The sequence below is a fragment of the Copadichromis virginalis genome, linkage group LG17 (genome assembly GCF_057382275.1).
Source record: "Copadichromis virginalis isolate Kocher_CV1m ecotype Utaka linkage group LG17, C_Virginalis_male_GT1.1, whole genome shotgun sequence".
Taxonomy (NCBI): domain Eukaryota; kingdom Metazoa; phylum Chordata; class Actinopteri; order Cichliformes; family Cichlidae; genus Copadichromis; species Copadichromis virginalis.
Genome location: NC_140634.1, coordinates 5,080,617 through 5,224,795, shown reverse-complemented (window position 1 = coordinate 5,224,795; position 144,179 = coordinate 5,080,617). Strand labels below are relative to the sequence as shown.

At 42.7% G+C, this 144,179-nt stretch overlaps 5 protein-coding genes across 11 annotated transcripts; 2 read left to right on the top strand and 3 right to left on the bottom strand.

Annotated features, from left to right (window-relative positions):
- Nucleotides 1-45: 45 nt before the first annotated feature.
- LOC146688848 (uncharacterized) lies at nt 46-7,114 on the bottom strand. Its single transcript, XM_085437499.1, has 2 exons — nt 4,977-7,114; nt 46-145 (listed from the first exon to the last, which is right to left on the bottom strand). The coding sequence occupies exons 1-2, from the start codon at nt 6,611-6,613 to the stop codon at nt 46-48; spliced, it is 1,737 nt and encodes a 578-aa protein (XP_085293625.1). The 5' UTR covers nt 6,614-7,114.
- Nucleotides 7,115-43,422: 36,308 nt separating this feature from the next.
- Nucleotides 43,423-54,315, top strand: slc38a2 (solute carrier family 38 member 2). The gene is made up of 16 exons (XM_085436220.1): nt 43,423-43,783; nt 45,000-45,104; nt 45,223-45,301; nt 45,401-45,516; nt 47,114-47,187; nt 47,279-47,371; nt 47,701-47,776; nt 49,135-49,217; nt 49,410-49,468; nt 49,783-49,935; nt 50,033-50,112; nt 50,234-50,334; nt 51,607-51,731; nt 51,831-51,975; nt 52,069-52,166; nt 52,557-54,315. The coding sequence occupies exons 2-16, from the start codon at nt 45,007-45,009 to the stop codon at nt 52,656-52,658; spliced, it is 1,482 nt and encodes a 493-aa protein (XP_085292346.1). The 5' UTR covers nt 43,423-43,783; nt 45,000-45,006; the 3' UTR covers nt 52,659-54,315.
- Nucleotides 54,316-58,703: 4,388 nt separating this feature from the next.
- Nucleotides 58,704-71,840, top strand: LOC146688846 (sodium-coupled neutral amino acid symporter 2-like). The gene is made up of 7 exons (XM_085436946.1): nt 58,704-58,772; nt 60,372-60,453; nt 61,329-61,387; nt 61,719-61,862; nt 70,146-70,281; nt 70,379-70,476; nt 70,828-71,840. Exons 1-7 carry the CDS (start codon nt 58,704-58,706, stop codon nt 70,987-70,989), a joined length of 750 nt encoding a protein of 249 aa, XP_085293072.1. The 3' UTR covers nt 70,990-71,840.
- A 3,008-nt stretch (nt 71,841-74,848) lies between these two features.
- scaf11 (SR-related CTD-associated factor 11) lies at nt 74,849-89,172 on the bottom strand. 4 transcript variants are annotated; one of them, XM_085436639.1, is made up of 15 exons: nt 88,991-89,172; nt 84,440-84,486; nt 84,170-84,315; nt 83,347-83,430; nt 82,908-82,987; nt 82,718-82,797; nt 82,593-82,630; nt 82,427-82,497; nt 80,579-80,704; nt 80,121-80,221; nt 77,446-79,764; nt 76,679-77,007; nt 76,365-76,538; nt 76,137-76,256; nt 74,849-75,813 (listed from the first exon to the last, which is right to left on the bottom strand). In XM_085436639.1, exons 2-15 carry the CDS (start codon nt 84,456-84,458, stop codon nt 75,718-75,720), a joined length of 3,783 nt encoding a protein of 1,260 aa, XP_085292765.1. In that variant the 5' UTR covers nt 84,459-84,486; nt 88,991-89,172; the 3' UTR covers nt 74,849-75,717. The 4 variants fall into 4 exon arrangements, with proteins under 4 accessions (XP_085292765.1, XP_085292766.1, XP_085292767.1 ...); XM_085436640.1 differs by having other exon boundaries at nt 83,347-83,424; XM_085436641.1 differs by lacking the exons at nt 74,849-75,813; nt 76,137-76,256 and having other exon boundaries at nt 76,679-76,888; nt 76,969-77,007.
- Nucleotides 89,173-94,366: 5,194 nt separating this feature from the next.
- On the bottom strand, nt 94,367-138,134 carry arid2 (AT-rich interactive domain 2). 4 transcript variants are annotated; one of them, XM_085436161.1, is made up of 22 exons: nt 136,445-138,134; nt 134,928-135,113; nt 134,711-134,804; nt 133,658-133,755; nt 117,538-117,671; nt 110,994-111,212; nt 110,591-110,658; nt 109,646-109,715; nt 109,284-109,534; nt 107,132-107,228; nt 106,822-107,031; nt 106,340-106,504; nt 104,332-104,410; nt 104,061-104,195; nt 103,507-103,736; nt 99,435-101,893; nt 97,597-97,751; nt 97,376-97,514; nt 97,164-97,249; nt 96,924-97,047; nt 96,208-96,299; nt 94,367-96,121 (listed from the first exon to the last, which is right to left on the bottom strand). In XM_085436161.1, the coding sequence occupies exons 2-22, from the start codon at nt 135,017-135,019 to the stop codon at nt 96,010-96,012; spliced, it is 5,109 nt and encodes a 1,702-aa protein (XP_085292287.1). In that variant the 5' UTR covers nt 135,020-135,113; nt 136,445-138,134; the 3' UTR covers nt 94,367-96,009. The 4 variants fall into 4 exon arrangements, with proteins under 4 accessions (XP_085292287.1, XP_085292288.1, XP_085292289.1 ...); XM_085436162.1 differs by having other exon boundaries at nt 136,766-138,134; XM_085436163.1 differs by having other exon boundaries at nt 137,921-138,134.
- Between the last annotated feature and the right edge of the window lie 6,045 nt (nt 138,135-144,179).

Below are 144,179 nucleotides of genomic sequence, written 5' to 3'. Positions count from 1 at the left end.
CTCAGGGCAGAACAGAATCCCAGCCATGATAGGACTCCCCCGAGTCTAGATGCTGGTGGCGGTAAAGCTGGAGACCGATGGATGGAGCCCTGACTGAGGTGCGTGAGGTGGAGATGAGGAGGAGGTGGGCTGCGCGAATGAGAGTCTGAAAGGGAGAATGATGGAGCACACAGATTTAAATCATGCAAAGCAAAGGCTGATTGGCTCAAAGGTGGACGAGAAGATGATTGGACTGGAATAATGATGTCAGTATTGAAACTGATAGCGTGGGAAAGTGGTTGTTATGTAAAGAACAGAAAGCAGCCTAACACCCAGGAAAGCAGGCAGAAAAGTGAATACAGATCTTCCTTTGAACTTACTCATAAGCTTCAGTTGTTTGCTTTTTTCACTGTGAAAAACTAAAATTTCTACATTAGATGGTCAAAACAGGAGCTTTCTGTCATGTAATTGTTTATTTATTAGTTAATGACTTTATCATAGTATGAATGTTCATGGGGAAGGTGGAAAGCAGGAAAAGCAGGAAAAGCTACAAAACCTCTGAAAATACAGTTCAAAAGTCCAAAACATATGCTCTCTTTCACTTGGTCCAAAGCAATCCGGTGCACCGGATTGGAGTCTTTCCCAGTCCTTTTGTTTGAAAGCTCTACTCTACACCATTACACCACCACCAGCAGCCTGGACTGCCAATACAAGGCATGAGGGATCCATTATTTCAGGTTGTTTATGTGAAATTCTGAATGTTGCAGCAAAATCGTGACTTATCAGACAACATTTTTCTAAACTTCTGTTGTCCAGTGTTGGTCTTCTCTGCTGCTGTAGTCCATCAGCATCAGCCTTTTTTGGCAAAAAAAGTAAGTATATCCTTTTTGTTGAAGTTCTTGCTGTCTGCAATTATAACTGGCAAAAGAGTCAAACGGGACAGGCAAAAAAAAAGAAAAAAAAAAAAAAGAAAGAAGATAATGCTATAAATCTAGGAAAGTATACCACTGCCAAATATTCATGACTCAAACTGATAAAGAATACCTCCTGTATAAACAGTGAGCTCAGCACACACACTCAACTTAATAATTTAATAGTAATGAGGGTGAACTATTGTTTAAAGTTTGATACAAATAAATTATATTATTACCATATCAATATATTGCTCATACTCCTTATATATACTTATATATGCTTATTAACACTTTGATAATAATATCTTCAGACAGGTCTTGTGATCCTAAAATAGGTCAATTAAATTAAGTATTTAAGAAAATTAAATGATCTGCTACTTGAAAAAAAAAAGAAAAAAAAAAGAAAAGCACTTGGGAGCGGTGACGAGGGGAGTAGGTACAAGGTCTTGGATCAGGTAAAGCAAACAGGAGGCTCTGAACACTAGAATGAGAGGAGACAAGATTTAGTGGCTCAGTCTGTGAAGTCCTGGTGGATAGGAATCATAACAGGCAGGTGGAGAAATGGCAAGGGAGGGCCAAGTGGTCCAGGTGAGGCAGCATGGTTTCCAGGTGAGGGTGATTCTAAGAGTACTGTGACAGGAGGGCAGGCAGGTGAGTTAAGCCGATGTGAGCTGCCGAGTACAGACCAACGTCTGGATGCAGGTGAGTATAGTCAGAGGATCTAAGGGGAAGTTGACCGGATGGCTGAAGGTAGAAAGCACAAGGTGAGTAAATGCTACTGTGAAATAATCTTCTCCTTTGAAGAGCTGTGACTTTCCAGTCACCTTTCTTACTCAACATGTGTTAATAGACCTCTCTGCATTGAATCATATCTGTTATTAACCTCTGTCTCTCTTCCACAGCATGTCTTTATCCTGTTTTCCTTCTCTCACCCCAACCGGTCGCAGCAGATGGCCCCGCCCCTCCCTGAGCCTGGTTCTGCCGGAGGTTTCTTCCTGTTAAAAGGGAGTTTTTCCTTCCCACTGTCGCCAAGGTGCTTGCTCATACGGTGTCATATGATTGTTGGGTTTTTCTCTGTATCTACTGTACAATATAAAGCGCCTTGAGGCAACTGCTGTTGTGATTTCCTGTAATTGGACAGATTGAAATGAAATTGAAGTTAAAATAGATTTAATTGGCCATCAGCGAGGTGTAAAATGTATGAAAATACAGTTTAAAGTCTAAAACATATGCTTCTTTCACATACTCTAGCAACATCCAGTATGGGAGTCTTTTCCTGGCTGATTAAGGCCCCCTGGGCCTTATGTTGGACACCCCTGGTCTAGATGGAAATCTCTATAGCAATATTCTTTTCTGTGAAAATTGATACAAACTTACAGCCAAGCTTTATGTTTTAATTCGTCAATTTCTTTTATTTTTACCGTCTTCTTACAGCCTATGTTTTGTTGAACTCTATGCGAAATATGAAATCAACCATTGCTAAATTTACTAGTAATGCAGCATTTCATAACTCTATTAAATAGAAATGACAAACAAATAAAGTATCCATGATCAGCATGTAGTGGTTGCAACACAGCCTTGTGATGATGATGATGATTCAAAGCTGAACTATCCAAACAACCTACACTGATTACTCTTCATCTATATGAGTTTATCTTAATGGCCACATCATAAAACAGACTTCAAACGCTGGCTGTTATCCTAATGTTGTGAATGATATGAATCCTGTAAGTATTTCCTGTGGATATAATAGATATTCCTGACTGTAAAAATATTTGTGACTCACTGTGTTTGATACAAACTTTGCATTTCACATTAACAGCCAAACAATGACAAAGTTTGCTGTGTTGGTAATCATCTCTCTATGAACACATCGTACAGTTCAAAGGTCAGGTTTGTTTAGTATTTCTCCAACTCCAAAACTATTTTAGGAAATGACATGGTTCTTAACATTAGCCTGTGAATGTTTTTATTATATTAATTCCCAGATGAAATAGGTCAGTATTTTTTAATATTGGGAAATGGAATTTGAGTTTTGGACAGAGCTACACGTTCCCTAATTTCACACAAAAGGTCACGTTTAAACAGATGATAATACTGATAATCATAGGTACGGTTTAGCTCATCACTCTGGTTCACAAAGAGACAGGTGCTTTCTTCTTATAATGTGGCAACATTCATTCATTTTGGGCAAAGTTACAGCAAGCACACACGAGGAAATAGCATCTGAGCCTGAGTCAGTGTCAACACTTGTCTGTGCTATCGGCACACAGAAGGCAGCAGTGTTTCATTAATGTTTTAACCCGTGGCCAGTGGTCCAGTAAAGCTTCAGCTGCCAAGTGTATTACTACGGACTCATGAAGCTCTTGCAGGCATATATGAATGTAATATTAAACCCTTTTGATGTGAAAACAATCTTTTTGAAGTTGTCATGTAAGAAAAGGCGTAGTTGTGTTATTTTCATGTCACAGCCAGAAGGAAATAAGCTGGTTCAAGATAAGCAGGTTCAAGAGGCTTAGACAGGGTCAGTATGGAATTCACAATGTAAATACACAATGGGACTGACCCTCTGATGGCACCTCATGAAGAGGAAGAGGGGGGGATAAATCATACACAGACAATCATACAGTGTTCTGGAGTTGTGTTTGTTCAGCTGCATGGAGCTGTTTATTTTATTCTCAAGCTCCATGTGATTTTGGATGTTCCTGGTAAGGTGCTGTATTTGTCATGAATCGCTGTGCGGCAGGCAGGAGTAGGACCCAAAATGCAGGACTCACAGGCACGAGGGAATGAACTCAAAACTCAGCTTTATTCGCTGGCAGAACAGACATATAAACTAAACCAAACTGGGAAACCATAAACTAAGAACTCACAGAGAGACACACAGGGAGATCCACACAGCAAGAGGGACGACGTCACGCTGAACAGAGGGAGACGCAGACAGAAATACACAGAGGGTTAACGAGGGGAGTGGGAACACACGGGGAACACAGGTGACACTGATAATCATAACGAGACAGGGCGGGGTGAACTGAACACTGACGGGAGAGGTGAAACAGGAAGTACAGAGGAGAGAGAGCACGAGTAGAACACCAACGTAACGGGCAGGGGAGACATGGAATAAACACGAAAGGGGACGAGGGCTCATAAATACATAGAGGGCACACAGGGGGAAGAGAGAGCACGGGGAGAACTTAGACATGATGGGCAGGGGAAGCGTGGAATAAAACATAAACATACAAGGAAACTAAGAACACTGGGCCAACATGGCCCAGGACCATGACAGTACCCCCCCCTCAAGGGCTGGCTCCAGACAGCCCAAACACAGAAAAACAAAACCAAACAGAAAACAACCCAGGGCGGGCGGCGGGGGCCCAGGACGGAGGGCCCGGAACAGAAAACAAAAGAGCACAGCAAACACCAGAGCCCAAGAAAATAACCCAAACACAGAGCAGTTCAGGGGGCCGACCGTGCGCAAGGCAACGGCGGCGACGCGGAAACAGTTCAGGAGGCCGGCCGTGCGCAAGGCAACGGCGGCGACGCGGAAACAGTTCAGGAGGCCGGCCGTGCGCAAGGCAACGGCGGCGGTGAAGGAGACGACGGAGCAGTTCAGGAGGCCGACCGCGCGGGAGGCGGCGGCGACGATGACAGCGCTGGTCCGGGGGCCGGCCGTGCGGAAGGCGACGGCGGCCACCCAGGCGATGACGGTCCGGGGGCCGGCCGCGCGGAAGGCGACGGCGGCCACTCAGGCGATGACGGTCCGGGGGCCGGCCGCGCGGAAGGCAGCGGCGGCGGCTCACCAGTGTCAGGCGTACTGGCCGAGGCCCGGTGGGCACAGGACCAGTCGAGACGGGACCAGGCGAAGCACAGGCTGAGGCTGCAGCGGACGAAGGCTCTGAGGAGGCTGCAGCGGACGAAGGCCCTGAGGCCGGGCCAGGCGAGGTTGCAGAGGCAGACGAAGGCTCTGAGGCCGGGCCAGGCGAGGTTGCAGAGGCAGACGAAGGCTCTGAGGCCGGGCCAGGCGAGGTTGCAGAGGCAGACGAAGGCTCTGAGGCCGGGCCAGGCGAGGTTGCAGAGGCAGACGAAGGCTCTGAGGCCGGGCCAGGCGAGGTTGCAGATGGCGGCTGGACAGGCTCCTCGGGCCCTCCAGCTGATGCGGCGTGAGGCTGAACGGGCCCCTCGGACCCTCCAGCGGAGACAGGAGGCTGAACGGGCCCCTCGGACCCTCCAGCGGAGACAGGAGGCTGAACGGGCCCCTCGGACCCTCCAGCGGAGACAGGAGGCTGAACGGGCCCCTCGGACCCTCCAGCGGAGACGAGGAGGTGCTGGCCGGGCTCACTGGAACCCCCAGCGGACGAGGTAGATGGCGGCGTGGGAGCCACGGAGTCCTGGATGAGCTCATCCGAGCTTCCAGCAGGAGCTGATGTAGAGCCAGAGAGGATAGGGACCCCGGGCTCAATGTTAAGCTGGCTAAAAAACCGCACTGCTACGGGGAACTGGGCCAAAGGTTCAGGTGCGAGCTGAGCTGCTGGACACACGGGGACCTGAGCTGCTGGACACACGGGGACCTGAGCTGCTGGACACACGGGGACCTGAGCTGCTGGACACACGGGGACCTGAGCTGCTAACGGTGGAGAAGTAAATGACTGCACAGGGGACTGAACTGATGTCTGTAGTAACGGTGGTGGTGAGAGTGGAGTAGGTGGTGGAGTTAATGACTTCACAGGGGAATGAACTAGAGGTAGTGACGGTTGTGGTGCTGGTGGTTGAGTGGGTGACTGTGCTAAAGGAGGCTGCACTGGGGACAGCAGGGCTGCAGGAGACTGCACTGGGGACACTGGAGACTGCACTGGGGACACTGGAGACTGCACTGGGGACACTGGAGACTGCAGTGATGGTTGTAGTGGAGGTGTAACGGGTGAAGGAGTGGCTGAAGTGGCTGTGGGTCGGACGGCTAGTGGCTCAGCTACAGGGTATGGTAACGGCAGGGCTATGGGTTGAATGACTGACTGAGTAGCAGCCTGAGTGGCTGGGTGTAGTGACGGTTGTGGTGGAAGAGAAACAGGTGGTAGTGTGGATGATGGAGCTAAGGGCGACTGAGTGGTAGACCGAACTGATGACTGAAGCGATGGTAGAGGTGAAAATGGAGCGTGTGGTGGAGTTAATGGCTGAGCTAGCGGGGACACAGGAGACTGAGCTGCGGGTGGCGGCGAGGGAGCTAACTGAGCTGCGGGTGGCGGCGAGGGAGCTAACTGAGCTGCGGGTGGCGGCGAGGGAGCTAACTGAGCTGCGGGTGGCGGCGAGGGAGCTAACTGAGCTGGAAGTAGCAGCGAGGGAGCCGACGGAGCTTCTGGCAGCACAGAAGGTGAATTAGAAGGCCGAATGTCCGGCTGTGGGGTGGCGCGTCGGCGGCGTGAATGCCGTTTCTTTTTTGATGATGGCTCTGACGGGCCGAGCGGCTCCGCATCCGGCCCTTCAGGCAGGTGGGTAGTAGCAGCTGGGGGATGAAGGTGGAGCTCGTTGCGGATTAAGTCCTGTTCGAGTGGGTGGAGCGCACTGAGTAGCCAGGGAAGACCAGAGATTAAACGCTGTAGTTTGGTTTCCACGGCGCGGCGAAATTCTTTTCCCTCATGTTCGAGCCACAGATGCAGGAGTTTTTCCACGGAGTAGATAATGTCCAGACGCAGTTCTTCTGGTGGGTTGAGTGCTGCTGGGTCCATATCTGGTGACGTCGTACTGTCATGAATCGCTGTGCGGCAGGCAGGAGTAGGACCCAAAATGCAGGACTCACAGGCACGAGGGAATGAACTCAAAACTCAGCTTTATTCGCTGGCAGAACAGACATATAAACTAAACCAAACTGGGAAACCATAAACTAAGAACTCACAGAGAGACACACAGGGAGATCCACACAGCAAGAGGGACGACGTCACGCTGAACAGAGGGAGACGCAGACAGAAATACACAGAGGGTTAACGAGGGGAGTGGGAACACACGGGGAACACAGGTGACACTGATAATCATAACGAGACAGGGCGGGGTGAACTGAACACTGACGGGAGAGGTGAAACAGGAAGTACAGAGGAGAGAGAGCACGAGTAGAACACCAACGTAACGGGCAGGGGAGACATGGAATAAACACGAAAGGGGACGAGGGCTCATAAATACATAGAGGGCACACAGGGGGAAGAGAGAGCACGGGGAGAACTTAGACATGATGGGCAGGGGAAGCGTGGAATAAAACATAAACATACAAGGAAACTAAGAACACTGGGCCAACATGGCCCAGGACCATGACAGTATTTCCTTCAGGCAATTAAACCCACGTACTGCACAGCATGACTTGGCACAATTTTCACGTGATAACGGCTGTGATAGAGGGAAAGGATAAGTGAGTACTGGGACTGAAACATGTCAAAGTGAAATCTTTGTGCTAGCGTTTATTTTCCAGTCAAATTTGTCATTTTGATGTCTGATGATGAACTCGCCAGCAACATGAGAGACTTTTGCAGCTAATTAGCCAGTTAGCATGCTAAATTCAGTTGCCTGTTTTTGGTGTCTATGCAACACAACATACAGACATCTCCTTATAACTTTAGTTTTTACTAGTTGAAGACTCTCAAAAACTACGAATCCCACAAACTGCCTTTATTCTACATTTATATGTATCCATATAAATGGCCCACCCTATATTAGTCTGCTGTGCATTTTACCTAAGGTGGATTTTTGCTATGTCATCATGCCTCATCACCTGCAAAGTGCATGTGCTAAGGTGTGTGCTTATATAATTGATCACAAGCTACTACATCTTTTAACTAACAATGCTTATGTCATTGTGACTACTTAGATTAAAAATTGGAGCTTGCATGCTTCTTAGTTCTTAACATTAGCCTGTGAATGTTTTTATTATATTTATTCCCAGATGGCTCAGATGCTAGGTCAGTATTTTTTAATATTGGGAAATGGAATTTGAGTTTTGGACAGAGCTACACGTTCCCTAATTTCACACAAAAGGTCGCATTTCTGATGCAGTTAAACCCCTGTTTGCAGTAATGTGCAAAAAGAAGAAGTACTGAGCCAGTACTTTTTGTTGAGTAACTCATTTCTTTATTTATATAGCAAAATGGTAAATGGCTGCAACAATGTATTGGAACATGTGCATTCCTCTTCTTGTTGTATGTTGCTTGCCTTTTGTTCTATTCTCTATCAGGTTCAGTGCTTTATTGTTTTAAATTAAATAAATCCCAGGTGGATTCACACCATTCATACCTGAGTCCTTATAATTTGTCAGAATTTTGAGGGAAGTTTGCTTTGTCAAGGTGAGTATGGTGGCTCAAAAAAGCTGAGCTTCTTCTAAAAGCCTGCTTCAAACTTAACTAATAAACTGGACGAGGATGCATCACTCAGGATACCATGGAAAGGAATAAAAGAACACATTTTAATTTTGTTGTAAAACATGTGAAAAGTAAAATCAATCACTAATTACAATCAAAACCACAACATTAGACCATCATGTCAACATTGGATTAAGAGCTAGAACATCACATACAAACATATAAAGCTTTTGACATGCATATTTCACAAGAATAAAAAAAAAACAATGGCCTTTTTTTAAAGAAAACATACTTTACTGTTTTTCAACTTGGTCTGGACCAGAGATGGGCAGTAACGCGTTACTTGTAACGCGTTACTGTAATCTGATTACTTTTTTCGAGTAACGAGTAAAGTAAGGGATTACTATTGCAAAAATGGTAATTAGATTACCGTTACTTTCCCGTAGGAACACTGCGTTACTGCGTTACTAAAACCGTGATTTTTTGCGAGAATGTCTCACTACAGTGACGTAAGCGAGTGAGACGTTAGTGACAACAGCTGTGTGCAGATCAACAATGGATCATATATCAATTGTGGGAGAGAGTATGAGCGTGCAGCGTTTAAAGCGTGGAAGTACTGACCTTACTTTGAGTTTGATTCCATAAAAAGTGACAAAAACATTAGCGTCCATCGTGCGTGGGAAGAAAACTTCTTTTTACAGCGAAAAAAAACCCTAACCTTCCAAACAAGCACCAAGTGCGCAACGACGTAATGGGAAACTCACAGAGAAACTCGCGGATTCTTCCACTCGGTTCGGTTCGATACCTTGGTGTCACGGTTCTATATTTTTTCGATACAAAAAAAATGTTCATGCCTTTTTAATTTGTCATTTATTAAAATTATATATAAATATATATTTTAACTCAAAAGTACAGTTTTTAAATTTAACCCTAACCCTTGTGCGTGTTTTTTTATTTTGACAGCGAATGCGCACCTGCGGACCACTTATGTGCAGCCCTGGTTATTTAGCTCATCATATCGCAGCCACAGAAATTCTTTTGTCCATGAAATCATAAAGCTGCACTTTCTTTTTGCCTTATAGTCTGATTTGTCATAACTTTTCCGTTTTGTGGTAAGCTTTTCTTTGGCTGTCACTTCTTCACCCTGACCTGTCTTATTTGGCTCAGCAGAACTGAAATATAAATCCTGCTGCTTTTACACACGCACTCACATAAGCTCAGCGATTCTCTGCGCGATCAACCTCTCACATGTGTAAGCTGCGGGAGATTTCACTTGTCATGTTTGCATAGTAAGCTAACGATTGATAAGACGATGTCAGAGGAATTGGTGCACAAATTATCATCACTCAGATCAGTGCTGTCGCTCTCTATACACAGTTCACGCGATTGCAAAGTGAAAGCAAAAAAACAAGCGCAAATTCAAACGTGATTTCAATATGTCACATATTGGCAGTGGCTCACCGATGCCAATGACATAATTACCCAGCTACATTTCTGAAAGAATGCAAAAGCATTGACATATATTTTTCCTTCCTACAATAGCCGGACGGGCAGGGCAGAGATAGATTTTGGTAGCCCGACTGGAAAAATTGCTAGCGTCCTAGCCCCAGGACGTCGGGCTAGCGATGATGTCGGCGTAAATGTGCAGTCATATTCGTTGTGTTCCCACTAGTGCTTTCAGGTTAACCTCGTTAAAATGACCTTAACGCCACAACACGGCAAATCTCCGTTAACGAGCTACCCCTGATAGCCCCGTGCATGGGGCTAGACGGCCAACACGTTAACGAGCTAACTGCGCTAACACACTAGCTCCCACCCATGAAATTGAGCATTGCGTGGCACATCCAACATACTGTTTTACTTTAGTCCATGACGCACTTACCTTCAGGGTCATACGTCACATGAAAACCAAAATAATTCCAAACGCCAGATCTGAATGAGGGTGGGGGAGGTCCATGTTGCAAGGAGAGCTTAACTTCTGTCTGGCTAGCTTGCCCTGCGCTCTTCCTTCTGACTGTGCTGTCTGTGAGCGCTCAGTGGATCTGCGCTAGACAGTGCAGCCTAGGCGGAGTAGTCGAACGCAGATTCACTGAGCGCTCAACACAGACAGCATCGTCAGAAGGAAAGTTGATAAAATAAATTACAAATGTTGTATTGTTCGATACATATGCGTAGCGAACCGAAAGCACTGTATCGAACGGTTCAATATCGATACGAATATCGTTGCACCCCTAATATATATATATATATATATATATATATATATATATATATACATATATATATCAAGTATATATACATATACTTGATAATTCCAGCACTGTCTTACTTTATTAGCCCGTGTATCATTTTTTGTGTGGTGAATCTGTGCATATTTCTTGTTTAAAAGTATTTGGAGACCACTTGCCAAAAATATAGTACCCTTCATGCAGATTATAAATTGGCAAGTCTCCATTTTGTGGTTTGTTGTTAGCTATATGTTTTTACCAGTGTTGGGTAAGTTACTTTAAATTAGTAATTTAGTTACATTACTAGTTACTTCTATCAAAAGTAACTCAGTTACTTCAAGTTACTCGTTACTTTCAAAGTAACTAGTTACTAGGGAAAGTAACTTTGGTTTTACTCAGAATTCTCTTGTTAATGTGTTGCTTCCGTAACTGGATACCCAGCGAGATTGCCAGTCTTCTAGCTTGCTTACTTGCCACAAGTGCACTGTGCCACCTACCAATAGAAAGGAAAAAATTGTCTGCATATTTCCACAAGAGAAATCCCACGCCTGGACCGTCGTTGATCGTCGACATGATTCTAGCCTACGTCACAGCATCATGTGCGCTTTTTACATCCAACACAAAAACTGCAGTCGTGGTGCTTTTCGATTGTACTCAGAACTCGGAAATTCTGCCTTCTGAATAGGAAGATGTAGGTTAACTACCAGACTGTTGATGAGCTGCTTACAGGGCTGGACTGGGACAAAAAATCGTCCTGGGCATTTTGACTAGAGACAGGCCCACCCTTATAGGAAAAATCATAAAGCCTTTGAATGAAAACAAACGCTGTTGTGACAGTGATGTACACTGTCTTGATGGTATATATGTATGAATCTATCAATCGTTTGTTGTAAGACTCAGATGATTATTTTTTAAAAGCTATTATTTTAAATGAGAATAAGAAAGAAAAGTATTTCTTTGTGTCCCCCTTTCCCTGTTAATGCCCTACCTGGTCCCCTGGCAACACTTTGCTAGACCCGCCCCTGCACAGTTACCAGCTGTCAGCTACTGAGAAAAGGATCCTGGTGTTATTTGTCTCTCAGAAACAGTTCATAACTTCCCTTCAACTCATTCATGTCACCTAAAAGGTAAACCTGTTTCTCCATCACAGCTCTGATGATTCAGTAAGGACATCTCCTGGTTTCATCTTCATGTTTCCCTCTCACCACATATCCAAACCGATATCATGACCAGCAGCTTTACAGCTGTGGCTCCAGCAGACATCAGCTGATACTAGAAAGTAATATTAAATAAATTCTAACAACAGCTGATCAAGCTTAAACGTGCTGCTGTTGTTTAGCGTGACATCTGCTGGTTTCTTCTTTCTGGCGCAAAGTGGACGAAAAACAAACAAGAGAGAAAAGCCGATCAGCTGATCATTGATCAGTTTCATGCTTGAAGTAGCAACGGGAGAGAGAGGAGGAGAGGGTGAGAGAAGAAGAGGCAGCTGTGCAGCAAAGACAGAATAAATCCAGTTTTGTGTCTTTTTCATTGTAGCTGAAGTTCGGGACAAACTGCGTTTCTTTTCACCTCAATACGAAACGCGTGATATTTTCTCTGAATACCGAACGATTCCATTTTTTACGGGATGGTTGGAAACTCTAATAATTAACCTTATGAACAAGATAAAGTTCAACATCAGCAACATCATAGCACCCACCCAGCTGTATAGAAACTCCGTCATGCTAGCTAGTACGCAGTACGAAAAAGTCAGCATAACGAAAATAAACTCCACCTAAACTTGGTTTATATCTGACCCGGATAGACTGCAGGTCATAACTTCTTATATGAAGTTCGGTTCACTTGACACTCGGACCGGCGGCCGCTTCGGGTCTCTGCTCCTCCTGCCTCCCCTTTCCTTCATCCACCTGCTGGCTTCCACCACTTGCTAATGTTACTAAATCTGTGGAAGCTCCGCGATAGCCACCACACGAAGTAATGAATAACGAGCCTATCTAAAGCGTTACTTTACACTGGTTTTTACATAGTACATAAAAAAAATATAACTATAGGTAAAAATATATTTTGTCACTCTTTCTTTTTAGAACAGGTAGTCTCACTGAGATTAAGATCTCTTTGTCAAGACAGACCTGTACAAAAGATATGGAGATGGACAACCACATTCCTTTCTATAGGTAAGTAGCAAAGTATTTAAAGTTTAAAGTTCACTGTGAACAAAAGCTAAAGTGTCCTGTGATCTGACATAATAGTACTGACCCTTTATCACAGCGAATCCATCTCATAGACCATAGGACTCCAGACCATTACAGACTACAGGACCACCAAACCCTCCCCCGCATCCTCTGATGTCTCCTTCCTCAACAAGCTCAACAACTTTTATGCACGTTTTGAGCGAGGGAACCCCACAACCACACCCAAAACAGACATGACGCCAGACCACCAACCTCTGACTCTCCTCCCCACCCTGGACCCCCACCAATTCGCATACCGCCAGAACAGGAGCACAGAGGATGCACTCTCCATCGCACTGCACTCTGTCCTCTCACACCTGGACAACAACAACACCTACGCCAGAATGCTGTTTATAGACTTCAGTTCAGCATTCAATACAATCCACCCCTCACAACTCATCAGGAAACTGACAGACCTGGGCATCAGGTCCCTCATCTGCAAATGGTTACTGGACTTCCTGACCAACCGCCCCCAACATGTCCGGCTGGATAACCACTGTTCATCTACAATCACAATGAACACCGGGGTACCACAAGGCTGTGTGATGAGCCCTTTCCTCTACTCCCTCTTCACCCACGACTGCAGACCTGCTGATGCTTCCAACACCATCATTAAGTTTGCAGATGACACCACGGTGATTGGCCTCATCAGTGACAACGATGAGGCCGCCTACAGGGAGGAGGTGGATCGTCTGGCTGAGTGGTGCGACACAAACAACCTGCTGCTTAACACCGAGAAGACTAAGGAGCTCATCGTGGACTACAGGAGAAATGCTGACCCACATCCACCCATCCACATTAAGGGGACGGCTGTGGAGCGTGTGAGCAGCTTCAAGTTCCTGGGAGTCCACATCTCCGAGGATCTCATCTGGACGACCAACTGCTCCAAGCTGGTCAAGAAGGCTCACCAGCGCCTCTTCTTTTTGAGGACTCTGAGGAAGAACCACCTGTCCTCAGACATCCTGGTGAACTTCTATCGTTGCACCATCGAGAGCATCCTGACCAACTGTATAACAGTCTGGTACGGGAACTGCTCTGCCTCGGACCGGAAGGCGTTGCAGAGGGTCGTGAAAACTGCCCAGCCCATCGCCGGAGCACCACTTCCTGCCATAAAGGACATCTACAGGAAGCGGTGTCTAAAAAGGGCTGGGAAAATCATCAAAGACCCCAGTCACCCATCACATGGACTCTTCACCCTCCTGCCCTCTGGGAGGCGCTACAGGAGCCTCCGGACTAAGACCACCAGGTACCGGAACAGCTTCTTCCCCACAGCTGTCAGACTCCTGAACTCTGCCTCCTGACATCTGACCCATGTTAAACTCATGGACTGAACCACCACTCACAACCACTAGCACTTTATATAGCCTCTGTAGAAATTATCCACATATCTCACTTATCTTAACTGCACTACTGTATAGCTCTGTGTAAATAATCATTCTGTACATACGATAATTTTTAACCCTACAACTGTTTATAACTTGCATAGTTCATATTTCTGTATAACTGTATATCTCATATTTCTGTATAGTGTTTTATTTCATATTTATATCCTGTACATACTCACTACAGCCTGTACGTACTTATAGTTATAGAATATTCATAACATACTTCATACCGTGTACATTATAACATACCATAATAGACCCATTTCTGTAATATACTTACATATCTATATTATTGCTAATATATATTGTAATATATCTATATCACTAAGCACTTCTGGATGGATGCAAACTGCATTTCGTTGCAAGGTGCATGCACCTGTGCATGTGCAATGACAATAAAGTTGAATTCTATTCTATTCTATTCTATATTTTCAATTTTATTCCATTAAATTGATACAGTGGGGAACTTCTGTTGAATGAGTTTGTTCACTTACAAAGGAATAAACAATCTCTAAACAATAACATAATATCAACCAAAAGTCAAGAAAATAAAACCGTTGCTTCTTGTGAGTATGTGTGATCACTTTTGTTGTGAAAGATGCCACATTAGCTGAATGAGGTGTCTTCTCCACGTTGCAGGAAGTACTGACCATGTCCAGCGGTCATGTCCGGTTAGGGGCTCTGTTGGCTCTCCGGTGACTGTTTCCTCGCGGCTGCGTGCAGCGGGGCTAGGGGAGGGTCTGTGCTGACGGACGTGGGTTACTGACCTGGTAGCCTGGCTGGCCCTGGGTGGGTCCGGGATGGGCGTGAGGTTCTGGGGGCGCTCCGTCTCTGGGCTGGGACCCGGACTGGGCCTCGGGGGCTTGGGTCCTGGTTGGTGTGTTGCCGGGGTTGTGGGCGGGTGGGTGCATGGGGGCCCAGCCCTGGAGCAGGGTGCCGCCGGTGCGTCGAGTCACCTGGGGGGCTCTTCAACTGGTGGGGGAGATTGTCACATCTTGCAGGAGCTTTCCTCTCCTCAGGAGCTCCCTCTGCAGGAGGGGGAGATACAGGAGAGGTGGAGGAAGATCTCAGCCTGGGTGTTTATTGTCTTATGTAGTCTGGAAGATGAGTGGATGGTGGGGTGGGTGCAGTTTTCTCTGTGGTGGGGTTGGGTGGACTGTCCCGGGCTCTGTGGGGCCGGGCGGCGCTGCTGCACTGGGCCCGGTCTGGATGGGCCTGGGCCCCCTTTCCCTGGCGGGTCGCGGAGTATGGGGGTGCCTACTGGGGTCAGCGGGGGAGCTGGCCCCAGGGAGGGGTCACTTGCCCCTCCCTTCCTTCCCTCCCCATCTCCAGCTGCCTCCCTCTTCCCGCTCCACCACAACCACCCACACATGCAGGGCCTTGGAGTAGGGGTATGTCACCAGGGTGCAGAGGAGGCTACCCCCCCTCTGTCCCCTTCTGGCTGCCTCTGCCTCAATTTTATCCCACAACTTAGACATTCACATTACTCACACTCTCATTACACATACATATAGGATCTTGGGGGTGGGCACGATACACGGAGTCCAAAGTACCATCAGGGTGTACACCCCACCCCTGGCATCGTTGCCCACCTCTCAATTTTAAATACACGTAGACATTGAGGGCTAGCAGGAGGGACCATGCGCTTACCTGCTGCTCTCTGGCAGGTAGCTCCATGCCCTCCTGGGTTTTAAATGCACCTTAGAACACACATGCATCAACATTACAATGAGCGGGTGGAGGGAGGTTTGGAGTCTTCTCTCACCCCCGTTCTCTGCGACCTGCTGGAGCAGGGGGGCTAGGAGGAGGAGTTGGCCGTCCGACTGCGGTCTGGAGTGTGGAGCCTTCCTGCTGCTGCGGAGTCGGGGCGGTCTGCCTCCCCCCACCGCAGGGAAAAGGGAAACACCACCTGGGTCTGGGTGCAGTTCCCCCCTCCAGGGGCGAGGGTACCTAGACCCGGTTTGTAGAGTACGCTTGGGGAGTGTGATCGTGTGTACAACGTCTCTTTATGTCTGTCTCCACGTTGGTTGAGTGTGGAGTAAGTGCATATGAGAGCATGAGGGTGGGAATGGATGTTTGTATCTGTGTGTGCCTGTATGTCTGTGTCTATATGTCAGGTTGGGTGTCAGGCGCCACCTCTCTGGGGACACCTCAGGCCCTCCAAGGTTTGGAGGCCTATCTCCCCCTACCACCACTTCCCCTGCCAGTGGCAGACCCCCTCAGACATCGGTGCGTTGGTGGTTCTTTGTGTCCGGGGATGGGCGTCCAGGTACACACCGGCTCACTCCTTGGCGGCCGCTTATCGGGGCCTGGAGCCTGGGGCTCGCTCGGGCCACTTCGGAGGTGGGGTGCCCCCGGCCTCTCGGCCTGGGGCTCGGTCACTCAGGCGCAGCTGGCTGCCGGCGGAGCTCACGGGCGCGTCACTGCAACTCCCCCTGGCTTCTGCTCCGCGGCTGCTTAGTGAGCCCTCATCTGGGACTCTCCTCAGCTCTTTCTGGGACAGTGGCGCAGCTGCCCCTCTGTTGGTCTTCCTTGGTCTCTTGTGTTCTGGGGGCCTCTGGATGTCTGGAGTTTTGATCTCCTCCACACCTGCTTCACGCCCTGGAGGACGGGGCTGTGGCCCCCCCACACCCTCTAGCAGATTATTACATGAAGGAACCTTTTAAAAAAACAAAAAACAAGCACGTCCATGCTCACAGGTGTACACACGGGTGATCACACCCACAAACTACACCCTTTTTGGCTCCTACCTCAAAGCACACTGTGTTCTGTTGATCTTATGTGCTGCACAATAATGTTTAACATTTAGTATTTACTGTCATATTCCCATATATCATTGTGATGTTGTTTATTCTATTACTCTTGTTCTCTTCTGCTTGCTTTCTTTTTTCTTTCTCAGCAGGTGATCCAGGTGATTGATATATGCATTTTTTTTCTCTGCCCGTTCTGTTGGTTTTTGTCTTTTGCCCTTCTCCCCCGTCCCTCTTCTCAGCTGTTTTTCCTTCCCTCTTTCTTTCTCCCCTTCTTTCCCCCAGTCAAGTCTGTCCCGTATTCAGTAAGTGAAAATAAAATAAACAATAAAAGGTGAATCAAATGGACCATTATGGCAAGGCTGGGATGGTCAGTTTGGTAAAGTAAATCCGTTGGGCATCTTTCTTTGCCTTTAGACAACAATTCTGATGGCAAAAGAGCCAAACGGGACAGGCCAAAAAAAAAAAAAAAAAAAGGAAGTACTGACCATATTGAGCAGTCACTTATGAAATGAAATCTCACTCAGCAGGGTTAAAATATCTGGCTTAAAGTAAATCTTTCATTAAAATGCCGCTGTCTTGAATCTGACTTGTTCTGTAAATGCCGTTATTTATGAAAAGGAATGCTTAAACCTATGATCCTCTGAGTATTTGCACCATTCTAACCAGGAAGTCAGTCTGGGCGCGCACAGTGCAGTTTAACAAACTGTGCCCTTCATGCAGACTTACTCTTCTCATAAAATACAATTTTTATCAAGCAGTGAAATGCAAATGCTTGTGACACATTCAAATGCAGATGAAATTTGACTGTCATGTTATTGTTAATGTATGTAAATTGAACAAATGCTCAAACATTACTTTCGGTAGTTTGAGTCAAAAGTAAGCAAGCAAGATCATAGAAAACATTCTGGAGTTTAGTCAAAACTTATGATGTGTTCTTTGAAAATTTCAGTTTCAGTATGATTTAGGATTACTTTTTTTTTTTTAAAGCAAAAAGTAAAAGACGCAGAGCCGACGGCTTTACTGCTGCAGCTGCATGTGACTGCCGCTGCTTTGGGATCTGTCTGTACACTGAGAGCTAATGAGAACAGCAGCAAAGCCTGTACTACAAGGAAGTCTGGCATATCGAGGCTATTTTTTCTATTGTCTGGTTTCATTAACCCAGATGATGCAATAATGCTAAATGGTTGAGCGATAGTTGGTAAGTCCAACCAGGATTCTAGTTATGAGTGTGTTCTCATAAAACAGGTGGTGGTGACATTACATTACTAATCACTAGCTGACAAGCTGTTAAATAATAATAATATTAAATATAATGGAGAATTAAAGAAACAGTAATTCTACAACCAGGAAAATATTGTGATAAATAACTTAATAACAGTACTGACCCACTGTTAAGGCAAATACATCTCATATTTTCAATTTTATTCCATTAAATTGATACAGTTGGGAATTAATGTTGAATTTGTACGTTTGCTCACTTACAAGGAAATAAACAATCTCTAATTGTATGGCAACTTCATTTTAAGGGAGATAAACAGAATATCAACCAAAAATCCAGAAAAAAAAAACACGTTAGATAAAAGTTATAAATGTTATCATGCAAATTCATGCAAAACATGAATTTGAATGACTATGAAACCCTTGTTGGCAACCACACTGGTAAGATGTTTCATGTAGTTCACACGGTCACCAGGTTTGCACACGTCTCAGGAGGGACTTTGGCCCTCTTTGCAGAAAGTCTAAGCTCCCTCCACAGATTTTCTATAGGATTCAGGTCTCTCGACCGACTGGGCCACTCCATGACCTTTTTAGCCAATCCTTTGTTCCCTTAGAGCAGGGGTCCCCAATCCCAGTCCATGAGGGCCGGTGTCCCTGCAGGTTTTAGATCTCACCCTGGGTTAACACACCTGAATCACATGATTAGTTCATTACCAGGCCTCTGGAGAACTTCAAGACATGTTGAGATGGTAATTTATCCATTTAAATCAGCTGTGATGGATCAAGTACACATTTAAACCTGCAGGGTCACCAGCCCTCATGAGCTGGGATTTGGGACCCCTGCCTTAGAGTAAGTTTTGGGTCGCTGACATGCTGCAAGGTCTGTCCACAGCCCTTTTTCAGCGTCCAAGATTTTATGGCCCCTCGGTGCAGTGAAGTCATCTGACCGAAGCATAATGTTTCCACTTCTGTGCTCGACTGTTCATTGGCTCATACTTGAAATTCTCGTCCTCCAAACATGGCGGGTTGATTTTGGTTTCATCTGAACACTTTTCTGAGTCATTTATGTGTTCACTGCGACAAATAATTATTTCCCCTACTGCATGTTGCTTTGATGTATTCTTATGGCATGGATGACAGTCTTAGCTTTAGGCTTTCAGCTTCAAACCAGGCAGTGTTAAATTTCTGGAGCAAATAAAGAACAGAAATAAAAACATAATTCACACAGGGAAGTAGGCTTACTAGCCGAGCTTTTAAGGCCAACAAGTTCAAGCCTATGGTGCTTTAATCAGGTTGTCCTCAGGATTAACTCATTTTCCATAGGCCTAAAGAAAAATGAAATGGTAGATTTCTCCATAGAAGGTTTTGTTGGACTTTAGGACTTGCACACAGGCACATTTGCATAGGTTTCATATCCCTCTAACTGTAGAGTTAGAGAAATACCTAACTACAAACGACAGTGAGAAAGTACCACCTGAGCTCCACCCTGATGCAGGTGAGAAGCATTTGTGATTTGAAGGATAATACAAAAAAAGAGCTGGAAGAAAGCCAGTAATTAAATGCACTAGCCAACATGCTTAAAAAGTCATTGTTTCTCAGACCTTTTCTGTTTAATTGGGCTTCATAACAGATTTGTAACAGTCAAATTTATCCACCACAACTTAATCCGTCTCTAATGGCAAGCTGCATGTGTCTCTAATTGTGAGGATCAATCAAGTTCAATTCACACCCGGTATCCAGTAAGGGTCCTGCCTAAACCCCCCATGCTAAAAACCAGCCCTGAAATGGCGCGGCTACGTCTGCAGCCTGTCCACAGTTCAGGACACAAGCAGTACACTATATGTTGTAGTGTGTATGTGACAAATAAATTAAATATTTGTAAAAAGTCTCCTCCTTTGACTTCAAAACATGTGATAAATTAACCGACACACAAATCAGAGGGCTGAATATTTAGAAGTGATAAGCCAGCACTCCCATGCGTTACATAACCACACCAAAACATTGCAGAGCTTCTCTGCACCTGGAAGCCCAGCTTTATTTTCTCAGTCTCCGTGGAGACTCAGATCATCGGGGCCCAGACTTTGCCCCACTCCTTCACTTACAAACCTTGAAAGCTAAATTTTCCAGTCACAACCAAGCCAAGCTGCAAGGAGCTTTGTACTGATTGTGTGTAGTGTTATGATGACAGGGCAGACTACACATACACATGAATGTCCCTGTGAGATTGCAGCAGGTGTTTGAGCAGTTTGGTTTTTCTCTTTTTTTTGACCATTGCAACATCACTGCAGGGCAGACACGTGGTAAACCAGTTATGGTTGAACAGAGCGTGAGCATTTGATAACATTTTGCGTAAAGATCACTTTAGGAATTGCTGTTGCTAAGTCACATGATTAGGTAATAATATGAAAATCACAGCACAACAGGTAAACTCAAGCATGAGGCACAAAACTAAATTACTCCATGCTTCGGTTGTCTTTGTTGCAACACAGTAACAAGTTTTGCAGCTTTATAATTACTTTGCAGAAAAAAGCAACATTTTATTATTTATATATTGTATATAATTTAGGTGCTGTTCATATATGAACTCTGTTTTATTTTATTTATTTAGCTTTACTTATGCATATATTTCATCCTATATTTCCATATTTCACACAGTTTTTGAAAATAATACCGGTAAAAAAATTATGCTTTTTAATACTAAATAAAAGCACATACAAATGTACTCATTAATATCAGGATTGTGCAAGTTTTTTCTACTAAATGACAGTTAGCAATAGCTAACTACTTATGAGAAAAATGTATCAAATCCTTCAAATGTCAAAGGGTTAAATGAGTAAATTAAATCTGACAGCTACAAAAAAAACATCTGCTTCTGTGAAACACAACCAGGCTCATAGACATGCAGGCCTCTGGTGTAACTGACTGGAGGATGAAAAAAAGAAAAAAAGAAGCACGGAGAACAAAGAGGAGAGAACTTACAGAAGCAATAATTTAATAATTTTGCCAATTTTGCAAAACAAAAATGCAAAATTGGCAAAATGGCAAACAGAGACAGCAACAGACACAAGTTGCTGTCTCTGTTTACTATCACACTGTGTGCAGTATTGCATCACATGTCATTGTCCTGGCCTTTAACTTGTGGGGAGGTGTGTGTGTGTTTTGGCTTCATTAAAAAAGAAGTCTTGGGTCAATTTGACAAGGGTCATGGATACGCAGGCTGAGTGAAGACAACACATACTCATTTTAACAATTCTATCCATAAAAACTATGCAAGCAATAACACTTAATATTGATTCAGTGAGGGACATTAACAGTTCATTTAAAGGATCTGTTACCCTTGCTTTCGTCACATTCAAAAAGTTTAATGTACATTACACCAGGCTGGAATAGGGTCAGATAACAAGAGAAATGATGCCTGAACTCTTGTGACATCAGGCTATTCACTGCTAAAAGCTAAGTGCTGCTTCTTTTCATATTTGCTTGGGAAAACATTACATAATTCTAGTGTCTGGTTAAACCAGGACATCTGTAGCTAGTCCACACAACAGGCCTTGAGATAAAAGAGCAGGTTAACATGCACACTTGAAATCAGTCGGCGAGTTGTACTGTCACACTACTCTGCCAAATAGCTGCACTCATAGTAACACACATGGCCAACAAACTGTGAGGACCTGTAGTTAGTCACTTTCAAAAATGGCTTATATAATAAGACTAAAACAATATTGCTTGTGCCATAAACACCATTTGCCAAAGTAGTATTTGTGGCATAGCGCTGTTCTATGTTGCAACATTAATGATGTCTTCAAATGAAAGCACAATTCATGTTTGCTTAAACTTTAGTGACGCCAAAATGCAAATAAAAAAGAGATACATTAACCATATGAAGTTAGAGCCAAAAGAGGGTTAGCTTAACCTTGACAAGGAATGGCTGGCTTGGTTCTATACAAAGACTGGCATGAATGAATAAATACTAACTAAATGAATTACATAAAAAGCAAATTAATTTTAAAAAGGAACAGAAAATCAACTGGCAAACTTGCAGCGACACAAGGTGTTGAGCTGCTAGCTAAGACTTGCACATAGCTAAAATATGCTAGTTTTACCTTTTAACATTTCATTTACTGGTTAAGGTTAGTACAACTAATTAAAGAAGTCAGTTGTAAAGGTATAATTGGTGAATTATAGTTGTGCTATATTTGAATGGAGACCAGCCCGGCAGTTATACCTGCTTGTTTTTTCTTTGCTAGAGTATGCTAGCTGTATCTTGGTTTCAGCTTTCTATGTTGGACAGGCATGAGTGCTAGACTTTATTCAATGGATTAAGTTGTTTTATGGTCGCACTGAATTATATATATATATATATATATATATATATATATATATATATATATATATATATATATATATATATATATAAAAACACCCAGCACGCCCCTGCGGGCGGTTTATCCTTCAAGCTCGGGTCCTCTACCAGAGGCCTGGGAGCTTGAGGGTCCTGCGCAGTATCTTAGCTGTTCCCAGGACTGCGCTCTTCTGGACAGAGATCTCCGATGTTGTTCCCGGGATCTGCTGGAGCCACTCGCCTAGCTTGGGAGTCACCGCACCTAGTGCTCCGATTACCACGGGGACCACCGTTACCTTCACCCTCCACATCCTCTCGAGCTCTTCTCTGAGCCCTTGGTATTTCTCCAGCTTCTCGTGTTCCTTCTTCCTGATATTGCTGTCATTCGGAACCGCTACATCGATCACTACGGCCGTCTTCTTCTGTTTGTCTACCACCACTATGTCCGGTTGGTTAGCCACCACCATTTTGTCCGTCTGTATCTGGAAGTCCCACAGGATCTTAGCTCGGTCATTCTCCACCACCCTTGGGGGCATCTCCCATTTTGACCTCGGGACTTCCAGGTTATACTCGGCACAAATGTTCCTGTACACTATGCCGGCCACTTGGTTATGGCGTTCCATGTATGCCTTGCCTGCTAGCATCTTGCACCCTGCTGTTATGTGCTGGATTGTCTCTGGGGCATCTTTACACAGCCTGCACCTGGGGTCTTGCCTGGTGTGATAGACCCCAGCCTCTATGGATCTTGTACTCAGAGCTTGTTCTTGTGCTGCCATGATTAGTGCCTCTGTGCTGTCTTTCAGTCCAGCTTTGTCCAGCCACTGGTAGGATTTCTGGATATCAGCCACCTCCTCTATCTGCCGGTGGTACATACCGTGCAGGGGCCTGTCCTTCCATGATGCTTCCTCGTCTCCCTCCTCTTTCTTGGGTTTCTGCTGCCTGAGGTATTCACTGAGCACTCGGTCAGTTGGAGCCATCTTCCCAATGTATTCTTGGATGTTCGTTGTCTCATCCTGAACTGTGGTGCTGACACTCACCAGTCCCCGGCCCCCTTCCTTCCGCTTAGCGTACAGCCTCAGGGTGCTGGACTTGGGGTGAAACCCTCCATGCATGGTAAGGAGCTTTCTTGTCTTTATGTCAGTGGCTTCTATCTCCTCCTTTGGCCAGCCTATTACCCCAGCAGGGTACCTGATCACGGGCAGGGCGTACGTGTTGATGGCCCGGATCTTGTTCTTACCATTCAGCTGACTCCTCAGGACTTGCCTGACCCTCTGCAGGTACTTGGTGGTTGCAGCCTTTCTAGCGGCCTCTTCATGGTTCCCATTTGCCTGCGGGATCCCCAGGTACTTGTAACTGTCCTCTATGTCTGCAATGTTGCCTTCTGGTAGTTCAATCCCCTCAGTTCTGACTACCTTCCCTCTCTTTGTTACCATCCGACTACACTTCTCCAGTCGGAACGACATTCCAATGTCATTGCTGTATAGCCTGGTAGTGTGGATCAGTGAATCGATGTCTCGTTCACTCTTGGCATACAGCTTGATGTCATCCATGTACAGGAGGTGGCTGACAACTGCTCCGTTCCGTAGTTGGTATCCGTAGCCAGTCTTGTTAATGATCTCACTGAGGGGGTTCAGGCCTATGCAGAACAGCAGTGGGGACAGAGCATCTCCTTGGTAGATCCCGCACTTGATGGTGACTTGTGCTATGGGCTTGGAGTTGGCCTCTAGTGTTGTACGCCACATCCCCATTGAGTTCCTGATGAAGGCTCTTAGGGTCCCATTGATCTTGTACAATTCTAGGCATTCCAGTATCCAGCTGTGGGGCATTGAGTCATAGGCCTTCTTGTAATCAATCCAGGCAGTGCACAGGTTGGTCAGTCTGGTCTTGCAGTCTCGGCTGACTGTTCTGTCTACCAGTAGCTGGTGTTTTGCGCCTCTGGTATTCTTGCCAATTCCTTTCTGTGTCCCACTCATGTATTGACCCATGTGCCTGTTCATCTTAGCCGATATGATGCCTGACAGGAGCTTCCATGTAGTACTGAGGCAGGTTATTGGTCGGTAGTTGGAGGGGACCGGTCCCTTCTTGGGGTCCTTGGGGATCAGGACCGTCCGACCTTCGGTTAGCCATTCCGGGTGTCTCTCGTTAACTAGCAGCTGGTTCATTTGTGCTGCCAGACGCTCGTGGAGTGCAGTCAGCTTTTTTAGCCAGTAGGCTAAAATATATATATATATATATATATATATATATATATATATATATATATATATATATATATATATATATATATATATATATATATCCACTGACCGAGTGCTCAGTGAATACCTCAGGCAGCAGAAACCCAAGAAAGAGGAGGGAGATGAGGAACCATCATGGAAGGACAGGCCCCTGCACGGTATGTACCACCGGCAGATAGAGGAGGTGGCTGATATCCAGAAATCCTACCAGTGGCTGGACAAAGCTGGACTGAAAGACAGCACAGAGGCACTAATCATGGCAGCACAAGAACAAGCTCTGAGCACAAGATCCATAGAGGCTGGGGTCTATCACACCAGGCAAGACCCCAGGTGCAGGCTGTGTAAAGATGCCCCAGAGACAATCCAGCACATAACAGCAGGGTGCAAGATGCTAGCAGGCAAGGCATACATGGAACGCCATAACCAAGTGGCCGGCATAGTGTACAGGAACATCTGTGCCGAGTATAATCTGGAAGTCCCGAGGTCAAAATGGGAGATGCCCCCAAGGGTGGTGGAGAATGACCGAGCTAAGATCCTGTGGGACTTCCAGATACAGACGGACAAAATGGTGGTGGCTAACCAACCGGACATAGTGGTGGTAGACAAACAGAAGAAGACGGCCGTAGTGATCGATGTAGCGGTTCCGAATGACAGCAATATCAGGAAGAAGGAACACGAGAAGCTGGAGAAATACCAAGGGCTCAGAGAAGAGCTCGAGAGGATGTGGAGGGTGAAGGTAACGGTGGTCCCCGTGGTAATCGGAGCACTAGGTGCGGTGACTCCCAAGCTAGGCGAGTGGCTCCAGCAGATCCCGGGAATAACATCGGAGATCTCTGTCCAGAAGAGCGCAGTCCTGGGAACAGCTAAGATACTGCGCAGGACCCTCAAGCTCCCAGGCCTCTGGTAGAGGACCCGAGCTTGAAGGATAAACCACCCGCAGGGGCGTGCTGGGTGTTGTATATATATATATATATATATATATATATATATATATATTCATAGCCTATTCTTAGGTCTTAGCTGTTTTAGGTAGGGTTTCTTTAAATATATTTTTTAATATTTTAATATAAACCAACTGTCCAGAAGTTTCTTCTGCAATATTTAATCATAGCAGATGTTCTTAGTAAGGATGTGGTACTTATTGCAAAAGTGAGGGGGGGCTGAGGGACTAGGATTGATGTCTAATTCTTTTTATATTCTTGTGTTAAGAGCCTCCTTTGAAATAACTTCCTGTTCTTAGAAAGTGACTGCTTTTCCAAGTAAGATAGATGATTCATCAAATAGTGTCTGGGGCCTTTTTATTTTACCTAAACTGCAGACTGCAGCAGACCTTTATTCTTACTTTGCAGGTCTTTCCTTTTTACTCTCTCTGTTTGATTGGTTTGCTGTATTGTGTTAGCACAGTCCCACTGCTCTGTCAATATTTAAAACTGAAAGCCCTCTTGAGCTTCATTGTGAAACTTTGGCAATATGCTGCAACAGCTTCCCAGAATAAATGAATGAAACTGCATCACTAAGCCTGTGGAAGTTAAGTAACACAACTTACTGTCAGAATGAAAATCCCACTACTTCTAGTTAATTATAGGGATATTTTTAAGAAGACACCTCTTCCCAGCATCAGCATACTGACTGTGTACCGTTAACTTCAGTTCAAACAGGAAGCTGTTCACAGTGAAGGCATTTCTTTAGTTTCCTGTGTTGGATTGAGCTGAGCCACACAGACCACACAGGAAACAAGATGCTCTCAGCAAGCTTTTTTAGCACTCTTGAAAACTTTATCTCAAATTCTGACAAAAGGAAACAACACTTTCACCAAATCTCGTGGTAACAACAACAGTCAGATCACCACAAAAATACTACACACATGACTAGGGCTGCACGATATTAGGAAAACCTGCGATGTGCGATAACTGATCAATACTATAATAACGATATGACTTGCGATAAAATAAATAGCAAAAAAAAAAAAAAAAAACACGAATACATAATTTCCATTTTACTGCAACAGTTGTATTTAATGAAAGCTGCTGTATTAGCAGTGTAGCAACAAAGTGCACTTTAACTTTGAAACATAAAAAATAAAAAAATTCTAAGGCTTGAATTCTGAAAGACATCCTTCCCAGTCTCTATAATTAGTTTTAAATAAACATAACTTAAATTATACTGCAAATTATCTCAATGCAGTTGTTCATCATTTTACCACTCACCAAGTAGTTATGATCTAAGTCAAAGCTGAAGAGGAAACTTTACTGTAGGGCTTGCGTAGTTTTCAGCTTGGCTCAGTTCAAACATGGCCTGCATTTGTATAGCGCTTTACTCAGTCCCTAAGGACCCCAAAGCGCTTTACACTACATTCAGTCATTCACCCATTCACACACACATTCACACACTGGCAATAGCAAGCTACATTGTAGCCACAACTGCCCTGGGGCGCACTGACAGAGGCGGCACTGACATGACGGTCATGCGGCATGTTTCATACATTTGTGGAATGGCGACATGGGAAAAGTAGTTTCGTGAGGGGATGCGGTATCTCCGGTCCACTTTACATATCAGACTGGTGAAGCCCTCTCTGCTAACTGTATTTATAGGCATCATGTCTTTGTCAAAAATGTGTAATGGCCTCTGTTATTTCTTTGTAGCGCTTCGACGTTTTCTCATGAGTTCCACTTGAAAAACTCTGATACAGAGACGGCTGTTGGACTGCTGTGCTCTTTGTCTTAACATTAGCAACCTTTGCTTGGCTAGCCCTATCTTTCTGGAACTCTTCAAACAGTTCTCTGTGGTTGTATTGAAGATGATGGTGGAGATTAGTCGTGTTTCCTCTGGTGGTTGCCACGAGTGTTTGGCAAGTTTTGCAGAGCACCTGTGTTTGGAGAACGTCGTCTTTATCAAATCCAAAGTACCTCCAAATAAGCGAGGTACTATTTTTTCTTTTAGGCACGAGTTCATAGTCAGTAGCGTTCTCGTCATGCGTCTCGCTCTCAGCCTTTACAACTCTGACTCGTTGCTGCAGCGTTGTTCACTCCCCACCTGCGTAGGAGGTGGGCCTCTAATCCATTTGACTGGTTAATGCCGTGAAGGGCTCTATTCGACCCACCCAGACAACGCAGTCATTAAGTTTGCAGATTACACCACTACCACCGTGGTATAATCTGCAAACTTAGCCCCCAGACATGAGCCCCACCACGGGGCGAATGAGACGGCATACAGAGCGGAGGCTCAGAGGCTGTCAGATTGGTGTGCAGACAACAGCTTGGACCTCAATACCACCAAGACAAAAAGAGCTGGTAGTCGACTTCAGAAGGAGGAAGTCTGAGCTGCAGCCCATCAGCATCAATGGGGAGCTCATGGAAAGGGTGTCGAGGTTTCAGGTTCCTGGGTGTGCACATAGACACAGACCTCCACTGGAGCTCAAACACCTCAGCGTTTGTAAGGGAGGCCCAACAGGGTCTCCGTTTTCTGAGAATCCTCAGAAAAATGGACCTGAAGAAGGAGCTGCTGATCGTCTTCTACCGTTGCTCCATTGAAAGTGTGTTGACATCTTCATGGCACTCAAAAAGGCACTTCAGAGGGTCATTAATACAGCCCAAAAAGGGCCGGACCCCTTGGATCTTCCAGCGGAGACAGGAAACGAAGGCGGGACGGCCCCCTCGGACCCTCCAGTGGAGGCTATCCCGAAGCCAGCAGGCATGGAGTCCTCTGGCAGACATGAAGGCAACTGGCGCTCCGCTGAGCACTGGCTCTGCCCAGACAGTGCTGACATGGTGTAGTTCTCTGGGGGCTGCTTAACCTTCAGGGATCCAGAATTAGCTGGGGACTGAAACCTAGCCTCTGGGGAGGCCCTGGAGTGCATAACTGTGCCCATAGCAGCTAAAACAGAGAAACACCCTGGGTGGAAATTAGATTTTCTCCCTGCATAGAACGAATGAGTGAGACTGGTGACAGAATGAGTGACAGAGCTAGTGGTGACACTGGAGCCTGGGCTACGGGTAGCGGGGACACTGGAGTCTGGGCTACGGATAGCGGGGACACTGGAGCCTGGGCTGAGGGCGAGTGAGCAGCTGACACTGGAGACTGAGCTGAGGACGAGTGAGCAGCTGACACAGGAAACTGAGCTGAGAGCGAGTGTACAGCTAGCTAGGCCGAAGGCTGCTGGGCAGCTAGCTGGGCCGAAGGCTGCTGGGCAGGGGATAAGCAGTTCTTATTGCTATCTGCTATCTTTTGACTGTGTCAAGGAGTGTCTGCGGCGTGAGCGCCGCTTTCTTTCTGGAGGCTGGACCGACGGGCCGGACAGAACGTCCTCCGGTGGGTCGGGTAGCGAAGCAATTGTAGCTTGGAGAAGGTGTGGAGTGTTCCGGAGAAAGGCCTGCATGGTCGGGGGAAGTGATCCAAACAGCCACGGAAGGTCAGAAAAGAGCCGTTGTAGCCGGCCTTCAACTGTGCGGCGAGGCTCTTCCGGAGGGTGTTCCAGCCACAGCCCAAGTAGAATCTCCACATTGTAGATGATGTCATCTTGGAGCTCATCGGACGGATTGAATGCCGCAGGGTCCATGCTGGCTGGTTCGTACTGTCATGGGTTACTGGGGCAAGCGTGTGTGGATTATTTAGACAGACAGAGGGAACACAGAGAAGTGGGAGCAGGCAGGCACAAAACAAACCCTAACGAATGGCAAACTGAACCCAAAGACATAACAGAATAAACAAGAACACAGAATAATATAAAGAAACACAGAACACTGAGTCATCAGACTCAGGACCATGACAGAGGTTTTTGCTTTATCCTTATTATTGTACTCAAGTACTGTATAATAAAACACTGTTTTTTTGTTTAAAGGTACTGTAATAAGTGTACCTGTGAAACATTGCTGGCAGAGATGTGCCTTACACTCTGCCCTAATATATCAGCTGCAGGCTAAAAATGGACAGTGACAGTCACAAGTCTGTCATTGTACCTCATGTCTGACAAATAATACAGAACATTGCTAAACTCTTGACCCACCCCTTGTTTCTTCATAATTTCTAAGGAGGAGCAATTTATAGATATATGAGCAAGCATTCATTCAAATACAGTAAATAAGGTAAAACAGTAATGATAATGAGCTTTAAAATCATCCTGAACTCCTGAACTCTTGCATGCATGCTTTCTTGTCATTTCTTAAAGTAGTCTTTAGGAAGGACATTCAAAGCTCTTGTTTGGATGTTGGTTCCCTTTTGTTTGTTTTCAGTCAGGATGATGCCATCATGCTTCAATAATGTTGCGTTTCAGCCACCTGATAGGCCGATCCCTGACATATATTGGCAGTGTATTTAGGATCACTGTCATGCTGAAACAAAAGAAACACTTTGCAGATGGTATTGTAGAGTGGATCAAAACCTGATGGCTCTACTCTGCAACACCACTGGCTGAAAGGCAGCACCAAACCATGACAGAGCCTTCACTGTTGTATTTCTCTCCTGATCTCCTCCATAGCCCTGTTGCCACTGATTTTTAGTCCTGTTTTTATGTAATTTTGTAATTTTCCTTCCCTAAGAATAGCTTCTGACGGTCACCCCTCTGCTGAAACCACTAGAAGATGTATCAACTGAAGAGTCAGATACATCTATCGGGTACTGTGTCAAGTTTTTGCTGGAATTTTCCTTTTTCTTAAGGACATGACTTTCAGTTAGGTCAGGCTTAAACAAAAGACATTGCTTTGAAATCTTCATGTACAAAGACTGGACTGAAAATAAGTGAGAAAGCAGACAGTGACCAAAGAAAACCTTTGAAAGAAAACCTTTGAAAGACCTCCAGAATGCTTGCAGAGCCTAATGTTTAATATCACTTTTTTTTAAAAAAGTTACTAGAAAGCCTGCCTCCTTGGAAGCAAAATGTTTATTTAAATAATAGGTGTCTCAATACTTTTGCACAGTAATGTATATGTGTTTGCTTTCCTGTACCCTATTATTCTAATCCTCCCGGTTGCTGCAGCTCCGCTAATTCCTGTGCCACAGCAGAGTCCTTACTTTCCCCTGCGCTGCGAACCGAATAACCTCTGTATTTCCCAATTTCTTTTTCTCCCCGCTGGCAGTTTGAAACGTTAAGACTCGATTCATGTTTTAAAAGCTACTCTATCGTGCATAAGAGTACAAAGTTGCATATACTGCCTTACAAAGCCACGCAGCTGGAGCTGTGTGAGTGGTGAAACTGAGATAACTAGCTCGAATTTTAGACCCATCCTAAACTAGCCAGCCCAGACACTGCACCATTGTGTTAGTTTCTCTTTTTAACACAACAGGTTATTAGATATAAAAAAGTGTAGTGACCATGAAGTCACCATCTTTGGATCTGACTGAGAAGTTGAAGCACTCTCCGTGGGTGGGTAGTGACTTGTCAAAGATATAGCACTGCTTTGGAGTAAATCATGATTTATCGCCCTTGGATGCAAATGTGGACCCAATTGAGCTTTGTGTTGCATGCAATAAGAATTAAAACTGAAACTTGAGCTCATCGTCATCAAGAAATGGTTTAGTTTGATCTCAGTATGCGAGGTAAAGGCTATTTTCCAATAGACTTCTATAGAACCCCACTTTTTTACTGGACCAGGGGACTCCTCCCCAATATGTCACCCAGTGTAAGGCATTATAAGGCGCTTCTGTGCAGGCTTAACCTTTCTGATGAAAGAGCTTTGTCCTTTTCCTCAGTCTGTGGTGGTTAGTCTGTGAACATAAAAACTTGAAGACAGTATCTTCCTGTTTCTTCTGGAACAAGGAAGAAAAACAGTAGGAATAAATGAATGCAGTCACTGTTATTCTTCTTTGGTGTCGAAATCTTAGCTGGATGAAACCTGTAAGGTAAAAACATGTTTGATGGCTAAATTGTGGCATGACCTTTGAAACACTTCTCGGTTTATCTGTGTCTTTCATTGCCTGTCTGTCACTGTATAAAACACACATCCCACAGCAGGGCAGCGGAGGCGAGCTGGGAGTCAGCGGGTTCACAGGGCTGACGGAGGTCCATCTCGGGTGGAAAGTTTTTTTGGTGAGGGAGACGAGCGCCCGACCCTCCCCTCCAGGGCCCCTAAGGCTAATGTGATCCCCCCATTTGTGCGCCTGTCATAAAGAATGCACCCGCTAAACCACTTTCCCACCACTAAGAGGATTACCAAGGTAATGCTCCAGAATCAAGAGATGCTCCGGTACAAGCGGGCAATGTGAAGATGAATTTAATAACCCATGTACAGTGCTGGATTGAGTTCATCTCTGTGAATCAAACTGGCGCCTTTCTTTGATGTTCAGTGTGGCTACCAGCTAGGCAGCCTAGGCAAGGAGGGAATCGGTGCTGATTTTGGACTTTAAACTAATTTTTGATGTCTTTTTCTAATGATTCAATTACAAAATTAGCTGATTGTGATTTCTTGTCACGGTGTATTCATTGTTGCCCTGAAAAAAAGTGCAGAAAGTAAACAGCAGTGCAGCAACAACAGCATCACCACTCAGTAGATTCCCACCAATCACTACTGCTATCTTAGGCCATTTGAACAATTTAAATGTTTGTTTAGTTGAGGTTTTTTTTTTTAGCTCAAGCCAGTTTAAGCAGTGTATTAGTTCCTTGTCCTCATTAATCATCTATCATACCGAGAACATTTCCAGGTATCCATCTGAATAATCACATACTTTGACATTTAAAGGAGCCAAGTTTTATTTCCTACCTAAGGTGGTTTCCAGAGCCAAATGGTGGTGAGAATTTGCTAAAGACAGTGGGCAAGATTTTGCTGTTTCTTTGGATTTGGCAGGAACTTTATTGATAAAATCATATCAGTTTTTAGTGTCTTGTGCAGGAGTCAAACATTTGGCATATTAAAAACCCCTCACCACATTTTTAAGCAGATACGATGTGTAACGCACAATCCTAAATGCCTTGTGACACTCTGCGATATTTAAGCCAACAGTGGGATTGGACTGGCTTGGTTTGGCTTGGGAACCTGTCAGTAAAATTAAACTTGAATGCAGCATTAAAAGCAAATGTCCAAGAGCTCAGTACAAACTGTGAAGAGGCTCCCGCGATGGTTGTTGGACTTTATAGGTTTTCCCACTGTGTTAGGAGGTCGTGTTTAGCTAAGGAATGTTTACGTAGGGACCCTGATCCCGTCAGAGACCTCACATCCGATCAGGATCAACTATGCCTCTGTTCAAGTGCGTGTATTTGTGCGTGTGTGTGTAGGCGACATGACAAGGTTTCCAAAAGATAACTCACTTCCTCTTCGGTGATTTGTTTGTCTTTCAGTCTGATGGCCAATGGCCTGTTTTGTGTCATCAACGTCTAAAGGCATCTAACATCGACCAAAAAAAGATGCACACACACACACATGCGCGCATGTGTAAAAGCACTTATAGAACAAGCAATCTAGGATGAAAGGAGGAGTTTACTTTATTAAAAATCTCTACTGAAAAAGGCCAAAATTCTACAGATGGTTGGGGCTCCATGGGAACATTAAATTCTTTCCAGGTTGACTCCTGCAGTGTCTCCATCCCAGCTTATGCTGCACCCTTCTCTCTTGGTGGAAATAACCTGGTATCTCCTCGCTTTTTTGAAACCCGCCATTCCCTGCATTAACTTTTGTTTGCACCAAGAACCCGAGGATGAAAAACCCAGTGACCTTTATTTTCTTAATAAAACTTGACCGATCGTCAGATCTCCTTCTTGGAAAAGATAACAAATAAGAAAAAAGGCTGCCCGTCTATATTGTAATAAAGATCCTCCTTGGAGGTTAACCGTTCCAAGAACACTCGCAGTAGGGATGGGGTGAGTAAGGTTGAAGAACAAGAAAATCCCAGTTTAATGTGAGGGAAAATAAAAAGTTAATAAGTATTGTCTTGAGGGATGGAGGAGCAGGTGGGGAGCAATAGTGTTAGTGATCCGGGCTGGTCTCAGGAAGGGGGCTTAGTGGGAGACTGGTGAGACTACATGTAATGTACTGAGAGCTGTTCACTTGGCAGTGTGCAATGGACTTGCATAAGAAAATGGAAAGCTGCCTGAGAGGTGATTAGCTCAGGGGTGATCAGGTGCAGTGACTCCAGTGAAACGCAGGTATATGTAAAGTTCTACTAAACCAAGAATAGGTCATAAAGGTTAAATATTCTAGCTTTAACTATAACACATTCATGTTGAGAAGGTCACCAGCCCGCCTCTCTTTAACTTCAATCGTGGGATGAAACTGGAGCACACCTGCTCTCAGCTTACCTTTGTGGCACATGTGCAAATAGGGTACTTACTGGGTGGGAACTGTGCTTGTGGCCTGTCATTATGTGAAATGAACAATGCTTTAATGTTTTTGAACTTTACTCTGACAAAAGAAAAGGCAACGCATTTTAGTACAGTTAGAACTTGTGGCTGACTTTAAGAAAACAAATCGTACTATTAGAGTAGGAAAGCAGAAATACTACACCTAGGCTACAACCAGGAACTACTGAACCAGTCAAACCAGCTGGATGCGAAAACAAAAAGATTTTTCCTGTTGTACCAGCACAGTTTCTCTTTTAGAACCTGCTGATGGTAAATGTTTACAGAGACGAGCCAAGCGAATACTTCAATTCATTGTTCAACCATTTTTAAGGTGTCTTTTTTTTTTTTTAAATCCTGATTTCTGAACTGAATTGGAATCTGTTGGTACTTACTAACGGCAGTCCTAGCATTTAAACAAACTATACCGACAAAAAGCACTACTGGATTCATCATTTCTCTGTTTAATAGTTTGGGAAAGTTGCACATTCTTGCTAAGTTAGCTTGTGTAAGTAGAAACTTGCCTTCTCTTGGAAGCAGCTGGCTAAGTTAATCCTGAGTATGGTCTTGTTATGTCCAAAGACGAAAGTAACACCAAACTCATACTTCAAAAAATGAAATCCCTTATTGTGTGAGCAGTGTTACGCAACCATATCTCTCCTGTTAAGTAATCTTTTTTTTTTTCTCTGTTACCGACTAAATGACCATTGTTTCCATTTGAACTCCTTCCATGAGGAACTGGTGTCACAGGTCACATTTCTCTGTGACACTGGCGCTTCTGAAAGGTCACAGTTCTTTGTGAAAAACAACTTGTGTTTCCTGGGAGGACATCAAAATTAAGATGACTCTGGACAGTTTAAAGAGATTTATTTTACAAGTGATTTAATTAGATTTATTTTTGTGAGTGAAATATCAACATTTTTACACTCTGAGTTATCAGTGTTTTACACCTTTATCTGCAAAGGTGTGTGTGCCGCTAAATCCCTCATGATTCGCTCCGAGCACATACACATACACACGCCCATGCAACTTTGGTTTGTTGAGTTGCATTGTTACAGGCTTTGCAGACAGACAGCTCATTTTTGCTACAGTACAGTCTCTGTGCAGTCACTCAGATCCAGTCATTGTTACAGTGAAAGCATTGTTTCTTTAACTTCTCAGAACTGGATCTAATTGAGCTGTCACATGCCAAAGTCAGCAGTTATAGTGGCAGCATCAGTATTACCGCTTTACACCAAAAATTTATTTACGTTTATTTAAAATACCTATTTTCACGGAGATGACCCCATCATACCTGTTTAGGTTCCCTGTCCCTCAGTTTTAAAAGCTCTTATGCTCTACTTTAATATTTTTATAGGAAATTGTTTATTATTGTAATTGAAAATGGGAGATGTCATTAATCATTGGGTAATGACAATGAGTAATGACATCATTACTCATTGTGAAAGTGAGTGGAAGATGACCATCCACTCACTTTCTTCTGCTTAAAAGAACATTTCCCCGCCCCATAGCCACCTCCACCGGCTTATCCAGGGAAGCATCGAGGCATTCCCAGGCCGGCCGACAGATGTCCTGGATCTATACAACTGCATACTTCACTACCCAAATCGTGAGACCAGAGGTGAGTGGAGTCATAGACACAAGAAAGGTTCACCACAATCTCCAGTGTAAGTTGGAGACCACCACCTGATGAAGCAAACAGAACCACATCATCCACAAAAAGCAGTGATGACATTCTGAGGCCATTAGAGTGGAAGTCTTCCACCATAGATAGCAGTGTCCAACATCCACTGGAAATGAGTCTGACTTATTGCTGGCAATGTGGTCCAAGCCCTTGCAAAAGTTGCACAAGGACTTGCAAGCTCGTATCAATGGGCCAGAGCTTTTCGGTCCATGTGCAACCGTTACAAGGGCTTGGACTGCATTGCCGGCAATAAGTCAGGCTCATTCCCAGAGGATGTTGGACACTGCTATCCCATTTTTAGAAGCACGCCGAAAGGATATTCTGAGGGATAATGTCGAAAACACTAGTTGGGCTAACTCCCACATACCGTGAAAGGATAAAGAGCTGGTCCGGTGTTCTTCAACCACGATATCTGCCAATCCAGAGGCACCACACCAAATCTTCATGCAATTCTGTAGAAGTGTGTCAGCCAGAACAGCCTTACAAAGTACCCATATACCAAAAGGTCATAGCAGGGCCCTGAGTTTTGCTTTCCTGTCTACTCTACTGTGCACTTTAAAAATAAAGGCTAACGTGTCAATTAATAAATGTTGTTCATACATCTGGTACAGTCAGTTCTCTCCCCTGGGGTGTCACTTAATTCTGTTTTGTGAATAGTAGTGAAGTGGCTTATTTAGTACAAAGTGTTCTATTGTATCAGAGACACATGACGGTCACTCCCAGCTTATCATTTATCAAACAGCATGAAGGCCAGAAAATTAATGCAAACCACAATCTTCCTAAACCTGACCAAGTTTTTTTTTAAGTTCAGTAAGTCAAAGAAAAAACAAGCTAAACAAAGTGTTAAACAAGTGAATCAGGAGATTCTGCTTGACAAACCTGCAATTTATGGTTTCTTTGAGAATAACTGCACACTGGAATCTAACAAGTCTGTCATTCAGTCCCTGACATGATAACATGCTTGTTTCATGTTTTCTTTTGTTTTTTGTCAGTGTCTTTGGATGGGGTAAAGCACCTCTGTCCCACTTCAATTTCCTGATCCGTCTTAGACCTGCAGGGTCAAGCCAAAGTCCCAAACAAAGGCTCACACAGAGAGCCACACACAGTCTCATTCTTGTTTGACTGAGAGCAGAGGAATGCAAATGTGTGAGTGTGGGCGAGAGGGGGAGAGAACAAGAGATTATGAAGAATAGTGAGTGAGAGCATCAACAGAAGTTCTTTCATTCATGAATGTCTCGTCTTTACACCAAGAGTGTGAATATTTGTTCACTTTCTCTTTCATTCACAAGGAAATTACTGTAAACATTTGATTGTTTTTATGGTAAATGGACTGGTTCTTATGTAGCGCTCTTCTACTCTACCTGAGCACTCAAAGGTCTTTATACAACATACCACATTTACACAAGCACCTTTTCATTCTTTTTCTATGTAAGTGCTTTCTATCTAACATTTAAACACATTCGTACTCCGATGGATGCATCAGAGAGCAAACTGGAGTTAGTATCTCGCCCCCAATATTTGCCATGCAGACTTGACCAACCAGGGATCAGACTACCAACCTTCCTACAACCACACCTAAATATCATCTATATCTTTTATATTTTTTATCAGATAAGTAATAGATAACTACAAGTCATAGAATGGAGTCAGACAAATTATTGAGATGCAGCAGCTGTTTTAGCTAGCATCTCTCTATTTTGGTTTTTTACTGTATACACACTCGGCCCACTTGTAGCGGTTGCATTCAAAAATTTACCATTACCTGCTTACCACTGGGTACAAGTGGAATACGTTGGAGAAAAATGGAAGTTTGCAGCTTGTATTATCTTGGAATGTGAGTAATTCAAAAAACTGAGTAATTTTAGATTAGCAGCTGGCTAAGCTGATGACAGTAGCATGCTAACCTTTGGTTTCTAGCAGCTAAATAGACCCATCATGCTAACATAATGCTTTAGCATTATTAACTACTGTGATGTTACCCATCGGTTTTAGTTTCTGATTGGCATGTTGTTTCTTTCTTTTTATTTATTTTATTTTATTTTTAGACAGAAGTCACTTTATATAGAAAAGCCTGATAAACAAGCTGCATCCATAAACAGTATTGTGCACTGTACAGACAGTGTTGCCAACTCCTCAGTAAGGAAAATCGCTATTGGCTGTCCTAAAAGTCGCTAGAAGTCGCTAAATGACATCATTGTCTAATTTGCATAATTGGTCATGCTAATGTAATAGTAACCTACATTGTAGGAGAAAAAAATCACATCGTGGAAGAGACATAAAGTGAGTAAAAAATGTCCTAAATGCATTTAGAATTTATTTAGAACAACAAATTAAATTTCTTTTACCAATTATTGTTTTGTTAATGTCACAATTCCAACCCTACTCCTTTATCTGGCCTTGGACCGGCAAAAGTGACCCGAAATAGGCACTCTGGTGGAGTTACTTTGTGTCTGTGTGTTTATAAGTAGTTTTAAACCTTGTGATCCACAAAACAACATAACAGTAAAAGAAGAACTGACTGCGTTACAGTCAGTGCGGGAGCAGCGGCCGGCTTCGCTCAAGCGCAATTCATTTGCAGTTTGGCCGCATAGGTGTGAGCATCTCCTGCCCTGATAGCAGCTGGGGGAGGACTATCCTCCACCCTTGAGCGCTTTAGCTCGGGCGAGGTGCCCACCGCAGCACCAGCTGCTTGTTGAGAGTAAGAGCGATACGCGTAGTTAGATAATTTATTAAAAATGCTGCAAAAAGAACCAGCATTACAAACACGGTGGAGTGACTCGAACACAGCTGACTACAGACATATTAACTAGACAAGACAAGATGCAGAAAGCCATGGAGAACTGAGAGATCAGACAGACACGGGGACATGACCAGGCAGACAGAACATATAACAAAACATGGAGATGAGACTAGGACAGACTGGACTCGAAAGGGGCATTCCCATACTAAAAACAAAACATAAACATTTCAGAAATTCGAAGGAATGACTAAAGTCGTTCAAACTCAAAAACTGGCTGAACAACTCAGGACCATGACAATCAGTGGCTGACACCTTGATAAGCCACTAGCCAGAGGACCAGTAACACCAAACACCAAGATAGCAATGCTGAAAACCAATCTTCAAAATTTCACAGACCAGTGTGTGACGTCACAGTAGCTGGTTCCGTCTTTTATAAAGTCTGGGGGGACTGACTCTGTTTTGGCTAATATGACACCTGACTGGGCAACCAACTTCAGTCAATAATAGCTGAATACATGGATGTTTGTATATGCGCACTTCCAGAATAAACTAAGCTGTCGCTTTCCTGCTTTGTGCCCTTTTTTACTGAAAATGTGGCTTTAGATAATCAAATTCGCTGCAGCTTTCACGGGCTGTTTTTATTCCAACCCAGTGTCCCTCATCAGGCTGTAAATCGGTTCACTCTTAAGAGAAGTGGAATGTGTGTAATTCGAACTTGTGTCACAAGATCACAAAGCCAAAGTAAATGTGAGGCCATGAACATATTGGAGAGCAGCTCAGGGTGTAAAGAGATAATAATGTTGCATAATGTGTAGGAGAAGAAAGATCTCTTTACGTGCTGCTCCTAACGTTTCCCCTCCAGCTGAGACATTGACTGCGCACTGGACTTGCTTTTTGCTTGTTGTGAACGGGTATTACAGACAACTTGTTCCTTTTTTGCAATTCAGATCAGCTTCATGAATCACTAAATTCCACTGAAGATGTTTAACCATAAAAACCAGAAGTTGACCTCTAATTCTACTTTAAAGGGAGGACAAATAACCACAGACAACTCCCAACAGAAGTCACACTCAGCACACTGTGTTTAATAATATCCACAGTAGTCACTGTAGTATTATAAGTAGTAATACAAATCCAGGCAATACCTTTTCTAAAAATTGTTAGATGTTGCACAGCTGGTAGTTGCAATCCAATCTTAATCTTAATCCAGTAATACAAGTTGCTTCCGTACGTTTTTTGGACGTTAACTACTCCCTCAGTTTTCAGCCGATTTTCTCAGTTTAAACTTCTGCTGTTTCTGCTATGACTTTTGGTGCTCATAACTTCTATACTTTTTGAGATATTGAATTTTTTATGCAATATTTTTTGCCCATTTCTTCCACATTATCAGTCTGGTCACTAGTTTTCCTTGCCCGGTTGAGCTGTGTTTTAGCTCAGTGAGATGAGCAGCCGTTCTCAGACTGGGAGGCGCGGGTTCAAATCCTGCTTATGGCAACATTTCTTTCAGTTAACAGTTAAACTTTTTTAACTCTTTTCAACACAAATTTCAGCTTTTTCACCCCTTTGCAGCAAAATTTTCTGTTTTTTTCTGCTGTTTTCAGAAAAAAAAAACCTCTTTTCAGCAGAAATTCTGCTCATTCACCTCTTTCCAGCGCAACTTTCTGCTTCTTTCCATCTTTTCTGCAGAAATTCTGCTCATTCAACTCTTTTCAGCAGAATTTTCAGAATTTTCACCTCTTTTCAGCCCAAATTCTGCTTATTCACCTCTTCTGCTGGGCAGCATCACCTCATCCCCCATCACACTGAACACTGGTGCTCCACAGGGGTGTGTACTGAGCCCTCTCCTGTACTCACTCTACACCTACGACTGCACAGCCACTAACAACTCCAACATCATTGTGAAGTTTGCGGACGACACTACAGTGGTGGGTCTTATCACCAATGGTGATGAGACAGCTTACAGGGAGGAGGTCAGCGCCCTGACCCACTGGTGTCAAGACAACCATCTCACCCTCAACGTCGCAAAGACAAAGGAGTTGATAGTGGACTTCCGGAGGTGCAGAGAAGTATTTAATTTGTAAAAATGTGTATACACACACACACACACACACACACGTAGGAAAATATTTAGTATACACATCCAGAAATGCATACACTATTATATATTGTACATATATTTATTAGTTTCAGGTTGGCCATTCTTGTATTTTGCTCGTTTGTGTTGTTGTGTTTGCACATCTCTGTTGCTTGTGGGGCTCGCACACAAGAATTTCACTCACATGTGCTGTGCCAGTGTGCCTGCACATGTGATGTGACAATAAAAAGTGATTTGATTTGATTTGATTTCTGCAAAATTTTCAGCCTTTTCACCTCTTATCTGCACAAATCTCAGCTTTTTTCAGAAAAAAAACTCTTTTGAGCAGAAATTCTGCTGATTCATCTCTTTTCAGCGCAACTTTCTGCTTCTTTACCTCTTTTCAGCAGAAATTCTGCTGATTCACCTCTTTTCTGCAAAGTTTTCAGCCTTTTCACCTCTTATCAGCACAATTCTCAGCAGCTTCTGCTCATTTCAGCAGAATTGTCAGTCTGTCCACCTATTCTTTGCGAGAATGAGCGTGGCTTAGTGAGATGAGTCACCGCCTTGAGACAAGGAGGGCCAGGTTCGAATCCTGTTTTTTCAGCTGGCAACTTCAGCGTTAAGGCATCCACACAGCATTTTCGCAGGAAATGCAAATTTTTCTAGTTTCAGTTGTATTACTGATAGTCATGGTTCAATGAATAGTATTAGCCATATGAGTAAGCAACTGGGTGGCAATGAGACAGTACAAGAAGGTGTAATAAGCAGTTTTAAAAGTAATATTACCAATAAAAACAATCTACAAGGTGCTAAGAGTAACAGTAGGAAGTCCACTTCATGCAGTGGAATAATGCTATGTTTTTTGTAAGTTAAGTAGTTATAGTAGGAAGTGCTTATCCCTGAGTCTGGTTCTCCTGGAGGTTTCTTCCTGTTAAGAGAAGAGAGTTCTTCCTGCCAAATGCTTAGTTGCTGGGGTTTCTTCTCCATCACTGTAGGGCCCTAACCTTACAATAAAAAGCACCTCAAGTGAACTGTTCTGGTAATTTGGTGCTATATAAATACAACTGAATTAAATTGTATTGAATAGTATAAAGTTGATAGCGATATTACAATTTGACTATTAGGTAGTAGTAACTCATTTTATAAGTAGTATAACCTGTACAAAGTGTCTATTAGATGGAAGTAGCAAAAGTAAAGGGCTGCAAACACTACTACAACTAGTATGTGTACTTCTTGCAATGCTTCTATTTGGACTTTTTACTTTTTACCACATATTAATACTACTACCTTTATGTTGTAACAAAAATCGTTAATAAATTTTAACAGTACAACTAGTTCTGCACATGCATCAGTACATTTAGTGGTTTTATATATAGAAACAGTACTCTGGTAGAAGTAGTACTAGTACAAGAACTACTGAGTGTAGCACTGATGCAGGTAGTAGATCTTGTAGTAGTGGATATGTTGCCCACACCCCACCAGGTGTGGTTCTGAACCTCACTAGCATATTCTAGTATGTTATGTATTGAAGGGTGTCATTGAGCTGGCTGTTGACCATTGAACGGTTGGAATATGGCGTGCATGTGGTCGGCTACTCAACGTTTGGCGGTACAGTTGCATCAGTACAATCAGTTCTCATCTTCTAGGCGTCAGTTAATGTTGCTGCTTCACAGCCTCTGGAATGCCATATTTAGGCACAAGTTGTCCTTGGGCCGTATTTAAGGGCTTATGGCATTGGCAAGACGGGGATGTCATTCCAACTCACCAACTTTACCAATAAGCATGGTTTCTGCTTATTGGCCAGTGGGTGAAAATGAAAAAACCAAAGTGAGTAAAAACAAATCCATTGAGATGGTGGGGGGAAAGCCAAACAATGCACAAAACACAAAAAAGGTCAGTGGGACGTTAATTGAGTGTATTGACTAAAAGAAATTTTAAATCCAATTCACTTCCATTCAACTAAAGATGAACTGCACCTGTCTGTCACTCAGTAACCACATGTGTGATTATGGGTTTATTGTTTATATTGTTTAAACAAATAAGAGAAGGACAGAAGAAACAGTTGAAAATCTAACACATGTAAGAGTAATGATAATACTGTGAGCATAATCTAAATAGAGGGTAGTGAACAGCACAGTGCTAATGCAAGTACTGCCCTCCATGTGTTGTATATGACTTCTGTTTGGACTGTTATCTAAAGTGTAGCAACAGAAGGAAACGTTTTATCTACAGGTAAGTCAAAAGCCAGACCATAAACTGTACTGTTCTCAGTCAGCATTAATAATAAACTTAAAACCCGAGCAGTAGAAGATTATACACCACACACACACACACACACACACACACACACGCACGCACACACACACACACACACACACACACACACACACACACACCTGACCTGACAAGATGAGCCAGCAGCGTGAATAAGGATCAGGATAACCGTCACATGATGGCGTTTGTGCGTAATCTCCTTCAGACGGGGAGGTCTGCTTTGAAGCTCCGGCACATCCTGATCTAGACTGACACTCTGGCCCTCAGAGTGCACTCTGAGTCTTCACTTTACCTTAATTTAAGAAAAGAAAAAAGAAAAGAAAAAGCGTTTAACTAGCTTCACAGTGTATCTGTGGGGTTCAGCGAGGCCAAGTTCTGCTTTCAAAACAGAGCAATCCTAATCGCACAAAAAAGCCATGAGAGAGTTCCAGCGTAGAGCTACTTGAGAGTAAAAATAAAATAAAATAAAAGTAATGAGAACGTTTAAACGGAAAATTCTGAACTGATATATATGTTACTATAAAAAAATTAAGTAAAGCCTAGTTATCCACGGATTTAGACATTTGTGTGTGTTATGTAGCACTGGTGTAGTGTTTATGTGGTTTGATTATTGTAAATGTATCAGAGAGCGCCCGTGGTTTCCCAGCGAGGGAAAGTCAATCTGTTTGTACACAAACCACGTCACCGTGCGTAAAAGGTCTCCACCCTCTTCCTCCCTCTTTGCTGGTTTGGGCTGATGCAATGTGGCATCTATAAAAGGAAGAGCCCTCGCCCCTTTTTTCTAGCAGAACTGGGTTTTCTCTCCGAGCTCGCCGCATTTCTTGGACTTTGATTCAAATAGTCAATACATCGAAATTCTTTTCGCGTTTTTGCTTCGGTTTATTTATCTTTTTGCTCCTTGGCCTGTTTCTGTTTATGCTTTTTAAAGTCAGATCTGGTCTACTAGTAGGTCCATTCATTCATTCATTCATTCAAAATTTCAGTCTTTATAAATATATATACATATATATATTAAAAAAAACCATAGTCTTCTCAAGGATCAGCTGATTTTTATAAAGAAATCGTCTGGACGTTTTTTTCTTCTTACTGAAAGGATCTTCAGGCATCCTAAGACATCTTCAAAAGGTAAGAATGTCGACATTCTCGTTTACCGTCAGAGGGAAAATTGGCGGATGTGGGCGGAACAGTATTTGAAATTTTAAAAAATCAAATCTTTACAAGTTTTAACACACTGCACAGTTTCTGATTGCACATTATTACAGCATTTTATGTCTTTACCTTTTTATTTTTAATGCGAGGTATTTTTCTTTAATTAAAAATCGTCTGTTATCGGGTGTTAAAAGCTAATCAGTGTGAAACAGAATGATTTCCTGTCACAGTACACAGTACATGTGCAGATCTCTCACTAAAGACTCATAACATGTCATTGTCTGAGAATCCCGAGGCGTTTTCTCTTATTAGGTCAGCCCTGATCCAAATAAATGAATAATGGAGTGTCCGCTTGACAGTGATGCTGCAGTGCTGGGCATGTATTAGGACACGGGCTTTTTACTGCCACACAGATCACAAAACACACACAGTGCGAAATGAAAGACATAGAAAAGTGTCTCTTGTGTGTAATCTGAAAAGGCTCTAAAGATAACCCTGCGCCTGAGCCACGGCCGCTGCGCAAAATGGGAGAGCCATGCCCATAAAGGGACAACACGTGTCATTGTTTCCAGTGGAGCCGGTCGGGTCATGGGAATAATGGCATTAAATGGCTCTGACCATTTAATGCCATTGTGGCTCTGTTTGGATCTTCATGTGCGTAAAAGTCATCCAAGAAGGTTATTTTACTATATGCCCGATTTAGACAGCTATGTCTGATTGTCACCTCGTTTTTGTTTCATTGGCAGTTTCTAAAATGGGATGTTTCAAGAAAAAGGAAAGTGAAAAGTCCAGATTTTAAGACGATTTTTGAGGGGGAAATGTGCGCAAAGTGTCACATTTGTCCGCGTGTACTGCGGCTTTTTTCTTTTGTATGTGTGTGTGCCATTCAGTATCTATGGAAGAGTTGGGGTGATGCCGGTCTGGTATTTTTCCACTGCCGGTGCGTCACCCCTCCTCCCTCCTCTCTTCTTCCTCATCTGACTCCGCCGTAGCTAAAGCATTGTCACGTGGTCTCAGATTCCTGAGTAACGCTGCGGTGGAGCCACTATAATATTGATTATTCTCAAGGCAGCGTGAACGCGCACAGCTAGAAATGGGGGGGAAAAGACTGAGGAACTGACGCAGTATACAGAAATATAAGAAATACAGTTAATTAACAGTTAAAACAACTTTTTTTATTTATTTTTTTTAGCTTTAAAATGCCCGAGATGAGAGATTTCAACAATGTTCCAGAAGATGACAGCAGCAGCTCAAACAGCAGTGAATACCCATGCCCAAAGAAGGTGCCACTGGATGGGTAAGGCTCACTTTACACACACTATAGTGAAAAATATATACTTAAGAACTGAAAACTGCACATGGTATAAACCACACTTCACAAAAATAACTCTTGATTCTTCTCTTTTCTTTTAAAGCCAATACCCCGATTTTGACGCAGAGTGCCAAAACTTCCTCCCTGAACACACGGGCAAGAAGAAGTATGCTACTGAATCTGTAAGAGCTTCTCTTTTTCCTCCAGCACATTTATCTTTCTCCTTTAACCAGTGATGTGATGTCTCATCTTGTCCTAACCGTCCTGCGTCTTTTCCACAGCACCAGGGTAGTGCCTCCTTTGGCATGTCCGTCTTCAACCTGGGCAACGCCATCATGGGCAGTGGCATCCTGGGTCTGTCCTTTGCCATGGCCAACACTGGCATCGCCCTGTTTGTGTAAGCATCTATTACTTACGTCTGTCCAATGCAAAGAGGCAAAAGGAAACAAACAAAGAAACTCCTTAAGCTAACACCAGAGTCAAGAGGTTAAGATGTAAAGAAAACCAAATAAGCATGACTCAAAACTGGTGTGTTTTTATTTCATAATCCGCATTCGGCTCAGATGAGCACGGGCAGGTATGGCTTTGTCTGTTGCATTGGTGTGACAGCTTGTGATGTATAGCATCTCATTGAATCATTGAATCTCTGCACGACGACTTTTCGCCGCCAGCAGAGTGTTTATGTGTCCTTTATGCAACTGCTCGACCCTGAGAGTCAGGGTTGAAAGTTTACAATTGTTCAAATGTTGTTCAGCTGAAGTACCAGCAATCTTGAGATTTTTTTTAAAGTGCATCTCATTGTGAGTGATAGTGCCCCCTGCTGGTTATTCAGCACATTATTTGCGTGTGTGGAAACACTGAAGCCACCTTGCATCAGCCGCGTGCTGCATTTCTTAATTTTTTCTTTTTAGCCCTCCGTTTCTCACTCACGCTGGCAGCATCTGCTGGAACTTTTCACAATCAGTCTGTCAGCAACCAATTGAAAGAAATCAGATTATTGGGTCCAAATAAAAAATCTAATATTTTTTTGAGTCCACTCGCAGTATTCGACATCTCTGGGAGTCAGAAACAAAAGGGAGTGGCAGGAAAAGCAGCTAAATCGAGGTAATCCTGCTGCTCCACGCACGAATTACGTAAATGGAGAGATAATGTACGCTTGCAGGAGATCATGAATGGAGCTGCAGCTGGCCAGTCTGATCCCTGCATCTGCAGGAAGCTGGGGATTACAAACACCTGATGGCTCCTACCCAGCTGACAAACCTTGCTACCTGCGCCTTATGTCTCTGTGTTTATATGCTGAAGTACTGTCTGGTGCTAGTAAAGCAGATCAAGCCTTTGCAAACTAAGATGAGACAGAATAAGGACGTCATAGACAGACGAGCAGCCACTAAAGCAGCTGGACACACAGCTGAACATTGCGTTTATCAAAGACAAGTCTCAGAAGGCCAAGAGATTTACTTTCATCTGAACTATTAATAACGCCGAGTGTACAGTGCTGCCTCTGCAGCATCCCAGGGGCAGGGAAACCTTCCGTCCTTTGGATTCCTGCTGATGCTGCTTGTGACTCAAAGAACTTAGAGTTCTGGGTTTGTTTTTGACAAGGCAGATTGCAAACTTGCACACGCTCAGGTCTCGAAGGAAACACTAAAGGTACTGACACTTTGCTCTTGGAGCAGAAATCATCCTAACGGCAAATTCTCCCAAAACACACGAGATCTGAGCCATCACAAGAGAGAAGGGATGTGAGACATGATCAGTAGACCCTGCACAGCAATATGTGACCTTCACGTCAGCCAAATGTCAATGTGTTTGTTCACCAGTCAGGAAAATACATTTGTCATTCAACTGGCCTTCAAAGGCCCATGTTCAGCACTTCAGCCTTGATCAGAACATTTCATCATTGATTTTTCTGCTTTTCTTTTTTTTTAAATCTCCTAATTATATCAAGGTCGCAGGTAAACATACAGCTAAAGCTCTCCCTTGTCTGTTTACAGGATTCTTCTTGCGTCTGTCGCCATCTTCTCCTTGTATTCTGTGCACTTGTTGCTGAAGACGGCCAATGAAGGGGGTAAGTCTATCAGACAAACATCCCCAAATGCCAAGTGTGTATTTTTTTAAAAATACTTTTGTTCTAAATCCACAATTCTTTGTGTCTTTAGGCGCACTGGTGTACGAGCAGTTGGGTTACAAAGCCTTCGGGACACCGGGGAAATTCGCAGCCTCCCTCTCCATCACCATGCAGAACATTGGAGGTAAGAAAAATGAATGTTACGTAACTGTAATAGATCCAACATGTGCTCACTCAGAAAGCTAAAACACTGCTCCTCTGTGTCTGCAATGAGAGCATGGAGGGGGGAAGGCACGGGGGGAAACCTTGGTTGATGGAAACCAGCTTGTTTTGTTTGTTTTTGTAGCTTCCAGTAAAACCTTGAGTCATTTTACAAGCATCTGGGCCCCTTGCCAAATATTAGAGATCATTATTTTTATGGCAGAGTTTCCTCCTTTTCTTTTTTCTCCCTCAGTTTTACAGGAAAATGTGCTAACTGGTGTTGTTGTTGTTTTTCTGTTTTTTCCCCAACAGCCATGTCGAGCTACCTCTACATCGTGAAATACGAGCTGCCCACTGTTATAAAAGCTTTCACAGGAGCCAACGACGAGTGAGTGACTTTGATATTTTAGCAGCTTCCACACACAAACGCAGGTCTGGAAAAGTTAGAAATGACTGCATGTCTGTGCGCACCGCTCCAACAGACACAGCGCCTCAAACTGGCCGACATGACCTCTTTAAATGCACCGTGTGGTGTTTTCTTGTAAACAAACATAAGCTGTGTTTACATGAAGAGGGGAAAGTCATACAAACACTGCTGGATGGCTCCACTAGCAGCTAAACGCTCTGCTTGGTGGCTTTGAATTTTCAAGCTTTATAGTAATACTAGCCATTTCTTTCTTTTTCATGTTTCACTGCTTTATTTCACCTAACACAGGAAACACTGCTGAAACTGGCGCATTACTTATATGAATATTTTTAACAAATCAAATAATGAACCTGGAGGTTGTAGACTTATTTCCAAGAAATCCAAGGATAAATCAGTCAAGCTGGCCTCTGTCCAAGGAACATCTGATTCGATTTTGGTAGTGGTTCAGGTCAGACCACCAGACCATTTGTCGTGCAGCCAAAGATGTAGACTAAATGTCAATACAGCATGGTTTACTCGCCCCAATAGGAATGTTTGCTGGTTGCACTAGGACTACAAAAGGGAGGTGTTGGTGAAAAAAATAAATTCCTAGAAGGAATGAAAGAGAACCGGAATGCCCGAAAGAAGCACTCGAGGTGGACATGTTAAGCAAAATGGCTGCCAGTTGTTTTTCAAGTGCTGAGTGTCGGGGAAGGTGAAGCAGCGGCTTTGTCGCTCTGCTTGGAGCACAAGCTGTGTAGGAGGACTGTCTGGCTGTTTTTAAATGGACGGACAGTGTTCTGTCTTTCTGAGCGGCTCTTTCAAAGAGCCCTTTTAGAAAATGCAGCTGGTGCCGCACAGAGATGGAGCGCGGGATGATCTCACCGCCACCCGGCTTCGAGTTTAAAAAATTGATGTAGTTCGCTCTCCTCTGTGCCGCTTTGTTACATCTATTTTTGTAAGCTATGCAGTCATGCTTGCGGAGGCCAGTTCTTGTCAGCTAGTGTGCAGAGGCTGAGAGGTTTGATCAGCCCTAAAAGCTGCAGAGGATTTCACAGGAAAGTAGATTCAGCGTGCTGCTTTCGGCATCACGTAGCTAATTAAATTACTTGTGGTCCTGGTTCATCAGTTTGTAATAAGATCAAAGCTTCTTAATATGCAAGATATACACAAGAAAGATGATAAAACTAACAAACAATTCAAACTCATTGACAGTAGATTTCACAGTAGAACACTGCAAAACAACCTGTGTTGCCCCTTTAACACAGCTACAGAAATCTTTACCTATTCATTGGTGATCTCCATTAGCTAACACTGACATGCTCTGTCTTGTATTTCAGTCAATGGTACGTCAACGGTGACTACCTGGTGTTGCTGGTTAGTGTTGGCATTATCCTGCCCCTGTCGCTGCTAAAGAACTTAGGTAAGGAAAGTGTGTGTGTGTGTGTTTTGTGGGTGGGTGCTGCGAGTCAGATGCATTTCTGAACAGGGTTGGGTTCAAAGTCAGTGACGCACTTGCACACATGCAAGATTTCAAAAGCTTTAAAATCTTAATAGCGTAGCGTGACGTGATACAGGAGGGCATCGCTAATGATTGTGTTTTTCACTCTTTCAGGTTACCTTGGTTACACAAGTGGTCTGTCACTGCTGTGCATGGTCTTTTTTCTGATTGTGGTGAGTATGACACACCTTTCCTCATTCCTCATGTTAGCGTATCACCGCATATCCTTTACACACATCCTTTGGCCTGTTCTTGTTTTGCCAATTGAGTTTCAGTCTTCCAGTGAAATCCCTTCCTCCTACACAACAGAGCGGGATTCCTTTGTTTTAAAAAATGTAGTCAAATGAATTCATTTAATAGTGGAACAGGACAGCACAACAACAGTCAAGTCTTTGTTTCTGATCATGCCGTAAATGTGGTTTTAATGAACCTTTGCTTCTTTACAATAAGGAGCTAAAATGGGAAATTTGCTCTCTGCTCCTTCAAGGTGATCATCAAAAAGTTCCAGATCCCATGCCCTCTCCCTGATATTCACGATGACAACTTGACTCATTCGTTGAACATCTCACACAGCTCACACAACGACAATACTTCTGACGAGGACACCTGCAAGCCAAAATACTTTATTGTCAACTCACAGGTAAAGACTTAGAACATCTGTAGAATTGAAATAAACCATAATGAAATCATTTCTACTTTTTAGACGTTAGTTTAATGAATTTTATTTACCTCCCTAGACTGTTTATGCTGTCCCTATTATTACCTTCGCCTTTGTGTGCCACCCCGCCATCCTGCCCATGTACGACGAGCTCAAAGAGTGAGTATACACTGCCGTCTTTTTAAATTTCCCTGACATATAAAACACAATTTACAACTTTTTTACAGTCATTTTTGTCTGCTGTCTAAATAAAACATGTCTTCAACTCTCTGCTGAACAGCCGTTCCCGCAAGAAGATGCAGAATGTCGCCAATGTTTCTTTCCTGGCTATGTTCATCATGTACCTGCTGGCTGCCCTTTTTGGATACCTGACTTTTAACCGTAAGTCAAGACAGTAAAAATGTAAATATGTACACAAATTTTTTACGTGGGGAAAAAATGTAACTAAATTTAGTTTCTTGACGCAGTTAATGTCAACACACACCTATACCAGTTCACAAGAAGTTATACAAAATGTTAAATGGGCTCTGTCATCTAAGGTTAAGCGAGAAACTTTCAGGAACAGTAGTTATGCAAGACTGTGAAAAAACCCACCTGATGCCACTGAGCAGTGTGCTAGCATGTTTGTGTTCCCGCGCGTCATGACAAAAACAACTGATAGACCACCAAGAAATGTTCCTGGAACTTACCAGCAGTTATACAAGAGAGTGATAGTGAAAACTGTGACAGTGTGGCGTGCCCCCCCCCCCCCCCCCCCCTCCCCCCACCAGTTTGTAGTTGGGATGAGTCGACATTGCGAAATTATATTTGTTTTACCTACTTAAATACTCCTAAAACAACATAGAAGTCTCCAAAGAATTTAGGTGGTTTGTGGCCGTAAAACTCTTGCTTAAATATACATCTAACAAAAAAATGCTTTTTTAGTTCTAGTAAAACACTTATTTTACATTAAAATATCATAACAGGGTGTTAAAAATGAAACAAAATGTTTTTTGTTGCTGTGCATGCTAATGTCAACCTGCAAACCTTTGTAAAACCACAAGGCTTAGCAAACCATTGTTTCAGTTAGCTTAGCTTAAATTTAAATGCGGAAAATTTAAAAAATCTGAATAAGCACACAGCTTAAGGCAAAGGAAAATGTAAAAACTAGACCCCAAAAAACAGAGTCAAAACATGTTTGCTTTTTTCATTAGCTGGTTAGCTTAGCTCGATCCAGAGACGTCTCTGAAGTGCTAGCATTCTTCTCATTATTATTTTACTGTAGTACAGATTCTTAAAAATATAAATAGCGTGTAGCCAAATTACTATACTAAGATAAGCTAATTAGCAGCTACTCCCACCTTTACACTGATTGCAAAGATATGAAAGAAATTTAGCTTGTCATGAAGCAAATTTTTATGCTATTAATCCTAATGGCACATATACACATATAAATATGGGTGATATAATATATAAGGTTTTACTTACTTTGCGTTTATAGAACTTCATAATAAAAAATCTTTGACTAACAATGCAAATTTAAATTTTTTCTAAAATTTAATTTATAAAATGGTATCAGGTTCTAACCATTAGTTATCCATGTACAGTCCTCTAGATGAGTAGATGACTTTAACCCTGACTTAAGTGGAGGACATCTGTTGTCTTTGTCTATAGAGCACGTGGGAGATGAGCTGCTGCATACCTACACCAAAGTGTACAAGTTTGATGTGCTCCTGTTGATTGTCCGTCTGGCCGTGCTGACCGCCGTCACCCTTACTGTCCCTGTTGTCCTCTTCCCTGTAAGTTTGAAAAAAAATGTCACAGAGATTCTAAAATATGAATTACTACAAATAATCGGTCATGTGGAATAACCTCCCTGTGTCTTTCTCATTGTGCAGATTCGTACCACTGTCAACCACCTCCTGTGCCCTTCTAAGGGATTCAGCTGGGTTCGTCACACTACCATCACTGTGTTCTTGCTGGCTGGCACAAATGCCCTGGTTATTTTCGTTCCCACCATCAGGGACATCTTTGGCTTTATAGGTATGTGTCTGCATACAAGATACTGTAATAACATCTTAGCAACAGTAAAAGAAAGGATTGTGACTAAAATGTCAAATGTCTTTACTCTGTCAGGAGCTTCTGCTGCTGCCATGCTCATCTTCATCCTGCCTTCAGCTTTCTACATCAGACTGGTCAAGAAAGAGTCCATGAAGTCTAGGCAAAAGATCGGGGTAAGATGGAGTTCGATGAAATGAACAGTTTTGGAACTTTACACTTATTTGTTTCCTTGCCAAGAATTCGACATGGTTGTAGCTGCAGTAATTAGCCCTTTAGTTTAACTTCATATTAAGCAAACACTTGAATTAACTCTGTTCAAAACCACAATTCTTATGTTTGATTGTTTTTTTCTTTTTCTTTAATTCTCATATTTTTAACTAAAGGATAACACAAATAGTGCAACAAATGGGCTTTATCTTCTGCATTGCTAAGCTAAAGTAAGATAATTAGCTTTATACTGAACCGAAGACAACAAATTACACATTTGTTGAACTGTGAAAGGTTTCATTTAACTTGGTGTGAATGAACACATTAGCTAACTGTGATCTTATTTTGCTCTCTAGGCATTAGTCTTCCTCGTTCTCGGTATCGTGGTCATGCTTGGCAGCATGACCCTCATCATCCTGGACTGGATCAAGAACGCCACAAGCGACAGCGGACACTAAACCTCCAGCTCTCCTGCTGTTTGCTGCTGGCTCTTCGACATCCTTGTAACCAACATCAAACCTATTGTAAACAAAGAAAAACACAAGAACTCGCTTCATGTTCAGCATTGACTCGCTGAGCGACGGACCATGCCATTCCAAGAGAATGTATCTGAACTTTGTACAGTATGCTGTGATAGACCACAACGTCAGCGTTTTACTTTTTTTGTTTGTTTCTGTTTTTATTGCAACTTTTTTCATTGTCATTTTTGCTCATTTTTATTCTTCGTGTTTTGATAGTTTGAGGTATGGGGCTTTGTTTTGCTTTTATTTTTGAATAGTTACTAAAGGTACAGCTGAAAACAAAATTCTTTTAACGTGCCTCACGCCACAGAAGAAATAGTCATAGAGTTCAAAATAGAGCTTATGCTCAGGTACGCTGCAACTGTCCTCTGAGCTCGGCAACAATAGATCCTGCTGACAAAACAAAAGAAAAACCTTGTGAATTTTCCAAATCCTGACAAGTGGGAACAGACTTAGTTACGTTCTTTACAACAGTTTTTCTTTTTTTTAACTTTGCCAAAACTGTGTTTGTAAAGCATAATTATATAGTGAAAAGCACTTAAAATCAGCACACTTGTCAGTTTTCACAGGCAAGGCCTAACACAGCCTATTTCAGTATTTGTACCAAGCCTCTGCAACCTTGTTAACAGTGTCAGCTTTCCTTGTAAAACTGTGCATCACTCAACAGAACCTGCCCTTTCAAACCCAGCACTGGGCGCTGCAGAGGTTCTTGCGTGAGGTCTCTCCTGAAACTGTATTTAGTCTTTATAACCTGCTGAAGGTCTGCGCAGCGACGACACTACTGCTTTGAGAAGGCCTGCGAGCCTCCCGGTTCCACTTCCCCCACTCAGGGGTTGTGGGAAACTTGAAATTTTTTCTTTATGGGAGAATACTTTGAATTTTGACCACATGCCGTGGTTATAAGATACCTGTTAAACTTGCAAAAAAAAAACAACCTAAGAAACAACTAAAAACAGGTTGCACTCTTGAACACCTTCAACCAAACAATAACGAACAAGAGAGCTCGACGCGGATTCCTTCCCACCGAGTGGAGAGCCCGTCGTAGATGGCACACTGTGCTTCCAACATTCACACGTCACCGAAATGTTGTCATCTATTTATGGAAGACCGTGAAATCAATGTAATTTAAAATATTTTACTATATTTATATAATATTGTACGTGTACATGTATATGTGTGTATATATATATATATCTATTGAGTTCACCTGTAAATATGCTTTTTTTTTTTTTGTACAATGTTGTATTGGAGCTGTAAAACAAAACAAATCCCAAGGTGGTTAATACCAAATTTGTTTCAGTGCATCGGAGCTTCAGCGGTTCTTCTCCGTTAAGACTGACTGAAATTCTCGTTTAGGAACTGTGTGAAAGCCCCGTTGTTGAGCGGTATCAGTCTTCTTTTCCTTTTTGGCCCCTGAACACAAACACAGCAAAATGTTGTTTCTGCACATCTCCGCTTGAGAGTACGTCAACCAACTCTTGACCTCAGGAGCAAAGAGGGCTTTGCCCATCAGTGTTACACTGTTGTTTCAATGAAACACTATGTATATCCTGTAATTACTGTCCAAATAAATCAAAGACAAATGGTAACTTGAGCTGTGTACACTCTTTCTTGTCCTCTGTTGGACTGTTTTTTGTTTGTTTGTTTTTTTTTGGGGGGGGGGGATGTGGAAGAACTACTATGTTTAGTTTTTTTTATGTCCAAAACTCCTATGCACTGTGCTAAAGAGAGAGACCAAGTTCAGCTTAGATAGACCCAGGCCATATTTTGCTGTAATACCATTTTGTACCATGAGATGGTGCAGCAGGTCAATGTAAACTTTTTTATCAATGAAAATACATTTTTATTTACAACAACAGTGTGAGAAAAGGAAAAGCTTCATGAGGGAAAAGAGCAGCTAAAAAAATTAAAAACATCTGTCAAAAAAAAACACTGCCGGTGTCACCCCTCCTCTCTCTTCTTCCTCATCTGACTCCGCCGTAGCTAAAGCATGGTCACGTGGTCTCAGATTCCTGAGTAGTGACCCATCACTTCCCTTACCTGTGGCACCTGGATGTCTCTAAACCACATACATACACATACAAATATTTAAACTCCTCCAATTGGAGGAGTTTAAATATCTCGGGGTCTTGTTCACGAGTGATGGAAGAAGGGAGCGGGAGATCGACAGACGGATTGGTGCAGCGGCTGCAGTGATGCAGACGCTGTACCGGTCTGTTGTGGTGAAGAGAGAGCTGAGTGTAAAAGCAAAGCTCTCAATTTACCGGTCGATCTATGCCCCTACCCTCACCTATGGTCACGAGCTGTGGGTAGTGACCCAAAGAACAAGATCGCGAATACAAGCGGCGGAAATGGGTTTCCTCTGAAAGGTGGCTGGCCTCTCCTTTAGAGATAGGGTGAGAAGCTCGGCCATTCGGGAGGGGCTCAGATGCTCCACATCGAAAGGAGTCAGTTGAGGTGGTTCGGACATCTGACAAGGATGCCTCCTGGGCGCCTCCTGGGTGAGGTGTTCCGGGCATGTCCCACCGGGAGGAGGCCCCGGGGCAGACCCAGGACACGCTGGAGAGATTATATCTCTCGGCTGGCCTGGGAAAGCCTTGGTGTTCCCCCGGATAAGCTGGAGGAGGTGGCTGGGGAGAGGGAGGTCTGGGCCTCTCTGCTTGGGCTGCTGCCCCCACGACCCGGCCCCGGATAAGCGGAAGAAAATGGATGGATGGATGGATGGATGGATGGATGGATATTTACTATATGCAATAATGAATTTCTATACATTTTACATCAGATGACCACTTTGGTTGTAAGATTCAGATAATTATTTATTAAAAGCTAGACATTTAAAATGAAAATAAGAAAGAAAAGTATTTCTTTGTGCCCCCCTTTCCCTGTTAATGCCCTACCTGGCCCCCTGGCAAAACTTTGCTAGACTCGCCCCTGCACAGTTATCAGCCGCCAGCTACGTTAAAAAAGGATCCTGGTGTTATTTCTCAGAAACAGTTCATAACTTCCCTTCAACTCATTCATGTCACCTAAAAGGTAAACCTGTTCCTCCATCACCTGTTCAGCTCTGATGATTCAGTAAGGACATCTCCTGGTTTCATCTTCATGTTTCCCTCTCACCACATATCCAAACCGACATCATGACCAGCAGCTTTTACAGCTGTGGCTCCAGCAAACATCAGCTGATACTAGAAAGTAATATTAAATCAATTCTAACAACAGCTGATCAAGCTTAAACATGCTGCTGTTGTTTAGCGCGACCTCCACCTGTTTCCTCTTTCTGGCGCAAAGGGGACGATAAACAAACAAGAGAGAAAAGCCGATCAGCTGATCATTGATCAATTTCATGATTGAAATAGCAACAGGAGAAGGAGGGGGAGAAAATGAGAGAAGAAGAGGCAGCTGTGCAGCATAAAGACGCAGAAAAACTCCAGCTTTGCGTCTTTTTTTTCATTCTAGCTGAAGTATGGGACAAATTGCGTTCCTTTTCACCTCAATACAGAACTTTAAAGTTCAACCTCATCGGCTGTAATTGGTCCAGCCTAGAGTCGATCATGACCAATTAGCCAATCCACGCCTTTAAATGTTTATACCATTACAAAAAACAAACAGACAAACAAACAAAAAGACATCAGCCCATAAAAACAAAAAATCACTGTTGGGCATACCAGCTCTATGCTGAGAGCCAGGGTTAAAAGTTTACAATTGTTCAAATTTTGCTCAGCTGAAGTACCAGCAGTCTTGTTTGCCTGATATTTTTTTTAAAAATGCATCTCATTGTGAGTGAGAGTGCCCCCTGCTAGTTATTCAGCACATTATCGTCAGTCTGCTCACTTGTGTAGAAAGACTGAAGCCATCTTGCATCAGCCAGGTGCTTTTTAGCCCTCTGTTTCTTACTCACACTGGCAGCATCTGCTGGAATTGATCACAATCAGCTTGTCAGGAACCAACTGTAGAGAAATCAGATTATTGGGTCAAAAAATATTTATATATATATTTTTGAGAGTCTACTCGCAGTACTTGAGATCTCTGGGAGTCACCCAAATGGTGTCCCTTCAGAGACACAAGGGGGAAAGCAGCTAAATTGAGGTAATCCTGCTGCGCCAGGCATGAGTTACGTAAATGGAGAGATAATGTACATTCGCAGGAGATCGTGAATGAAGCGGCGCTCCAGCTGACCAATCTGATCCCTGCATCTGCAGGAAGCTGGGGATTACATATGCCTAATGGCTCCTACATAACTGACAAAGGCTATTTGCTCCTTGTTTTGTGTTTATATACTGAAGTGCTGGCTGGTACTATTGATGGTCCAATAATCAGACAATTGACATTAGAATTCCACCTTTAATGGTCGCCTTCCTTTTTACAACAAGTGGAAAGTCCCCACATAAAACTTCCGCCCCCCCTTTCCCGCCTGTGCATAGCCAGTAGGTAGATTACATACATCTTAACAATCTCCCCTTTTTCTTTAAGAAAATGAGACAAGAGACTAGCACTAGGGCTGGGTATCGTCACTGATTTCTAGAATCGATTCGATTCCGATTCACAAGTTCCTGAATCAATTTGATCCACGATTCGATTCAATTTGATTTGAATCTGGGAAATTTTGCCTCAGACAGTCAGAAATATTATAATTCAGATCAGTATATTTACATATTTTTGTATCTATAAAAAGGAAGCTGACACACGCAAGACTTTATCAAAGGTGTGAGCATCACAGCAGATGCCTTTGTGTCAAAGTAGCTGAAGATAAAACACAGAAAAACATGAAGGTGATCTTCCTGGCCTGGATTTTATAAAAATATTCTGCAGTAGATCAAAAACGAAAGAAAATCATTAATCAACTTATGAACATTACCTCTGAAGTTACAGCGGTTTTATTAGAGACACGCTAAGCGTTTTGCATTTTGTATAATTTTAAAAAGTTTAAATTTGTTCAGAAGCCTATTGAATGGCAGAAATTAGGTTTTCTTTTCGGAAGTAAGTAAAAGGGAAAAAAAACATCGGCCGACAGCGCTGTAAATAACTGTAGTGTTGTGCGTAACAAGCAAGTGAATAATGCAGAAAACAGATTTCAGAGATAGACGGGAAACTGTTCTTGAAGTACACCGAGAAAGAGAGAGAGAGAGAGTGAAGTGATTTTATTGTGGTGGAAGCAAAACAGCAAAAATCAGAGGGAGTCCTTGACGATGTTTATGTGAAGCTTAGTTTGGATCTTCATTTGCTGCTGGTTCGGTCAATATTGTTTGGAGAGAGTGTGGTGGGGCGTGGTCTGCGGTGCCGTGCAGGGAGGGCGGACGCACCTGCACGGCATCCATAATCATGCCCCCTGGGTTAAAACACGGGGACTCAGAGCACTCCCTTTTCCATTTACAGGATTCTCCTTAAGTTTTTCACCATCTTCTCGTTGTATTCTGTGCACTTGTTGCTGAAGATAGCCAATGAATTAGATAAGTTTAACAGGCAAACATCCCCAAATGCTTGTTAGTGTATTTTTTTTTAATCCACAATTCTTTGTGTATTTAGGTGTACTGGATTACGAGCAGTTGTGTTACAAAGTCTTTGGGAGACTGGGAAAATTCACAGCCTCCCTCTTCATCATCATGAGGTATATTGGAGGTAAGAAAAATGAATGTTACATGACTGTAATAGATCCAACATGTGCTCACTCAGAAAGCCAAATCACTGCTCCTCTGTGTCTGCAATGAGCGCATGGAGGGGGGAGGCACAGGGGGAAACCTTGGTTGATGGAAAGCAGCTTGTGTTTTTTGGAAGCAGCTTCCAGTAAAACCTTGAGTCATTTTACAACATGTCGTGATTCTTTTCTTTGGAACATCTGGGCCCCTTGCCAAATATTAGAGATCGCTATTTTTATGGCAGTTTCCTCCTTTTCTTTTCTCTCCCTCAGTTTTACAGGAAAATGTGCTTCTTGTTGTTGTTGTTGTTGTTGTTGTTGTTGTTTTGCTTTTTTTCCCCCTCAACAGTATGTCGAGCTACCTCTACATCATACGAACTACCCACCGTTATAAAAGCATTCACAGGAGCCAATGTCAAGTGAGTAACTTAAATATTTTAGCAACTTCCACACAAAATTTCTTTCTTGTTCATGTTTCACTGTTTTATTTCACCTACCACAAGAAACACTGCTGATACTGGCATATTACTTAAATAAATACTATTACCAAATCTAATTTGATGGACCTGGAGGTTGTACACTTATTTCCAAGATATCCGAGGACAAATCAGTCAGGTTGGCCTCTGTCCAAGGAACATCTGATTTGATTTTGGTAGTGGTTCAGATCAGAGCACCAGACCATTTGTTGTGCAGCCAAAGATGTAAACAAAATGTCAATACGGCATAGTTTACTCGCCCTAAAAGGAATGTTTCCTGGTTGCACTAAGACTAAGGTGTTGGTGAAAAACAAAAATTCCTAGAAGGAATGAAAGAGACCAGGAACACCTGAGAGAAGCACTTGAGGTGGACATGTTAAGCAAAATGGCTGCCAGTTGTTTTTCAAGTGCTGAGGGAAGGTGAAATAGGCATTTGTCGCTCTGCTTGGAGCACAGGCGGGATGTGTAGGAGGACTGTCTGGCTGTTTTTAAAGGACGGAGGGTGTTCCATCTCTCTGAGTGGCTCTTTCAGAGGGCCCTTTTAGGGAATCAGTCAGAGTCAGAGACACTTTATTTATCCCCAATGGGCAGTTAAGATAGATGATACTATGCCAATCACACATACAATACACAAACATCATATTGGGGAGACAGGTCAGGCTAGGTAGCCCTGGCTGCTTGACCACACGAGCAGCGACCCCAGTCGAAACAATGGAAAATGCACAACATGAGGAAAGACAAGAAAAAAGAACTCCCCCCAGACTGAGCCACACAGGGAGATCAGTTTGAGAACAGAAAAAAACACCTCAGCACATGAATCATCACATCTCACAACATAGAAGGCATAAGCTTCGAAGCATAAGCTTTGGAGTGGGGTTGTGGGGTGAGTGTAGGTCTGTGTCAGTGTACATGCATATGTGTGCGTGTGTGTTCCGTGTTCAGCCGAGAGAAAGTGTCCCTTCACCCGGCTGGGCAAAAGTCAACAATCTTCAGTCGACGCAGGTAACCTTGAATGAGGAGGAAGAAAGTCACAACACAGTCTTGTTATCTAAGGAGAATATTTTGTTATTCCCGTCAGCTTTTGCCTTGAGCATCCAGCTGGCGCCAGGGGGGCCTTATGAGATGAAAATGGTAGTTGTTTTGGTTAGTGACAAACAAAATGCTTTCAATTTTACAGTTGATGTAGCCGGTGTTAAACAGGACTAAAAGCTGTAGAGGATCTGAGAGGAGTCTGATGAGAAAGTGGATTCAGTGTGCGGTTTTCTGTGTCACAGAACTAATTAGTTTACTTGTAGTCCTGGTTCATCAGTTTATGATGAGATCAAAGCTACTTCATATGCAAGATACACCTGAGAAAGATGATAAGACTAACAGAACATTCTAACTCTAACTAATTCATAGTAGATTTCACAGTATAACACTGCAAAACAACCTAACATGGTGTGTTGCCCCTTTAACACAGCTACAGAAATCTTTACCTACATGATGATTCATTGGTGATCTCTGTCAACTAACACTGACATGCTCTGTCCTGTATTTCAGACAATGGTACATCATGGTGACTACCTGGTGTTGCTGGTTAGTCTTTGCATTATCCTGCCCCTGACACTGCGCAGGGACTTAGGTAAGGAAAGTTGCGATCTTGTTCTTTCGTGACCATAGGGTGAGGGTAGGGACATAAATTGACCGGTAAATTGAGAATTTTGCTTGTACACTCAGCTCTCTCCTCAACATGACAGACTGGTACACCGTCTGCATCATTGCAGCCAGAGCACCAATCCACTTTCGATCTCCTGCTTCCTTCTCCTGGTACTCGTCCCTAATCTGGAATGGGCACACCACAGCCACGACCATGGCCTCAGATTTGGAGGTGCTGATTCTCATTCGCACTTCTTCACACTTGGCTGCAAACCATTCCAGTGCGAGCTGGAGGCCATCACCGGACAAAGCCAACAAAACCACATCATCCACAAAAAGCAGAGATGAGATTCTGAGCCCACCCAAGTAAAGCCTTCCGCAACTTGGCTATGCCTAGAAATTCTGTCCATAAAAATTACGAACAGAATCAGTGACAAAGAGCAGCCTTGGCAGAGCCCATCACCCACAAGTAACGAGTCCGACTTATTGCTGGCTATGCGGACCACTCTTGCAACGGTTGTATAAGGATTGAATGGCCCAGAGCAATGGGCCAAACACCCCATACACCCCATATGTCCACAAAACACATGTAGACTGGTTGGGCAAACCTCAAGTATTTTGAGAGGATACAGAGCTGGTCCAGTGTCCCTCTTTTGGGCTGTGCCCGCCAGGGGCCCATGGACTAAGGCCAGTCTGGTGGCCGTGATATTCCGAAAACATATAAACAATACATAAAAGAAAAGAAATTCCCTTTACACACACTAGCACACATGCAAGATTTCAAAACCTTTAAAACTTTAATAGCTTAGAGTGACGTGATACAGGGGGGCATCGCTATTAATTGTGTTTTTCCTCTTTCAGGTTGCCTTGGTTACACAAGTGGTCTGCCACTGCTATGCATGGTCTTTTTTCTGATTGTGGTGAGTGACACACCTTTCCTCATTCCTCATGCTACCATATCATCCTTTACGCAAATCTTTGGCAAATGCCTGTTCTTGGTTTGCCAGTTGAGTTTGAGTCAGAACATATTTCAGTCTTCCAGTGAAATCTCTTCCTGCTACACAAAAGAGCAGGATTCCTTTTTTTTTTTTTTCTAAAAATGTAGTCAAATGAATTAATTTAATAGTGGAACAGGACAGCACAACAACGGTCAAGTCTTTGTTTCTGATCATGCTGTAAATGCTGTAAATAAACCTTTGCACCTTCACAATAAGGAGCTAAAATGGGAAATTTGCTCTCCGCTCCTTCAAGGTGATCATCAAAAAGTTCCAGATCCCATGCCCTCTCCCTGATATTCACAATGACAACTCGACTCATTCGTTGAACAGCTCACACAGCGACAATACTTCTGACGAGGACACCTGCAGGCCAAAATACTTTGTCATCAATTCACAGGTAAAAGCCTTCAAAACTTAGAACATCTGTAGAACTGAAATAAACCGTAAGGGAATCATTTCTAGTGTTTGGATGTCAGTTATGATTTTTTTTTTTTTGATCTCCCTAGACTGTTTATGCTGTCCCTATTATTGCCTTTGTGTGCCACCCTGATATCCTGCCCATTTACAACAAGCTCAAAGAGTGAGTATACACTGCCATTTATTTAAATTTCTCTGACCAAAAAAAACACACTTTTGAATTTTTTACAGTGATTTTTGTCTGCTGACTAAATAAAACATGTCTTCAACTCTCTGCTGAACAGCCGTTCTCTTGTGTAATCAGTACATAGTTTTAGTTTGCATCATACTTCTGAGTTAAAAGAATATGAAAATCATTAGATTTATTAGATAGGTTTCTATTATCCTATACTGCTGACTTACTGTGAGTGAGTTACACTGTTTCATGACATTTCATACTGCTGAGTTATGAAGAGAATATTGTGTTCAGAGAGTCAGGGCCTTTTTTTTTTTTTTTTTTTTTTTTTTTTTTTTTTTTTTTTTTTTTTTTGAGATAGTAGAGACAACAGAGCACATTGCACGGGAGCTTCACACTGTAGGAGTGTTTAGCTGATTTTAGAGTTTAGAAATGTGTTAACATAGAATGTAGAACACTAGAGACACTGCCCCCGATATAATAAAGGCCTCACTGTGTCGTGAACTTAGGAGTAGATTGTAGGAGACCCCTCCCCCACTTGAACTGTGAAAGTAAAACAGGAGTTAATGCTGAGTGGAAATTCCCCAGAGAATGTTTGGGTGGGGGTCTCAACATTTGTAAATGGATAACTGTGGTCTGGAAGGGAGATGGGTTTTATGACCTAGGGAGTCACCTACACCCACAGTGTTTTAACTGTCATCCACACACAGTTAAAACGCACACACATCCACACGCACACTGACTCATGTGCACACACATACACACAGGTATGCGTACACAGTCACACACGAGCACTCACATAGGCTACGTTCACACTGCAGGCGAAAGCGCATCAAATCCGATTTTTTTGACCCTATGCGACCCATATCCGATCATACTATGACAGTGTGAACGGCACAAATCCGATATTTTCAAATCCGATCTGGGTCACTTTCGTATGTGGTACTGAATCCGATACATATCCGATGTTTTAGAAAGCGACTGCTGTTTGAACGGTCAAGTCGCATTAAATCCGTCCTTTACGTCACTGACACAAGACAGACGCCAATTATCAGCGCTGGAGAAGACATCGCGAACGCTTCCTGGCCATCCCGTGTAGATGTCAGTGAAACTGTTGGGAAGACAATGTTGGAGAAACGTGAACATTTTTTGTACTGTATAATCTGCAGATTCTGACAGAAATCTGCAACTATCCTTTGAAGCACCGCTCCTCTAAAACAGCAATAAGGATCATTATTAGGTTATCTACATTATTATGTAAATAACTTAAAGCAAAAATTGAGAAACGTAAAGTCCGAAGTCTTTATATTAATGGCCATCAGTCAAACAATATTGTTTGCTCTGGGTCTAAACAGAGCGCGTTGTGTGTGACGTCTTCTTTTGCGCATGCGGGCCGCTTTGAGGGTTCACACTAGAGCGCGTTTGCTGTCGCATTTGACAAAAAAATCGGATTTGATCAAAAAATCGGAATTGAGCATCAAGACCTGCAGTGTGAACGTAGCCATAGACACGCGGGAACGCGCACATGTAGGCATTCATGTGCTCGTGCACATAGACACAGACAGAGTTTGCAGCACGCCGTGGGGGTTTTATGATGGGGACGCCTCTATAAAGCTGGCTGTAACGAACAAAGGGGTGAAGATTTTTTGCAGAGGGACACACCGGCCTCGTCTTCCCTTCTAGAAGTGCATGCTTAAATGAAGATGAATAAAGATGAATAAAGGTTTTGTGAAATGACTGAGTTCCGGTGCCGTCTCTGGAAGTTTTGACGAATAAAAGAACCGGGGTAAAACTGATTTCGCAACAACACCCACCTTTTGTTGGAAGCAGAAAAACAGGGAGCCAAGGTCATAACTCAGGCTTACTGACAGTTAGAAAGAATGTGAATGCTTGGTTTGTGGCTGTGGCGCATTTTGTATAGCTTCTTTTCTTTTGTTTAGTAGCTTTCTGCCTTCACCTGAGAGGGTGTGCCCTAGGTATGTGCCTTCGGGTCTCCATAATTAGTTTATTTAAAGATACCTTGTGGCCCTAACTCAGCCAAGTGACGTAACATAGCCATAGTATTTTGCTTACACCCTTCCTCTGTGTGGCCAGTCACTAAAATGTCATCTACGTAGAGTAGAAACTGTCTCTGCCCCTCAAAAGTGAAGCCAAACAGGTGTTGTGGGTCGGGGTGGAAAGGCAATTCAATTCAATTCAATTTTATTTATATGGCGCCAAATCACAAAAAAAGTCGCCTCAAGGCATTTGATAAGTCTATCACTGAGAACCATTGTTCTTTTGGAGTGACTTGATTCAGTATAGTGTGGGGATTTGCTAATTCTGGTGGCATCATTTCAGTGATTTCATTTATTGCTCGCAGATCATGCACTAGACGGTATTTTGCAGTATTAGCTTTCTTCACCACTTAAACAAAACATCAGTCTTTGTTTTTTTATTATTATTATTATTATTATTATTATTATTATTTAAATTCTCCTTTCTCAAAAACAGAAAATGAAATTGTAGTTGTTCTTGGCTGAGAAACATAAAACCTCCTTTTGTTTTTTTTTGTTTTTTCTTTCGAGACAAGAAACTAAGTTTTAACTTTTCTGCCTTATCACCTAAAGCAAAGCAGACAACCCATCTCCCAGCTGGCTCTGAACTTATCATCATCAAGGTCGCATGGTGAGAGGCACTTCAGAAGTCACAGTACTCCTCACATTTCAACATTTCAAAAAAAAAAAAAAAAAAACTAAACTCAGCACACTACACAGAGAACAACAGCCAAGACACAACTGGAAATGCTGTTCTTGTTTGTCCTCCTTGAACTTTAGAATAAACTTATTACATCTGCAATAGTAAATCATATGCCTAATCATTATATGTCACTGTGATCCACGAGTGTGATCACAAATGTACTTATTTTTCAATCCAACAAAACAAACAAACAAAAAAACAAAAACAAATTGCTGATGGCATGAACGCTTTACACACATGAGTCAGGATGCAAATAAAGGATGCTGCCAAAAACAAATCAGAAGAATGAGGGGAAAAACTGAGCTCACAGACAGCTGCATGTTTGAGTTTAATAGCATGCAGCTCCTGCTCTAAAAAACGTGTTACTTGCTCATCAGCTTAGCAGTGACCACATATTTAATTCAGCTTCTCAATTTTGTAGCTTTAGCTGTTGCATACAGGGTTTAGCTTATTAGTTGTTAGTATAGGTGTGCTCTATATTTCAGCAATGTCTCATCTTGGATGACAGGTTTTCAAGCAGGTCAAGTGCCTCTATGCACTTAATTAGTTTAGATATTTTCTGTATTACCGTCATCTCATATGTCATTGTACTGAATTTGAGCAAACCTTAAGCTTGATGCAGACTACTTTTAACAATTATCCACCTCACATCATATTAATATTATTTCATTATTAATGCTATTATCTTTTCATATAACAGCAATAGTATATTACAATATTTTATTTATATTTTATTTTGCATCCACCAATGGCTGTGGGTGATCTGCAGTTTCACCCTTTCCCAAGCTGGAGACATTTTCCTTTTCACACACTTTCCTTGGCTGAACAATGACACAACCTTAATATACTTTATGCATCTCTCTATTTCATTTAATATGTGTTTGTGTGAATTATCTGCTTTCTTTCATTCTATTCATTCTGGGCATGGTCTTCATCCTAACTATGTTTCATTGTTAACACCAGTTTACAGGTTGTTATCCTTGCTATTATTAGTTTGAATACATTAAAGATAAGCTCTAATGTAATTTAGCCTTTTGTTTATTTTACTTTATTCCTCTTGTATTTATATTTATTCAGTCGGGTCTGTTTCCAACCCTTTTTAAACTTCAGTCGGCTGATAATACAATCCTGTTTTTGTGATCTCTACTTTGATCTCTAATTTTCAGTTCTCCCTTCAGTTTCGATTTCTCATGCTTGGAAAAGTCTATACTCTTCCTTACGTTTTTTTAATGCTTTTACTTTTTTGTCTGTCTCTCCCTTTCATCTGTCTGGGTGGTGGCAGCCACAGTGGTTGCAGCTAATCATTCCGTGTCGGGCGTTCTCTGTCTTACAGTCCCTTTCTTTTGGATTATTCCTGCTCCAGCTTGTTGTTTTTCTAAACATTTCTAATCAAGTGTTAATTTTTCTTGTTTATTCTCCATTTTCATAGATTTTGCTGGGCCGTCACTGGCACACTTGACTTCAGAGTGGTTTACTGATACGGCCTTCGACTTCACCCTAAAGGTGAAGCGCTATCAGTTTTATGAGATGAAACTCAACCGTTCTCCTTTGTCACCAGTACGTGAGCCTCAGCAAAGAAAACAAAAAATGGAAGTAGTTCAGCAGCGTATTGTGCTGTAAAATCAACTTACTTCCAGACACATACACACATATAGACATTTGCGCGCTTATTTAACTTAAACCTATTTGGTCACGAAGTAATTTCGGCTACCTCTAAAACCAGCCTAAACTTAGGTCCTTTTGGTGAACTTAAACCTATTTTACGCGTTTCTTTAAACCCTTACGGCGGGTTAGACCAAAATAGTGTTTTCTCACCCTCAGACGTCTCAGTGGTGTTTCGGATCATCAGACTGAATCCCACCGCCGTGGACCAGACTATAAACACCGGCCCGGACCTGAATTCACGTCCCAGGGCTTTCGTCCTCGTCTAAGAGGGCTGTGCACAGACTTCGGTGCTGGCTTCCCACGGCGTCAGGAATCAGTGCTGGATCCTGGAACAGAGTCACAGATAACAGTTCTGATGTTTCTGCCCCGGCTACGAAGGACCAAAATAAATGTCAAGAGATTTATTCTAAATGACACTTCTTCAGCTGAGAGTCAGAGAGTGGAGACACACACGTTGCAAGGGCGGTCACAGAGCGCTCACATCAGAGTGGGGGCCCTGTGAAGTGCGCTTTGTTACCACTCTGGTCTTTATTTATATACAAAAAGTAATACAATAGTGAATACATCTGTTCATAGACAGAGGAATGTTAGTGCATATGCAGGTGTGTGTGTGTGTGTGTGTGTGTGTGTGTGTGTGTGTGTGTGTGTGTGTGTGTGTGTGTGTGTGTGTGTGTGTGTGTGTGTGTGTGTTGTGGGACTCAGAAGGGAGTGGAGACAAGAGTGGTTCAGCTCTTATTATCGCTGTGGGAAGAAACTAAGAAAGAGAACAGAACAAGTTTTTGTAGTGAACAACAGTCTAACACATCTAAAAGGTCATAATGCAGTATTCTATCATATGCAAACTTATATCATTAAAAGCTTATAATGACTACTAAGTACAATTTTCCATTGACACACACCAAGGTTAATTATGGAGTTCCACAGGGTTCAGTGCTAGGATCAATTCTGTTTACATTATACATGCTTCCCCTTGGCAGTATCATCAGAAGACATAGCATACATTTTCACTGCTATGCAGATGACACCCAGCTCTATCTGTCCATGAAGCCAGATCACACACACCAATTAGTTAAACTGCAGGAATGTCTTAAAGACATAAAGACCTGGATGGCCGCTAACTTTCTGCTTCTTAATTCAAATAAAACTGAGGTTATTGGACTCGGCCCTGAAAATCTTAGAAATATGGTATCTAACCAGATTCTTACTCTGGATGGCATTACCTTGGCCTCCAGTAACGCTGTGAGGAAACTTGGAGTCATTTTTGACCAAGACAAGTCCTTCAACGCACATATTAAACAAGTATGTAAGACTGATTTCTTCCATTTGTGCAAAATCTCTAAAGTTAGAAATATCCTGTCTCAGAGTGACGCTGAAAAACTAGTTCATGCATTTATTACTTCCAGGCTGGACTACTGTAATTCATTATTATCAGGATGTCCTAAAAACCCGCTGAAAAGCCTTCAGTTAATCCAAAATGCTGCAGCAAGAGTACTGACAGGGACTAGAAAGAGAGAGCATATTTCTCCTGTTTTGGCTTCCCTTCATTGGCTTCCTGTTAAATCCAGAATTGAATTCAAAATCTTGCTCCTCACATACAAGGTCTTAAATAATCAGGCCCCATCTTATCTTAATGACCTTGTAGTACCATATCACCCTATTAGAGCACTTCGCTCTCGCTCTGCAGGCCTACTTGTTGTTCTTAGATTATTTAAAAGTAGAATGGGAGGCAGAGCCTTCAGTTTTCAGGCCCCTCTTCTGTGGAACCAGCTTCCAGTTTGGATTCAGGAGACAGACACCATCTCTACTTTTAAGATTAGGCTTAAAACTTTCCTTTTTGCTAAAGCATATAGTTAGGGCTGGACCAGGTGACCCTGAATCCTCCCTTTCTTTCCTCACCTTTCTCACTCACTATGTGTTACTAGACCTCTCTGCATTGAATCATATCTGTTATTAGTCTCATGTCTTTCATCCTGTCTTTTTTCTCTCACCCCAACCAGTCGCAGCAGATGGCCCCGCCCCTCCCTGAGCCTGGTTCTGCCAGAGGTTTCTTCCTGTTAAAAGGGAGTTTTTCCTTCCTACTGTCTCCAAAGTGCTTGCTCATAGGGGGTCATATGATTGTTGGGTTTTTCTCTGTATCTATTATTGTACGATCTACTGTGCAATATAAAGCGCCTTTAGGCGACTGTTGTTGTGATTTGGTGCTATATAAATAAAACTGAATTGAATTGAATTGAACTGAGGAGTACACAACTTCAGTGACCAGCTACATCAGGAAGTGCATAGAGCATGTCACTGTCTCCAAGATCGTCATCAAACGTGCAAACCATAAACCCTGGTTTTCTGCAAAGCTACATAGCCTGATGAAAATCAAAGACTCTGCCTTTAAGTCCAACAATAGGGAAGCTTACACTACAGCCAGAGCAGACCAGGCAAAGCGAGAGTATGCAGAAAAAATCAACACACACTTCACAGGTTCAAAGGACACTCGGCGCATGTGGTAGGGCGTTCAAACAATCATGTGCTACAAGCCAACACCTCCGGCATGCAGCAGTGATCCCTCTTTGCCAGAGAAACTGAATGCTTCTTTGCAGAGTAAAACCATGAAAGGCTTCTGGACCTGACAACATAACTGACCAGGTGCTTTGGGAGCGTGCTGACCAGCTCACAGGCATCTTCACGGACATCTTGAATACATCACTGAGCTCAGCTCTGGTACCTGCATGCCTCAAAACCACAACATTCATCCCAGGGCCAAAGAAGTCCACTGTGATCTGCCTCAATCACTACTGACCAGTGGAACTTACACCCATCATCACAAAGTGCTTTGAGAGGCTGCTATTGAGGCACATGAAAACTCAGCTTCCAAAGAATCTGGACCCGCTACAGTTTGCTTACCGCCCAAACCACTCCACAGATGATGCCATCTTGTCTCCTCTTCACCTTTCTCTCTCCCACCTCGACAAAAAGGACACTTTTGTCAGAATGCTGTTTATTGACTTCAGTTCAGCATTCAACACAGTCATTCTCCAGAAGCTTGTAAAGAAGTTGGACCTACTGACAATAGATATCACTCTCTGCAATTGGATCTTGGACTTCCTAACTGACAGGCCCCAGTCTGTCTTCATAGGAAATAATACTTCCAAAGTCCTCAGACTGAGTACAGGTTCGCCGCAGGGCTGTGTGCTTAGTCCACTGCTGTTCACCCTGCTAACACATGACTGTATTGCACAGTAATTCTCAAATCACATCATCAAGTTTGCAGATGACACAACAGTGGTGTGTCTCATCTCCAGCAACGGTGAGTCTGAAAACAGAGAGGAGGTACAAGACCTGGTGGACTGGTGTCAGAATAATAACCTGTCTCTAAATGTTCAGAAGACTAAAGAGATGGTTGTTAACTTCACGAAGAGTTCAACGACCCTGCCAGTTTGTAGTCGGGATGAGTCGACATTGCAAAATGATATTAGTTTGACCCACTTAAATACTCCTAAAACAACATAGAAGCCACCAGAGAATTTAGGTGGTGTGTGTGGAAGCAAACCTCTTTTGCTTAAATATACATGTAACGAAAAAATTTTGTTCTTCCCTGTAAGTTTGAAAAAAATGTTAGGGACTGTAAAATATGAATTACTACAAATAATAGGTCGTGTGGAATAACCTCCCTGTGTCTTTCTCATTGTGCAGATTCGTACCACTGTCAACCACCTCCTGTGCCCTTCTAAGGGATTCAGCTGGGTTCGTCACACTACCATCACTGTGTTCTTGCTGGTTGGCACAAATGCCCTGGTTATTTTCGTTCCCACCATCTTTAGACTTATAGGTATATGTCTGCATGCAAGATATTGTAATAACATCTTAAAGAGCAACAGTAAAAGAAAGGATTGTGACTAAAATGCCAAATGTCTTTACAATGTCAGACATTTCTGCTGCTGCCATGCTCATCTTCATCCTGCCTTCAGCTTTCTACATCAGACTGGTCAAGAAAGAGTCCATGAAGTCTGGGCAAAAGATCGGGGTAAGATGGAGTTCGATGAAATGAACCGTTTTTGAACTTTACACTTATTTGTTTCCTTGCCAAGGATTCGACACGGTTGTAGCTGCAGTAATTAGCCCTTTAGTTTAACTTCATATTAAGCAAACAATCTTATGTTTTATTGTTTTTTCATTAATTATCATATTTTTAATTACAAAACAGTGCAGTGCAACAAACTAATACTATATCTTCTGCATTGCTAAGCTAAAGTAAGATAATTAGCTTTATACTGAACCAAAGACAACAAATTACACGTCTTAAACTGTGAAAGGTTTCATTTAACTTGGTGTGAATGAACACATTAGCTAACTGTGATCTTATTTTGCTCTCTAGGCATGCCTCTTCCTCCTCATCTGTATCACGGTCATGTCCAGCAGCATGATCCTCATCATTCTGGACTGGATCAAGAACGCCACAAGCGAGGTCTCTCCTGAAACTGTATTTAGTCTTTATAACCTGCTGAAGGTCTGCGCAGCCACAACACTACTGCTTTGAGAAGGCCTGCGAGCCTCCCGGTTCCACTTCCCCCACTCAGGGGTTGTGGGAAACTTGAAATTTTTTCTTTATGGGAGAATACTTTGAATTTTGACCACATGCCGTGATACCTGTTAAACATGCAAAAAAAAAAAAAACAACCTAAGAAACAACTAAAAACAGGTTGCACTCTTGAACACCTTCAACCAAACAATAACGAACAAGAGAGCTCGACGCGGATTCCTTCCCACCGAGTGGAGAGCCCATCGTAGATGGCACACTGTGCTTCCAACATTCACACGTCACCGAAATGTTGTCATCTATTTATGGAAGACCGGAGATGTGCAGAAAATGTTGTTTCTGCACATCTCCGCTTGAGAGTACGTCAACCAACTCTTGACCTCAGCAGCAAAGAAAAAAAAACCTCCAAGCTAAAGCCAACAACAGAATGTGGAAGAACTACTATGTTTAGTTGTTTTTTTTTAATCTCCAAAACACCTATGCACCGTGCTAAAGAGAGAGACCAAGTTCAGCTTAGATAGACCCAGGCCATATTTTGCTGTAATACCATTCTGTACCATAAGATGGTGCAGCAGGTTAATGTAAAATTTATTATCAATGAAAATAAAATTTTATTTACAACAGTGTGAGAAAAGGAAAAGCTTCATTAGGGGAAAGGTGCAGTTAAAAAAACAAGCTGTCAAAAAAAAAAAAAAAAACCAGCAACAGCCCTTTTAAAAATTAAAAACACTGCCCACTGGTGGATGAAGTTTTAGTTGCAATTTGCAAAAAGTACCTTTGAGGGCTTTGTTTTAGAAATGTAAGCCAATCAATGCCTGTAGGAGGCAGTGTTTAATTCAAATAAAAGAAAAGTTAAAACACACACGTCTTTCAGATTCTTTAGTATTTAACAAAGTGAGTGTTTGTTCACATGGAGACAACTTCAACTCCACTGTCTTTTAAAAATGAAGCAGTGGGCTCAGATAATTTTGAGTTTTAGTTTATTTCTCCAGAGAAAGATTTCTGCAGAGCTGAAACACCAGCTTGACAATGCTGCCCCCAAGCTGACGGAGGTTGACATTGTGCTCCAAGGATCAGACACCGAGGTTCATCCATGGCACCAATTCAGTTGGCTTAAGCGCTGTGTGTGTGTGTGTGTGTTTAGGCCAAGGAAGATGAGTTTTTCACTGCAACTTGTTTTACTGAAGCTATGCAAGTGTGTTGAGACTTCATTTCAGGATTTGTGTGGTGTGTACCCTGAATAGTTTTAAGGGGCAGGTCAAAATGAAACTTCATTCTGATGCAAGAATACCTTTAACAGCTGGTCAATCTGCCATCGTAACTGAAAGTCCAGAGGTTACGTTTCTGATATTTGCAGGGTTTGACTGCCATTTTTTAAGCACAAATTGGGGGGGGGGGAGACCAGAGTTGTAGCTCATAGTTGTAGATACTCCTCCCTCCTTCAAACATGGGCTCAGAGTTCACGGAAGCTCACCCACAAATGCAGATTTCATGATTATTTTCTTACCTGAATTTGTGAATTCGTAACAATTTTAGGTACACAAATGATGTCGGCCTGAAAAAAACAAACATCTTTCAATGAACAGATGCCCTATCATCAGCAGGACTCTTATCTCAGGCTGGTCCTTGTCCTCCACATGCTTTCTTCTTGTTCTTTTTGGGGACGAGTCGACTTTAATATGAGTCTGTGCCTAACACATGAATTGGATGATAGCAGAGTTAAGACTCAATTTGTTTGCATGTCTAAGTGAAAGAGGTGCATCTTCAACATGTTTATGTCTGGATGGGAAACAAAAATGTGTCATAATCGTGCAAACTGGGATGTTTAATCTAAAACATGTGAAAGAATAGTGGGTTTAACACGACGGTAATGTGGAGTTCGTCACATAAACCACCTCCAACTCTACACTTCAAAGACCAAGGAACTGGTTGTGGACTTCGGGAGGTCCAGATCAGGTCCACTGCCAGTTCAGACAGAGAGAGAGGAGGTGGTCAACGCATACAAGTACCTCGGGCTGTGGGTGGACAACAAGATGGACTGGTCATGCAACACAGAGCACTTGTATAAAAAAGGCCAAAGCAGACTGTACTTCTTCAGGAGGCGGAGGTTCTTCAACATCTGCAGGAAGCTCCTGAGGATGTTTTACCAGTCTGTGGTTGCTGGAGTACTGTTCTATGCTGTGGTGTGCTGGGTGAGCAGCACAGCAAAGAAGGACTCATCCAGGCTGGCTCTGTGGTCAGCATGGAGCTGGACACTCTGGTGATAGTGGCAGAGAAAAGGACAAAAGAAACTGCTGGACATTATGGACAATGCTGGGCATCCTCTGCACACGGCCATAAACAACCAGAGGAGTCTGTTCAGTGACAGGTTGCTTCTCCCAAAGACAAGAACCAACAGACTTAAAAACTCCTTTGTTCCACACGCTATCAAACTGTTTAACTCCTCTCTGGAGGGGAGAGGGAGGGGAAACAGGAGGACAAAGGAGGAGGGAACTAAGCTGTAGTGCCTTTTCACTGTGCAATACTTTTTGTTAATATCCAACGGTGCAATAGACTCACAATACTGTGAAATGTGCAATTCCCTTGTATTCTTATTCCTATTTATCCCTTTTGTATACTCTGTATTTATATATGTCTCTGTATTGTGTGTGTATATATGGTACATTTCTGCTCACATTCTGTAACTTCTGTCGGTGCTGTGCTATTGGAAACCAAATTTCCCGGAGGAACCCACCCGAGGGATTAATAAAGTTTTATCTAATCTAATGTGTGACTGTTTTACAGTACTTTGCAAGAATCCTGTTTCCAAAGAGCCAGACTGCATTGTAATTTTGTTAAAAGCAGTCATTAGCAACAGCACTGCAGAGGTCAGTCCAGTCCTTATGCCTGACCATTTTCAGAGGAATGCTTTAACACTGACTTATGAATTATTCAAGCATAACTCAAGGGACGAACTAGTGTTGTGTCTACAGAGTAACAGACAACTTGGCAAAGAACCCATTTTAACTTCTTTAAGCACTTAGATACTTGCAGCCTGTTGCAAAAAGACATTTTCCCCAAATTTCTTTAGTGTATCTATAAAGCTGAAAAGATGAAACCATTTGACAGCCCAAAAAAACCCCAAAACAAAACAAACAAAAAAACCCAGGAAAAATAGTATCGCTAGTAGCTGAAAAATTGGCAAATCCCAGTCGATATAAGGACACACAGACGTTTAGTGTGTCCTTCTACAAATTTGAGGAAATTTGACAAACAAAAGCAGCCAAAGAAGACTTAAGGAAAGCCTAAAAACTGATCTACAGCAGAGGAACAGTATTCTGAAAGTCATGTCTTTAAAAGAAAAATCCATCCGTCTACTGTTCACTTACACCTCATTAGAAACAGGGAAGGGAAACGGAGAAAAGACTGAGGGTATGCCAAATTACTCAAGAGCTGGACTGAAAATCAGGTCTTATTGAGATGTTAATTCCACATTCCTGCTATAAATTATTGTCACTAAGCGCAGACAGGATAAAACAGTGAGTGTCTACAACCACGTGTAAAACACGGGGGAGGCTTTGGTTTTGGGGTGCTTGTCAGCCAGTGGTGTTGGTGATGTTCCTGTTCCATCATGATGATGATCCCAAACACACTGCTAATACAGTAAAAGCAAAGACAGAAAAAGACACTGGAACAGTCAGACTCAGTCAGCTTTTTTGTTTAGACCCAGTATGTATCCATGTATGTCTACACGTTTCAATACATTGTTGGCTCTAGACTTTTGCACAGTACCATAAAAGAAACCTAAGAAAAAGAGCATTTCTCTTCATGTCACGCTGTTCTCCAACGACCATGAACGCACCAACGCTGTTGGTCACTCTACATATATCTACCTTGATATTGTTTATTAGATTCATGTCACACCGTGTAGCCTGCAATTAAATCTTACAGTGACCCGGCGCTCTAACAGGAAGTCTTTCATGCAACTCCTGTCACAACACACACAGAAGCACGTTAGGAGGCAGCTAATTTATTCAACTACTCTCTGGATAGCTTCCACAGTTCATGTATACTCAGACACTTATTACACATTCAAGCAAGGGGGTGGAGTTTCTAAACTACCCCCTCCCACCCAGGAGCTACAGCTCACATTATACACTCACTGCTGATTGGTTAACCCAGTTTGGGTCCAATCAGGGCCCTGATTACAATCACGTTCATTAGATTCCAGCCCATCACTGGGCCACACAGATTGATAAAGGCAATAAACTAGGATCTCATCTGAAATATTATTTAACATTTAAAAAAGGACACTGACAATATTCAGTTCAGAAGCGATCAGGATGCCCTAACAGAGAAATTCGTTGTACCAGCTGGCACCCTGGAAATGTCTTTCACTGAGTGGTGCATCTTTAACATCATCCACCCCACCCACCCCCTCTCCCCACACTAGCCTGCGCTCTTTACAGTAGTTCCCAAGTCACATGATCTATGCAAAATAAAGGGCTCTTGCATTACAATTTCTGATTGGGTTGTTCTTTTCTGACAAAATATGAAAATCTATAGAAAAAAATCTTCATCATTCAATAAAAGGTAGAGATATCAAAAAAAGAAAAGAAAAGGGGAAAAAAAAAGCTGGCTCTCCATCATCTTTCAGCTCGGAGGCCAAATTCCTAGGAGAAGAAATTGCACTTGAGCAGCTCAATGGGTCTTTGAGGGTTTTTGCCACCTCAGCAGCAGGGCGACGTTTCATTTCTTGCGGGCATGCTTGTATTTGTCCACGTAGGCCTTCACCAGGTTGGCCACCTTACCAGAGTTCACCTCCCCACTCTTGCTGTGACACACCTGAAGTGGAAGAAAAGCCAAACACATAAAGTCAGGAAATACCGATCCCTAAATGTAACAGTCTGTATGTGGTTGTTTTAAAAAGCAGCGGGCTTTTATTTGGCCTTCACAAAACCAAAAATATCTAATGTTAGCAGCAACTGTTGGCAAATACACTCAATAATGAGAACAATAATAAGCTAGCTGCTCTCAGAGTTTGTGTGAACATTACACCTGGCTACCACACAGCTAGGTGTCTGTATTCAATATAATTTAAAGGCCGTGTATTGGGCTCTGATTGCATTAAAAATGCAGATGACAGTAAAAGAAATCTGAGGGTTTACCTTCTCTACTGCCTTGCGCACAATCTCCTTGTACTCCTCCTTTGTAATCTCCTTCTTTTGGTAAAATGGTTTGATGGCTGTCTTCACTTCATTTATAGCTTTCTCTTGGATCTGTTGTTTCTGCAACAGTAAGAGGAACTTGGATTATCCAAAAGACAACAAACAGAAAAGGGCAGAGAAGAAAAAAACTTTACTGAATGACCTTTGATGGAGTGACAGATCAGTTACCTTTTCTTTTTTGGAGCTGTCAGCCTGGGCCTTGTTATGCTGGCCGGGCTGAGTTGTAGAGGATGGCAGCGCCTGGCTTGGTGCCGGCTGGCCTTGTGTCACTGCTACAACCCCAGCTTTGGTTGGGGTTGGAAGCAATGCTGGTTTCACAAAACTCACCTTGGTATTGGCCATCTAATGCAAAATGGAAAAATCACAGAGAGAATTATGGGAAGAACTGCTTGGAGACAGTTATTGTGCCCATTTATAAAATAAATAAATAAAAACATTAGACATTCAGGAATTGGAAACTAATCCTGCCAAGACTACCATACCTGTGCAGCGTGGCCGTCTGGCTGAACCGCTGCTGTCTGGCTGCCTTGCTGCATTGGTGGAGGTGGTGGTGGAGGAGGTGGGAGGCCCTGAGCACCCACAGCGGGCACCTGCAGCAGCGGCACAGCAGGGTGGAGATGCATGGGGACCTGAGGAGGCATGGCATAGGGTGCTGCAGGCTGCAAGCTGACCGGCAGGACTCCTCGTGGGGCCTGCATGGGGTAGTGATGAATAACATTAAGCTGCGGAGGATGAGGTGGAATCACGTTCATCAGAGGCACCGGAGCATTACCGGGGACTGCCTGGAGAGGAGGATCGCTTTTTGGAGGATCTGGAGAACAAGGACCACAAATAATAATGAAAAAATGTGAGGGGACAGTGAATGTGAGAGGCTAAATAAAACTCTGTCTGTGCTTATTCACGTAGGTTTATATAAAAAAGTGCAGGACAGGATTCGCAGAAGGCAGAATGAAAAGAGCCGCCTTATATCAAAAATAGATGTTGTGAGACTTTCAAAGGAATAAATTAACTTCAAAGAAATCACAGTTTCCTCTAAATCGAATGGAGTGCAGATACCTGGGGGTAATTTCTAGTTGTTCTCTCCTCACACATGAACTAAAATTATCTTCTTCTCGTTGGCTCAAAGAGAATATTCAACACATACCACCATAATGTATAACATGCTTCTTTACTTTTCAACTCTGCAGTGCAGACAACACAGTGATGCCTGATTTTTTGGAGGTGTATCGACAAAATAAAGAGGTCTCACCTGCTGCAGCTGGTGGCTGCTGCTCTTCCTCCTGCCGGCTCCACGTGCCCGGGCCTCTCTCCCTTTTTGAGTAATAGTCTTGAACATCTGCAGGCAGTGTCCTCCTGACAGCCCAGCTGGATGCAGAGGACCAGCCTGAGCGGTCAACCATAGGCTCGCCTGGCTCAGGCTCTTTCCTGCGCCCGCCACCTCGGTTTTCATTGAATCGGCTGTATGCGTCGTTCCCTGAATTGTTGCCTGTACCTGAGAAGTTGTTCCTCGACTGCCAGCGGCTGTCAGACATTTCTTCCTGTTGGTTGTAAAAGTTGCGGTTGCCACCACCACGTCCTCCGCCCCGGCCACGTTCAAACCCTCCAGGGCCCCCTCGACTTCGTTGTTCTCCTCTGTTCCCACCACTTCCACGATGGTCTTCCCAGCGTGAGCTGCTGCTGTACCCGAAGTCCCGGTTCCTTCCATCAGCATCTCCTCGAATCTTTTCTGTAACCCAATCGGGATTGTCTGAGCTCTGGCGATCAGGAGAACTTTCTGCAGGGACACCATTTTCAAAGTGGCCAGCGCTGCTGTGATACCTCCGTCCTTCACTGCCAGACCCACCACCGGCTCCAGATCTCCAGCTTCTACGCTCCTTCCTCTGAGGAGACTGCTCTCTAGATGTCGACCATTCAGGGCTGGGCCCTCGTCTGTGTGATCTTGTTCTAGATCGAGATCTAGACCGGGACCTTGACCGGGATCTTGAGCGGGACCGTCGCCTCCTTCTGTCCCGACTACGATCTCTCCTAGAATAGTCTCTGTCTCCATCCCGGTCCCTGTCTCTTTCTCTGCTGCGAGCCCGTGAAGAGCGCCTCGGGGAAGGGCTGCTGTCACGTTCTCTAGACCGTGAACGTGAACGCCTGCATGTTTCTCTCTTTGAGTCCCTCTTAGGTGACCACGTGGAAGTTGGAGAGTGGAAGCGAGATCTCCGCTGCTTGCCATTCTTCCTCTCTTGGCTCCTGTCTCTCTCCCTTTTGTCCTTGGCGCCTTCATCTTTGGTGACGTGGCTTTCAGAAGTTGTAGGAGGTGGTTCTACAGGAGCAGGGGAAGCAGTCTCACTCGGAGGTTCCAAAACGGGGCTGTTCCCATGCTCGCTCGTGGGTGAACTGCAGTCCATGGGGACAACACTTGTGTCATCCTTGGATTCTTCCACAGAGTTGTCGACTCCCGAATGCTCTATTGATGCCAGCATTTCTGCCTCAATGACCTCTGAAACTTTCGCTTCTTGGTCAGCTACATTTTCCTCTCGAGCAGAGGGAGAACCAGGTTGTGCTAAACTCCCACATGATTCAGCCTTCACTTTCTTTGAAGATTCTTCATTGTTGGCATCTTCTGACTCTGCACAAATGTCCATTTCATCATCCTGCTCCACCTGCTCGTCACACTGTGGAGACACTACATCTTCCAGAGCATTCTGTGTGGAGGAGTGGGATGGGGATGGCGAAGTCCTTTCCTCTGGATGCTTTTCTCCAGAGGAAACTGGACTGGCCTGCTCTTCCTTCTCTTTTTTCCTCTCGACTCCTTCAGAGCACAAACCAGGGCTGCTAACAGCTGATCCTGAGGGACATGAGACGTCACTCTCACCTTCGTCGGCTTTCTCTTCTTGCTCGTGCTCATCACTTTGTTCCTGAGCTTCCTCACTCTCCTGTCCCACATCATTCATAGCTCCTCCGGCTCGCTGCTCATCAGAGGAATTGAAACCATCCTGTTCCTCATTGAGACCATCTTCAGCGTCAGACTGCTGCTGTTCTGAGTGACTTCCATCCTGCTCCTGTTCAGTTTTATCTTCCTCTTCTTCTTCCTCCACCTCCTCCCTGTTTTGACTCACGTCATTTTCCTCCTCCTGTGATGCTTCCTGTGCCTCTACCTGTGCTTCCTCCTGCACTTCCTCACATGCCTCTTCCACTGCGTCCTCCTGTGCTTCCTCCTCGCTAGCTGCTGGACTGTTAACAACTTCCGGAGAGCTTTTTTTTCTCGTTGTGGCTTTCCGTTTGCCGCTAGCCTTTCGGTTTGTCACTCGTTTCCCTTTCCTCTTGGCCGGCACCTGAGAAGCCTTGCCAGGCCTTGTGGACTGGCTAGCAGATGAGTCGGAGTCTGACAAACTGGACTGTGGAGGTGTTGAAGGGTCAGATGCAGGAGTCTCTTCTTGAGTTTTGCTGCTGTTGCGTCCTGATCGTCTCGACGGTAGAGACTCTGTCTCTTTGGTGGGGGCTTTGGAGGTTGAAGCTCGGCCACCTCTCTTCTCTCCTCCTTTGGGACACGTGATGGCGCAGACAACACCCTGAAACACTACACGGCAGAGAGACTGGTTATAGAAGCCTGTGATTCACTATTATTTTGGTCCAGTGTTTCCTATGAACAGCAGCTGCCGTTTGAATACAGTCATTTGATTTTACTTCTTATTGATATCTAGTTCAAGACTTTAATGGTTCTTCTACATTTCATCCATCCATACAGTCACTACAGTCACCTAGAGACCATACAACATGAAACAGAAAACCCCAACAACCAGACAATCCCCTATGAGGATTGTCTGGTTGGCGTAATAAGCATATGCTTCAGCCAATACGTTTCGATTAGCCTCGTCTCGTGCTTTCTTGCTTTGTGATCATAGAAAAAAGTCAACTGTGTCGAATGTGTCTCACCAAAGTTGCTCGGGGTGAACGGTGAGCTGGAGGTAAATGGAAATGAGCCAAATCCAAATGGAAACGTGTTGTGATTCCAACTGGTTCCATGGAAACTCTGCCTGTAAAACCAACAAACAGCTAGAGGTCAGATTTTATCTCAGTGCGTTCTTCATTCCTACTTTTCCACAATTTTAAAGTCCCAAAAACCCAAAGAAGAACTCATTCTAATGTCCTGTTTGAATGGACCCCAATCAATGTTACCAAAACAAACTTTTCAAGAATTTACCAAGTGAAACATTTCAGTGTGCAGTTTTAAAGCTCCTGTGTTTTATACTCAGGACAATTCCTTGTGTGCGCTGTTCTATAGTCCTGACTGACAGACTAAACCACGAGTGTCAAACTGAGGCTGTGGATAGGATCTAATGAAAGATGTTGTCAGTTTGTGAAAACGGTCACAGCAGTGGGAATTTTATTACCTTGAGGTGCCATTAGCAGGGATGGGAGCAGCAGGAGAGAGCCAGGGACAGTGCTGCACCTGGGGCTTGCACTGCTTGAGTCCAGTGTCATATGGTATATCTTCTGCCAGCCACTCAGGATCTGCACTGAAGGACAGTGAAAGCAGGGTAAGAGTTACAAAAGTGCTTTCTACACAGCACTAATTTGAATTTCAAATGTAAAGTTATAGTCCAAAATAAATGGTTCCCAGGTACCCAAAATATCTCATGTTCAGAAGTAGATTTACCCATCTGCCCTGCCGTCCAGCTTCTGAACATGAGATATTTTTTGGTTTCTACAGTTAAAATAGGTCTAAACTGTAATCTGTCAATTATTTGATGTTACCTATTCTTAGAAGAAGCAGACTTTATATCTATAAAAAGGTCTATACTTACAGCTAATTTTACAAGTTACTTTTTAAGTGCTCCTCAATACCACTTTATGATGCAGTGATGACCAAGATCACCATGGAAACACAAATGTAAAAACATCTGTCTAATTTTCATGTAATACACTGATGATAGTTCAAAAATAAAAGCAAGAAGCTAAAGTATGTGGTTAAATTTACAACATTTTTCCAACTTGTTTATCAGTGTGAAAAGAAAAGAAAAAAAAAAAAATCACTGCCACTCCAAACGATATCCGAACCGAAACATCTTCCACACACAGTGTGGGGAGTTTCAGAAACGCTTTCAGGCACCAGTTTTAACCACCACGAGTTGTGGTTTTCTTCAGGAGTGTCATTAAACTTGCACCTTTCCATATCCAAACACCAACTTTTTCTGGCATGTCTGCCTGAAGTCAAATTTGAGTGAACTGAAGGTCAGCACATTACAAAATCAATGTTTATTCATCTTAGTTTCCCTGATGTTTCCATCTTCAGTTGCTCTATCCCCAGTGGGTTGAAAACCACGGGAATAAAACAGTTCCACTGACGGAGTTGGTAAGGATGTTTTCTTTATCGTTTTCAGAGTTTCTGTCTATACACTGCAGCCTCAGGAGACCCTCTGCCAGCATCGAGAATTTTGTAAGTTTTTTATTTTTTCTATTTTTAAAGACATGAGCTAAAACTGTTAAGCTACAATGTATCAGTCTACTCTTACAGTTAATCCTGCTTACACATAAAAAGTCAACCTTTGGTTGTTTAGGTGACATGTTAATAGTGCACAGTTAGCACAATAATTCATCACTGCACGTGAATGAAGTTAACCATGATTCAGAGCTGTCCTATCAATAAAGCCTTACTGACATAGGATGTGAAACATAGTCTTGCCCAAGATGTTTCCTAACCCCGTGTTTGCCTACTGGTGGTGGTCAGAGGGCCCGGTGGCGCCAGTGTCCAGCAGCCTCGCCTCTGTCAGTGCGCCCCAGGGCAGCTGTGGCTACAATGTAGCTTGCCATCGCCAGTGTGTGAATGTGTGTGTGAATGGGTGAATGACTGAATGTAGTGTGAAGCGCTTTGGGGTCCTTAGGGACTAGAAAAGCGCTATACAAATGCAGGCCATTTACCATTTACCATAGTCTGGCCTGTTTCTAAAACAGCAAGACGTTAATGCATGCAATATGTCAAAGAGGCACTGTGTGCTGGAGTTTTGTGCAGTGACTCCACTAATAAATTTTAATGTTAATGTGTTTAATACCATAAAACTTTTTAAAGATCCACCTACTATGTTTAGAATTCAACCTAATTTTTTGACTTCTCCAACTGATCGACTGAGCGCACTTTAAACATGATCGCTGTAAGCACTTTAAAAAAAAAATCCTGACAAAGAGTACAAACTACAAAAAAAACTACTAACATATTATTTCATTAAATCAGTGTCACTTACACGTCCTGTGCTGACGTAACTAATGAAACACAGGGAGGAGGTGACCACGTACAGCAGTCTGTTCCTCTCACCTGAAGAAAGAAATGCAAAGAATCAACAGTGACATCAAACCTAACAGTGAAACGTGTGTGGGACAGATAAAAAACAAAAAAAACAAAGCAGTTACCTTTTTTCTGCTCAGTGAGGAGGGATCCTCATCGTTACCTATAAACACATTTAAAGACGTGAGATTGCTGACACAATGCGAGAAAAGGCTAGCCACATTTCTGGGGCAGAAGCACTCTAACATACATTTCCTCACAAGTCCTTTTGTTTTAGCGCCTGCCGTCCTCTCCACCTTTTGCCGTCTCAACCTTCTTGTGGGCTTGCTTCTGAAAAGATAACCATTTTATCAGTTCTTGGTTGCACTCACAGTCAAATGTCAAGGGCCGGCCTAAGAGGCGACCCAGTAATGTTAAGAAAGAAACAGTCTAACACTCACTTGAGACAGACTTTTTGTTCAGGGTTTCTACAGCAGCAGTTCTCAGCATCGCTTTGAGACAGTCGCTTCCTCACAGGGACCTTTGAGGATAGAAGCATATTTATTTATTTATTTTTTAAGTACATATAAAGACAAAAGTCATGTGAGGCAGTGTGGTGGCTTGACAGCTGGCCTACATGTGACTTGGAAACAAAACTAATTTTGACTGCTGGCTTTACCTTCTAGGTCAATCCCAGGCTAACTCAAAACCACTTCAACCAAATTTTTTTTCAGCTGTTAAAATTCTTCTTAAATACACTTCAAATAAACTGACATCATGGGAAAATAACGCTCCGTATTTCTCGTTAACAGCAGGCAGCGGGTGTCTCAGCTTTACAGCACAGGAAATTTCAACAAAGCTTAAAACAACAGCAGTAAACAGAGAAAACAGCACATTGACCTGCACACAGCCGAGAATCCTGTCCCATCTGTAAACATGACTGAAAGGTCTTCTATCCACGGGGCAGGAAGGAGCCATCTGCAGCTTCAAATTAAAGCAAACAAAACATCATTAGTACACTAATACGAATGAAAGGCATGAATGCTTAAAGGCTTACGGGCTTTTCCAGTCTGACATGAGGGAAATCACTAGATGCTATTTTTGGCATGAGTACTGGCACAAGAATATCATTGCTAACGCCTTTGAACTTTTCCCTCTGTACTCAAGGCTTTTTACTGCCAAGTTTAAAGAGAATAAACATAACTAAAATGATCCGACCTTCCCCAACTTCCCTGGTTTCCTCCAACAGCATGTGGACCGGGGCCCAGTGTCAAAGGTGAGCAACACTAGCTAAATGTAGCTCAAAAATCCACTAATCACTAATGTCAACCAACACCCAGCACAACAAAAACTTGTTATAAGGAGCTACAGGTAACATCTTGTCTGCAACAACTTTAGTGAGGAAGTAAACTACGGTTAGCCTGCTAGCTGTTACACTGATATGTGTCTTTGCTAGCAGGTAACGTTAGCCAACATTAACAAACAGAAAGCCAGTTTTAGCACATCAAACCGGGCTTTGATGGCATTGGTTGCTTTCTCACATCCCAAGTCACCTTTGTTGTCAATGCACTAATACTCATTAAAATATCATTCTGGATCTAAGACAGAATATAGTGATTAATTCACAGACAGACCAGATATATAATTGTTCACTACACATGACATGACCTAAAAATCACTTCCACTTAGTGCCACTACTATATTAGCGTTATCTGAGTGTCACCTCTGCCCATGTGAGGAGGCATCTGAGGCAGAAGACATGGCAGCAGCTATCAGGCATGGCGAGTTCGCCTCCAGCCAGGACGCCCAGGCAGATAGGACACCTCTCCGCCTCCTCGCCGTCTGCCCCATCAGGCGGGCCCTGGCCGCCTGTATACGCCGCAGAGGATACACACAAGTATGAAAAATATTTACTTACACCAATCAGTCTTAAAAAAATAGAGTCTGCTATGTTTATGCAACATGCAGCTAAACGAAGGTTAGAATTTCTCACCGCTTCCAGCTCCAATCATGTCCGGCCCCTGGCTGTCGTGATCCCCACTACAACAGAGGGAAGGTGACAGAAATGAAGAGTTGGTTAGATACTGCAAGATACTGAATGTAGCATGTAACAAAACAATCTCTTTTTTTCCCCCTCAGAAGGTTAATGGTAGATAAACAGCCTTAGTTATCAGTTTACTATGAAGCGTCTTTGTTAAAGATTTGCATTTTTATCAAATCCTCTGAACAAACCTGTCAGACACTTCCTACTAGCAGGTCCCTTGAATTTTGACAAATAAATAGTGAAAAATACAAATGAACTGCAGAGGAAAACTCCCACCTGGCTCTAAACAATATAAGACAAGATTGAGGTAAACCTCTTTCTTATTTTAGAAATAAGCAATGATGTCCAAGCTCAGTTTTCTCTGGGAATCAACTGTGCACATCAAACCTGGTTCATGCTGTAGAATAGAGACATGCAGGTATATTTACGTTTTAGGATGATTACATTATGCTGGATCAACATCCTGCACATGAATTTGCACAATACAATTAAAGGATACTGTCCTTTCTGGAAGAGGTACATTCACTTTTAAATCCACATTTATTCAGTCTTACACAAAAACAAAATCTGTCAATGCAACATCAGCTTAGTGGAAATACAGCGAGTCATCAAACTGCCACTTTCACAAAACACATTCTGCAGAATAAGCAACACTAAAGTAGAAATCTTTATGACAAGTTTCAACCTGAGCTTGTGTGATTTACACTGCCATCATATTTTTGCAAAGTTCTGTATATTTTTAGGGCCCATTAGCTGGTTCCAGGACTGAGAGAGAGAGAGAGAGAGAGAGAGAGAATGCTTTAACACTGTCCTATTTTACAGAGGAGGGAAGGGAAAAAAAAGAAAAGAAAAAAAAAAAAAAAACAAGGACTAAAAGCACTTTATAATGAGACTGACAAGAACCAACAACAACCACGATTTTCACTGGCTCATTTGAGGTTGGCATCTTTCACTGCTCTGCATCGATCCGTGTCTGAGAACGGTGCCTCCAAATGTTTGCATGCAGAGTTTGCATGTTATCACACAACAAAAACATTTCTTTGTGTCTTCACAGCAAATTTGTGAATGAACACTGTGTTCAAGAGAGTTAACAAGACTGAAAAACTCAGTCAATGGCTCTTTCCCTCTCACTCTCTCATCATATTATCACAGGTTTAACACTTAACACAAAGCTTTGACTTAGCTGGATTCAATTCAGTTAACATCATCATTGCTTCTCATGTATCAGCTCAACTCTTCGTGCATGAGCAGGTGTGCTAAATCGCTAAATCAGCAACCAATAAATACTAAAACACGAATAAACACAGCCTGGCCAGAGAAACTCCTATCTGACAAAAAATACTGGAACCATTTAAGGGCTGTACCTTTAATATTTAATCAAAACAGACGGCAGAAAAAGGAGAATCAAGCATGACCATAAAAAAACAGCATAAGGGAATAAGGAATCTTAATGCTAAGCATAAGTATAAAGCATAAAGCAGTCCAGAATGAAACATGCCTGCGGAGGCAGATGTTGCCTTGCAGATTAAAGAATGATTCACCGTCTATTCCTCTCAGTAAAGAAAAAAGTTTGTTGATCTAACACTGAGGGATCCGTACTTTGTATGAGCAGATCCCAAAGCCAAGGTGTATTTATAAGGAGTGGAAGTTAAATGCATCCCACTAATAACTGTAGAGACTGAGTGAATGGTGACACTTTCTGTGAACTTTTGAGTTTGTTTTTTTTACTGAGATGATCAAAACTTGTTTGACTGTCTTATTGATTAAAACTTTGAGTTTGAGAGAGTTGATTCTCTCAAATAATAGCACAAGTAGTTTTTAAGAGTACAGTTAGAGTACTGGATTGGAAGCAGTAAAGTAGGAGAAGTAAAGTTGCTAAAGTCTTAACAATACAATCAAGACGTGACTGAAGTGCTGACTTTCAGCTTGAGTTCAAGGGGTTTAGCAGAAGTACTGGATTAACTGTTCAGGAATTACAACCATTTTTATACATAGTCCTAATACTTCCCAGATATTCTGTCAGGCTTTTACTATAGCCACCTTCAGCTGCTGTGTGTTTGTGGGTCTCTCTGCCTTCATTTTTGTCATCAGTAAACTGTTGCGTTAAGGTGATTAAATGAAATTGAAGAATATCCCATTTCTTTGTCTTGACAAACTCTTGGGTTGCTTTTGCAGTGTGCTTTGGGTCATTATTCATTTGCACTGTGAAGCACTGCCTCATCAGTTTTACAGCATTTGACGCAATCTGAGCAGAGCGTACAGATCTGTACACTCCCAACTCCTCCTGCCACTTCTATCAGCAAGTCACACCATCAATAAACAGTAGTGACCCCATTTCTCGGCTGCTCTCGACTTGGCTACAGATTATGAAGTTATCTTGCACTTTATTGGGGCCACAATCTACCCCAGATTTTATCTCCTTTATTTCTTTTGAAATAACAAAGCGATAAGCCTCAGATGCAGAGAATACGATACTTTCGCTGAAATCCCTGAATAAATAATTTATCAGAAGAAAAATAGCCACTGTGCAATATGACCTAATCACAGATAATACACCCCTCTACTGCTGTAATAGAACTTTTAAAAAAAAAAAAAAAAAAAGGTGGAGTACCATTAAAGAACTGAGTATCTATTGCAAAAAGATTGTAGCTTAGTCACACCTGTCAAGTGGAAAAAAACTACTTTTGCAATTCACATCTATTTTTAAATAAGCTGTGTATTAAAGCAATAATCTATCTAACAATGTAAAATCAGAAATTCTAATAAGTGTTGTAAGAACTAACCAATCAAAACTCAGTCAATAACAATATGATACCCAAAAATGCAATAACAACATATCGGTGGGACTGTCAAAAGCTAAATGTGTTTTATCAGTTGTGACACGGTACAGATTTGTATTTCTCGTAAGTTTCATTGTTACCGTTCTAGTGAGAAAGGCCTTGTGCCAAAAAGTGATTTCTGTTTTTATGTGTAATGTCTTTTCTTATATTAGTAAAAAAGACTGTAGTCATCAGGGTTCATGGAGGGATAATATATCACTTAAAATATGTTTATACAACTATTATGTTATATTTGTTGCAATTTCTGCTGCCCTCTTGGTCAGATCACTCTTATAAAATACATTTTTTTTAATGTAAATAAGACTGTTTAGGTGAATGAAGGATGTATAAAACCCACTTTCAAAAAAAATAACTGCAGCTTCTACCTTGTGACAGGAATGTTGTTTGTGGCTCGAAATGACTTGGTATCATTCATGACATAGGGTTTGACAGGTTTCACAAATTATAGGACAACAAGTCAGTGACAACTGTCTGAATACAAGCAATCTTTCTTTCTTTCTTTTTTCTTTGGGGGGGAGCAAATACCGGAAATCACTTTTTTGCCACAACAGGGGAGAGAGAGTGAAAGGTTCATTAAAGGCCCCACAGACACAATTAAAGCAACAAGGAATCCCCCCCCCCCCCTCTTTTTTTTTAAATTACTCCATAATATTCGTCTGTGTTGTGCTCATTTGGTCTGATATCTTGGCGTGGTAGATGTATTTTTGGAACTGATGAGGGAATTTTTCACTACTTTACTATTACAAACCTACTACTGTTAGTTACAATCACCACTATAGATTGTGTTGCACTCAGACCAAGAAGTGAAAGTGAAATGGTTTAGATTTGATTTATTCCGGCACGCTTGGTTGGGTAACAGTTGCCTAAAACCAATACAAACAGGTACAGACAAGATTTTTGACCAAGTCCATGTTCTAGCGTCTATCAGTTGAAGGAATGTTTGTAGCCTGAACGCACACTTGAGTAACTAACAGCCTGAGTCACTGTGAACAAACCCAACTCCGCCAGGCCACCACACTTCTGAGAGTCTCCCATAACTGACCCCGAATCAGTCTGGAAATTCCTATCCTCCAAATATGAACACTTCTAATTTGTTTAGCTAAAGCTCCTGCAACGGACTAAGAACACAGCCGCATTACTGAACAAGTCAAACAAACGAAGTCAACACAGGCCATTTCAAGTGTTTCTACTCGGAACACCGGTTAACTGCGAAGCCCGAAGGCAGCTTGAAAGTCAGTCTTTTAAATGTAAATGCTAACTTAGTCTAAAAGTCATACTGCATCAGTAAAATGTGGGGTATTTGAAAAGCTTGTTGCGTGTTTTTGCCAGTACGGCCTGGCTGCTGGAGACACAAAATTAGCTCCAACTTGTTCAACCAGTGCCAACACGACGGCCACAACACGGTTGTTGTTGGTTAGCTAGCGAGCTACTGCTAGCTAAAAACACAGCTACATTTGGAGCTAGCAGACTGTTAGCACGGCGGTAAATAAGGCTAACTACCGTTTAATATCAGCCACGATGATTGTACTGAAGGTCACAAGTTAGCTAGCGAGTTTAGCTGAGAGCTAACTAGCGGCTTTGAACAACAGCACCTGCTTACGTTGCTTTTAGCCTCCTAGCAGCTAGCTCCGCTTAGCTAACGTCAGGTGTCGTTACTCACCGTTTGAGCGCAGCTGCGGCTGGTTTGCGCCTAGTAAACGGCTTCTTAGCGTGCAAACTCCTGCTAGGGAATGCTGACCAGTCACACAATCTGGGAATTGTTTAGGACTAAAGAGCGAGTGTAGCTTTCCGAAAGTCCCAGCCACATGTCTTGCAGTCGGGCTGCGAGTTGGTGCCGTTGGCGCCCCCTATGGGAACCGCCGAATATTACAAAGCGAATACCTTCTATCTGGCATTTATTTACATGGAAAGAGAAGCAGCAACAAGTGGATGAGAAAGCAGACTTTTTTCAGCATTCACTTACGCTTTCTTCGAAGTTATAGGGGCTTTCGCCTATATTGCCGATTTATCTCATTAATCCAATAACTCCAAATGATTAAGCCAAATAAATCAGTACACAATTATAATAAAACTCTTACTGTAATTTAAAACGTGAATAAATACATATGAAACTTACATACAATCAAGCACACATGATAAGTCATGATGCAGTAAACAGAGAGCTGAAGTTTAGTGTGTGGTGGAGTTAGTCCAAAGTCCCAGGTCCTATCAAAGATACATTTTATACTGACTCTGTCCAGTCTGATGAAAACAACATAATAGCAGTGTACAGATGTCTGTTTTTACACAGTAGTCTATTTCTCTTCCCGCCTACTTTAGAAAAACACACATCTACACAAACCATCGCTTACTCGCTTAATGTTACCTGAGGCAGAGCATGTGCTAGTAGTAAAAACAAGCCAGATATTTTAAACAACCACAAATTCTGTGCTTATAATCACGCAACCTTGACTGAAATGAGATTATTTGTTTGGAACAAAGACCACAACAGTCAAAACACTGCCAGCACTTTCTAACCGACTGAAACTTTATAGCAGGGAGCAGAGGTGTGTTTAAGGATGAGCTGGGGTGTGGCTGCACACTCCGAGGAAACATCTGCCCACCCACTGAAACTTATGAAAATAAATTACAGTCTCATCTGTCATTTTGTCTTTGGACTAGAAAAACCAACAAAAGTTCTATTTGCCATTTTAAAGTTTTAGTGTGCTTAATCAGTTTGGCATTTCCGTTTCACGATCCCCACACACATAGCTATTATAAATAAGGGTATTAAAAGTCCATTTCTACCCATACAGGTATAAAGTAGATAAATGTATCCACTAGTGTGGCTTTTCAAGGGCAGGAGAGGTAGATTTACACACAATGGACTTTACTGTTTTCAAGTACTGACTTCATTTTTCATGGTATAGATTCAGCTAGATGCTGGAAAGATTCTGAAACCAGAACGGTGTCTTGAACCTGGAAAGGTTCAAGAAATCAGTTTGAGATTTGTGATATGGTGCGTTATCCTGCTGGAAGAAGCCATCAGAAGATGGGTACACTGTCATAAAGTTACGGTCATAGTCAGCAACAGTACTCAGATAGGCTGTGGTGTCTATACCGTGCTCAATTGTCAGTAAGAAAGTAAGTAAGAAGATATCCTCTGCACCATTACACCAGGCTGACTGGCCTGAAGACGATTGGACTAGACCAGTGATGTCACAATGAGCTTGACCACGCGAGGAATTAGAAGTGATGTAAAGCTTAGATTAGCCACCAAACACCTGGTAAGCAGACAGATGTGCGACTACAGATCTTCTTTACTAAACGTACACATAAACTTCATAAAGAAGTCTTGATATTGTTCTATTTATTTTGTTTTTGGGTGTGTGGCAGTAGTTATAGTAGTAACTTCTTCCCCCTGAGCCTAGTTCTTTTGGAGGTTTCTTTCCCACTGTTGCCAAGTGCTTGCTCGCAGGATGTTGTCTGATTGTAAAGGTTTTCTCTGTATTGTTTTAGGGTCTTTACCTTACAATATAAAACACCTTGAGATCGCTGTTGTTGTGACTTGGCATTACTTTTAGAAAATTGAACTGAATTGCTAGAGGAACTACTGAAACCTACCAAAGATCCAAACCACAAGATTAGTGGCACAGTTGCATTGCCTGTTGCTAAACTAAACCTACATTTATGTAATCTAAAACAAACATTTTTCTTGTTGCCCACACAAATATCATAAGGACGGCAATCAGGTTAGCGCCTCAGCTGGGCACTGAGCAGAATCAAAAACCAACACAAAGTGTCAGATTACTGCTGAATGCCCCAACACAGTGCGACTTTTGATGAATCCTGAAAGCTTTCTGCAGTGTCACATTATGCACAAAAGATGTTTTGGGAGCTGTGGGAAGTGGAGCGCTGAGCAAAGTCATTAACTATTCAATTATGTCAAAAGGATCGAGCCAAGAGAAAGTGTCCGGTGGTTAAACGGAACAAAAGGTTGAGCTCACCAGCAAATGGAGGTTGTTGGGTTGTATCAGAAAAGAGTGCTGTTTGAAGTCCCAGCAACCAAGCATGAAAACAGAGGGTTGAATATTAAAAGCACTGGCATCTGTTCAGATCTCTCTGAACAGAGAGACAGGCCCAGGGAAGGAGTCGTCTGAGGTTCACGGTGTTACCAATTGTTTAGACCTGTTTTTAACAGACTGTCATGTCCCTCATTGTAGATCATTTAGATGGGTTTGGAGTAACAGGAGCAGGATCCTTCCACTCTTTGATTCTTTTATGTTTTTTCCCCACTCATTCATTCATTACTATTCTCCTCCCTCTCACTGGTTACATCTTTGAATTGCATCTGTTTGAAGTCATTCCTTTGAAAATTATCTGTGGTTGTGTGAATTTTTCAGCCTTTTCTGTTTCTTGTTTCAGTATGCAGTTACCACTCAGTCGACTGATATACTTTTCCTTTCATTATTCTACATATATAATGACATTCACAACTATTTTTTTTGATGGATGTGTTCAAGCTCAGTCAGGTTGGATGGGAAGTGCTCATACTCAGCATTTTTCCCAAAGCCTGTGGAAGTTTCCTGAAGATTCCTCTTTTCCTCTCCCCTGACAGCTCCCTGCCACAGCTGCAGGAAGCCATCATCACCATGATCCTGCTACCACTGTGTCTTACTATAAGGATGCTATTTCCTGCTCAGTGTCTGTTGTTTGGTTGTTTGTTTTCTGTACGCCACTGGCAATTGTGGTCAAATAGTTCAATCTTTGTTTCATCAGAATGGAGGATTGTACTCTTCATGCTGGTTCGTGGGCTTTTTTGCTATCTCTTAGCAGCCTGTCACGTGCCTTTTAGTGAAAAATTCTTTCAACTGGGACATTACTGTAAAGGTCACTTTGGTGAAACACTGCACTGGTGTTCCCTCATGCCTACAAAGGAACTCAGTGACTATGCTGTTCGTTCAGGTTCTGGGTTACCTGTCTGAAAAAAAGGCTCTTTGTCCCAAGCACTCAGTTTGGCTGGGCAGCCAGATCTGGGGAAACTGGTATTTGACAGCAAAAATGTAATGATAATTGGAAGGCTCCAGACTTCATCCGTTTCAGAATAATGGAGGCCAGTGAGCTCTTGGGTATTTTCTGTATTCCTTTGTATCTCCAGTTTGTTCCTTGGCATAAGCTTGTTTCCAAATCTACAGACAATTCATTTGACCTCATGCCTTTCCCACTAACTGAGACCTGATAGACGTGTGTGTGTGTGTGTGTGTGTGTGTGTGTGTGTGTGTGTGTGTGTGTGTGTGTGTGTGTGGCCTTTTGCATCTAGTGCTTGACATTAGGCACAGGTAGACTCAAGGAGCTAATAAGAATGTCAAAACAGCTCATATTGATATAAATTCAATTAACAAAACAAATAACAGTGCAGGTTTTATTTTGCCTTTATTGATTCGAGTGCAGATTGAGAAATGAATTGAATACATGTTAAGAAGAACATTACTTTGTTCATTTATCAATTATATTTTTTCCCCATTGAGGCTTGGTTAAAATATATATATTTAGGATTACCCAATTTCTTAACTACTCATTGCTAACTTTTAGCATTCAGTTTATCCACTATTTATCCAGTAGTTATTCATAACCATAAGCTAACGATATATACTTAGAACACTTGGTAGTCTCTTTCAATAAGCTGTGATGGAGACAAATTTGTTTGGGCAAGCAGCATGAGAAATGTTCCCCATCAAAGATGTGGAGTACCCGCTATGGGTAACCACTTTAACCGTTTATCCATGAGTCTTACAAGAAAGGCTTTGTGTGACCCTGACAAAAAACAAAAACAGCAGAGCTACCCAAGTGTCAGAATTTTCAATATTGGAAACGACCTTCTAGACTTTTGCTAGTCTGGTTCAACAATTTACTCTCTTTATTGTTATCCACTACTCTTGGCTGTCCGCTTAAGTATAATTTTCACACTTTATTAAAAGCATTTCATATTTAGTTTATTCACTGTCAGTTAATTTTAGCTACCTTACGGATAAAGTTAGTGTAAATTACTGCGTGCGCACTCACAACAATGGCTGAGCGTAATTGGAGTCATGTGCGGACGCATTTTACCTCCACACACATGGTTTGTGATACATGTGGCAAGAAAGTGAGGTGTTGTGGCAACACCACAAATTTGTCAAACACCTCAGAGTAAATCATATCACAGAATATGACGAGCGTATGTTGAGGCGAAGTGAAGAGGAGGACAGGGACAGGTGCTGCTAGGGCGAGACAGACGTCTCTCACGGAGTCATTTAGTGCGGCAGGCAGGCGATATGTTCAAATAGCGCACAATTTCATTTTTTTTTATTTCTATATGATGAATTCTGCATTATTAAGTGATGAGAACAAGTAATCTGATGACCTGTAATCATTATGACGCTATAATTTGAGATACAGTAAATAAAATACGTTTTTGTACAAAGTATCGGTAACAGATCAGTATCGTCGATACCACCCTGAATTTTACTTGGTATCGGATTGGAAAGGAAATCAGTGGTACTTCTAGGCCCCATCCTTGTTTATTATTTCCCAAGGAGGCTTCTAGACTTCTGATTGGCCAACATTTCTACACTGTTAGGAATATATCGCCACCTGTTGCTTTGGCATGTTCCAAGCAGCGTTTTCCTTCATTTCTGCGTTTACGTGTGGACGGGATTATTTTTTAAAACGAAAACGGAAAATCTCCGGTTTCAAAAAATACCCGTGTACGTAGCCTCAGTATTGTTTTAGTATTTTAAATGTTTACATACAGTTTTCAGCAATTAAATCCTTTACTCACTAGTAACTAAATGTAGACTCGCCAACAGTCTTTACACATGCTCAATCACAGTACTAGAACCACCTCAATAAATGGTATTATAAAAATATATATAATTTTATTAAATTTAAATAATTGTTGTTCAATTTACTCCACATCCGTAACACACCGAACGCAGGAAGTATACGTGGTGCTAATCGTGGCAATCAGTGCTAAAGTGGGAGAAAATGAAGCAAGAAACAAGAGTAAAACAAAACAAAATGTTCAGTGTTTTATTTAAAAACTATAAACAGTCACCAAAGTAAATAAAGCCAATCTCTAACAGACTGTTAGGTCTATGTATAGTCACACATCCTACTGACACTGCAGAAATGAGGATGGTTGGGTTGCCCCGGTCAGATGCTAATACGACAGGCAGTCATAAATGTTACACAACACACGGTAGAGAGGACAGTCTGAGGACGTGAGCCGGAATGTGGCATGGTATTAAGAATGAAAAAATAGTACAATAAAACTCCACACTATATTAAGATAGAAAAAAGTAGTGAAGAAAATATCATACCTGCACATAAAGCAAAGAACACAGGAGAAAACCTGTATAAAAACTCCATGTATTTAAACCAATTTACAAATACAAAAAAATTTTGGTACGCGCACTGTGCCCGTACAATGACAAAACGCTTACAGTGGATATATGTTACTTGTTTGTGTGTCTGTGTGTGTGTGCCTGTGTGCGTTGAGGGGAGGGTGTGCGAGGGAAGAGGAAGGGAGGAGAATAACTTCAATATTTTTTTTTCTTCTACAAAATGACATGAGATATATTATTCCATACTCTTTCAGCCAGCAAAATGAGTTCTACAAGGTATTATAATACAAAAAATGTCACAGTTCCACAAAAAACTGTTTTCCCCCTCCCTAAGCTTTACAGCATCAGTACCTTTGCAGAATTATTTACAGGTTTTTAAGTACATTCATCCACTGCTGAGTATAGAATCACATTAGATACAAGTGACCAGGGATCATAAAAAAAGCAAAAAACAAAACAAAAACATACTACTTTATTCAATCCTGCCAAAGTAATGCTTCTATTACTCCACAGAGCAAGATCTCCAGTGGCTGCATCGGCATGAAAGAGGATCTTCTTTATATATATTCACAACATATTTACAAGATTCTTTTTCATTAATTGTAATGGTATTTATTTCAATAATAAATAAGTGAAAATATATTGACTCAAGTAAGAAAACCAAGCTACCAAGTGTCTAAAGGAAAAAAAACAAACAAACAAACAAACAAACAAAAAAAAAAAACAAATAAAAAAAATTCTCTGCGCCAGTTGCCAGCCGAGTCCTCCTCCACCTGACCCAGTGGGACACCTTCAGTAGCCCTGCCCCTTGCTCGACTCCCCGCCCACCCGTAATCTTCAGTCAACCGCCGCTCACGCCACACATGAGCTCACGTGACAGAGAGAAAAAAAAAAAAAAGAATTAAGAAAAATAAAACTTGAACAGAATGTGCTCGTGTTTGGGGTTTCGTCGGTGGAGTCCCGTCGGTGAAGCAGTCTTAATGAGCTCCCCCTGGTGGACAGCTGGTGGAAGACCCCATGGCAGTTTTTTTTTTTTTTTTTTCACCCCCCTTTGTGTGTGTGTGTGTTTGCATGTGTGGAGATGGAGGGCGGGGGTTGTGAAACACAGGTTCAGCAAGGAGGGGAGGGGCGTGGTTTGGGGCGGGGGGGGGGCCGGCAGACGTGGCAGAAGGAGGGTTCCTTGTTCCGCTTCCCACCCTCTGCTCTCCCCCTGCGGACCCGCTACGGCTCACCGGCGGCTTGCTCCTCTCGTCACAGGAGAGGGACGGGTGGGTCGGTGGGGGATCAGAGAGTTGTAGAGGTTGTTCTTTTGCCGTCAAGCCTGGAGCGAGCGCGTCAGTTCGTAAAGGCATTTGGCGAGCGTGGTGGAAACCTCCATGTTACTTAGCGCGAGTACGGAGAGGTGAGTCTCATGCCTCTTTAACAACCTGAAACAAAGAAGAAAAGCCTTCAGCCTTTTTTTTTTTTTTTGGGGGGGTTATGCTAAATTCACTTAATGCAGCAGGTTACTCACGTGCGACCACAGTCAGAGTGCTTGGCGATGTTCTTTAACGTTAAGGCAGCAGTAAGTCGTATGTGTTTGGTCACTGGTCCCTCTTTCTCATCCTAGGGGAGGAAACGGTTAAGAAATAGAGTCACGTACTTATACACTAGGACATAAATTATGATCAAGTATGCTGACACTTTTGCCAGCAAATAAAAATTAGATACAAAATTTTCGGAACGGACGAGATCCAATCAGAACTAGTAAGTTGTCTAGAAAGGCGGGACAAGTTTGGAAGTGATCCAATCAGAAGTCTGCCCTCAGGATCAGTACACCTGGCTCATGAAAACATGACAAAATATCAACAGGAAGAGAAGAGCAAATAAGAACTCTCATCTTAGTTGGTGAATAAGTTCAGATTTAGTCTATTATAATCTTATGACGTTTAATCGACTAAAACTACCTCAAATACCTCAATCATGACTAAAAGAAAACAAGTGTCAACTTGAGCTTCTCCAACCCCTCACAGAATAGAAAACTACCAAATTCCTTTAGCCTCAGATTTCCAGTCAATCATAAGCAGCAAGATGATGGAAGCTTCAGAGCAGCTTAAGCCCTCCTCAGTCAAACATAAGAGTGTGTGTGTGTGTGTGTGTGTGTGTGTGTGTGTGTGTGTGTGTGTGCGTGCGTGCGCGCGCATATATGCAGGGAGAGATGAAGGTAGGCGTCAGCCTTGTTCTACTCACAGTGAAGTCCCTGAAGACCAGGTTTCGAGAGCCTCTGCGTAGGGCCATGAGAGCTGCGCTCGGATGATTGACGATTGCTTTCGGTGCTCGTGGTGCCGGAGTGCTGCCTGCCGCTGTCGGGGTCCTTCACAACACATCAGGCATTAATATTTTTCGAGCAGCGTGACATTTCCTTCTATGTTGAACATGATTTGTCTTTTAGTCTTACACATTATGATAAACAGAGACGGGTGTACATACTGGGAAGAAGTCTGATTGGGACTTTGCGCCTGCTGCTCCTCTAGCTTGAGTCCGGCTAGCAAAGCCTCTCGAGAACAGTGCTTATCCTGGGAACACAAGGAGCAGAAGCTTAATTTCTTTTTTTTTTTCTTTTTCTTTTTTTTTTTTTTTAAAGCCACTATCAAATAAGTAACAGCTAAAAAGTGCAAGAAATAGAAAGTAAGGAAATTTACCTGCAGATGTGTGATGAAGGACAGTCTCTGCCGGGGAAAAGGTTCACACCCTTCCCACAGACACTGCCCTCCATACACATCTTTCCCCCCGTGTTGCGTTGCTGCGTGGTAAAACACTTGGGAAGGTGTTTCAAACCACCTGAATAGGAGAAATTGGGAATAAATGAGGAGAAGCCTGAAAAAAGCTCAGTGAAAGTTAACAAGAGTGTGAATGCCCGTACCGTTTACAGGACTGCCACAGACACTTAAAGTTCTGCCCTGCTTTCCGGCTTTGCTCTGGCGGCACTGCGGAGGCTTGCTGTGCTGGGAGGTGAGGGCTGTGGTTACCCGCTGGTGCAGGCTGGGACGTGGGGGGCGGGGACGGGATAACAGCAGGCTGCGGAAGAGAGAGGGTTTCAGAAAAGCTGCTCCATTAGAAGAATGCTGCGGGCAGCATCACAGACAGCAGCTCATTTCAGCGAGAAAGAAACGAAGGCGTCACGATTGTTGGCTGAGATGTAACCACGGCCGGCTAATGGCAGGAGTTGTTCTCTCAGCCGCTTTGCTGTGGGAGGTGGGTATCAGCGAGAGCCACATGGTCTTAACTGGCCTCACCTTCTTAACCTCCAAAAACTCTGCGCTTTCAGAATTGGGTTTTCTGGTCTATGAAACTATGAGAAGCTTTACACTGAGCAGCAGCTTAAACGAGCAGGGTAACCTGTATCCACCTGCTGCTACTACTGTCAGACATTACTCTTATCCTAATGTAATGTGCACTCAAATTGTATACATACAGTTACAGCGCCAACTTAAAAAAAATAAATAAATAAAAAATCTTAAGCTACTAGCAAGAACATAATGAGGGAACCTTTTTACAGTGTTCTAGGGCTGTTTGATATAACGATATATATCGGATGACGATATAAAAACGTCTATCGTTTAATTTTACGCTATCGTTTGTTTCGTGGTGTCGCAAAATAAACTGTTTACAGCAATATTTTTTTCATCGTTTTGATAGTCACAGTAGTGGCTATATTAATTTCTTAGAGTTCTCTCTTTCTCTTATATTTTAATATAACCAATATAATACGGACGGACAAGCGCCTGTTTTTATGCGTTGTCGTTAGCAACAATGACGGTAAAACCATCGCGTGTCCGCTTGCTTATTTTCCACGTAAACCTTCCACGTAAAGCTCAAGATCCTGTTGAGACTTTTCAGAATAAACTGAATCATGTGAAAGAGTATGCAGAGTATTTACGGCAAAAAACAGCCGTCAGGTGCTAAAAAATAAACCTTAGACTCAAACGTTAGAACAGAACATTTCCCCGCAGCACGCTGTGTAATAAATACTCAAAGAAAACGGCAGCCGTTACAACTTATGTCTAAAATGTATCGTTTCATGCATCAGTTAAAAACACTCGACTCTAGATAAAGGACGCCCAGTTGGAAACACTTCACGCAAGTCGAGCTGCCCGAGATTCACAGAATTTACAGAAAATGTTAAAGATGGCGCTGGCACGGCTGGCAGCCTCAACCCAATTTCCCTCGGGATGAATAAAGTATGATCAATCAATCAATCAATTTATGTCGTTATCGGGACGATAGATGTCTTATATCGGGATATGAGATTTTGGTCACATCGCCCTACAATGTTTTACATGACAGTCATTGAAGCGTCTTATAGTACTTCACAGTCACAGAGATCAAGAACAAACATAATTTCATGCATTTCAGGCTCATTTGTCATCCAGCAGAGGCATCTGGTATCATGTATTTGGCAAGAAAGAAAGCAATGCAGAATAAAAAGCAAATGTTCTTCCAGTCACTTTCTCTGCCCATCTGTACCATGTTTTGGAGCAGGAGATTTGAAAGAGTAAATGTAACTTAAGTGAAGCTGACACAGGATTTAACAAAAGACAAGCTACTGACAAGACTTGCTGATACAAATGCTTTAGTATTTACTTAGCGTGACAGAAAAATCAAAACACATTTTTGTGGCAGACCTAACACAGTCACACTACGAGAAGACGGCGCGGATAAAAGCGGTTTGTGGCGACACTAACCCTACAAGTGACTCACCGCTGTGCCAGCTGCCTGTGTGGGTGAGCAGTTCCTCTGCTGAGTGGCGTTCTCTATTGCTACTTTGGCTACTGTGCTTGGGTCTGTTCCTGCTGGCACCGCCACCATCGTGGCACTGCTGCCGGCGTTGTTGGGGTCGCTGATGGTGATGATGCGAACTCCCACTTTGTTGGGGATCCCCGAGGATGCCGTTGTTGCGCTGCGGTCCTCGTTCTCGGCCGGCCTCTTGAGGCCTCGAGCCTCGGGGGCCACCCCATTAGCAGGAGAGCCTGCAAGACTCTGGGAGGTAACAGTAACAGAAGGAGGGAGAGATGAATTGGGGAGCAGTTGCTGTCTTAGCACAGGCGCAGCATGGGCCAGCCCCAAAGGTCCATTGGTTAATTCCGAGGGGGGCCTGTTGCCTATTGCCTGGGGTCCGTTGGCCAGGCGCTCAGCCTGCTGGGCTTTGGCAGTGTCCTGCTGCGGTGGAGGAGGACTAGGAAGAGGGGGATCTGAGCTGTTGGCTTTCTCAGAGGGGCCCACCTCCCCATTCCCCCAGTACTGTTTGGAAGCGATGTGATTTGGAATGTTTTTGTTAAAGTTGCCGCCACTGTCACTCCGATCAAAGTCACACACCCCATTGACAAGAGTCTTTTTGGGGTCGGGGATTCCCTCGGGAGGGGTGTTTGGGCCTGGAGAGAGAGCCTGCTTCCCGTTAGCAGGGTGACTCTCCGTAGCGGGGCCATTGAGTGCTCCCTGGCTGTTCCCTGAGTGGTATGGAGGTAGATTCGACTCCATGCACTTCCGACCATTTAGCAGCTTGGCACCTTCCGCAACGTCACCGTTACTGGTTTTGCCCTTGGAGGCGTCTCCTTCTGCCAACGAGGAGTTCTCCATCACCTCTATCTTCCTCTCATGGACGTGCAGCCCTGTGGCATCTTTGGCCTCCTCCTCCTTTTGACAAATGATTTTGTCTCCTCTGAGTGGAGCTGGCAGTGGCGGTGGCGGTGGGGGCGGCGGCGGAGGTGGAGGAGCTGCCGGGGCATGTTGGGGCACAGTTCCAGTTGAGAATGGAGGAGGAGGGACACCTGGGGCCACAGCTCCCTGGCTGACAGCAGCAACAGCAGCAGTAGAAGTGGTGAAGCCAGTGTTGGGGACCACGGTGAATGTGACTTGTCCAGGAGGGGCAGGGCCCTGAATGATAGTAGCTCCCCCTGAACTGCTTGCAGAAATAAGCTGGCCTGGCAAAAGCTGAACCGTCTGGAGGCCCGGAGCTCCAGCAGCTGGAAGCTGACCTGGAACTAGCTGAACATTGAGCTGCTGAGGTTGAGACGAAGGATTTTGGGTGGTGTAGCTTGTCTGATAGATGACCGGTGAACTGGGGGTTATCGTGTTGTTGGGAGGGGGCACCTGTGGAGCAGGTAGGATTAGCTTTCCTCCTGGAGTAGAAGGTCCCCGCTTTGGAAGCAGTAGCTGTTTGATCAAGCTGGACTCAGTGGAGGTAGGCTGAGAGGAAGGAGGCTGGGAAATAAGCTGGAGAGGTGGCTGTTGTTGGTGCTGCTGTTGATGCTGTTGCTGCTGCTGAAGCCGTTTCATGGACAGTGCGTGGCTGACAGTTTGACTGGGCTGGACCTGGGTGTTGGAGTGAGAGGTGGGAGGTGGGCATGGATTGGAAGAAGCCCCGGGTTGCCCTGCTAGCTGGATAGTTTGGGTGCCAGGGATGGCAGAGGGGTTGGCGAGAACAATCTGGTGGATGGCAGGGGTGTAGGCTGGGCTCTGCTGGGGGTTGGGACTGACTATTACTACACTCTGCGCTTGCTGCTGAGGCTGCTGGTTGGGAGTAGCTATCGTAGCTGCTGGTCCACCTGACTGGTTTGGAGCTGGTTTGGGGGCGATATTCTGAAATGTGACTCGTGACCCCTGGGAATTGGGCACGCTTGTAATACTCAACCCCTGAGCAGCTCCCACCTGGATGGAAGAGGCGGGTGTGGATGCAGCTGCAGCAGCACACTGAGGTTCTACCTGGGGAGCTCCACCCTGAGGCCCAGACAGAGGAGGTGTTTGAGGCAGGGGTGGGTGCTGAGTCACGCCTTGTACCCTGGCGGTGAGGATATGGCCCTGTGGTACCTGCTGAAATAGCGTGACAGGTGCCCCAGTGGGGAGCATGGGGGAGTGTTGCTGCTGCTGTTGTTGCTGGGCCGCTCCTGGAGGGGCGGGGCTTTGAGGGGCGTGGTTCTGGGTGGCCGGTGCTGATGTTGGAACCTGGACCACTGGACCAGGCCGGACCTGCTGTGGCTGCAGTGCTGCCAGAGGATTTGGTGGCATCTGTGGAGGCACCTGCGGGGGCACCGGGTGTCGGGGAACAGTCGGGTGGCTTACGGCAGGAGGTTCCTGTGCTGTGGAGGCCATGGATGGGGTGGAAACACCGAGGTTGAGGCTGGGGCCTGGAGGCCGGACGAACTGGGGCCCGGGAGGTAAGCCTGGTAACAAATGAACAGAGAAATACAAAAACATTGAGGAACAGGGTGAAACTCGTGTCCTATTTACTTACAGTATAAATCAGTAAATAAACTGCCTCCCATGACCTCCAATTAACGCAAGGAAGACATTTCTGTTCAACACACATCATCGTTTGATTAATCACCCCGTAAGCCATATTTTGTGATTAAAGTTTCCCCATTCAGCACCAGCTGTAGTGTCTGTGATGTTCAGAAGCGCCCCACAATTTCAACAAAATCCTTAAAACAAAATGGGAAAGTGTAGTTTTGGTCATTTGGGCAGGTTTTGCACCTGCAAAAGAGAAAACAGCAGTGCCTGTTCAGGGACAACTTAAAAGACATGTCCTAAATGCATCTCTCTCACACACACACACACACACACACACACACACACACACACACACACACACACACACACACACACACACACACACACACACACAGAGAGAGAAATAGCATGTGTGTGTCATTTTGCTAGGGCCAGTTCAAAACAGGCAGTTTGTGAGTTGCAGCATTCTCAAGAAGCACTTACACAAAGAACAGTGATGCAAGTGTTTAGTTAGCACAAACCACTGACAAATAAGAATTACAAGGAAGAAAAATATGTCCAGCTATCTTTAGAAAACCAGTTTGAGTGTTACACAATTAAAATGATTAAATGTCAGGGTTTTTTTTTTTTTTTACAACCCTCACAAGGCTCGTTTCAGGATCATCTTGGTTCTTGGGTTAAAGCTCGAAGTAAGTTTAAGTTAGTGTAAAGACTTCAAACTTAGATATAAGACTCTACGCTACGAATGTAATTCAAATCAGTTAAATCCGTTATTCATTTAGCGTCAAATGAGTCATACGGAGAAAACAATCAGACGACCACTTTTGGGCAAGCGCTTGGCAACAGTGGGAAGGAAAAAATAAATAAATAAAATGAAATAAAATACAACTCAGTCAAACAGAACGTTGGGAATGCATCAGTAGAGCAGCAGACACACTGCTTACAAATCAACTTTTAGCCAAAAGATGAGAGCTGCTCATCCAAACAGCCTCAAAGTTAGCATTGCGCTAATGCAGGCCCTCAATAAATCTGCCAAGCTGGATGTGGATCAGGCAAACAGTTAAAGAAACAGACTGACACGTTACAATAGTTATCAGCAAGAGTGTAAAAGACTAGCTCTAAATAATGTCTTCACTGTTCATTTCATGACCTGACGCAGCAAAGCTGCACTCTCTCAATTTCACTAGCCAGGTCCTCCAAGTAACTTCTTTTCCTTTGATCGTTTCCTCAATATATTTGCTTTTGTAATTAGTTCAGCCATCTCAGTCCCAGCGGTACCAGCTCTGCTCTCTACAACCCCGCCAGCATCCACCTCTGCACTATCACTATTCTGGTGTGTGTTATAGCTCCTATGACATTTAGATGTTTTCTGAGTTGTTGACCAAAACCTTTTTCTATTTTTTCCCCCTCTCTGAATCCCATCAAGTCTGAGCCACAGGCAAACAAATCATAAGGTCAGCATGTAAAGTGAGAAAGCAAAAGCTGGCTCTGTGTACAGGTTTATGTGTAGCTTTTATGTGAAAGTGATTCACTGTTATAGCTTTACCTGGGGGTGGGGCCTGAGGGTCTCCAGGTGCATCGTGTCGGGCTGCTGGAGGTGGCGGCGCCGATGCTGCTGCTGCTGGAACCGGCTGTTGCTGCTGCTGAGGCTGCTGGTAGTACAGCTGGATGGGCAGGGGGATCGACCGCCGCCTTAGCCCCACCAGGAGGATCTGAACTTGCCCGTTGGCCTTTGGCTCTTCTTGCCTCCGCATCGTGTGGTTGGGGAACACAGTCCTGTGGTGGCAGGAGTAAAGACACCCATAGAATTCTAATACTTGATTTGTGTATCTACACATCCATATTTGACTAAATCAGACATTTAAAGCATACAATTTTCACATTTTCTGGTCCTTCAAACCTTCAAGAAACTTGTGTCCTACAAAGCTGGAGGATGCATGTAATTATTACTTAAACTGATTTATTAAAGTTGCTCTATAAAATGAGAAAACTGTAGAGAATCTGTTGTGGCTCATCTCTGTTCAGAACACAGACATTAAGTGGTGTTTTACACTGGAGCAACATAGAAAGGATCAGACAGGAGGAGGAATCAGGACTGACCGCAGGCATTTGAGAAAGCCGGTGGAGTTCAAGATGTTGCTGCGGCCCATTTTACTGCATGTGGCCAGGTACTCTGAGTACATTTCAGATCGAGACACGGAGCCCTCTGGGTTCGTCTCAAAGTGTGCATTTAGCCTGTTTGGAAGAAGCAGACAGCATCAACGGAGAGGGTTTAAAGCGGGGAGACACAGCAGCTCCTTCCTCACACTAAACTCTGTTTTTCCTTTATTCAAATTAAGACTGTGCACGACTAGGAATACATTCATCTCACCACTGCAGTGTAAACTTCTCCCCGTCCAGTTCAACAATGCCAGGCGGAGGTTGAGAGGATTGAACTGAAACTCTTGTTACTGAGGAGATAAAAATGGAAAAACCCATTTACATTAGAAACTGATTTAATGCTACAAACTGCACTGCAAAGCAAAAGGAAAATATGCACCGACTCAATTTCAAGAAGGTAGTGCTACCCAGGCTAACCACTAGATGGCAGCAAAGTGATAACTTTGCAGTAGCAGGCCTGCAGAGTACAACTTAGGAATGACACTGCCAAGGTTAGAAGGGTTTCTCTCTCACACACACACACACACACACACACACACACACACACACACACACACACACACACACACACACACACACACACACACACACACACACACACACACACACACACCCCCCTCTGAGGAGTTGTTGCAGTTGTTTTACATGTGCACTGCCTTTTTCCTGACACACAGACGCGTGTGGTAAAAACGCAACCCCGCATTTATTTTTAAGATAAATCAGTGACTTTCTGAAGTGTTGCATGTTTGTTTTACTTAAAGTTTGTATTTTTCTGTCTGCTTCAATGCACTGGTTTCACCACAGACACACAGAAAAAGCTCAAAAACATTTTACAATAGCTTCTTGAGTTGTTTTTTTTTTTAAACTGTGCCCCCTCTGCCATGGAGAAATCTGCAGGCCTGCTTTGAGTACTCATTGTGTAAAACCTGATGTAAAATGATGCAAACAGACTTCTGTTTGGTTTCCTGTTGGGTTCGTGCTGGTGAAGCTGCACTCCAGTAACTCACACGTACAGCTCACAGTTCTGAGGAATTATCCGATACCCTCTATCTGTACAGCACACCAACGACAGAGTAATCTCTGGTGGATTTAGTGGTGGTGCTTTGAGGGCATTTGCATTATCTAGACGCCTTTCTATGCTCTTTTTGCATAAAAACTCCTCTTCCATCTCGACCCCTTAGTATCAGATGAAAATGATACAAGGCAATGATATAGGCATACCAATTGTATTGACTTAAATTCCAGCTCTTAAAAGTTTTGATGCCGTCTAAAAATATCTTGTGTGAAGATTTTGAAAAAGGCCAATAGCGATACAACAGCTGTTCTTCAGCAAGCATGGTGTTTACTGCTACGTCAGTCTTTGTTGCCAGCAGCACATGGCTTCTCAGTAGTTTGGAGACACTATAGAGGATCAATGCAAAACCCAATGAGGTTACGGATCTGATGTGCCAATCAGATCCGTGGTTTGATCCCTGGCTCGTACAGGCTGCGTGCTGAACTAAGGGCAAAATACTGAACCCCTTAACTGCCCCGGATTCATCCATCAGACTACAAACACTCTATACAAGAACCATTCCATTTACCATAACATCTACTAAGAAACAAGCTAACTGCTTTGAGATGGGTAAACATCAGAAAACAATAAGAGGAAAATGTGGAAAGACTTCACGAGTAAGCAGGAGAAAAACGAAACCATTCCTCTTTAAAAAGTATAAAAAAAAAAACCATCAAAGAGGCTTGTGTCCTCTCTGTGAAACACTGCTATACACAGATGTAATTACTCATGTTTGCAGAGGTCTGCAGGATCTCTCACAGCTCTTCATCAAGTTCAAACAGGAAACCCCTCCACCATCTCCTCTGTGTGTGTCCAGCGGACCTCTTTTGACTGTCCTGTCTCAAAGTCTGCTTGTTGTTTACAGACTCTTACAAGCTGTACAGTAACGACCTGTATCTGCACTTTTTCCCTGGATGATGCAGCTGGCATAAATATTAAGTTGGACCCAGAACGCTGATGTATGACTGACAGCCTAAGACCAGGTGAACTAACTGACAGCTCTATCTCAGGTGGCCACACTCAGCATCTTCACCATTTCCATCTGTTTGCTCTACATCACACCACTGAATGCAAATCAAAGCAAAACAAGCTCTTTTTAAATCTCCCCTCTCACTTCCGGGTGTGACTGTATTAAGCCATTCAGCTGTGTCAGACCACTGCTCACCTGGTGCTGGAGCTCCCTGCACGGCCGCGGGTACCTGCTCGACCAGCTGTGGTCGGACCTCAGCTGCCTGGTCGGCGTTCGCCTGATGCTCAATCAACCGCACCGCTGTTAGGGCGTCAGGTCCAAACGTATGAAGGTCTACAGATACTAACCGAACCAACAAGTCTGAGCAGGAGAAGAAAGAACATGGGGGAAAAAAAAGATTAAATAATGAACTGTGATTCATGAACAGCTACTTTAGTACAAGTCCTCCTTCTTGTGGCTGCTCCCTTTAGAGGTTGCCTCCATCTGACACCATCCCCAGCATCCTCATCTGTCACACCAACCCTCTGCATGTTCTCCTTTATCACATCCATTAATATATTTTAGAGCTGGAAATGAGCCTTCTTTAACAGTCAGGCTAGCATGACAAATTGGGAAGCAGACATTACCACAAGTGGCCTCCGTGAGTTATAAAGCACGAGGTAACGGTCGATTTGTACCTATGCTGTGGTCAACGAAGGCGATCTTGCTGCATGGGATCTCTCCGAGCTGTGCCAGCAGGTATAGCACCTCCAAGGAGGCCATGAGGAGCATGAGGTCCGGCAGGGTGAGGAGCAACATGACCTCCCTGTATGAGTCCTGGTCCACGTACTCACAGATTAGCACACCATTGTCCTCCACTTTGCTGAGGTTACCCAGGATCTCCATGGCTAAAAGACGCACAAAACACACACGCAGTTAATTAACCCATGATCCTTTGTACACAAAAATACTTTGCTAGAGGCAGAAACTAAAGTAGCAAACACCTACCTCTCATTTTGAGAAACCTGTCCCTGGACATCAAGCATTTAGTGATCGTGTGAAAGATCAGATGTGTCGTCCGAAAGTCAACGGGATCCAGCTGGAGCTACAAGAAGTCAGACAAGATTTATACAACGGTGCCACCATCACTCCAGCAAGTCAGCTGGCAAGACCTGCAACATTCATTAAAGACGTTTTACAGTGGACTCGCTGCCCCGCCGTGCTGAGAGCAGAGGAGGAGACAGGAAAGCCAACATTCAAATATTAAGTGCACTCAATCAAATCAAAGCACAAAGTTACTGTAATTTAAAAAAGAAAAAAAAAGTACAAGGACACATGAATTCCATGATGGCAGCCACGATGTGTTGAGTATAACATATTAGGAAAGAGAAGGTGTTTGAAAATGTTTATATTTACATTCTTGCAGTATCGCATCTAAAACCCATGACTCAAGTAATGACATCAAAAGCTCAACTGTCTCTGTGATGCACACAGTTTCCACTAAATATGGGCCACACGGACATGTTTTTTATACCAATAAACATTCAGTTTAAAAGGAAACAGGCCGTGGCCAGTGGCCAGGCTGTGATGCTCACTGCGGCCACAACTCAATTTGAAATATTTCTGCATGTTGAGTCTTCAGTATTTGTCTAAAGCCGATAAAAATAAATAAATATGAGAATTCACCCCGGTCTAATAAATATGTAAATGTTATGCTGAAAGGCCAACAGTGTGGAAATGATGCTGATACACCATCTGTTGTCGTTTCTCCTGGAAACCTACAGCTACAGCTGATACACCACGTGTCTTCTAATGAATCTAGTAGATATGTCCGCATATTTATGAGCAGGAACTAATTTAATCATTAATCCATCTGATTTTGGAAGAATATAAGCATGTTAGGCTGTTCAGCAAGTGAAAGTTCGACAACAGTCACTGCTGATTTCCACTGCTGAAGTCCAGGAGCTGGCAGCGGTTAAGCTACTCTGGTATTCTTTATTTTTTGTCATTTATACACTCACAGGGCGTTTTATTATTAGGGGGTACCGGGTGGGACCTCCTATTGCTTCAGAACTGACTTAATCATTTTCAGCAAGGTGCTGGAAACACAGGCCAAAATCACTGTACTGGATCTTGTGGCTGTGGAAACCTATTTGAGTGCAGCGAACTCATTGTCATATTGGAGAGTCCAGTTTGAGATGATTTGAGTCACTGTGAACTATAGCCTCGGTTTCCTGTTCTTTGCTAACAAGAGTGGCTTCTGTAGCTCATCTGCTTCAAGGTTCGATGTGTCGAGCTTTCAGAGTTTACAGTCCATCAGCAGTCTCTGAAATATTCAAATGCCTGTCTGGCACCATCAACCAAAAATAATAATACAAAAAAAATCACCTTCCTTCACTATTCTGACGCTTGGTTTTAAAGCAGGTCATCTTAAACATGCCTGAATGCTTAAATGAGTTGCTACTATGTTATTGGCTGATTAAATAGCTGTGTCAGTGAGCATGTGAACAGGTGTACTTAATAGCATGCATGGAAGTAATCCTTGCCTCTACTAAGGTCAAAACATGAAATCACTTAGCTGGAAATGATCCCAGACTTTAAATATGTGGCTAACTAATGTCGGATACACCCGTCACGCTGTCATTTCTTGCATGCCACACTGGCAGCTTAAGAGAGAAATTGCAGATTGAACTGAGTCTATATATTTTTGCTGCTGTGTTTTGGTAAGGCTACAAGGGGGAAAAAAACCCAACAACACCTACACAAATCAAATATAGAGCACTGCTTTTACTACAGCCTAACATGTGCCACTTCAATGAGGCGAAACCCACAGCTCCACAGATCTGCTGGCCACAGATGCTGCTGTTATGACTGGACAATCGCTGCAGAGGGGAGGGGTTTAGCTAACACATGAACTGCACTGAAGGACGCCATCACACTAACATCAACTCAACTTGCTGTTCTCAAGCTCCACTGAAGTATTTTGGGTAAGAAATGACAACTCTGTGTGTCACAGTGACCTACATTTGAAAGCAAATTTCCTTCATTTCTTGTTCAGCTTAACTACTTCACTGATCTGACACATATCCCTAACACGGGAAAGGGTACCTCCACGTGAAGCTATTTTTAGCACATTGTACCATCACAAACCCACACCTACCTCGGCAGCCACGTTGCCCAAAGTGTCCAGTCCGAGCTGTCGGAGTGAGATGAGGTTACAGTGGGCGCAGAGCAAAAGGAAGCGCAGGCACGTTCGGTTGGCCGCCAGCAGCTTGACGTTGGCCTCCTCGAAGGAGAGGTTACGCAGGATGACGGCAATCTGCAGCACCCGCTGGGCCTCCATGTCGCTGATGCCCGCGGTCCGCGGAGGGTGGAAGAGGCTCTGCCAGCGCTCCGCGCACGACGTACCATCTGCAGAGAGAACAGGAACAACTTACAGCGGGTGAGGGTATAAGCACATAGTGTATGAATGGGAGGGGTGCTCAAAGGAGGGACATGTGTACTGTATAAGTGTGCATTTACCTTGTGCTGGGTTGTTCTTGTCCCAGATCAGCTCCCTGACTTCAGCGTCCTCCACCACCTCTTTCCAGAACTGTGAACAAATAGAAGCTCTTAGCTGTGCGCTCCAAATTCAGCTAATAATTCAGCTGGATCCAAATTCAGCAGCAGTGGGTTTTTGGGATGGTCAGACTGCCTCGAACAGCCCTAATAAATCCGCAGCTACCACAGTGTGAGCATAAAAAAAAACTAAGCTGGGGTATGAGTAAGTCAGTTAGACTTACTTAAGGAACAACTTTAAAAAGAGGGTGACCTCTGTGGTTGCAAAACAAACTTGAACTTTATAAAAGTGCAAGAAAGAAAAATGACCATACAGCTCTCATGATTTATGCTAGTAAACATTGTCAGTGGCATAGATCAGATCAGCTCACCGTGAAGCTGTAATCTGACACAAGACCTGCTGCCAGTCTTGTGCATGATTGAAATATTACAAAAACAGCCTGGCTCAAGACTTTTGCATAAGACTGTACAGTTTCAAAATAAATAAAAACAAGTCTTCAGTAAATTCAGAACAACCTGTAGATGTATTGTTGATTTGAGGTCAGCCTTCCAACAGGATACAAAGTATCTTTGACCTCACTGTGACCTCGTGACTTGGAGCCAAAGTAAAGCCTGTATGACTGAGGCAAAATTAAATCCTACAGTGCATTATTTGTCTGTCCTGACTCGACTTTTATGCATGCCTCTTAAATCGACTGAGATCAAAGTCATTTGACCTCCATTCTGTCTTAAAGATGCCTCAGAGAAATCCCTTTGTCAGGATTAAGTGCTGGATTCCTGCCAATCTTCACACTGTACAGAGTCACACGTGCTCTGTGGCTTCTCAGTATAAGCAGCGCACATTTAGCAGGAAAAGGTCGGAGAACATTAGACTTTTTGTAAAAAATAAATTAAAAATGTAGAACTTACCCTGACGAAGTCTCGGGAGGTTTTCTCCTTCCAGTCCATCCCAAACACCCCAGAGAAGCTGCCTAGCGCTGCAAAGACACAGAGGGATGTTAGAGGGAGCGCCTGGGCTTAGCATGGTATTATCTCTCTCTTTTCCCTTCTTCTTCAATTCCCCTTTGACAAATTATATTTAGGGGTTGCTAAGAAGACAGAACCTTTGATCCTAGAACAAAGAGGTGAGAGAGGGGAGGCGGCAAACTGGGAAAATATTTGGAGATTCATGCCCACAGAATAATTGCTCCTCTTTAGGGAAGCACAATTAAAATGAAAATGCTTTTTTACTAAACCAAGGTAAACAACCTCAGTCTTTTTATCTAAATGTTATAATGCTACTGTTCAGTATGTGAAGAGCTGAGGAACGTACAGTCATCGAAGACGCCGGCGTGTGCCAGAAGCAACGTGACCAGTTTGGGGTCCTTGTCCAGCTGCATGGCGTGCTTGCTCTCGTTGGAAAGCAGCGTGCAAACGTTAACGGCAAAGTCCACTTCATTGGGTAGGCCCGAAAGGAGAGACAGCACCAGTTTGTTGTAGTCACATGGTGGAACGAAGTCCGTAGACAGTCCATAGCTTTGGCGGAGATAGTCTGAAGGGGGAAAAAAAAAAAAAAAAAAAAAAAAAAAAAAAAAAAAAAAAGGAGAATTAAATATCAGTGAGGTGGGAGAAATGTCACATACCTGCTTTCTATAGCAACCTCAAGCAAACAAACTCAGTTGAGGTTATACAAGTGCTGTACAGGTTATACAAAACATATTTTATACATAACAGTCACAGAGTCACAATAAACACACTAAAAAATCATCTAAAGTAAATAAGGCTGTTTGCTCTTTAAGGTGTCACCACCTTACTTAACAGATCCTGGATCGTGAAACTGATTGGAAGTCGGAGTGAGGAGACCAGCGTAGGTGTGATGTGATCCGGCCGTTTCTCCCCGTCAAAACACGAGCTGCTGCAATTTAGTGCAGCCAGGCGACAAAATAACGAGCGATCAGAGCCAACATATGAAGAATGCCAAGAGGTAATAAAAGCATGAATTACTCTGTCAAAGTCTTATGGCAGGAGCTAGGCCTTCACCTCACTGAGGAGCTTTAGCTGCCTTATTCGCTGTAGTCATTTTTACACGTGCTCTGTAGCCCTGAACCCTTCCAGGAGAGAGTGGGAACAAGCGCTCAACACCTACACTGAACTCGCCAGCTTTGTGGTACAAAGTCTGTGTGCTGATGTGAGCAGTGCAGGTCACACAGCAGTGAAGCGGTGAGCACTGTGGCCTCACAGTGTGGAGCCTGTATGACACCCTCCCCCTGCCGTCCAAAGACAGCCATGTTAAGATAAATAGTGACTGGCAATCTGTCAAGCTCACGACCCTGACTTTGACAAGCAGTTAAGATGACAGATGGGTGGATGGAGAACATGGCTGACAAAAACTAACGCTGCGTGCTACATTTTTACAAAAGGGTAAGTTCAGACTGTGTCGTGACATTTTTCAGAGTTCAAGTATGAGATCAGCTTCTGATTTAGCTGCGACGCTGTGAAGTAATGTCACTTGTGACATAAAAGAAGATGCGGTGGTAGTCACGACACGAGCGGGTGACAAGTGTGAAAGAAGCCAAAGTGTTAATTAGGAGGTTTAAAGTCAGGTAAGGTTCATCATGGGCCTCCTGTCAACAGCCATCAGTGACTCTGCAGTTGGTTTGGAGTTTTATTTGATTTTAAATGATCAACAATGAAGCAGGACAGCACATTGTATGAGTGTTTTCAAAGTAATGACAACATCATGTAAATCTGAGCAGTGAGAAGGCAGCGGCCTTCAGCCGGTCCCTCAGAGGACTACATTTGCCTGCACACTTTCAGCAAGTTCAGCCCCTGTTTCCATTTCCTTTAACTGAAGTTTCAGCAAACGAAATGGGCACGAAGTTGTTTTTAGCTCAGATTAGTCTGATGTGTCTGGTCTCGACTTATGAACACCCTTTAACTTTTAATTGCATCTGAATGTGAATCAGTCAGCCTCCATGATGAAGGTTTTATAATCAAAAGACTTGTAATCCCAACTGCTAGCTGTGTGGGAAAAACAAGGCCCGATTTCACTATTATTACTGAGAAGCTCTCCGGTGTGGAGGTGCAATCATTTTGTAAGCAAAGACCTGAGATTCCTCCCTGTGCTACTGCCGGATTTTCTGCCATCCATCATTTTGTGTGCATAGGTGTCATTTCCCTCCCCCAAACAGTGGCTATTTCACTGTGGTGCAGGGTCTTTGTAGACTGCTGCCTCTGGAAACCAATCATAACAGAGAGAGAGGGGGGAGTCCTGCTGAGTGAATCTGATTTCCATGCTGAAAAGGTTTGTGAAGCCAAATGTAATTCAGCTGAGCTGCCATTATAGCAGCTACGGCTCTATTCAGAAGCTGCCTGCCTGAGCTTGTCCTCCAGCACCTGCAGCGAGCCGGCCGCCGAACAGAGGCGCAGAGGACTGATAGACATCGGCTCGTCTGACGGGTGCAGGCTTTATGAGCAGGAATGAATTAACAGTTGTCGCGCGCCTCAGAGACAACAGTGTAAAGAGAGGCTCGGTGAGAGGTTTCCAGAAAAGCTGTCAAATAATTACCGCTCACTATGCAGTATAGTTATATTTAAATTCAGGGCCTGTGGTACAAATGGGCTTCATTTCTCAAAGATCTACCAGAGGCAGTGCACAAAAATCAGCCAGTATCCGCTCACTGCAGACACATCAGTGTCACTGTGAATAAAAGATACCTTCTTGCCATCAAGTATGTATGTAAGGGGTTTCATGATCACACCAACGGGACGCTAATATCGGTCTTCATAAACAATTTTATGGTAGCTTCAGTAAGTGTTGCAATGATAACACGAGGGCCATCCCACTTGTGCCGAAGCTTTGCTGCCATGATGGAAACTGGCAGCTGATAAATCAGCCACACATTGCAAACACCAGCCAATAGCAGCCTTGTTAATTGTTACTGGCCTAGCAGCGAATCAGAAGGCAGCGTCTAATCGGAATCTGTTGTGTTAAATCAGTTTTACAGCAGTTAAATGTTCAAAGATGGCGTGATTTCAAATGTTGGAGTTTACAACCAGCGTCAAAATGTTTAAATAAAAACAAAAATTCTAAATCAGCTCATAAAAGAAGGTAAAGAAATGCACATTTAACATTTATCGCTACGACTCTTAAATAATATAGCCAAGATGACCATGTGCCAAGCCTACAAGCATGCTAGCAACCTGTCAAAAGTCTCAACTTCAAGTTTTGCGAAGATGATTCCCAAAACGTTGAGGGCCAGACGTCAAACCAAAGAGTTTGGTGCATGGCGGCAAACATTCATGCCACCTTAAAAAGGCCTCATAGTTCCATATTATCCTAATAGAGCACATAGTTCTCACACTTAAAACTTACTTGTGATTCCTAAAGTTTCTAAAAGCAGAGCCCTTTAATCATGAGCCCCCTAGTCTGTGGAAACAGAGCTCATAGTTTGCATTTGGGCAACAGACGGTACTTTTACAGGCTCTACGTTTTTTACTGTTCTTTTTAGGCTCAAAACTTTATTTTCATATAGCTTCTTTAAACCCAATTCTGAAAATGTTGGAACGATGTAAAAAAATTTAAATAAAACCAATTAAATGACTTAAAAAGCTCATAAACCCATAAATGTTTTCACAATAGAACTAAGAAAACATGTTTAAACAGATGTTTTACCATTTAATGGGGATAAAAAGAATTCTAAGGCAGCAACAAAAGGCTAGAAAACTAAGATATCCAAAAAAGACGCAGCTGGACAAAGATTTTGCAACTATTTAGATTAACTGGCAGCAAGTTAGCAACATGCCTGGGTATAAAAAGAGCATCTTAGAGACCCAGAGTTCCACTCATCTGCAAAAAACTGTCTATAAATTGTAGAACACTTGTGTTCCTTAACATAAAATTGCAAAGCCTTTGATCATCTCATCATCTACAGCAAATACCATCAAAAGATTTAAGAGAATATGGAGAAATCTCTGTGCGCACCGAGCAAATGAATACCGGATGCCTGTCATCTTTAGTCCCTCAAACAGACGTGACTGACATGGAAATCACCGCATGGGCTGTTTAATGCTGCAATTAGCAGAGCAACAAACTGATGAACTCATTAATCTTCTGTAATCTATTTTCTTCTTAAATATACAACTTGTCAAATGTGTCGATGAAAATATTTTCCAATTCATTTGTAAGTTAAGTGCTAATGTATTTATAGGCAAAACCTGAGAAATTAAGCCAACAATGAAGCCATGATGAAATTGGTGGTTGCAGCTCTAACTCTGTGGTGGTCAGGTTAATACCATCTTTGTGTGCTGCTTAAAGTTAGGTGAATGTACAGCTGCTGTTTCGACCTTTAATGGTGAAAACAACACGCTGAGAGAACCACAAGCATAAAAAGTGTGGGCGTCGAAAATAAAAGTCGCCGTAAAGCTACGCAGAACTGTTACACTTTGTCATCATGAGCTCTCCTTCCATCATACAGATTACAACTGATTTCAAATTAATGGTTTGAGCCAAGGGCATGCAAGAGCGTTTGAGTATTACAAGCACAGAATTAGTGAATCATCACCGCTCAATACGACATAATACTTACAATCACAAGCTTTAGGGGAAAAAAAGCAGGAATAAAAGTGTTGTACAACAAGTATTATGGGGGAGTAACTGTTCTTTGGCTAGTGAATGAAGGTGGAAGGGGGGGGAAAAAGAAAAAAAAAACCTTACAAGCCGCAGTTAAGTTCACCACCATTTGTCGTGTTTTCTGCCCCTCCATGGTCGTGTTTTGGAGTCAATTAGCTCAGCGGGCAGCAAGGAAAGAGCCTGCGACTGAAAGGCTGGAGACTCTAATCTAAAGTGAGGCAAAGGGAAAACCAACAAGTGCTTCCCTCTTCCCTTCATCAATAACTGTTGTCAGGACAGTCAATTACCTCTGAGAGCAGCCCAGCGGTCAGCTCTACAACGTTGTGAGGCTAATGGATATCTCACACTGTGTGTGTGTGTGTGAGCGCCGCCTGACAAAACAGACAAGAGGCCGGCCTTGGATGCATACGCAGAAACATTTTGTGTGAAATATAATGTGACTCTTCAGGGGCTGCTTTTTGTAAAGAAAGTGGCTGCATGCCTGGCTTTGAAAAATAATTAGTCAACGCTTAGGTGTGTGTAAGCAACTTCCAAGAAAATGAAAAAGGCACAGACAAATCACTGCATGCTTCGCAGGCTCAGCTCAAACACAGCAGCACTTAGCAAGGTGAAATCTGAATTAAATGAGTCACTGTGTAACAAAAGGGATTAAATGAAAAGTACAATAAAGCAGAGTCGTGAATTGGACCAACAGCAGAGAGGCTCGACTATCCCACAGGTCGTTTACTTTAGTTATCCTGACACAAGACCAAAATGCAGATTTCTGCTAAAATAACGCAAATTGGTCTCTTTGGTTTTACTCGTACACAGACCAATCGTGCTTAGATCGCTAGTCAACCTCTAAAGGAAAAAAAAACACTCATATTTTAGAGTCTTTGAGCCTCTCATCGTGCCATCTTTCTCAGCAACAAATTGATTAGCCATCACAGATCAACAGTGATCGGCTGGTAGATGTCATTAGGTTTGCAGATAGAGGTTAACAAGGCAGACGCCAACTGTCTGAAGAAGTAACTGAAAGACTGAGACTGAGCTACGCCTCAAGAGCAGCCTGGCAGGCGAGCCGGTCCGTTCTCTCAATTGGACCAAAAACTACATAAGTCACCAAATACACTCGTTAAGAACAGTTCACGCACCTGTGCAGCCAAGCCAAGCAAAGTCTATGTGTGGGGTGAACTGGGCTGACACCAATGTCTGGCTTTTCCTGGCAAAGAATAGACCTTCACTGAATAACTACACGTAGCAGTAAAGAGACAACACAGTGTGTTTGAAATCCTGTAATATACTACAGCAAACCCTGCCAGGAGAATCAGGACTGAGGGGGTTTCCTGTGTAGTATTTGGACTGCAGAGAGTATAAAGTCTTGATTATATGCAGTCGTCGACACCTGGTTATTCAATGGCTGAGCAGTCATTCCTACCATTCAAAGTCTGCTGCCATGGGTAGTTGAACTATAATGTAAATTATCCACAGTCAGGAAAACAACCAGGCACGAGGTCATCTGCGTTAAGTCTGGCGATCACTGTAATTCTACATCAGACGGACCCAAGTGGATCCTGGTGGACTTGAGGTATAGTTGAGCCTTAACAGACCCAGTCTAAACAAAAACCCTGCATCTTAGCAGGTGGATCTGGCATCTGTGTAAAGCACAAAGGCTGTGGATGAAGGGAGAGCTGCCTGCCGAGAAACACACATAAGGATGCCCTACGCATGCTTAAAGGCTCAGACGTTTAAAACTAGAAAATTACAATTAGACCTTTTACAAAAGGCTGTATCACATGAGCTCATTAGTGTTTCTAACCTCCACAGCAGAACGAGCAAATGAAGCCTGCTTGATGCCAGAACATGAAAAGCTCACATGAATTTGTAACACACCACAGTGTGTCATCTAACACTATCGGAGACAAAGCTCTCCGATTCGTCACAATAAATTCAAGTGATGAAAACAAAAATCCTAGAAACAAATGGCAGAGTCGTATTTCTGTGCATATGCTTAACCTGAGGGCTGATCAGCTCTGCATTTGTTGCACACACCCAGCGCTGATGAAGTGATGCGCTGCTGCAATCATGCCTGTGTGAGGACTGAGTGCTTGAGTTAGCCAAAGGGCAGAGAGAGACCGAGACACAGATGGGATGAACTTCAGAGAAATGAACAAGTGAGAAAGAAAACGTATGCAAGCAGAAACTGGACACCTGTACGTGACACAGACGTGACAGAGAAACACAGTGATCACAGACAGGACTTTACCTGATACAATGTGTTGCTGGTAGTTATAAGAGTTGGGAATTGCACCGATTGGAAGAGAGGCTTTGGGATTCCCTGGCTGCGCTTCCTCGTCATCCTCGCCAAAGTGGTGGACTTTCTCATACTTCTCCAAGTATCTGTGCGGCGGGAAGAGAGAGAGAGGGAAAACAGGATAAGCAAACATCTGAGCTACTTCCTTTTCAAGGTGCAAGGTTGTTTTTTTTTTAATGCACACAGGCAGATTTTTGAGAGCACAGAAGGGCTGAAGTCGATGTTTTAGAGTTTTAAGTTAGTTGTTGGCTGAAGCTGTTCTAAGAATGAGGGCAAACAAAATTTCAGATTAACTGGACTGCTTTAGAAAATGTGAAGGAGAACTTTATTACTCTTAACTGCATCTTCATAAGTTATACTTCTTTTCCTGCTGACAAAGGCCTCCACCCATTCATGCTACAAAGTGAATGCGTAATGCAACAATTAAATGACAGAAAGTTCCTGTTTTTTCAGTATCCACTATAGAAATGTATGACTTTTACAGTAGTAAAAGATTACTACTACTACTACAGTAGTAATCTTGCTATTTTTTTTTATTACAGGACAGTCTGTGCAATGAGCTAACAGAACTTTTTCAATAATGTTACACATTTATTTCTTACACTTTAAGCCCAAAGCATAATTTCTTTATCATGTCGAAAAGCAGAGGTATCATTTTCTACTTCTTTTTCTGATATTTAAAAATACCCGAGGGATTAAATGTGTCGCTAAACTTCTTTACAGTGACAGAAAGGAGAGCTTACGCTGGTCCAGCCCGCATAAGATCAAAGAGGGTCCGATGTGTGCCACAGTGTAAAATCAGTCTGACATCCCAGCTCTAAAGCTTTAGGAAACAGAGGCAACGCAAAGACCGTTTTCAATTTCAGCTTTTTCTAAATCCGGATCTCTGAGTCGGAGAACAAAAACAACAAATAACTTTTCTTCATACACACATTTCCTTCAGTGATATGGCTTTAAATAGCTCGGCGAGAAGAAGCCACAAAACAAAAGAGCAGCCGTGATGGCAAAGATGGAAAGAGCACAACTGGCAATGATTTGTTTATATAATAAAAAAAGGAAAGAAAAACCCCAACACAAATAATGCTCTGTGATAATCACACACTCTTGCATGGTGAAAAGTCCACTCTTGAATTTTCAGATAGTGCTAAACATGTGCAACTATGCCCGATAAAAAAAAACAACGAACAAACAAACAGTAAAACTAAAAGGAATGAAAGAAAATAACACTGTTTGTAGTTACTTCTCATAGTTGCGTTGGAGTAGGTTTATACTGTAAAGTGCCAACACTGAAGTACTACCATCCTTAAAGACACAGCTACTAGACGATACAGCCGACCGCATCCACAGTAATCTCTCACTGCAAAAAGCCACTGATTGGAAGAAGAAGAACCCACAAGCATAGGAGAAACTACACGAGGAAGACAGCAACTAGTGTGGCTGCCGACACGGATCTGAACAGACTGGCTGATACAAAGAGAGTCGGGTACGGAAGCACTTTGCGTTTGCAGCGGATAACCACTGGCTGATAACTGATTCTCAAATGATAACATCCAAATGATGCAATCATCCTTTTCAGACCACATGAGAAAATGCTTAAAATTTAGTAAAGCACCTAAAAGATCTCACAGAACTCAAGGTGAATGAGTTTCAGTTTGTATTAACATTATTCTCATGTCATCCTTAAACACACTTTAGCATTTTGTTGACATTCCTGCTGTGAAGTCAGCCGTGACCCCCTGTGTTTACAATGGCTAACGTAAGATAAATGCTTAAAGCTAATGTACTGTAACTAACATTACACCTTGTAGTCACATCAGTAAGCTACTCAGCAATCATCCCAGCATTTCAGTCTGTGTCCTGTCAGCAAAACATATTCTTAACATTTCCTGTTACTTTAATTTACAGATGAATGCTTTTATGTCCATTTTTGTGATTTATTTAGGCTAATAAGTCTAGCAGGTGGAGGGGATTTAGGGCAGTGTGTCAGATTCAGTTAATCTAGAGCTAAAGCAGAGTCTCTTTGAGGAATGCCCACATCGTTTCTGCAGACTCTCCTTGCTTCTGTTATGCATGTTGCAGACAGACGATTCACAGCTGGTCCAGCTGAAGAACTAAAAATGCATGGGTTGAGTGTCACTGGGTCTCCTACTAGGATGAGAAAACGTTGATGTGACCGACTCTGGACATCTCTGTGGGAAATGTGTTACAATAAACTATTTGGGAGATACTAGAGTGAAGTAACTAAGGGAAATATGTCAATTAATGTAACACACTTCAAATTACAAGCAGAGTTGAAGAATGAGACGATGGAAGTAAGATCAACACCTGCTTTCACTGGAAACAACAAAAAATTATATAAATAATGTGCTCAAATTAAACTCAAAGCAATACAAGTAAAAGGAAAACATAAAAAAACAAAACAAACAACTAAAATTTCCGTAATGAATGCGACCTGTACGCAAAAATGCCCTGAGGCCTTTGGGGTCACTTTACTGCTTTACTTTATTGATTGATTGATTGATTGAATCTTTATTTTGAACATGTTGAAAAAGTATATAAAAAAAATAGAATTAAAAGAGACAAATGAACAAAGCAAACAAAAGGAAAACGAGCAACCACAACTCCAAATAACGTCCATGTTCAAAAAGGAGCAGGAAGAAGCATAAGCTTATTTAATCCCACCCCTTTTCCACTATCTAGTATCAATAGACTACAGAAATACCTCCTTGCAATTACATTATATGTTATGTGTAATTTTTTTTTTTTTAAATATATACACATATATGTTTCTATCTATCCATACATACGTATATACACACATACGCACATATACACATTTTCAATAACCCCATTAACACCTCAAGGATACACAGCCTACAATTATATATATATATATATATATCCATACCAACAAACCCGTGCATGCGCACACACATGAAAATATTAGACAAGAACACCCTATCAAATCTCTACCTTTTCCCTGTACCCTGTAAAAACCATATCCTTAAACCGCTTTTTAAACTGCGCCATGCTTGGACTTTGCTTCATATCTTTACTTAGTCTGTTCCACAGCTTCACTCCACACACAGAGATGCAAAAACTTTTTAATGTTGTACGGATACGAGGATGTTTTAAATTTAATTCCCCCCTCAAATTGTATCCCCGTTCCCTTTTAGAAAACATTTTTAGAATATTGTCAGGAAGCAGGTTATTTATTGCTTTATATATAATTTGTGCTGTGAGAAAATGAACCAGATCTGTGAATTTTAGAATTTTTGATTTTAAGAATAGTGGATTTGTATGATCTCTGTAACCAGTTTTATGGATTATCCTTATGGCCCTTTTTTGTAATATAAAGATTGATGATAGCGAACATTTGTAAGTATTGCCCCAAACCTCTGCACAGTAATTCAAGTACGGTGCAATCAGGGAACAATAGAGAATGTGGAGTGATTTGTGGTCCAGAATGTGTTTTACTTTACTCAAGATTGAGACACTTCTTGAAATTTTGTTATGTATATGATTTATATGAGACTTCCAGTTTAATTTATCATCTATAATCACACCAAGAAACTTATGTTCAAGTACTCTTTCAATTTCCACACCATCTACATGAATCTGCACTTGTGCATTTCTAAGGGAATTCCCAAATAAGATAATTTTAGTTTTACTTAGATTTAGCGATAGTTTGTTCCTGTTAAACCATTTTTTAATTTTGCACATTTCTGAAGTAATTGTATCCAGCAGCTCCTTTAGATTCCCCCCAGAACAAAAAATATTTGTGTCATCTGCAAATAATACTAATTTTAATATATCAGATGCCTTACAAATATCATTTATATAAATAATAAATAATTTTGGACCCAGTACAGAGCCTTGTGGAACACCACAAGCAATGTCCAAGCATGATGAGGAATGGACACCCAGCTTCACAAATTGTTTCCGGTCACTTAAATAATTTTTCACCCATTGCAGTACAACCCCCCTAATCCCATACCGTTCCAGTTTATTAATTAATATGTCATGATTGATTGTGTCGAATGCTTTCTTGAGATCCAGAAATACTCCAGCTGCATACTGTTTCTGATCTATAGCATTCGTAATCTCCTCAATTGATTCGATTAATGCCAGAGATGTTGATCTTTTTGATCTGAATCCATATTGACTGTCAGAGAGTAATTTATATTTATCTAAGAATTTGTCTAATCGTTTATTAAACAGGTTTTCTAGGATTTTGGAGAATTGTGGTAGTAAAGAAACAGGCCTGTAATTTGTGAAGTGGCGTCTATCCCCGGTTTTATACAGCGGCACAACTTTAGCTATTTTCATTTTGTTTGGCACTTTTCCCGTCTGAAATGATAAGTTGCAAATATATGTTAGAGGTCCTACAATTCCTTCAATGACCTTCTTGACGATTTTCATGTCAATATCATTACAATCAGTAGATGTTTTATATTTACACATGTGTACAATGTCAATTATTTCTTTTTCCTCCACTGATGTGAGGAACATTGAGTTAGGGTTCCTATCAATCAGGTTTTCACTACATTCTACTGATGGCAGTGACTCAGGAATTTGTTCTGCCAGTTTTGGTCCAATATTTACAAAATAATGATTAAAGCTGTTGACCTTATCAGCAGTGTTTTCCATAATATTGCCATTATCGATAAAGTATTGTGGATAACTTTGTTGTCCAGAATTATTTTTAATGATACCGTTTAAAACATCCCATATTCCTTTCATATTATGTTTATTGTTGTTCAATATTTTACTATAATACTCCTTTCTACATACACGTATAATATTGGTCAACTTATTTTTGTATTTTTTATATTTATTTTCAGCATCTTTTGTTCTTTGTTTTAGGTATTCCCTATAGAGTGTATTTTTCTTTTTACATGCATTTTGTAAACCCTTAGTGAGCCATGGTCTATCTGAATATTTGTGCTTTCTGTTGTATTTTATTGTTGGACAGTTTTTATCGTACAACTCCATGAATATTCTTAAAAATATGCCATATGCAATATCAATATCAGCTTCTTTGTACACATTGTCCCAGTCCTGATTTAATGGATCGTTCTTAAATGCAGTCATCGTTTCTTCCGTCCTTACACGTCTGTATCTCAGTTGTTCTTCATGCTGATTTTTCTTATAATTAGTGTCATAAACTGCAAAAACTGGTAGGTGATCACTGATGTCATTAATTAATAATCCGCTCACAATGTTGTTTTCCATATTGTTAGTGAAAATATTGTCAAGTAAGGTGGCACAATGTGGTGTAATTCTGCTAGGCCTGGTTATTTTAGGATGTAAACTCAAACTGTACATAGTGTTTAGGAATTCGTCGCTCATTTTATGCTTTTTTGGATTCAACAGGTCAATATTAAAATCACCACAGATAAACATAACTTTTTGATTTGTTTTAGAGAATATTTCCTCTATGAAGTCATTAAATACTTGAATACTAGAGCCAGGTGTTCTATATATACAGCTAATTATTACATTTTTTTCTTTTTCCTTATAAATTTCAATTGTTATACATTCTAGTAAATTATCAATTACAGTTGTCATACTTTCTACCACCTTGTAGTTTAGGTTTTTATCCACATACACAGCTACTCCCCCTCCACTCTTGTTCCTTCTATTTACAAAATTCACTTCATATCCCTTATTAAAACTATGTTATGTTACAGCATTACCTGCTGGTGTTATTATGAGGAGTGCTTTGTGTCATCAAAAGGAAACGCCCCATTGCAATTAAACTCTCTCAAGGGTGTGCAGCCTACTACCCATTTACCTTTGAGTGATCTGACTTTATCTCATTGCATAACAAGGTGATATAGGCAGTATTTCCTCTAACGTAAAATTAGGACAGAGTTTGTTTGTTCCCTGAGTGTGGCAGCTAAAAGCAAATGTCTGCAACACCAGCATCACAAACAGGCCAGCACGGCCTCAACTGCGGCCCTCAAACCGGTTCTTTAAAATGTGAAGTCAAGCTCCTTACTGTGTGACTTATCACCCTGGCACCGAATCATGCAAATACTCAACTAGCTTCCAGCTCGCCAAAGGAAAAGGCAACACAATAAACACACCAGATTTCTCCCCCACCCCACAAAAATGCAAGAGTTCATGTTCACTCCTAAACTGCCCTGCAATCACTAGAACTGCAGAAACAAAGCAGGGAATGAAAGGAGCTAAACATCCTTTTATGGGCTCTGAAGTCTTAAGTAAAGAATGACATACAATGGAAATAAGCACACAAAAAGAAAGTACCGTCTTTGCATAACATGCACACCTCTCACAGTCATAAAGGGGGGCTTTGCATGCTTTCTTAAATTTTAAATGCCGCACTTTCCATGCACCTGAACTGCCGGTTGTTAGGCAACTTTGATTTCAAATGAATGAGCTACATACACATTTTCCTCACTTTTACCTGCTAAAAATCTATGGTAGAAGCAGCTGCAAGCCAAAAGCAAATTCCCTCTCATTCTTGGGAACTTCTCACTCAACTTGCATGGAAAAGAAAAAACGTTCCGAATGAGCATGTGACTGCAGATTCAGACTTTTTTTACATATCATAAATACCTCGTAAAAATGTGCACAAACTGCACACGCACACACACACACACACACACACACACACACACACAGTAAAATACCTTAGTATTACCAGTGTGGCAAGCCCAGCTTGTGTGGCTGTGAGTCACCGAGCGAGTGCTGTTTCTGAATTAGGCTCTGCTAGTTCATCGTGGCCGAGGTAATCCCCCGTTCGCTGGCTGCCGGGTGACACGCTGGACTATAAATACACTCAGCCTTCATTTGCAGAGAGAGACAGAAAGTGAGTGAGGGAGGAAGAGCAGGAGAGCGATAGGGCCTACTCCCGACTGCAGCGTCATCAACCGCTGTCTGAGTACAAGCATGAAGAAAGGAAAAAAAAAAAAAAAAAGGGGGGGGGCATGGGAAGAGGGGAGAGGAATGGGCTGCAGATGCTTGTGCCTTCACTTCCCCTTTTTCCCCACCCTCATGCGCGCATTTTGAGAGAAACATCAGTCCCTTGCAGCTTCAGTAGCACGCGACCACCAGGCAGCACAAACCGCCGTGGCTTGCCTCAATATTACTACAACCGTTTAGGGAAGTGTGTGCATGTTTTTTTTTTTGTTGTCACAGAGCGCCTATTTTCCCTCCAAAATAAATGGGCTGAGCACGCCCGCATGGGGGAAACTCGCAAAGCGCGAGCAGTGATGAGCAGACCCCGGCGCAGACAGCTACTGTCATTAGCGCGGCGTTATTTACGGACATCTGGATCAGGGATTGGGCACTCTAGTCTTCAGTTACTCTCAACTACCCAAATGCCCCCAGTGCGTGTCAGTGTATGAGAGTGGACTGCCCCCTGCTGGACGAGGACGCTGAGATTACAAACACACACAAAGTGAAAGTTTCTGCAGAGAAATGTTTGCTGGGGTTTAATGGAGTTGGCTGCCCAGCGCAGGCTGAGGGTGGTTGACTTTGTCAATAATCACGGGAGCGATTATGGAGGTCACTGAGCCAACTGAGAGCGGGATCACTGACAGCACTAACCATTTGTTCAACTTAAAGCCAGTACAGAGCATGCATGTCAACTGACTCATGATGATGCAAAGTTGCTTAAAGAAGACTAATCTTTTCCTCACTTTCTAACATGCATATAGCGTATATAAAAAGGGTGGAGACACCTTAAAAAAATTGCCAAAATTTCAAGTATTGATATCAGCACACTTTTTCTCCTTTTGGCGCTGAAAAATGTCAGTAAGCACAGAAATCCTCATACAGTCGTTTCATGCACTGCTTTGTTTACGAGTGGTGGACAGTCAGAAGAAAGCTGCCTTAAAAGCAGAGCAGCTAAAGCAGAGGAGATGTAACGATGCCCAGTATGAGACATATAAAGATTATTTTGAACTGTGAGTCATGCAAAGCCACTCCTGTAGAATCCACTAATAAAAATTTGGCATTGAGAATGAAAAGCGCCACATTGGCACTGTGCTCTGCTGAATGGAACCAACGCTAACTCGTCAAGGAAAAGTGTGACCCGAGTGTCTCTATCTTTTTTGGAAAATCCTGACATGAGCTGTTAAAGGGTCCTTTCCGCTGAAAAGGATGCCTCGGCTACATCGGACTTTGCGATGATAGCTTTTCACCACGCAGGCACATCATTGCCTTGTAAATGGAGATGGTGACCACTCACACATTTTGTCTAAAACCAGTTATTTTGTAACACTATAAATAGTAGGATGAATCATTGGTATGGCTGTATATTCAGAACTAGGGCTGCCACGATTAGTCGACTAGTCACGATTACGTCGACTATCAAAATCGTCGACAACTAATTTAATAGTCGACGCGTCGTTTGAAGATTTGTAAGATCCCAGAAGACACAGGAATAAGTAGTAGGATTTAAGAGTGTAATAACGGACTGAAGATGGCAGCACTGCATGTACAAGGATGCCAGCTGCCGTTAAACCCCGAAGAAGAAGAAACTGTGTCCCAGAATTCATAGCGCGGCCCTGCTCAGTTTCCAACAATGGCGGCAGTTAGTTAGTTTTAATGTTACTCTTATTATTCTTTCTGGGTCACAAAATAAACATTTAACATATTTTCAGACGAGAATGTAGCTGTGTAAACTTCAAACATCTGCTCAGTTTATCAAGACACCACATATTTTCAAAAGCGCTCCGACGTTTCCGGAGACGTCTGTTACCCACTAGCTCGTTAGCTAGCCGGAGTTACAGGCTCACTAGAGCCGGTGAGAACACCGGACTCCCGGCAAATCGTTTTCAAACCCACCCCGTCTTTCGCTACTCAGGTTAAATATATATAAGTCACTTAGAGAACTTAAAAATGATATTGTTTGGCTTTTTTCAGTATTTTATTTGTTCCTGAGTAAATCGGTTTGGCTGAGATTAAAGTTACAGTTTTTACACAGCTGGATAAATGTCAAGCAGACAACTGATTATCAGAAGTGTGAGATGCTCGAGAATATACTCAGGTGTCCTGTTATATTTTAGATAGCAAGGAGCAGACGTCTGAGTTTACTAAACTTCTCCAAAACAATCTGCAAACTTCATTAAAATTTAATAAACTATCATCTTGTCTTTATTTTTAGTTAGCACATACCTTAAACACTTAAAGCTGTAGTGATGATAGTTATATAAGAGCAGATGCATGCTCGTGCAATAAGCTGTACGTTTTACGTTCAATGGATGCATGATCTGATTAGTCGACTAATCGCAAAAATAATCGGTGACTAGTCGACTATCAAAATAATCGTTTGTGGCAGCCCTATTCAGAACATGCTAAAGTGTGATCCATCCAAACTGTAGCTGTGATTGGTTTTGTGGGTTCCACTATTGCCCCGACAAGAAGAAATCAAAAAGTATTTATAATTTCATTACTAAGGACATTTGTTTATATAATAAATGTAAAAGCTGCAATATTACACTGAGGGATTTTCTAGGCTGTTAACTGTCTGGCTGATAAAATTGGAGGGAAAACAAAAATCTGCCTAAGTGGTTAGTCTGAATGTGAGAAAACAGTTCAAACTGAGCACAGTCTAATGGATGAGGTTAGAGACAGTCTGTGCAAATATTGTGTGTGCATTTAAAAGTAATTTGAAACAGTTAATTACATTCTTCAGTAAACCAGTCGTATTTTAAATGCAGTTCATACATGTGGCACTTTAGGCTGTGCATAACACAATGACACGTGTTTACTATGTGTGGCCAACGCGATCAGAACGACAAGAGTCATTTAAAATAAATAAATTAAAACCTTCCCAAAAGCAGACACATTTTCTCGTTTGGCTCTGAAGTTATCTGCTTTCATTTCTTCATCACATCCCATCTGCCTTCACGGGTCCCGAATGCAGCAATGAGACCCTTTTAGACACTTAAGGGGGATCCACACAGCAAGCGCGGGGCAAGTGGGACCAGCGAGTGGGCTGGTCAACCCTACTAATATGTCAATCATTATTTTCCTTCACTCTTATTGGTAGATGCTTTGATCACTTGTGTCAAAGCTGTGGAAAGCTTAATCTGGGAGGCACGCCTGCAGAATAATGACTTTGGTCAGACAGACAGGTATCTGTAGGTGACACTTTGGAATCATCGGTTAACTCAAGCTGTACACTGACTCATACTTCTAGGGGCCGACAAGCAACATGCAGTTTACCTGTATGGTCGACTAGTGGCCCACATTCCTAAAACACAACATGCTAAAACAATTATTGAAGTCAGTGCTACTTCAGCTTACTGGGAGCGTGCTCAGCTTTAGGTTGCCAACTGGCTCAGGCTCTCTTGTAATTTGCCTCCCCCACCCCTCCTCACTCAGACCATCAGTCTATAGATCTTCGCTGCACAAGGTGCTTTGACTGCTCACGACTTTGAAGCCACATCTATTAATGAGGGCTCAGTTCACTTCAGTAAGATGTGACGGTTAACCTGGATGCCACCTTCCCTCAATTTGAATGCAGCCATCAGTGATATGCCTGTGCCTCCCCAGGTCAAAGTCTCCCGTGAGAAGGCCTATGAAAACAATAACACTTGTATGGGCTTATAAAGTGTTTCTCACTAGTGCTTGCTTTAATTGTCTATATAGCATGTACATAATCTTATCATGGGTGTCTTCCAGCACTAGAACATTAGAGATTTACTCTTTAGAGAGTTTACTCTTTTAAGACACGGGTTGCTATTAACTTGGGATTGACTAAAATACAGAGAATAAACTCCAGTTAAAAGCAAACCGCAAGCTAAGTCATGCAGTTCTGCTAAAGAGCTTAAGAAAATGGCAAAGTCTGGTTGTGGCTCTGCCAAATACATCTGCCTGTTAGCAAGGAAACTGAGAGAAGGAGATTAGGCTATCAGTGGTGGCCAACACTGCTGGAGGGCAGGTCAAATTACAGACAGACCCAAAAAAAAAAAAAAAAAAGTCCCAAGAGCCTTCAGATGTTATCTGTGATAGAAGGTTTGCTCTTGTATTGTGCAACATCTTCTACTAATGTGTATAAAACCACAGGAGGCGGCACTGGTCCACATGCCTCTCTCGATAACTCATCTTCATTTAGGCGACCCTGAGCAGCAGCTAGGATGGAGCAGGAGGAATACAAAGAGAGCTAATGCAAGCCAGATCAAACGCCACTTCATCCAGATGTTTCAGGAGAACTTACAGGAGGCTGTGCAGCATGGCACAGGAAGCAGTGGCACCAAACAGCCATCACGGTGCATGGCATAATCTGATAAAACGGTGTGAAAATTAACACCTGCTAGAAAAATATGTGTGCAGTCCAAAAGCTGGGCAATAGTTCAATGTTGTGTTTTCATTGGTTTGTTGCCTTCTAGAAACAGCAATATCACGTGTGTAAAGCTAAAGACCTGATGTTTAACGAACTGCACAGATATGTGTCGGTAGCGGTGATTCCACACTTTATCTGGAAGATCCGTGTAGAATGTGTAACAGCTGATTTATTGGACATTTATCAACTCGTTTGTTTTTACCATTAACCATTACTCTAAGACCAGAATCAGCCATTAACTGCTTCCCCAAAAGAGGATTTCGCCCTATACCGGACATACTCCAGCTCCACCAGCTCTGAAAAGCCATTCTAACCAGAACCTGCAGCAGGTGGAGAACTGGTTCATGTGTCATGCTCACCAAAGCTACAATGGCAGAGGAAGAGTCCATACATGGCTACAAATAAAAGCAAACAAACAAAAAAAAAAAACAGGTGTGACTTCATATTTAATTTGAGAATGCATGCATGTCTCCTGTTGCAGTGCACATGCACTCAAATGCAACCTACCATAAATAACACATCAATCTAAACCGACTGCCACCATAGACAGTACAAAAGATTGCTTTTCAGACCCAAAAGCTACATCAAAGTCAAGGTACAAGTGCCTTAGACATACATCCTTTCAGTGAACACCAGGGGGTGATCCCCAGGGTGGGGGGAGACTAACCAGAACATAAAGTCCATGTTGTGAATTTTGCTCATTTTAAGAGTCAGAAAACGTGTGACCGACAACCCATTAACCAATGAGTTTTAGTCATATCCATTCCTACTCGTCACATCTAGTTTGAAAACACCAACAGGGCAGCGGTGAAAGTATCCCAAACCAAAAGCAATGTCTATATTTCATTCTTCGATTGCAATGTAGATCTATTAACAGATGTTATCCCTGAAAGTTGCAGTTACTTCAAAAGGTTTCGGTCTCTTTGGGCAAAGCATGGTTCACTATACAGACAGAGTGACAGGACACAAGATCCCCAAGGCTGATACGATTCTATTCATTTGACACTTTCTCCTAAGAACATAGATTCAAATAAGCATAAATTTGCATTAATCATAATCCACTAGCAGTGATGTCATGCTCACATGAGTGTACCACCTTCTAATTGTAAGGGTCTAAAAGAAGGGTCACAAGGCAGAAACGGTTGAGAAATGCACAGCTAACAGAAGAGGACTTGATGTGAAACATCCTACTATTGAGTGAAATGAATAAACCCATGAGCGGGATTGCACCTGCTTCTCCGTGTTGCTGTTAGCTTTTAAAGAGTGGTCTGCACAAGAAGCACCCTGCTGAACTCTGGAGACAGATCGCTTAGTGTTGGCTGATTCAGCATCAAGCAGTATACACAAAGACCTGTTTCTGTTTGTCTAACCACAGTATTGAAGGAAAAAAAAAAAAAGCAAACTCATAAGCATAGCATGAGTCAAAAGGTGAATCCAATTTGAAACACTCATTAATGAACATGTCAACAGATCACTGTCACGTGTGCTCATCAAATCAGACTTATGATTTCAAAATAAATGCATTTTGAAAGAAGGCATTTGGATAAGTAAATATAACACAAGGGGCTTTCTGAAAACTCTCCCCGTTTAACAGTTTAAATGTGTTACTGAAAGCCAGAATAAGCCATAAGTACAAAATAAAACAACCGATAAATTGTCCATTTGAGCTTTTGCAGAAGCTGGAGTGAATGTTCCTTGATGTCAGGCTCAAGGGCCCTATTTCCTCCCAATGGGGTTGCAGCAGCGAGGGCAAACAAAGGTTAAAGCGGGGTATCCGTCACCTGACTTGGTTTCTAGGTACAGCACACCTCAGTTTGGGAACAAAAAGTAGTCGAAGACTAAAGCTATTTCAAAACACTCTTCATTCACTCTCAAATTACAGAGTTTGCCTGAACAAACTGCATGATGGTGTATTAGTGGGAACAACAAAAAAAAAAAAAAAAAAACAAGGTTGTGAAGGTTCAAAGTTTGCTCCAAACCACTTCCAAATAATATGAAACTACTAATGGAAGAGAAAACCGTGGGAGACGTGAAATTGTGTTGACTGAGAATCACTTGAATCGTTGCAGCCATGGGAAAAAGTGGAAGCAGTGTTGAGTAACTGGAGGCCAATCCAGCAAAATTCAGGGTAGAGTACATATAGATATGTCAAATTATAGAAGGGGGAAAAAGGTAGCAGGCTGACAGGAACAGATTTGGAGGGGAAACGTATAAACTGGCTGCAGTGATGTAGCAGACTGTCCTATTATCTCCCCAAACTCCTTAAATCCCTTTAAATTTTCACACTTTTTCATGTTGTGTACAAGTCCTGGCCATATTCAATATATTATTTAACACTCTCCTTCACCGCCCTCCCTTGGACAACATCCTTCTGTATGTCTGACTGACTGATCAGGGATTTTCTTAATGTCGCACCTCTTATTTACATATGTATCTCGTGCCCCAACACTGCCAGTAAACGAGCCCAAAAACAGAGCTGCGTCTTGACTGCGCCCTCAGAGTGTCAGAGTGATCTGAAGCTGGTGCTTTGATCCAGACACGAATCCGTCCACCCCTGAAGTTGAAATGAAATCAGCGCCATTGGTGAAGATTGATGTCAAAGCAGCGCTCACAACACGTTGAAAACGAGCTGGAAAAATGTTTCTGGCACGCGTCGCTCACTTATTACAGTGACATTCAGATATCAAATAGATGGCAGTGGGAGCTGGCACTGAACTTCAGCGCTGCTTATTACTCTGCGCTGAGTGGGAAGCGCTGACCAGAGAGGGGGGCCACATCGTGATCGTCCCATTCATTCAGAGAAAAGAAGTCAGGGCAACAGGCGGTGCGATCCTGGTGAAGGTTTTCAGAGCTGTACTTTTCTACCTGGGAACTCTTGGAAAATAATTCAGAGAGTGGATAAAATAAATAAGGAATGAACACTTTAAGATGGGCCTGTTTAAGATAGCAGACTTAAAAAAAAAACAAAAAAAAAACTAAACTGCACCCAACCTGACAATGCCCTTAATCATCACTTATAAAACACAAACTGTTGCCTGTGTGTTCACAATAGTTAAAGGAGCAAACATTGCTCACAAACTGCCAGGCTGTCAGTGGTTACAGCTGGTCATTCAACTGGATAATCAAGGTTAACTGATATTAGCAAACATCCACCCAGCTCAAGTGTCCTTGAGAGAGAGAGAGACACTGAATCAGACACTGAATCTGAACCCTGTGTACCTGCCTATGACCTCTGAACCCCCCGCGAGACAGCAAAAGAGAAATTTCCTCCACAGCATTTACAACATTCACCCACTTTTTGCCAGGCAAAAGTAAAAAGGGGGGGGGGGGGGGGACAGCATGCAGGGAAGAGAGAATAGTCTCTTCATTATCAGCGGCAGTTGAAGCAAGACAAGCCCTCGCTGCCCGCTGCCTCTGACATCCACTACACCGAGCCACCTCAGATAAACTTTAGAAAGCAGCTCCGAAGGCTCTCGTGACACAAGAGCGCAGCAGCTGTAAGCGAGGCCTCCTTTCCTCTATGTCTCATCTTCCTTCCCAATATTATAGGCAATAATTACAGTGACTAAGCTCAGCGAGACAGGTGAAAGAGTCTCAGATGGCCGTAACGTTTATTTATATCATTTTCTGACTCAAGTTTGCATCTGGTATTTATGAATGTGGTCTTGACATAAAATAACAGCTGCATTTATTGCTCAAATTGTCCACGCAAAGCAAACTTAAAGAAATCCAAAAGCTGTTTAATACTAAACCTGTTAGACACAGGCAAAAAAAGAAAAGAAAAAAAAGTCTTATGTCTGTTAAGTTTTACTTAGGCTGTGAGGATATCTGCATAAATCCCAGCACAGAAAACCAAACAACTTTGCACTGCAGCTACTTGCACTGTAGTAAGAGGAGGACTAGAGACGACCAACTGCTGTCTTGTCAGAGGTCAGGGCTTCCTAGTGGACCATTGCACCAAATCACATGATCATTTGCTTGAGAAAAGCTGTCTTGTAACGCATTCTGCCATTAACACTGATATGTAGCAGGTTAATACTTTGTAACCAAGGAGGTATTAAGACTTTGACCAATTCTAACTGCATCCATAACTGTTGGTAATCTGTGAACTATCAGCAGATAACTTGTTGACATAGAAACTTGCAAAATATCCACGAGCGGATTACAAGTGTTTCACTGCAGGTGTGATCCCTCGTAGGCAGGTGCTGGCGAGGGGAACAATCGTTGCATGCATGAGGAAAGGAGTACAGCGAAAGAGGCCAGCACCAAAACCACAAATGCCAGCTGTTGGAGAAGGCAGACTCTCATCATGACAGATAACTTGGGTTAAGAGTTTTGGAGGGGGGCTGTGTGAAATGCACATCAGAGCCCACATATCTGCTCAGTGGTGCATCAAAACCAAATGTCCTCTCCTGGCTACAACATTTTCACCAGTTTGACATACAAAAATCCTGCTTTAAACCGTGCTCCAAAAAAAACAAACAAACAAAACAAAACAAAAAAAAATCAACGCTACGATCCACACTTGACAGCCCTCACATTTAAGACTGGTGTTCTTATCTAGCCCTGCCACAGCAAAAGTACACAATAGAAACTTAAGCTGCCTGACACAATGTTGTCCTAGTGCAGGTTCCCAGCAGAGAGGCGCAGAGAGGGCTGGATCCTGCATGCTGACTCCATCTCTACATTTGTAAACACTTCCCACATGCTACCTGAGAGGACAAGAGCTGCATGCTCCGTGCCACTTACCGAAGGTAGTACTGTTTTAAAGCGAATGCAGCGTTGGAACAACTCCTCGGAAAGTTAAACTCCTCTCCAAGTTCAATCCATTGGTTTTTGTCAGATACCTGAAAAGAAGAAATGAGTTCGTTAAGAGATGAAAAACACCGGCGAACCACAAACAAAAAAAGAGCGGTTACACCGACAGCAAGCCATCTGGTCTGCCACAGGTTCCCCCCGCAAAAAAAAAAATGAGGCAACACTAGAATCATTAATCAATAACTTTTGGAAACTGCTCTAAAATATTTTAGGAGGAGGGAAAAAACACCAGAGTGTTTAGTATAAAATTATTATTTTTATAAGTTTAGCCTCACATGTGTTTATTAGCCGTGCTTATTTACAATTGAGTACAATAGGTACAACTGCCTGACTCCCTTTAGGTCATTATCGTTACTGTTCAGGCTAGTTAGCACTGTAGCTAACGAGCTAACTTGACTTTCCTCATTTTTGGCGTTAAAACCTAGCGGGGCTAAACTCCAGCAAACTGCCCCCGGCGGTAAACAAATGCTTTAGCTTGAGGCGACCCGTTTGAATTAGGAGTGGGCTTTTGGTAGCGTTTACTGTATGCACTGCATGGGCCTGTGAGGCCTACATTTTGTCATCAGCCATGAAGCCGAAGAAAGATGGCTATGGCGAGAAAGAAAATTCAGGCTTCCCCCCCCCCTCCCGGGTGAAAACTACCGGTAAAACCCCGGGCGAGACGCCGCGACCTAAGCGGTGTTTTCCTAGGCCGGGCTCCGAGCCGATAATCGATGTTAAACGTGCCCGCTAATTTTGAGTCGCTCCAACTGCACTCTGACTCGGAGCGGTTGTACACTCAATTCAAACCACACACAACAACACAAGCCACCACATTACATAGAGATACATGGCAAACTAGCACAAGGCCAACACCGACCCACTAACGCTGTTCTGGAAGCTTACACTTGTCCCGTGTTACCCATACGGAGTTGTGGAGTGGTCCACCGGGAAGTCCACGGAAGGCAGAGTGTGGAGAAAATAACACTTTTAGTTCGCACTCACCTTAGCAAAGCCACCTAAAGAGACGACTCTGATATAGAGAGCATTCAGATCCAGCTCTTTCCCACCCACGATAGGAATCTTCTTGAACGGCGATCTGTTGGAAAAACACAAGAAATAAATCCACATTTGTTTAAATAACACTTCTGGCAAACTCGCCGCTGCATGCAATGGTGATTTAAAGTTATATTTCTTGGAAATAAAGACGCCCCAATCTCACCCTCTGCTTTGGTGAAATTGCCGCAGCTCGTCCAGGAAAGCCTGTCCTTTCCTTCGCTGATCTAGTAGATTTTTCCCCGTCGAATTTGCCATTGTTTTTGCATGCAAAAACGGTTATACCCCACTTCAGTCGCTTCTTAAGACACCAAGGATCCCATACTCCGCCGGCGCTCAGTCATTCGCCAAGCTGAGTGTTTAAAAAAGTTAAAGAAATAGCTGATAGCAAGAAGAGCGGCAGCTCGCTAATAAAGACTGATGCACACAGAAAGCAAGCCCGATTCAAGCCCGTACTAAGTTCCAGCGAACAGTCGCAAATACGACCGATTTACCGGCAGGTTAGAAACGCCATGGCAGAAGGTGTTGAATTAATGCTTTTGGTCGCGGTTGTATTCGTTTGGAGTGGTTTGACAGTGTGTTACGGACGCAGCTCCGAGGCTATCGCACACACTGTAGAGCGGCAGAGGGATCCAGTTCTCAGACAAAAAGATGTGAAGGCCGCGGAGGCCGGCCTACCATGCGTGCAGCGACCTCTATGCCCGAAAGAGGAACTGCACCGTCCAGAACCGAGCGACCGCTGGAACAATAGAGACTGTTTTCTTTTTTAGGGACCGTCTGCCCTCTTCCCTCCGTGTGGAAAACGGGTCAGGAGGTACTTGGAAATGTCCCGTGGGGGAGGGGATAATACTAATTAATTGAGCACCCTTATTTTACCAATAAAATACGAGAACATATTAATCGCTGAATATTTTTATAAAAGGGAAAAAAATGCAGTAAAATTATTTCAAAATAGCCTTTACAGAAACTCTTTATAAACTGACAAGATATTTTTATTATGCTTTTCTACAGTAGAATAAGAAGTAAAGATACACTGTTCATCTCCTTCAGAAATGAATGAATATAGCGATCAAAATATCAGTAAATTAATAATAGTCTTTATATATGTTTTTTTTTTTAAATCCTGTAAACAATTTCCCTTTTAATGGTGATATTACCTAAATGTTTACATTGCACAGTATCCTGGTGCAGAGATCAGGGAAATCTTATATGTTCACAGTGACTGTGTAGCATTTATGGTGGTGCAAAATTTCCCTGCACACTGTAATTGCTAACTTTAAAGTTAAGGTTTTGGGTAGTTTGCATATGTTCAATACAGTCTTCAAGTTTGTTTGTTTTTTCCTGCCATGCTGCTTTCTTTTTTCTCTTTCTTTTTCTGGTAAGCTGCCACTATCCCTTGCTGACCACTTCAAAACGACTTTATCTCACGGGATGGTTGGAAATTACTCCTGATCCCTTTTTCCTACAACTGCCAAGCGGATATCTTCTTGATGGGGTTACATTCAACCATTACACGTACCCCTTTGCTCAATGAAAAACCTGTCACAAAATGGCGGAGACGTACGTTAGCAGACCCCATTTTGAGGAATTGACACTAGACAGTGGAAAAGTGCATGTCCCTGCGCGTGGTTTTCGAAATTGGGCTCTTTTTTTGCAAACAATGTGCGGCGCAGCGGAGCTCACCTCGCGTCTGTTTGGACTCCCCACCCGTCAACCGAATTCTGGGCTAACGTGTCGGTTAGGCGCTAGCCCGTTAGCTTTAGCGAGCGTTAGCAAAATTCGTCACTAATCTTTTCTGAGGGAATCGCGCAAAGCCAGCTACTCTGTCATATTTTACGCCGACGTGAAATCTAGTTCTACTCTTTTTCCACTGCCACTCGATAATAAGCGCTTTTTCTGGAAAGAAATTGTTGCCTCCGTGAACTCTTTGGACGGTAGCGGTGCCTGCTTCCTACTTTAGCCTGTCAGATTCCAATCCCCTGTAATCACTGCTAACAAAGTTACCTCTCCGTATGCCAGCTGCTTACATAGAAGCTCACAAACAGGCAGCAAGGATGCATATTTCCCCTACATTCATCAACCGCTAAAACCCTTTTATTACTCTCAAGAGATTTGGCTAACAATCTCTAGCCTTAACAGAAGGCTAACACTGTTAAGGGCGTGCTAAGTTTTGTAGCTACAGGCTAGCCGTGGTGCGTGCGTGCGATCACAGAGCAGTTGTAGCTAAGCCAAACAGCATTTAAAACTTAATTTTAACAGTCGAAAATTGTCAGTAAATTGTTTTTTATTATATTTGGATTTTTGGGGTTAATGCTACCACCACCGACCGGTTTTGCCGAGATAGCAAATGTAAATGCAGAGCGAAATGGTCGTTTATTACGCGTTGTCAGTAAAATGGATCTCTGCTAACATTTAGGGCAGAAACGTTCGTAAATGCTGTGACAGTTTACTGTCAAACACCAAAATGTTTATTCTGTGCATTTGAGTGTCATAAGTAAACGAAAACCAGCGGAATTGATTAACAACTAATAAAGAGTGGAATTGTTGGATACTGCGTTCAAATTTTAGAACTATTCTTTTAGAATAGTTAAGATTTTAACAGAGCCTGCGTTAGTGGCTTTATTCTTATAGTGAAGTACTTTTGAGGAATTTTTTTGGACTAAACAAGTGAATAAATACTACTTCTAAAGATTAGCTGTTTGTTCTAATAAATCCTTAGCCTGTTGTATGATAAATCACAGGAACCTTGAAATGCTTGCATGGTTCAAGAAAGTCAATCACCTTATACTTGTTTATAAGTAGAAAAGTTTTATCAGCTAATCTCCAGCTCATTTCCTTCCTCCCACAATCATAAATGTACCAACTAAGGTGAAAGAAAAATACTACAAATCACATTCACCATTATTAATTCATATCCCTAAAGCGCACATTGGGGAACAACATAGCTCTGTCTTTCCTCCATTCATTATAATACATTAATGAAGCGATGAATAGTGTGCTGTGGCTGCATTTGAAAGCTCCACAATCAGTTATGCCATCACTACAGAGGTCCTCATGTGATGTGACAGTCAGGCCTCTCATGACATATGGCGCAAATGGGGGCAGTTAGCCCAAGCTGCCTGCAAGCACGCAGACAAAAGATCCCAGTGGGATGCTAACCGCATGTAACGTCCTTACACTTCCCTCCACCCTGTGGCCTCTGCCGGAGCTCTTATCGCACAGGAGTCATAGTGTTGAGAAGCCGTTTGGTGGAAAAGGGCTCCATCTTCTGGTAGACAGGCATTGTGTGGAGGGGTAGTGAAGAGTCCCCTCATTGCCTTAGGAACATAATGAGGGATCAGTTGAGAGATTTTAAACTGGATACAGTGCTACAGTTGGAGCAGGATGCATGCTGGGAGATTAAGGGAGGGAGCTGCATGGGGTGGAGACTGATCCTAATGCAGATGGAAATAGTGTAATTTAAAAAGTTGGTTGTAGAATGAAAATAAGTACTTTAATTTTGGTTATTGATCAGGTTGCGTATTTGTGTTAGTATGTGAATCAATGAGACAACAGGCCTGTCTCTTTACTGTGAACATGACTTCAAAAATCCCTCCAAGATGGAAATAAAAGGACGTTATGGAGGACGTTGGAGTCGGATGATTCTCTGCGACACAGATACATTGTATCATAGTTGGTGATAATATGTAACATTAAAGTGTTTCCATATCTGTTTCGTGGCAGCAGACCTGAGTCAGTGACCCACTGCCTGTCAAGTAAGTGGTGCAGGAGGCGGTCAGGATTAGTCATGGCAATTTTATTTATATAGCACATTTCATTACGTGCCAGCTCAGTGTGCTTAACGTAAAAGATAAAAGCCTATATAGATCTAATATACCTTAAAGCAATAAAAACAACAATAAAACCTTGCCAAGAACCTTGGGAAGAGTTGAAAGATGTGCAGCTGATGACCTGAGAGGTTTGATTGGGTTATAGACAGCAAGTCAGAGATCTACTGTGGTGCAAACCACTGAGAGGTTTATGAAGTAACACAGGGGTTTTTAAAGGAAATTCTGTATTCATGAAGTGATGTTGATGTGTTTAAAGTTCTGTACATTCTGAACAAGCTGGTGTCGTTCTACTGATGGATGTATATGACGAATGACTGTTCAGGGACCTCCTCTCGTGATTCAAAAAGCATTTCAGAGTTGCTCTGTTGGAGTCACCGTCTCTGATGATGCTCCGCCAGCAGATGGAGAAACTGAAAAACTGAAGCCCAGTAAAGAGAAAAAAACTTGGACTAGAACAATAAGCGAAACTCTCCTCCCCAAGCTGCCAAGGAGGAAAGATGTTATTCACATGATTCTTCTCTACGGATACAATAGTTTGGTATTTTACTTTGGTAAAACAATGCATAAAATTCAATGTTTTCATGCTGTTAATTTTTTGGGTGATGCAGTATCAAATTGTATTTTTTTTAAGATGTACTAATTAGTTGATATTATCTTTATATATATTTATTATAAAAATATAATAATGTGAATAAAACTTATTTTAAAAAGGTTCTGACATATTTGTGTCACAGCTAAGGGAGGGTCAGTGCCACCCCAAGGCCCCCTTTAGACGCCCTGCTTTGCATCACCCACACTCCACCATTGCTGTAGAGTGATCCAAATGTAATAAAATCACAGTGTTGTCGATACTTAATGATTTTCACATTACAAGGATCATTCCAACTTACAAAACAGCTTTCATCAAATCATATTACAAATTATAAATCATAATCATAATTCAAATGAATTAAAAACCGGGATTTGGACCCAGCCGTCCAAAAACATGGCCCTTCTTTTTTTTTAACCATTTTGCTGTTGTCTAACTTGTGCCCTTTGGGTCACTGCCTCTCTTTGCAAGATAACGTGGTGGTTCAGTGGTTGCACTGCTGGTTTTACAGGAAAGTGTCCCAGGTCATGGTCTGCACTTGTTAGGTTGAGTTAGGCAGGCATAGTTCCTCCTGTGGGCGGAGCCTCGTCTTCCCGCTCTTAGGCCACCACACCTGTTGCTCACCTGCCGCCTCATTTAACTGAATTTTTGAACCAGCCTCTGCCTGGATAGTCTGTGTGGTAATTGGACTCCTCGAGTGTTCCTGACATTAATGTCTTTGTTTCCTTGCAATCCAGAGCTCTCTGTGTGGCCGAGGAGTGGCCTTCTCGCTGGATCTACTCTCTTGCTGAACCCAAGCTGGTTCATTCCGTCTGAAATCTCCCATTAGTTCACTCCCTGCCTTCATCCACCTACCTGCCCACCCTCCTGTCTCCTCCACTACCACCCTCAAGCAAACTAGTGCCGCTTACAGGAGTCTAAGCTTATTTTAGATGGCTAACAATCTAAAATAAGCTGTTCCTTACACGTCTAATCTTTAAAAGGATCGGAAATTGTCACAACAGGTTACGATGGGGGAGATCTTAAAGGCGTGGTAGAATTGCTGTGATTGCTTTTAATGTTGCTCTTTTAGTGATATGTTATTGCACATGACGCACATGTTAGTGTTCACTTATCTGTACTGAATATCAGTTGTGTTTTCTTATTATTGTATGTTGCAACATCTGCTGCCCTTTAGACCAGGTGTCTCTTAAAAAATACATTTTAATGTCAAGGAAGCTTTTATGTGGACAAATGAAGGATAATTACCCCAAAAACAAATTTTAAAAGATGAGATTGGAAGTGCTTTGTAAAAAGAAATCACTGAATCCACAGATCTCAGCCTTAGAAGGAGAAAGTGCCAGAGTCTGGCACACAGTGTTGCAAAATCTGTGTCCCTTTGGTGCTTGTCTAAAAAGTCAAAACCTGAATCTTAATCCTGAATTTTCTGTCTTGGCTTTTTCTCGAGAAATGTCCTAAAATAACACTTGTGCATTTGGACACAAAACTTAGCCCAGACTGGGAACCTCTCACCCAATGGCAGACAGGCTGGCTGATGGGGATAAGCTCACTAACCCCGAATTGTATAAGTGATGGACATTAAATGTAATTTCTTCCATTTAACTTTACCATCAGAAAGTGAAAACAGACATAAAGCGAATAAGAATGCAATTTGCAGAAATAATAAAGTGCAGTAATAAAGTTTTAAAAGGTTCAAGGTAGAATCTAGTGTTTTGCGCTATTATAAAATGTCACACCTCTTTAAGTGAATTTCTTACTCTAGAAGCACAAACTAAAAGGAAAAAGCAGCACAAAAAATGATTCTCCCTCCACCATGCTCTCCTCACAAATGTTCTTTGGTCTCTTTTTGTCCTCTTTTTCAGAGAGATTAGCAGCAGACAGTAGGATTTGTAGACAGGTGCTGTTATTAGGACTGTTGAACACTCACTTTCTGTATTTTCTGTAGTCTTTTCCTCTTTTGCAGGGACTCGTCGATGGTCCTGTGAAAGTTTTTGCAATCCACATATGATCCACACCAGCCATTCATTCTAGAAAAGAGCAAACTTTGTCAGTAAACAGACTTGACCTTCTTTTTTTTAAAGTGGGATGATCTCTACAAACCACAGTTTTTTTAATTATTGGATCACTGGACTCTCAGTAGCTTATGGAGGAGCTGTTTTTTCGGAATTCAGATACCTTTCCATGCATTGAAACATGAAAAGTAAATTATTTGTTTTTAATTTAGTTGAATTGTTCGTCTAGATTTGTGAATTCTGTGAAATTCCAGTAATCCCAAATGCTTCACAAACATTTTGTCCCAGTTGGATGCTGATTTAATGTCACAATATTGTGGCAATCCCTTTTGGCCTTGAATGATTAGCTGAGCGCAACTATGAAGAGGATGAAAAGTGGAAAGGTTTTTGGTGCAGTTGACATACCTTTAGAGGGATGAAGATTTTTAGGAGAGAGATCAGTGGACTTTCTAACCAGACTGTTTAAGACAATCTTGGAGAGTTAGGATGACTGAAGAATGGAGAAGACGTGCACTGACTGATGTGCAGAGCTGTAGTAACTAAAGAGGGTTAGAGGGAAGTTGCTTAACCAAATCATGAAGCTGTGGGGAAGAGCTGTCGAAGCTAGGCTCAGAACAAAGGTGACAATCAGTGAATAGCAGTATGACTTCATACTAAAAAAAGAAAGAGTGTACAGATGTGATGTTTGCTTTGAGTTTGATGGGGAAGTATAAGAAAGTCAGAAGGAGCTGTGCTATATCTTTGTAGATGAAAGAAAGAGTATGATAGAGTACCAAGACAGGAAGTCAGGAGTGGCAGAGGAGTATGAGGACAGTGAGACAGTATGGAGGTGTGTGATGGGAGTGACAGACGGGTTCAAGGTGCTGCTGGTGGGATTAGACCTGCTCTGACCCCCTTCTTGTTTGCAGCGGTGATGGGCATACTGACAGTTAACGTCAGGCAGGATTCTCTGTGGACTATGATATTTGTAGATTGTGATCTATAGTGAGATTAGGGGGCAGGTGGAAGAGAGGTTGCAGAGGCGGAGTTATGCACTGAAGACAGAATACATGTGTGTGAATGACACGGAGACCGATGGAAAGGTGAACATGTCAGGAGCAGAGATCTGTAAGGTAGATTTAAATCCCTGGGGTCAGCCATCCAAGGCAATGAACAGCACACAGGAGAGGTGAAGAAGCAAGCATAGGTAGGATGTAGTAAGTGAAGCAAACTCAGAAAAGAATGAATACCTGTATGTCATCTCTGTTGCAGTGCAGACAAAATGTTTGTATGCAATGACAACTGTTCACTGTCACTAGGTGGCACTTATGTGTCACTAGATATTCTGGTCTTATGAATGGTTTACAGTCCGACTTAACTGGAGTGGATAATTATTACTAATATCAGTAACAGCTCTGTTCTCATAAAGTGTTAAGCTGAAACTGGCACGCCCGAGTAAAATCCAGAAATTGATTGTTAAACGTCTGAATTGCCACCATAAAAAGGCTGATCTGGCAATAAAAGAACACCCTCTGAGTCACCCTCTTACTGCCAACCGGCACTTTCCCGGTTTGTAGGAAGTAACTGTGGCTCACTTGTAATAACAGAAACACACAGATTTGAACAAACAGAGAAAAAACATCACAATGCAGAAAGAACTCAGCAGTGAGGAGTGAAACATGGATTGGAAAACAGACTTTGTCCTCAGCTTCAACTAGTATTACAAGGCTGTTTCAAGCTTATTAATAACGCCTGGTTTGGCTTGAATTATGGTAGTATTAGCAAATATTGTATGGCCATCATGAAATTTCATGATTAAAAGGAGCAGCTTGTTGTGAAATGTCAAAATCCATTACACCAGTAGCATTTAACAAGTTTCACGTGTGTTTTCTATTTGACAGCTGAACATTATTCAGTTTCAGGAAACTTAAAAACGGCATCTGACAAGGGTGTGGCTGAAACTCAACACAAACCTGACCTCTTTTCCCCTCAGGAGACCCTGAATAGTACATTAAAAAATACTTTGATGTGTGTGAAGGGACTCATCCTCTTATTGTTGGCTACAAAGTAGGGCAGTGTTTGTTCTTCTTCTTCATGTGTTTGACACATATCAACCAGGACTGGCACACTTTTCAGGGACTCCAAAACATCAAGCTAGACGTCTGCCTTTGCATCTCCCACATTTTCCAAAATAAAATATATATTTTTTGCTAATCCTGTAGTGAACATGTTTAAATTAACCCTCATTCACCATTTACCTTACAATTTCTATCTTTGAATTGCCACTCTACTGCCATGTGAACTATGTGGCACCAATAACAGCACAATACACTTGTTTATTGTTGTGCCCCAGCATTTATCTTCTTCTCAGTCTTGCCATCTTAATACAGAATCAGCTGGCTTCGCTCAGCATTTCAATGTATTTACTGTGAGCAGATCAATGTGAATATCGATAGCAATCCTGGTATTGGTATCAGATTGATACTAGTGCGATAAAATCGATACTGTCAAGAATCGGCTGTGCACAGCAGGCAGGAGAGGACCCAAACGCAGACTCGCAGATGGAACGTGAACTCAAAACAAACCTTTATTTGCTTAAAGGAAAGTAATACAAAACTATACTGGGAAATTATATGAACTGAACACACAGAGAGGCACACAGGGAAACACACAACCATTAGGGAAAGCGTGGAGACGCTGACAAAAATAATTTGCTGTATTGCACACCAATACCATGTGCACCAGTATTTCTGCCACCTGTCTGTATCTTTGAGAGAGAGAAATGCACACAATGAAACTCAGTGATGAAATGTTTGTACTTTGGAGCAAAGCAAGCCCATTTTATCGCAATATTAAAGCAGCATTGGAGTATTGGAGTTAATGTGAGGTACAGGTTTCTATATGTTTGCGTTTAACTCTGCTCAAAGTATTTTGAAGAGGGAAGCTGGAAAAATGGGCCGGAGCCCTCAAAATCCCCTAACGGTATAAAAAATTGGATTGTAGAATAC

Excerpts from the sequence above, each read along its gene's own strand:
- LOC146688848 (XM_085437499.1), bottom strand. The coding sequence starts at position 6,613 with ATGGACCCAGCAGCACTCAACCCACCAGAAGAACTGCGTCTGGACATT. Across the intron at positions 146-4,976 it reads GGCCCGGCCTCAGAGCCTTC|ACTCTCATTCGCGCAGCCCA; the intron begins GTCTGCCTCTGC and ends TCTCCCTTTCAG.
- slc38a2 (XM_085436220.1), top strand. The coding sequence starts at position 45,007 with ATGCCCGAGATGAGAGATTTCAACAATGTTCCAGAAGATGACAGCAGC. Across the intron at positions 49,218-49,409 it reads GTCGCTGCTAAAGAACTTAG|GTTACCTTGGTTACACAAGT; the intron begins GTAAGGAAAGTG and ends TCACTCTTTCAG. Across the intron at positions 50,335-51,606 it reads TGGATACCTGACTTTTAACC|AGCACGTGGGAGATGAGCTG; the intron begins GTAAGTCAAGAC and ends CTTTGTCTATAG.
- LOC146688846 (XM_085436946.1), top strand. The coding sequence starts at position 58,704 with ATGTCGAGCTACCTCTACATCATACGAACTACCCACCGTTATAAAAGC. Across the intron at positions 61,388-61,718 it reads TGGTCTTTTTTCTGATTGTG|GTGATCATCAAAAAGTTCCA; the intron begins GTGAGTGACACA and ends CGCTCCTTCAAG. Across the intron at positions 70,477-70,827 it reads AGTCTGGGCAAAAGATCGGG|GCATGCCTCTTCCTCCTCAT; the intron begins GTAAGATGGAGT and ends TTTGCTCTCTAG.
- scaf11 (XM_085436639.1), bottom strand. Across the intron at positions 82,798-82,907 it reads GAACAAAAAGTCTGTCTCAA|AAGCAAGCCCACAAGAAGGT; the intron begins GTGAGTGTTAGA and ends TTATCTTTTCAG. Across the intron at positions 76,257-76,364 it reads ACAGCTCCAAAAAAGAAAAG|AAACAACAGATCCAAGAGAA; the intron begins GTAACTGATCTG and ends TTACTGTTGCAG.
- arid2 (XM_085436161.1), bottom strand. The coding sequence starts at position 135,019 with ATGGCAAATTCGACGGGGAAAAATCTACTAGATCAGCGAAGGAAAGGA. Across the intron at positions 111,213-117,537 it reads CCAGCAACACATTGTATCAG|ACTATCTCCGCCAAAGCTAT; the intron begins GTAAAGTCCTGT and ends TTCCCCCTTCAG. Across the intron at positions 97,048-97,163 it reads CCCAATCAGACTTCTTCCCA|GACCCCGACAGCGGCAGGCA; the intron begins GTATGTACACCC and ends TGTGTTGTGAAG.